At 49.9% G+C, this 142,109-nt stretch overlaps 3 protein-coding genes and 1 non-coding gene across 8 annotated transcripts in view; 2 read left to right on the forward strand and 2 right to left on the reverse strand.

Annotated features, from left to right (window-relative positions):
• The first annotated feature begins 19,413 nt into the window (after positions 1-19,413).
• TMEM178A (transmembrane protein 178A) lies at positions 19,414-59,528 on the forward strand. The gene is given in 11 exon segments (XM_049784706.1): positions 19,414-19,813; positions 53,392-53,426; positions 53,429-53,507; positions 54,673-54,686; positions 54,688-54,811; positions 55,188-55,249; positions 55,251-55,707; positions 57,156-57,279; positions 58,443-58,507; positions 59,102-59,188; positions 59,392-59,528. Coding segments are annotated over 11 exon segments (1,584 nt in total).
• Positions 59,529-59,994: 466 nt separating this feature from the next.
• Positions 59,995-74,280, reverse strand: THUMPD2 (THUMP domain containing 2). The gene is made up of 10 exons (XM_049784707.1): positions 74,159-74,280; positions 72,693-72,819; positions 71,058-71,407; positions 70,160-70,237; positions 68,065-68,117; positions 65,256-65,343; positions 64,482-64,553; positions 63,717-63,831; positions 61,738-61,846; positions 59,995-60,681 (listed from the first exon to the last, which is right to left on the reverse strand). The coding sequence occupies exons 1-10, from the start codon at positions 74,276-74,278 to the stop codon at positions 60,231-60,233; spliced, it is 1,563 nt and encodes a 520-aa protein (XP_049640664.1). The 5' UTR covers positions 74,279-74,280; the 3' UTR covers positions 59,995-60,230.
• On the forward strand, positions 72,230-72,291 carry LOC126025350 (U7 small nuclear RNA). Its single transcript, XR_007501361.1, has one exon. It is a non-coding gene; the product is annotated as a U7 small nuclear RNA (small nuclear RNA).
• Positions 74,281-131,975: 57,695 nt separating the features above from the next.
• SLC8A1 (solute carrier family 8 member A1) overlaps positions 131,976-142,109 on the reverse strand; it is a 150,399-nt gene continuing 140,265 nt past the window's right edge. For all 5 annotated transcript variants that reach the window (XM_049784250.1, XM_049784249.1, XM_049784248.1 and 2 more), the window contains 2 exons: positions 136,455-136,730; positions 131,976-135,012 (listed from right to left, as the gene is read on the reverse strand). In XM_049784250.1, the coding sequence (XP_049640207.1) occupies positions 134,636-135,012; positions 136,455-136,730 (653 nt within the window). In that variant the 3' untranslated portion in view covers positions 131,976-134,635. The remainder of the gene's footprint in view (positions 135,013-136,454; positions 136,731-142,109) is intronic.

The raw sequence follows: 142,109 nt of genomic DNA on the forward strand, positions 1-142,109 counted from the left end.
CCAAACCCAGTGGTTAGGTGAGAGGAGCGAGCTGGTCCCCAAGGACATCTGGGAATGTGCCTCTGTCACCTGGTTGGTTGCAGGTCCAAGCACCAAGGCCATGAACATCTGTCTGTCTGTAGACCCTGTGGATGGAGGGAGAACTTTCCAGAAACATCTGGCCGGAGGGAGCCGACAGTGACAGTTAAATAGACCCAAGAAAATAGTGTTGAGAAATCTCAAAGGTAGTAACAGCCCCACCCACAGAGCTGTTTGGCCCAGCAAGGGATTTTGCTTTTTTGATTTTGGGGCCACTCCCAGCGGTGCTTAGGGGTTACTCCTGGCTCTGCTCTCAGAAATCGCTCCTGGCAGGCTCAGGGGACCCTAGGAGATGCTGGAAATCGAACCCAGGTTTGTCCCGGGTCGGCCACATGCAAGGCTAATAATGCCCTACAACTGTACTATCCCTTCAGCCCTCAGCAAGAGATTTTTGAGGGTGAGCAGAGCTGCAGGGAGCAAGGGATGGGGTCCGAGATGGTCTGCGTGGGCCTGTGTGAGTGTGTGCTGTTCTGAGCAGACGTGAGCTCACTGTGCTCCAGGCCAGCCCAGATCAGGGCCTTGTTCCTGGTCTTTGAATTTGAGCCCAGGAGACCTTCCGGGTCTCAAGCCTATGGGAGCACTGAGGTGGAAGTGCCAGGCCCTTCTCAGCATTCTTGGATTCTCATTTTTGGCAATTCAATCAGGAGCTCCCTAGCCACAGGGAACAACAGTCTCCAAAACTACAGTTTCTGTTATTCTCTTTTTTTAAAGGTTTTTGGGCCACAACCAGGTGACACTCAGGGGTTACTCCTGGCTCTGCACTCAGAAGTTGCTCCTGGCAGGCTCTTGGGGACTATATGGGATGCCGGAGATGGAACCTGGGTTTGTCCCAGTTCAGCTTCATGTAAGGCAAATATTGCTCCGGCCCCACACAACTACCGTTTCTGTGGCTCCACTGACCCGGAGAGCAGCAGTCCTATTGGAAATGAGAAGACTCGTGCATGGGTAAGGCCCCAAATCCTTTCTGAGGCTCACCACATAAGCTTGTGGCTTTGCCTCCCCCCGCCCCCCAAACTCCATCTACTGAAAGTGTCTGTTCTAACTGGTGTGTGACCAACCTTGAAGCAGCTTTGCAAGGACACAGCTAACTGTGGCAGCTTCCAGATCCCCGAAAGGAGAGGTCAGTCACTAACCCTGCCCGAGAAACCCCAAAGTGTGTGGCACAGAGGAGTTATTACCCCAGAAATTCTCTTGGATGAAGCAACTCACAGGTGAATTTCTTGCATAACTTTGTCCCTGCAGAACCATGAAATCATTCTTGAGGCCTGCAGGAAGAAAAGGGCTAGCTGGGGACTTCTTACAGCAGAGACACTGTGATAGAAAGAGAAATACAATGCCTGTCTCAAAGACAGGTAGGGGTGGGGGAAGAGAGAAATAGGGGATATTGATGGCGAGAAAGGGTGTGTGTGAGCATTTTATGGCTGAAACCCAATTATGAACATATTTGTAACCATGGTGCTTAACTAAAAAATGATTAATAATTATAAAAAATAGCAGAGACTAGAGTACTTAACGTGAGCCCCAGAGAACATTCCTCCCAAGGTTGTTATTTTGGAAAATTTTTTTAAAACCTTCGAGTTGATGGATATTTTGGCCGCTCACAGCCACCAAAGTCAGCAAGATTGGGCATGCTCAGGGCCTGCCGGCGAGAGAAGAAACAGGGGGTCAGCCGCCAGATCGTACATTATGGTATTGGCAGACGGAGGAGAGTGTGTCAGAGATATTAAGGAGCCATTTGGGGTGAGAAGGACACGCTTCAGCTGTGCAGATGAAAAAACAACGGCTGGTTCCTGGCTGTATTTTCTGGCTGCCATGGAACAGGGTATCTCAGGGGTGGCCAATGGGAGCTCAGGTTTTGAGATGCTGGCAGGAGGCGAAAGGTCCTGAACTGGAGTCAGCGATAGCACAGCAGGGATGGCATTTGCCTTGCATGCAACTGACCTGGGTTCGATTCCCTGCATCCCATAAGGTCCCTTGAGCCTGCCAAGAGTGATTTCTGAGCGCAGATCCAGGAGTAACCCCTGAGCACCACTAGGTGAGGCACAAAAACAACAATAAAACAAAATATTAAGGTTAAATATTAAAAGGTTAACTAATTTATTTGGTCTTTGTGTTTCAATGAGAAAACTGAGATAAGATTTTACTTTAATAAGGAAGCCCAGGGCCAGAGAGATGGCACAGCATCAGGGCATTTGCCTTGTATGCATCTGACCCAGGAGGGACCTGGGTTGATTCCTGGCATCTCATATGGTTCCCTGAGCCTGCCAAGAGCCATTTCTGAGTGCAGAGCCAGGAGTAACACCCAAGTCTGCTGGGTGCGGCCCAGAAACAAGAACAAGAACAAGAACAACAACAACAACAACAAATCCAGGGTAGGAGTGATAGTAGAGTGAAGAGGGCATTTGCCTTGCATTCAGCTGACCTGGGTTTGATACCAGGCATCCCATAGGGTCCCTCAAGCCTACCAAGAGTAATTCCCGAGTGCAGCTAGGAGGGGACACCAACACAACAAAGTAAACAAAAAAATCAAAACACACGCATAGCCACACACATCCATGCACATCCACACATATGACATATGTGTACACACATACATATTTGCACATGTATACACATAAGCAACACCCCCTTTTGCTGATGCAATGACCGGGGCTTATACTTCCTGTTTGTGTTTCTTGCACTTTTGCCCATGTTGCACTTACACGTCGGCATTCACTTGGTGCTCACACCCTGCAGTGTGCCCAGGGTCTCAGAGCTTCCGATCTCCATTTGGCATGTGCTGGTGTCACCAGGGATCAAACTTGCAGCCTCACAGTTGCCAGGCCGACGCCTTTAGTCATGGAACCACCCTGAGCTTGTCCTCGGGTGCCCCCGTGTTGGACTTTGTTACCTCCAAGCAAATGGTGTGAAATGTGAGTTAAATAATGACTTTTGGGGGCAGAGGCCCAAGTGTGTTAGACCCATCTCTGCTCCCTGGGGAGCTGTGATCCCGCTGCTCTGGCCTCAGGGTTCAGCGCACCCCAGATCAGAGAGGCCAAGAGCAGGTGCTGTCGGTGTGGATGGGAGAGGCGGCACCATGGAGCAGGTCTTGCTCTGGTGTCCTGACTGCTGACTGCTGAGGGGAGCAAGCCGGGACCCTCACCCCAGAGGGTTCTCCATTGGTCCCCTGAATCTCTGGCACAGGTAGGAGGGCTCAGGGTGATACACTGGCCTCAATCAGGCCCAACATGCTGACATTGATCAGGGTCTATATACTAGCATCGATCAGGGCCCGTGTGTGGACATTAATCAGGGCCCATAGACTGAAATTGATCAGGGCCCATTGGCTGACACTGATCAGCATCTGTGTGCTTGCATTGATCAGGGTTTATAGACTAGCCCTGATCAAAATCTGTGCACTGTCATTGATCAGGGCCCAATGCTGACATTGATCAGGGCCCATAGGCTGACACGAATCAGGATCAGTATGCTCACATTGATCAGGGTTCATAGACTAGGATCAGGATCCATGCGTTGTCATTGATCAGAGCCCCCTCTGGCATTGGTCTGGAACTGAAGAGGAGTTTTGTCTTCAGCAGCCCTGAATCTTGCAGACAATAAGTGACAGCAGAAAGACCCCACTGTAGAATGTAGCATGAACACTCATTTGCCCCACCAGAAGGATGCTGCCCGTGAAGACCGATGCTAGCCCTGGGACTTATCTCATGGTGCATCTTGTTGGATGACGAAAGACTTGATCACAGTCTTGAACCATGAGTAGAGCATTTCTGGAAGGAAATTCTTCTCAGATGTTACCTGAGGGTCCCCACCCATGGTCTGCCTGCCCACCTTCTTCACAAGAAGCAGCAGAGCCCCGAAGAAGGTGGCTGAGATGCCTGGTGGAAGAGAGCCTGGGTGCTGCCTCTGACAGTCCAGGGCCCATGGCGTAGCCCATGCGTAAAGCCTTTCTTTCTTTCTTTTTTTTTTTTGGTCACACCTGGCAGTGCTCAGGGGTTTCAGGGGCTACTCCTGGCTCTATGCTCAGAAATCACCTCTGGCAGGCACAGGGGACCATATGGGATGCTGGGATTTGAACCACCATCCTTCTGCATGCAAGGCAAATGTCTTACCTCCATACTATCTCTCCAGCCCCAGTAAAGCCTTTCTTTACCAGAAAAAGACACTATATCCTTGTCTCTTTCCCCTGAGAGAGGGCTGGTTAGTGTGTGGGTTGGAAGCTTGGTGTTGGTAGAGGACCTTGGATTGGTCTTCATATTGCCTTCTAATTAGATGTCTTCAATTGGTTTCTTTGGTTTTCTTGTTAAAAAGATGTTTCCCCATTGCCTCCTCATCTGGCTTTTTCCCCTCCCTTGCGGGGTGGCTTTGTTTATCCCAATAAAGGATACTCAGGTGTTGTGTATGTAAATATTTTGGGGGATTACTATGTTGCTCACCCTAATCTGTGCCCTACCCTAGGGTGTGACCTGGCATTATGCCCCCACCCTAGGGTAGGACCTGATTCTGCTTCCACCATTGGTTGGTATCTGATCCCACCATTGGGTGGGACCTGACTCTGGAGGATAAGAGCAAGGGTCTGTGGAAGGCGAGGAGCTTTTTGCTGGCTGGAACTGAATCTGAGTCTTTGGACTTCAGTTTTGTCCATCCGAATAAAGCAAATATTTCCACGAGCCTGATTGTCTGCGAGCTGTTTACCCGCCGTTTCACCTCAGAACCATGGGCTAGACAGGGTGGCAGACGCGTGCTCCGAGCTGGAAGAAAAGGGCCTCATTCTCCATCCCTCCATCAGTCAACCTCTTCAGGGGCTGACCTGCTACACTCAGGAGGCCTGGAAGGGTGGTTGCCACCTTGGCTCATGGTTCCACTGGTAGCAACTGGCTTGTGGATTGTGAACAGCTTTCGGTGTTAGTTTCTGGCTTGCTATTCCTTCCAAGCTGTGTGTGGATTATTTCCTGCGTTGGAATTGCTGCCGGACCTGCCTCTCTTGTCCTACTCTAATTGGGGGTATGGGCATCTCTCTCTCTCTCTCTTGGGACTGTGGAATGCACAGCCCACCATTCACACTTGGGGATGCTGGAATTCTGGGCATCGCAGCTGCTCCTTGATGAGTCTCAAGACCTGAAAGACTTGCTGAAATTTTATAGTCTGTGTTTTCACCATCTGTAAAAAAAAAAAAAAGAGCAAGATACGAAGTCGAGCCTCAGGCCAGCACCCCTGAGACGGTAAACCTGGAGTTATTGCTGCTGGGTGCCCTTGGCCTTTCTTCTTTCTTCCCAAACAACCAGAGGCCAGGCAGAAAAGCAGGAAAATGAAGCAAAATCTTTCCCAGGGAGCATTATCAGATAGCAGAGAGTGAGGCCTTATCAGCTCATGGCACGTCTGGGAATTTTTTTCTGGTTTTATTCAGCAGCTGACCAGCTTTTCTGATTTTACTCAGCGGCTGACCAGTGTGCTTGGAAGCCTTCCAGACTCCCTCGTTGCATCTCTACGCGAGGCGCTGGGCTTCTTTTTTCTCTAGCCTGACTCATTTTCCTTGTTCTTTGTGGTGATTCTTTCAAATTCAGACTCGGGCTCTGGGGAGGGTTTGGGGCTTCTGCCACACCCAGTGCTGCTCAGGAGCTATGAGGCTCCACTGTTTGGGGGCCCCTTGGCAGTGTTTGGGGGGCTCTATGCATGGCTGGGTGTTGAACCAGGGTCTGGGTCTGCAAAGCGGGGTGCAAGGCCCGCAATGTCTCACCTGCGCTGTCTGTGGTGGCTGCTGGGGTGTGATGTTTATAGCGAATCTTGCCTCAGATCTCTCTGTGACCCTCATTGGGCTACTGTACCTACCTCTGCCCTCAGTCCACATGCCAGCCTGCCCAGGCTGAGGTCTAAAATTCGGGGCCAGAAACGTCTGAGAGTCTCTGTGGAGTGTCTGATGGGAAACAGCAATGTAGACTCAGAGAAGGAGGTTGTAGAGTTATTGACACAGAGTCACAGACTGGTCCTGTTTCACAAATGAGTCAGTCCCCTTTCAGTAATGGGATTCAAGCCACAGAATCTAAGAGGACAGAGAGATAGAGACAGAGAGACAGAAAGAGACAGACAGAAAGAGACAGAGAGACAGAGACAGGGGGACAAAGAGAGACAGAGAGAGACAGAGTGGCAGATAGACAGGTGTTACAAGTCAGCCCCTGAAAAGGTTGACAGATGGAGGGATGGAGGATGAGGTCTTTCCCCTCCAGCTTGGAGCACGCATCTGCCACCCTGTCTAGCCGATGGTTCTGAGGTGAAGCGGCGGGTAAACAGCTCGCAGACAGTCAGGCTTGTGGAAATATTAGCTTTATTCGGTGGACAAGACTGAAGTCCAAAGCCTCAGCATCAGTTCCAGCCAAAAGCCCCTCGCCTTCCACAGACCCTTGTTTTTATCCCCCAGAATCAGGTACCACCCCAATGGTGGGATCAGATACCACCCAATGGTGGATGCAGAATCAGGTACCACCCTAGGGTGGGGGCAGAATGCCAGGTCACACCCTAGGGTAGGGCACAGTCACCGGATCAGGGTAGGGTCAGTAACATAATAATCCCCAAAATATTTACATATGCAACAGACAAGCAAAGATAGAGACAGAAGAAGACACAAGGAGATAGAGACAGGGACACAGAGAGACACAGACAGACAGAGAGACAGAAAGACACAGAGACAGAGCAAGAGAGGAAGAGAGAGAGAGAGAGAGAGACAGACAGACAGACAGACAGAGAAAAGAAAATGTCTGCCATTGAGGCAGGCAGTGGGGAAGGCAGGAGGGAAACTGGGAACACTGGTGGTAGAAAATGTGCCCTGATGAAGGTGTTGGCCATTGTATGACTGAAACTGAATCACAAACCACTTTGTAATTGTGAATCTCATGGTGATTCAATTAAAAATGTATTTATTAAAAACAACAACAAACATAAATGAGTCAATGCAATGCAGGAGAGAAAAGACAAGGAAGGCATTTGCCTTGCATGCAGAAGATGCAGGTTTGATTCCAGGGACCACATTTGATTCCCTGAGCTCAGAACCAGTGAGCCCTGAGCACAGAGCCTGGCTTCCAGGCCCCTCCATGGACTCCTGCTTCATGGCAGAGGCTTGGCGGGCAGCTGGGTCCTGGCCCCAATCTAGCCCCTTCCTGGAGCGGAGAGACCGACCACCCTATGTCCACCAGGCCCTGCAGCTGGGACAAGTCACAGAGGCCCCCCAAGAATCACTTGTGACAGGTTCCCTCGATTTCCGGTCACTCAGTCCTGCAAACAGGTCCATGGCACTTAGGTTAGAGCCACCAGGACTTGAACAGTGTGAAAGCAGCATGGAGCCGAGCCAACTTTCCTTTGCACTTCCTTAAAAGGACCCTCACCCCAACCCCCCAGAACCCCACTTGATGAGTCCTGGTTGGTGGGAGGAAGGTCAAGCTCAAGCAGGTACCCCCTCCGACCACACCCACTTTGTTTGGACCTGGGGCGGCATCAAACATCTCTGGAATTGACTCTCAGGGTGAGGGACTGTTGGTCCCTGGGTCCCTGTGTCTCGCATCCTTCCGTGGAATCCACTAATCTCCCCCCAGAACCTTTCTGGTAGGGGAAAGACACACATTTATGTATTTTCAAAAACCTTCTTAATTTCTGCTCTGTAGGAATAAACTGCGCCCGGGGGATCGCAGCGCCAGACTTGGGGAAGGGAACCTGGGAGCGTGCCACTTTCTGTTAATTACAGATAAGCACTGCAGAGTTTTTATAGGAAACCAATTTCGCTGGGGGCCTCGGGAGAGCTGTGTGCACACAGAAACATTTCAATTTAGGGGAACCATCATGCCAAACCCCAAGTCTAATCCTAAGAGGTGAATCGCAGAGGGCCGAGAAAGTTGGGCACCTGAACATAAACAGTGAATATAGCTGGATAGCCGGAAGCACCTTCAAGGGAAGAAGTCATGGACAGCTCCTAGGGCTACAGGGGGTTGTGGCATTTCTCAGGAATTGGGGTTCAGATGTGTGGCTGGGATTATGGGACTCAAGAAAAACTGTGGTTGTGAGGTTCTCCCAGACAGAGCTAGGCAGTGGGAGCACGTGGCCCCCAGCTACTGAGGGACGGGTGCTCCCCAACTCCATCTGTGGACCCCACTGGTTTCAGTGTTGAGCAGGGAAGTGGCCTTTTTACTGATTCCTGAGGCTCATTCGTGGGATGGTCCTGGGATCGTTCCAGCCACCTGGGCTGGTGTCTGCAGAGCTGCTGAGGTGTATGCCAGACAGCTGGCAGGAGAGGGCACGGGGACACAGAAGCACACACAAAAATGCAGGTGGGGTTGCCAACCCACTCCGGCATCCCCTGGTTTTATCTTCCAGTTCTGGCTTGGACGAACCTTTGCAAAAACTGTAAGGGAGCCGGAGCAATAGCACAAAGGGGAAGGCATTTGCATGGCACATTGAAAACCCAGGTTTGATCCCCGGAATCCAATATGCTCCCTTGACCTTCACCAGGAGTGATTCCTGAGTGCAGAGGCAGGAGTAAGCCCTGAGTATCCCCTGGTGTGGCCTCAACCACTCCCCTCAAGAACAGGAACAAAAAGAAACGGAGTCAACCCATCACTGGTTGCTATGTGGCTGCCATTGAGGAGATAGACAAAGCATGTCCACCTTGGGCTGTGATCCTCACAGTGCCCAGCCCCATTGATGCTGGCAGCATGACCATAGGACCATGTAAAGCCTAGAGCAGAAGGGACTCCATCTTGTCGACCCAATGTTAAGTTTCCATTTAAGGGCCAAGTTTCTATCCCAGCAATAATGACAGACCCCAATGCCCTATAAACCATAACATACCACCCTGGACATCTAGCCATAAAAGGGCATGATGAGGAGCTCAAGCCAGGAGCAATTTCTGAGCTCATAGCCACTGGGTGTGGCCCAAAAACCTGAAAAGAAAACAAAGAGAACATAATGAAACACCCAAGATAACAGTCAATCAACTTCAAGGTAAAGACTTCCTGCTTTTAGCCCTATATAACCTGGCTTTCGGTCCCCTGGGGAGAGAGGGTAGTCTCCTGCGAAGGTGGCCCTGTCCAGTCAGTTTATAGCTTGTTGGTTGACGGAATAAAGCTTTGCTTTGCTTTATTTCAATTGAGTGGTCTCATCCTTCAATTCCAGACCCTAACAATCCTTGCAGTGCCTGTCCCATGGTTGCTGACAGTATGACTGCAGGACCATGTCCTATGTGCAGCTAGATGGCTGACCTGACCTCCGGCCACTGAGCCCCAGAAAGAACTTTGCCAGCAAACTCCTACAGGGTAGGAGCATCCCCAGGGACCTGGCTGGCCCAATTTTCTATGCCCAGGGGCAGGACCTTGTCAGAGGAAATTTATGGGCTGCTTGGGGGAAGGAGGAAGAGCACCAAGAGCTGAGCAGGAGTGGGCAGGTGCTTCGGTGCGCAGGCACGAGCCCATCTGCCTCATCCATCAGTCGGCTGCCATCTGGCGCCATCAGGAGCACAGCGGGATGGCCTGGCATGGCTTGACAGTGTTTTCCAGCCAAGTCACCACATGCCCTCGAGCTCCTTTCCCCCCACTGTACCCCAGAGCCAGAACCCCGCAGAGAGGGCCAGGATCCTCCAAATTCTGGAGCTGGAAGAAAGAAATACCTCCGAGAGGCTTGTTTGGGGAGGTATTTATTTTTTTTTAGTTTAATCTTTGTTTTTTGGTTTGGTTTCTGGGCCTCACCTAGAACTGCTCAGCAGTTACTCCTGGCTCTGCACTCAGGAATTACTCCTGGCAGGCTCTGGGGATCCTATGGGATGCCAGAGATCAGACCCAGGGCAGCCACCTACAAGACAAATGTCCTTCCCACTGTGCTGTCAGTCCGGCCCCTAGAGATGGTCTTTAACCTCCCACTTCTGATACAAACACCTGCTTCTCTCGCCCGATTTCTGTGTGCCCTTGTCTGTCCTAAGGCCTCACCTTTCCGGGGCTCATTCAGAACTTCTGTTTCCACCTCACTGGCCAAGTCTCTGGGTCCTCAGATCCAAAAAGCCCAGAGCTGCAGGGACTCTGCCAGCTGTGCTCCCACTGGCAAAGCCGGGGACTCAGGAGGCCATCCCAGGGGAGGGTGTGATCAGGGCTCAGGCGTTTGGGTTCCTGGGAAAGGGAGAAACACATGGAGAGCAAAGGAAGAGGCCACCACAAGCCGCAGCCGCTGGAGCAGAAAGCCCGGCTGGCCAGGGCCACTCTCTCTGGCATCCTGGGCACTCAGTGTCCAGAATTACTTGCCAACCCAGCAGCAACACAGGGCCACATGGTGGGGAACCAGGGTATCCGGCCAGTTCTGAGGGGCACAGCACTAATGATTTGCTCCAGAGCAGGGCTGGTCCACTCTCAGTTCCACCCACGATCACTTCCAAGGTCCAAGTCACAGCCAAGGTGAAGTCTGCTCATGGGGCTGGTTTGCGTCCCAGAGTGGCACTCTCAGCATGCGTGGCACCATTTTCAGCACAGTGTGTGATTTTCTCATTAAAATTTTGTTTGTTTTTTGGGCCACACCTGGCAGTGCTCAGGGGTTCTTCTGGCTCTGTGTTCAGGGGACCATATGGGATGCTAGGGATTGAACCCAGGTCAAATGCATCCAAGGCAAATGTCCTTCCTGCTGTGCTATAGCTCCAAAGTGAAGTCATTTAATTATTAAATAGTGATTACAAGGTTGTTTATAATAGGTTTTTTTTTTTTTTTGGGAGGCCACACCCAACAGCACTTGGGTGTTTCTCCTGGCTCTGAGCTCAGAAATCACTCCTCGCTTGGGGACCATATGGGACACCGGGAATCAAACCTGGGTCTATACTGGGTCGATGGCGTGCAAAACAAATGCCTCACCGCTGTGCTATCTCTCTGGTCCCTCACTTATTTTTCTGATAGTTTTTTCCACCCTCCTCTTTGCCCTTTCCCCTGCTTGCCTCTGGGACATTTTTCTTCTTCTTCTTCTTCTTCTTCTTCTTCTTCTTCTTCTTCTTCTTCTTCTTCTTCTTCTTCTTCTTCTTCTTCTTCTTCTTCTTCTTCTTCTTCTCTCTTTCTCTCTCTCTCTCATTCTCTCTCTTTCCCTTTTTTTTTTCCTTTTAGACACTGTGATTTGCACTATTGTTCCTGAAAGGGTATCATGCATAGCACCCTCCTCTCAGCACTCAGATATTTTTAGAGTGGTCATTTCCAACTCATTATCATAAGGTCTCTTCTCTGCCATTACTACACTCACTGCTCTTTGTGACAGGCTTTCTACCATAGACTGGTCCTCCTGGCCTCATCCCTATTGTCTCTGGATATTGTTATCATACGATCTGTTTTTATATCCCACAAATGAGTATGATTATTTTATGTCTGTCTCTCTCCCTCTGACTCCTTTCATTCAGCATAATACTCTCCATATCCATCCATGGGTAAGCTAATTTTGTGGCTTCATTTTTTTTTTTTTTTTTGGTCTTTGGTTTTTAGTTTTGGGTCACACCCGGCAGTGCTCAGGGGCTCCTCCTGGCTCTATGCTCAGAAATTGCTCCCAGCAGACTCAGGGGGACCATATGGGATGCCGGGATTCGAACCACCATCCTTCTGCATGCAAGGCAAATGTCCTACCTCCATTCTGTCTGTCTGGCCTGTGACTTCATTTTTCTTCCTAACAGTTGTGTAGTATTTCACTGTGTAAATGTACCACAGTTTCTTTATCCACTCATCTGTTTTCGGGCTCTTGGCTAGTTTCTGGCTACATGAATAGCTTTTCTGCATTGTTGTTTTTGCTTTCCTATGATTTATCAACATTTTATGAAGACAGGTGGTAGCGATGTGGCCCTTGTGCTGGGCAAATAAAGGAGCAGAAAGCTTGAGGGGGGCCCTCAAGAGAGCATGGGAGGGCCTGGAGAGATAGCACAGCGGCATTTGCCTTGCAAGCAGCCGATCCAGGACCTAAGGTGGTTGGTTCGAATCCCGGTGTCCCATATGGTCCCCTGTGCCTGCCAGGAGCTATTTCTGAGCAGACAGCCACGAGTAACCCCTGAGCACCGCTGGGTGTGGCCCAAAAACCAAAAAAAAAAAAAAAAAAAAAAAAGAGAGCATGGGAGTTTCCTTATGAGACTGGACATGCTTCATGGGGAGTGAGTGTGCACAGGAAAGAGGAAAACTTAAGACTGAGGGCTGACCTTGTGCTCTTGGGGTAGGTCCTGGAGATGAGCAGGAACCAGGGGAGGCTGGGAAGTGGGGTTCGAGGCTGAGTGGTGGGGCTCACTTCCCTGATTGCTCAGCCTTAGTAGAAGACTAGTGCTGTGGTTAGGGAGGGGAGGTGGCGGGACCCTGAGAGAATTTTTTTGAGGGATGTCAGGGGTATTGTTTGACTGGAAGGGGGGCCAGAGAGAGCAGGAGAGGAAAGTAGGAACTGTGGGTTTAATCACCTTCCAGCCTTGCCATAAGAGGCAGGGGAAAAGATGGCTGGGGTGGAAATGGCACGGGGCAGGGTGGATTGAAGATATGAGGATGAGGATGAAGATGAGGATGAAGAAGAGGAAGGAGGATTGCTTGAGGGGACTTGCAGGAGGGGTGGGAAAATTGACCAGAAGGGCTGGAGGTGAGGCAGGTCTGCAGACCCCCGGGGTGGCCTCTCCACCAGTGTGACAGAACTGGGGACCGGGGAAATAACAGCAGCAAATTCACCACTGGCCTCTCCCCTGCTCTGTGGAGCTGATGCGCTCAGAGCAGGGAGAGCTGGAGATGGAGACAGCCAGAGGCCAGCGCAGGGCTGGGCCTGACTTGATGTGACAGGCACGGGAGGTGGCCGAGCCCTGGGGACAGAGGAGACAGCGGGGATAACGTGACAGCGTGTCTGCAGAGCAGAGAGCCCTGAGCCAGGCCACCAACAGCTGGGCCCCCACCCCGGCCACATCAGTGTGGGAGGACCTCAGACTCACCGGCTCCCCAGCACTTCCACCCACGGACCAGGCCTGCGCCTCTATCAGAGTGGGGATCCCAGTTAGCGATGAGGCATGAGTCGTTCCTCAGGAGGGCAGGTGGGAAGTGGGGGTGTTGTGAGGGCAGCTGTGGCCCAGACTGTGTTGCCTTGGAGTTTCTGTCTCCGTGCGGAAGGTTGGGGCGAGGAAACACTGGAAACTCACAGGGGCCACGTCCTGAGCTGCTGTGAACCAGATTGGACACCTTTGCACCCCCAATTCTTCTCCCTAGCCCACATGGTCCATTCCCTCTCTCCGGTGAAGTAACTGGTGAGCCCCCTGTTACCAGCCTTCCCCCAGGAGAGTGGGGCTGAGGGGTGCAGGTTGCTGGAAGTGGGCTTCTTCTCCTCCTTTTTTACCATATGAGTTTCCAACGCGCCCAAAAGGAAACAGCTGAATCCAGGAATGTGCAAAAGAGGGTTGACACCCAGCACTGCCTAACGCGAATCCTAGCAGCACCGTCTATTTCGGGGTGGTGCGGTGCTTGTCGGTTCCAGACATCCCGTTTCTGACAATGCTACCCACCTGCCATGCATGTGGGCGAGGCCCGAGGCAGGGCTGACGCTCAGGATTGCTGTGAGCTATGCCCTGGTAGAGCCGGGACTCAGCTGGGAACGACCCTCTCATGCCCACCCCATCACACACACACACACACACACACACACACACACACACACACACACACACACACACACACACACACACACACACACACACACACACACACAGTCTCTGGTCTTTCCTTCCTCCTGCCTCAGAGCCCCTGGGAACCTGTGAGGCCTGTTTGTTTGTTTATGGTTTTGGGTCCATACCCAGCTGCGCTCAGGGATTACTCCTGGTTTTTTATTCAGAAATTGCTCCTGGCAGGCTCTGGGGACCATATGAGATGCTGGGGATCAAGCCCGGGTCCGTCCTGGGCCAGCCACGTGCAAGGCAAACGCCCTACCACTGTGCTATCACTCTATTATTTATTTTTGTATATTTTTCTCCCTCTCAGCCAGCAGCATCTGACACACTCACGACCATGGGGTGCTCAAGAGATGCCGAGAAATTACAGGGAAATTGCGCCCAAAGAACAATTTGGAGTTAACATCAGCTGCCTCAGTCTCTTATTGAACGCGACACTTGGAGCTTAGCTGTTTGCAGAAGCGACGTGCCTGAGGTCGACAACATGAGCAGACTGTCGCCTCCCCTCAGTGTCGGGAACAGGCTCTGAGCAGGCCCCTGAACGCCCCTCAATAGCCGCCAGGGCTTCATTGGGTTGAATCAACTGCATCCTCCACATTGGATGGGGCCCCAGTGTTTGAAATGAAGAGAGATTGCGTTTAGTCCTCAGCAGTGAGGTGTGTGTGTTGGGTGGGGGGAGCATTTTACCGTCTTCCTGGTTAGCTCAGCGGAGCTATGTCATACATCACTGCCAAGGCCCGCCATAAATGGAGATTGCTGTGTGCGCACCTTGGCATAAGGAAATATTCTCTACAGAACCTCCTGACCATATAGAAATTTGTGAGGAAGGCCAGAAAGCAGCAAGATATTAGGATAAGTGTGTGGAAGTTTTTGGCATCCTAAATATTTCAGCATGGCCGGTCCATTGGCTGAAAATGTGTCAGTGCTATGGGAGCTGTGAATAGCCAAGAGCTCCTGAGTGGGTAATGGTGTGGCTAAAGCCAACCTGGTTGCAGAATGGTAAAGGCAAAACCTTGAGGCTGACCCAGGCCTGGGCCCCCAGGGGTAGGCTGCCGGGAGTCAGTGATCTCCAGGGATGCTTTGCCCTTGGCCAGAAGGATGGTCTTAGGAAGATGGAGGTGGCGGTCAGTGTGGTTCTTGGCTGTGTCTGTCTAGATCCCAGATTTGGAAGCTTCCACCTTCAGTGCCGCTACAAGAGAAGAAATTTCTGTCTGCGTTGTCACAGAGCTGACATGTTTTCATGATGGGGACACGTGACACAGGAGGGTGACAGGTCACACGTGTTTGAGGTCGATGCCTTTGGTGCCAGTATCTGGGATAACTCTGTGTATGTGTGTGTATGTCTGTGTGTGTATGTCTGTCTCTGTGTGTGTGTGTGTGTGTGTGTGGCATCAGGATGCAAAGGAGGAAACAGCAGTAGCATTGCAGCTGTGAGAGAGAAAGAGAGACAAGTGAGAGAGAAGCAGACGAAGGATAAGAGACATTTCTAGAGACACTCCTGCCACTTTGAGACTGTGAAAAATGTCCTAAAATTCAGGGTCAGACTTGGACAACTTGTCAGCATTCCAGGGGAGGAAGATGTAGGGAGGCTGCTGGACCCTGGTTCTTGGCATCTTGGATGCACTGATGCCAGAACATGGTCTCTAGTTCTGTCCTGTAAGCAGTGGTTCTTGTTTTCTGAACTCTGGCAAGGGAAGGAGGGTTGGAGATGGCAGCAGGGATGGGAGACTAGAAGGCACCTTAGCCATCACATGACCACCAGGAGACCCTACTGGGCTCCGTGGTTCCAACTGTCCTTCACATCTTCTGACTCCAGCTGGACTCAGGTCTCCATGTCTGCCCAGAATCCTCTCATTTATTTTCGCTTCTGAGGCTCTTCCTCCTCCAAGGGTTGTCTTGCCATCATAAAAGCATGTCAGCTCTGTGACTACACAACACAGACAGAAATTTCTCCTCTTTTTTTTTTTTTTTTTTTTTGGTTTTTGGGCCACACCCGTTTGACGCTCAGGGGTTACTTCTGGCTATGTGCTCAGAAATCGCCCCTGGCTTGGGGGGACCATATGGGACACCGGGGGATCGAACCGCGGTCCTTCCTTGGCTAGCGCTTGCAAGGCAGACACCTTACCTCCAGCGCCACCTACCCGGCCCCGAAATTTCTCCTCTTATGGCGGCATTGAAGGAGGAAGCTTCCAAATCTGGGGGCTGGACAGACACAGTCAAGTACCACGTTGGCCGTCACCTCCAGCTGCCCAAGAGCATCCTTCCGGCCAACGGCAAAGCATCCCTGGAGATCACATGACTCCGGGGCAAGTCTCATGGTTTGCTTTTACCCATGACAACCAGGGGACTGTTCCCCACTCTACCCACACCCCCAGGTTGCCTGCCTATAATTTTTGCCCCCAAAGTGACTCCATTAGCTCTGCCTTCTTCACTCCTCTAGCCAAGGATGGGTGAGATTTCATTGTTGGGAACAATGTTCCTGTTTCAGGAACAGGGACAGAGCAGTGGGCAGCAAAATCAGGGCCCACATCTGTCGTCACCTCCCCGCCGAGGTTCCCCAACACTGGCCGGCAGAGGCGGCGTGCGCATTCCAGGCTGCCAGCCCGAATTTGTAACGTATGACAGCTTTTTATGAAACACTGTCAAGGGTGATCTATCATCCGATAACCTTTGGATCATGTGCAGAGACTGTTCTTAAACGGAGCCATAAATGAACCTCCAGGAAGATGCTGCTTTCCGAGAAAGGGGGTGGATCAAAGGGCTCTGGCCAGGAGAGCCAGGCAGGGCATGAGATGCTTTTAAGTCCGGCACAAGTGCCTGGAAAAGAGGCCGTTTTCTGCTGGTGCAGGGAGAGAGAGAGAGAGAGAGAGAGAGAGAGAGAGAGAGAGAGAGAGAGAGAGAGAGAGAGAGAGAGAGAGAGAGAGAGAGAGAGAGAGAGAGAGAGAGAAAGAGAGAGTGTTGTATGTTTTGTGTGTGTGTGTGTGTGTGTGTGTGTGTGTGTGTGTGTGTGTGTGTGAGAGTAAAGAGACAGAGAGAGACAGAGAGAGAGAGTCACGGACTCTGAAAGGAGCCACAATGGTTATTTCTTCTAGCCTCCCCCATGCTTATCAAAAATTAAAAGAGCTGTTGGTCGTGATGGTTGAGGATACGCCAAGGGTTTAACTGCCCCTGGGATCCTCCATGTTTGTAATGACAGGATCTCAGGAGGCATTCGGTAAAAAGAAAGCACACAGGACCTCACTCGCAGACTCTGTTCTCCGAGAACCCACTGGCACTGGGACTGACACAGATGACGACGACAGAGTATGAATAAAAGAAAGCTAGCTCGTAAGTCTCATCGTTTTGGTCTCAATCCAGATAAGACTCCTTTGATGAGCTTAGCGTTGCGTCTTTAAGGGGAGGCTCGGAGGTGAGTGGAGCTCCGAAATGATCTTTCTTTGTCTTCCTTAATTAGATCGGAGCTTGCCCAGAGATGCCACTGGAGGGAGAACATCCAAAGCACATTCACACCTGTCAGGTCAGCAGGAAGGCCCCCTCCACGCCCCGGGGTCCAAGGAGGCCCAGGGCATAGCCTGGGCGACGTTTCAGTGCAACCTTGACACACTTGGTCCCTCCGGTGACACCAGGGGTGGGGAGAGTAAACGCCAGTCTGGCAGATGCAGGCGTTGACTTGGGGGTGTCAGAGGCACTGATGGGCCCCGTGATGTGGGACCCTAATGAGTCCTGTGACAGGGGCAGCTAGGGACACGAGGGAGCTATGGGTTCTGGGGAAAGACGCAGGATGGGGCTAGAGCTTCCTCTCCCCTCTTTCCCGTGAGGGGTGGTGGTCACCCTCTCTTTGCTCTGCAGAATGCCAGGCTGCCTGGAGTCTCTGCTCAGGCTGAAGACCTTCCTCTGTCCAGCAGGAAACTCGAGGCCCTGGAATCAGCAAAGCCTTTCAGAGGGACCCCTGGGGAGCAGGGACGGGTCCCTGGCTCTGAAGTTCCAGGAGCCCAGACTGCATTCCAGGACGAAGGAGTTGGAGTGGGCAGGACCCGAGAAGGCTGTGAAGGCTTTGACCGAGGATGGGGGTTTTGGGGACTCCAGACCTAGAGGTCGATGACCCTACTGGTCAGCGGGGGAGAAAATTGGCTGGAGTGACTCGGATCCACTGGGCCAAGTGACAGCGTGGGTCAGAGGGGTGTGTGTGTGTGTCTGTGTGTGTGTGTGTGTGTGTCTGTGTGTGTCTGTGTGTGTGTCTGTGTGTCTGTGTGTGGACAGCTTGGAGGTCCGAGCTGGAGCCAGTGGAGAGGAGGGAGGCGCACAGGCAGTTGGGGGGTAAGGGGGTGGAGCCGCCGGGCTGGATATAAAGACCCCGGCTAAGGCTGTGAGAAACAGGGGACGCGGGGGAAGGGAGAGTTGGAGAAAAGTCTGGGCGAGCCTGGTGGGGATGTGGGGGTCTGCGTGAGGTCCGGAGCCTCCCGCGCGCGAGCCGTTTTAGGGTTCAGGGGTCCGTCCGTGGCGCTTCCAGCCGGGCCAGGGTTGGTGGAGGGGTCCCGAGACGCGAGCGAGCGAACCGGGCCAGGTTTAGGGGCTCCAGGGAGGCGTGCCCGAACCTGGACAGTGTCGGGGAGTCTAGGGGCGCGCGCAGGGCCTGGTAGGGATTCGGGGTCCCGTTTGCGCGCGAGCCAGGTGGGGTGCGGGGATCTGAGCGGGGTCTCCAGATTAAAGAGTCTGGGCAGGTTCTTTCCATCCTGGCCAGTGTCCGGGGTTCGGGGGAGAGGTCTCCAGGCCCGCGCAAGCCAAGGGGTTCTGGGGTCCGCGCGGGGTCTCCAGGCGCGCTCCAGCCTAGCCAGTGTCCGGGGATCGGGGGTCTCCAGGAGCGCGCGCAGGGCCGGGCCAGGATTAAGGGGTCCGGGAAGGCTCTCCCCATCCTGTCCGGTGTGCGAGGCTTGGGGGATCTCCAGACACGCACGAGCCGGAGGGGTGAGGGGGTCCTCAGGCGCGCTGCAGCCTAGCCAGTGTCGGGGAATCGGGGGTCTCCAGGAGCGTGCGTAGGGTCGGGCCAAGATTAAGGGGGCCCGGGGGTGGCGAGCCCCATCCTGTCCAGTGTCCGAGGCTTGGGTGGGTGGGTGGGGGGTCTCCAGGCGCACGCGTGCTAGAGGGTCCGGGGATCCGACCCTGAGGGGTCTCCAGGCACGGGGGCAGGGCCGGGCCAGGATTAAGGGGGTCTGGGCGGCTCTTCCCAGCTGGCCAGTCAGTGCCCGGGGACTGGGGGGATCTCCAGGAGCGCGCGTAGGGCCGGACCAAGATTAGGGGGTCCGGGGAGGCGCGCCCCAGCTGGTCAGTGCCCGGGACTGGGGGGGGGGCTGAGAGGGTCCGGCCGTGAGTGGTCCCCAGGCTCTCCAAGGGCCGGACCAGGATTAAGGGGGTCTGGGAGGCGCGCCCCAGCTGGCCAGTGCCCTGGGACCGGGGGGTCTCCAGGCGCGCGCGAGCCTTTGGGCGCGGGGTCCGGAGGCGCACAGCGACCCGATCCCGTCCGATCGCGCCGGCGCCGGGGTGCGGGGTGCGGGGTGCGGGCGGCGGCCTTGCGCCTCGGGCGGGTGCGGGGCCCCGCGTGGAGCGGAGGCGGGGCGCGGGGCGCGGGGCGCGGGGCTGGAGACGCGCATTGTGTCTGGCGGCGCGGGGCGCGGATGGCGCGGCGGGCTCCGGTGTCGGGGCTGAGCCTGGGCCTGGGCCTGGGCGCGCTGGCGCTGCTGCTCGCGGCCATCGGCACCGACCACTGGTACGAGACCGACCCCCGGCGCCACAAGCAGCGCTGCGAGCGCCCCCGGGCCGGCCGCGACCCCCCGGACCAGCGCAGCCGCCTGATGCCGCTGTCGCACCTGCCGCTGCGGGACGCGCCCGCGCCCCCGGCCCGGGCCCGAGGCCCCCAACCCCTGCCCGGGGACCCCGAGGCGTGGCGCGCGCGCCTGGGGCTCGGCGGGCTGGACGCGGGGTGCGGGCGGCCCCTCTTCGCCACCTACGCGGGCCTCTGGAGGAAGTGCTACTTCTTGGGCATCGACCGGGACCTGGACGCCCTGGTCCTCCAAGGTGAGCGCAGGGCACCCCTGGGCCGGCCCGCCCCTCTCCATGCGCTCCCCTTGCTCTCGAGGCTCCATCTCCTCCCCCCAGTCTCCCAGGGCCTCCTGTCCTCTCTGCCCCCCACTTGCAGGCTTGCCTGTGTGTGTCTCTCCTCGTCCCCTGGCCAGCACCCCGCTGGTCCCACCTGCTCTTCATTTCCAGAAATGCCCCCACAGAAAAGTGGCAAGCTCTGGGGGTAACAGGGGACTGAGGTTGGAAGCCCAGCTGCCTGGGCTCAGGGGACGCGCTTAGGAGAGCTGAGGACCCATGTCCAGAAATGCCCCCCCCCCCCAAAAAAAAAGTGGCAAGCCCCCGGGGATAACAGGGGACTGAGGTTGGAAGCCCAGCTGCCTGGGCTCAGGGGACGCGCTTAGGAAAGCTGAGCACCCATGTCCAGAAATGCCCCCCAAAAGTGGCAAGCTCCAGGGATAACAGGGGACTGAGGTTGGGATCCGAGCTGAGGTTGGAAGCCCAGCTGTCTGGGCTCAGGGGGCGCTTCGGAAAACTGAGGATTCCCCCACCCCACCCTCAAGGGCATGTTGGTTTTGCTTCAGACATCAGATGAAGGCCACTGCTAGGTTGGATGGAGGAGTCTTAGCATCCTCAGGGAGGAAGGACCCCAGTTCAAGGCATCCCAGGAGTGTCCTGATTTGCCCCGAGTTCTGCATGCTCTTCCCCCCCCGCCGAGTGTGTGTGTGTGTGTGTGTGTGTGTGTGTGTGTGTGTGTGATTCTGGCTGAGTTCTGGGGTCCCCGCGTGCTGCGGCCAATGCTTGGGTACCCCGATACCTCAACACAGACCCGGGTGTTCTTCTGTTTATGGGAAAACATCCGCTGTGACATTCCTATTGGCGAAGCTTCTTGGCAACTTTCAGAACTGTGTGCTCAGAAACAAAACAAAACACAACAAAATGCTCCATTCCTTTGGAGTCATTATTGAGCGAGACAGAGAGAGAGAGAGAGAGAGAGAGAGAGAGAGAGAGAGAGAGAGAGAGAGAGAGAGAAATAGAGAGAGGTCTTACATATTCATCTTTTTGGAAAGGGAAGGAGCGGGTGCCGGGCAGTGTGGGCAGGAAGGGGTTAAGAAGGTCTGGGCCTGCCACTTGGCATGCTTCCTTTCTCCAACATGTCAACTTTCTCCTTTCTGGGCACACTCAGCTGGGCACTGCTCTCTGGATCTGTGTGGAGGGTCTCCAGGCTTGGGGTGCTGGAGGCTCAGATCCACCTGCCTCTTTCTCTTTCTTCCCTGAGACCTCGCTTCCCACCCCGGTTCCCCTTCAGGGAGATGCTGCATAATTCATCACTGTAGTAGCTGCGTGTAGGAATGCCTGCCCAGGCTGCACCGGTCGTCATTGGTCAGACACGGCAGTTTTGAAAGCTAAGCAGTGTGGTCTGTCTGCATTCCCTGCACTTTCTCGGTCACCACTAGCTGCCGGCCTGCAAGTTGCTGTTAGAATAAATGCCCGAATTTGCAGGGCAGGGGTCAAACCAAAGTGGAAGATGCCCACAACAGCCTATGCCTGGAAATGCCCTGACCAGCTGAGTGGACGGACGTCCAGCTTGGGGCAACTCCAGACTCAGCAGAACTAGTCCGGGGGCTGAAACCCAGCTCTGTTCCGTGTTCTGGAAGAAGGTTGACAGCCAGGGGTTCTGTTAAGACAGAATTTGCAAACTAGTTAGAAGGATGGCATTGTGTGTGTTTTCCGTGCAAAGCGTCTCAGATTTGACGGTGTTTTTTCTTCTCATCCCTTGTGCGAAATGTGAGGAAGTTCTGGGTGTAACCAGAGGACCCAGCCCTGCTATGTCCTGAATGAACCCTGCCCCCTGGGTTGTCACGGGTGGTCTCTGGCTTGGAGCTACAGGAAGGCTGGCTGCCTCTGTGAACATTCGGGCTTCAGCACTGGACAGTGTGCGTTTAGTTTCCTGGGGAGGTAATGAGTTGACAGGAATATACAAGGCTTTGGAAGAAACGACAGATACTAGAACATTGTGAGCCAATAATTTGTTGTCCAGGAGACTACCCCAGGTTCCTTCTCCGGGATGGTGCTTGGGCCAGTGGCATCAATTTTCCTTCCTTCCCCTCCCTGTGAATGAGTCCAGTGAATGGACCCAAGGAATAGCTTGAAGGTGCTCAGGAACCTGCGAATCGTTTGAGCAGATTCTGGCATTCTATGGGGAAACTATAATGGCTTTTTTTTTTTTGTTTGCTTCTGACATCAGTGACGATGGGTATCAACTTCAGAAGTGACTCATCTACAACAAGGAATCAATGTCATCTCTTATTAAAAAGCGTGAAAAGGAACTCTTTATTATTATTTTTCTATTTTCTCTGAAATGTTTTGTTTACAAACCCTGGAGCTTTGAATTTGTTATTTTGAGATGAAGACGAGTCAGCTCCAATGAGGAGGAACAGACGGGGGATTAGAACTATCTGACAGCTTTAGGGGAGTTTTCAGAAGAAAAGGGGTCAGCCGGGCATCTGTGAATTTGTGGGGTGGCAAGCAGGGGCTGGCTGGGCCTTCTAGAGAGGAGGCTGGTCATTGGGGAGGAAGGAAGATGTTCTCTCCCTGGAATCCTGTTTTCTCTTACTGGACACCAGGCCGGTGTTGGTGAGAGACGTGGGGGCGCTCAGAACCTTGGCGCAGCCAATGAGCGGCGTGTTCAGAAACACAATGTGTGAGTCTGTTTAAGCGGAACTGCACGAGCTGGAAAAGCACCACTTTCTGTGAAATGAGAACGTGAGAAAGGAGACGGTTGCTTCTCACCCTGATTGGGCGCATCTTGCCCTGGAGGCCCCTGAAAGACTGGGCCAGATCTGAAGGGAGGATGTTGAACACAGTAGGAGGCACGGGCTTTTTGTTTTGTTTTGGAGCAGCTCTGCACTTAGAAATTGCTCCTGGCAGGCTCAGGGGACCATATGGGATGAGGGGAATCAAACGCTGGTCCTCCCAGGTCTGCGTGTGCAAGGCAAACACCCTGCCACTGTGCAATCGCTCTTAATAAGCGTTAGAAACCGAGACCAGAACCCTTCCCCAGCTCAGTACCAATGCCACTGTCTTCCCTGCAGATCGACCCAAGACTTGTGCCTTACGGACCCAGCCCCATTCCATTCTTGGGGTGATATAGGTGGTCACAATGCTTTAGGGGAAACAGGTATTTCTGTGTTTTTTTTTTGGTTTTTGGGCCACACCCGTTTGACGCTCAGGGGTTACTCCTGGCTATGCGCTCAGAAATCGCCCCTGGCTTGGGGGGGACCATATGGGACACCGGGGGATCGAACCGAGGTCCATCCTACGCTAGCGCTCGTAAGGCAGACACCTTACCTCTAGCGCCACCTTCCCGGCCCCTATTTCTGTGGTTTCCTATTCAGGGAGGGGAGGCCTCTTGGCATCCACACATCCAAGGCTTCGGAGGACGATTTCGGCTGTAGGTAGGACTTCTTCGTTTGAGGCCTGGGATGTATATCTTCCTGGATGGGCTTCTTGTAACCAACTGCTGGTGTGGTGGTATTGCTACTGGTTAGAGCAAGGGTGACCTCCATTTGGATCCTGAAGTCACCCCGCGTCTAGAAGCAGGAAGAACTGAAGATTGAGGGGGCAGGGTGAAAAGTGTGTGCGAGATGGGGTGGTATCTCAGTGTAAAATCACTCCATGCGCCATATCTGCACCCCCAGGTGAACGAGTCAGAATCAGGGCCTCGCGTGAACTAATCCAAACCAGGTTGAGGGTGAAACACATGTAATCTGGCAGTCTTCTTCCACGTATGGAGCTTGCTGCCTGCTAGAACTACTGTTTTTTATTGAATACAGAGACCACCCCAAGGTGGGACAGCTATCCTGAGCCTGTCTGGCCCAGGTTTACATGGAAAACAGTCTTTGTTTTGGGTGAAACCGAGTTGTAAACAGATACAAAGAAACCAGGGATGATCTTGGTTTTGGGAAAAATAAGGTGTAACCCAACACCTCAGCACCCCAGAGATGGGCATAGGGTAGAGTGTGGTATTAACACATGATGATGACACAGAAGCAGTGAGGCTGTAGGTGGATTCAAGGTGATGATGTTGGATGAGCCCAGGAAATGAGAGGGGATTCATTCATTCATTCATTCACTCACTCACTATTATTCATTCATTCATGTGCCTCGGCCAGTGGACAGAACCATCAGCAATGATGGGCTTGAGGAAGGAGAGAGTTGGGTGTTGAGCTGTCATTGGCAATGAAGAGACCATGTTCCCTAGATCCCAGGAGAGCCATGGCCAACCTGCTGGCTCTGGGCGGGTGCGGAGGGTCAGAGAGCCATGCAGGGATGGTGGGTCAATGTTCTCTGAGGAGCCTCATGTTCCAAGCACTCCAGAAAGGCCTGCTGGGAAGAGCCATTATATAATGCTCCTCGCACTGGCTGGAAACACCAACTTCAGTAAATAAACAAGAAGACTTACGAATCCACTCTGCAGAACTTGGGAGAAATTAATTTTAGAGAGGATGACTCATTGAGATTTTACCAGTAGTTGCAACTGCTCCAAACCCTAAAGTGCAGCCTCAAGTTGTTGCACCATGATCACGAAGAGCAGTGACCCTATGTTCTCAACGCCATCGACCTGATTTCCAGACCCAATATTCTGAGCTCTCTCCCCCGTCGCCTACCAAAGGAGAGTTAATGCTGGTCTTCTTCAGTTTCTTTACAATTAGTTTCAGAGGAATGGGAAGAGTACAATCCCGCGTGTACAATCCCGCATGCGCTGGATGCACTGGTGGGATTCACCTGGGATTTGCATGCTTGAAAGTTGAAATGAAACCTGTCCTTGGAGTTTCAGAAGCATTTGCCTCGAGTGAAAGAAATCGCAGAATCAAAGACAGAAAGATGTTGTCTTTTTTTTGCTCTGCAGCAAAGACTCCAGAAGTGGCAGGAATTCATGGGGCTTCTCTGCTCTCAGTTGATGATTTATGTTTTCCCTGTTGCTTATTTTCCATGAAATTAATAGTCTGGACAGGACCCACCAAGTCCTACCTGACACAGAAATAGATTGATGGTTTTGCTCAGCTCATTTGGAGACCAGAGTATCGTTTGTGTTAGAATAATGATCTCCCTGGAGCTGAGGGGCCGGCTCCACCCTTGACACCCTCCTCAGACTGGTTCTTGCACCAAAGCAGCTGCTTGCTGGGGTGGGAGAGCTGGTACAGCAGATGAGGTGTTTGCCTTGCATGTATCCAAGCAGGGTTCAAATCCCAGCATCCCATGTGATCCCTGAGTCCTGCCAGGAATGATCTCTGAGCACAGAACCAGGAATAAGCCCTGAGCATAGCTGGGTATAGCTCCCCCCAAAATGATGCCACTCGCCAGTTTGATTTTGGGGTTTTGAGGGTATGGATTATCTTTGAATTCCTCTTCCTTCCTTTACTTCCTTTTTTTTTTTTTTTTTTTTTTTTTTTTGGTTTTTGGGCCACACCCATTTGACGCTCAGGGGTTACTCCTGGCTATGTGCTCAGAAATCGCTCCTGGCTTGGGAAGACCATATGGGACGCTGGGGGATCGAACCTCAGTTCATCCTACGCTAGCGCTTGCAAGGCAGACACCTTACCTCTAGCGCCACCTCTCTGGCCCCTTTACTTTCTTTTTTTAATATAGTTTTTATTGGGGCCAATGTGAATTATAACTTTTACAGTTAAGTTTAAGATACATAGTGCCAGTGAATTGGGGCAATTCCCAGCACCAGTGTCGACCTTCTTTCACCACTCTTCCCAGCATGCATCCTGTACCTCCACTCTTCGCCCCCTGGACTGCTGGTGTAAGAGGTCCTTTTTGTGTATAGTTGGTTGTGGTTTGGGTCTCTTGATTCCATTGTTGTTGACTTTGGGTTGGGTATTTAGGTCTGATCTTTTTTTTGTGTGTGTGTTTTTTGGGTCACACCCAGCAGCACACAGGGGCTACTCCTGGCTCTGTGCTCAGACATCACTCCTGGCAGGCATGGGGAACCATATGGGATGCCGGGATTTGAACCACTGTTGGTCCTGGGTTGGCCGCTTGCAAGGCAAATGCCCCACTACTGTGCTAGTGAGACTGCTTGTCTCTGGTACCATCCTATTTTATTCTTCTTTTACTTCTCGAGGCCACTGGTCTGGAGCAGATTTTGAGTATGGCTCTGGTAACTCCCCTCTATTTATTCCTACCTGCCTGGCCCTGCCCACATGGCATCCTAAACTCAGTGCAAATGAAGGAGACATGGTGACGGATAGAAGCAGGGGTGCTAGTCATTTCACCTATGTTCTAAAGCTTTGCTGGGCACCCCAGATGGCACCTTCATTCTCCATGGCAGTCCAGGCTCTCTTATTGAGTCCGGGCAGAAGACAGAGCCATTTCTCCCGTCACAGTGGACATTTCTGGGGTATCTCCCAGGGCTCTGTTGGAGCCCATGCTTTCTTCATGCTCAGAGGGAGAGGAAGAGCCATTTCCTTCTGGTATCACTGACCTGGGACACTGCACACGTGGACCTTCTCCACGAACCCACCACTAGCTTCGGAAACCCGATTTTCCCCACCAGAGGTGTTGTGGTTACATGTTACATGTGACATGTTGTGTGGAGGCCGCATAGACCCCAATGCTATTCTGCGGTTTCCAGTATGTTCTCTCACCCGTGACAGTGATCCTGAACAGAAATGAAATTCTTGCCACAATCAGAAATAAAGAGCCTTTTCTAGCCTTTTCTTCCACGGCCACAACGCACACAAGGACTGTCTTCGCAAAGGAATGTATCAACATGCAAGCAGAGGACACTGTAAGCGGTCTGGACGCACAGTGATCAGAATCAGTGACATTTGTCTCTGCCAGGTTGGAATAAAAGCCCAGATTTTGCTTTGCCATCTGAGGTTCAGTGCCGATTATACCCTCGCTGTTGTGATTTCTTCCTTAGCTGCTGATTTTTCTTCATCAAGACTCAGTCAGAGCCTCCCCCACATCCCCACAGCAGTCTGTTCCGGAATGCAAGTGTTCCTGATTGCCCTGGGACTTTCTGGGGACTCAGGGGGTCTTCGCGAAGTGGGAGGCTCTGAAGAGTGGGAATGTGTTAGGCGGACATGGGAGGCATTGAGTTGGGCCACGGGGGCTCCCCAGAGGGACCAAGAGCAAGGCTCCCTTCATCCTTCCCACATTTGCAGTGCCCCCCCCTCAGGTCTGATGTGTGGCTTAACTCCCAGCACCCCCTTTCTTGTGCCCACTTTTGCCTTTCAGGCAGTCACTCCTCTCTGCTGCTTGATTGTGTGACAACATGGGTCCCGTTTTCATGTATGCTTTGCTGGTGGATAGAATAAAAATATTCCATTCCCCCAGTTCCTGCCAGCCCCATTCCTGTCCATTTGCAGGAGCCAGTCATAGCCACGGAAAGAACAGAGAAGAACAGAGGCTTGGCGAGTCGGCCACATAGCAGATGGGCCTTCTCTGGAGTCGGACCAAGCCCAGTACTGGGCAGAGCAGCTTGGGCCATTTGTAGATGTGCCTGGGTTAAAACTGTGTTGGTTCTTAAAAACATAAAATAAAATAAACTGAGGCTGGAGCAGTAGCCTAGCAGATAAGGCGTTTGTCTTGCACACGGCCTACTGGGGTTCAATTCTTGACATCCCATGTCTGCTGAGCATCATCAAGAATGATTCCTGGGGCTTGAGAGATAGTATGAAGGTAGGGCATTTACTTTGTATGCAGAAGGACGGTGGTTCAAATCCCAGCATCCCATATGGTCCCCCGAGCCTGCTAGGAGCGATTTCTGAGTGTAGAACCAGGAGTAACCCGAGTGTTGCCGGATAAGACCCAAAAACAGAAGCAAAAACAAAAACAAAAACAAAAAGAATGATTCCTGAGCACAGTGTCAGGAGTAACCTCTGAATGCTGATCTCAGAGTGTAGCCCCCAAACCAAAAGAATAAATAAATATACTAGTATTTTATAAATTAAAAAATGCTAATAGGGCATTGGACTTGCAAGTGGCCAACTAGGGTTTGATCCCCGGAACCCCATCTGGTCCCCTGTGTTCCACTAGAAGTAATTCCTGAGTGCAGAGACAAGAGTAAGTTCTGAGCAGCACCCCTCCCCTCCAAAAATACTCCCCCAACCTGAGTTGGTTCTTCTGTTGTGTAGACGCACACATAATATTGATGACGTCTAAGGTCTTGCACAACTCGTTGCAAAGGTTTCTTATCAACAAAAGGCACTCACAGAAAGTAGACGGATTTAGCTTCCCAAGCTGGTCATAGTAATGACTATTTGTTTTAGGTTTTGCTCTCTTAATCCATCACTCTATGGTGACAGGTGGCAGTGGGAGGGCTGTTAGAAGATGAGCTTTAACTCCCAGTATGTAAGTGAAGGTCTTGGAGCTGAGAGGGTGCCCACCTTTGCTGGCTGTGCAGAGCAATGGTAAGCTCTGGACTGCTTGTTCTGTCTTCCTGGTGACAGGGCAGAGGAGCTGCCAGTCAACATTGTGGGATGCCCATGGTGGGATCTCAGTGAGGGCAAATGGGGAACACATGGATTATGCCTTAGTCTCCATCATCTGGAGTTGCTGAGGACACAGGGAACTAGACCTGTGATGTCCTGACTGTCCTGCAACGCTCCAAGTCTTTAATATGTTGGTCACAGGCAAAAAAATCAATCCACTCGTCTCTCTTCTGAGGACCTGAAGGCATCAAATGTCCCCTCTCTGTAGTTCTGAGTTAGGTCACGTTAGACAGAACAGACCTGAAATGAAAGTGGGGATTTCTGCATGTCTAGATCATTCTAGAAGGCTTGGTTGTCCTGTCACAATAGGTCACTCACTTGTCAAGGAATCAGGCAGAGAGTGGGGGAGGGCGGGGGCTGGGTTGGACTTGACTCTTCTCTGTCCACACATGAAGAAATTTCCCTCTTTCCTCCCTGCCCTCTGTGGCTGTTACACTTGACCACTTTTCATGTCTTTGGGGGCCCTGGGCCTTGTCCCGGGCATAAATTCATTCTCAGATATTACTGAGAGTTGGGGAGAAGATGCCATTGAAAACAAAAGGTGGAGCCAAGGCGGGGTGCTGTGTCCCAGCTCTGTGCAGACAAGAGGTGATGGTCCTTCAGCCCACCTGTGTTTGGGTTCAGGTTGGGGGCCATGCCCAGGGTGCTTACAGGTCTTCCCTTGTTTGTTGTTCACTGGTCACTCTTGGGGCTGCTGGGGATCAAACTGGGCCTTCTGCCCATGCTCAGTGTCATTTCTCGGCTCCTGACTGCTGTGGCTTAAGGCCCACAGTTCTGGGACCCTTGCCCGAGTGTAATCCTAGGAGCTTTATGGTCATTATGGGATTTGAGGCACACTAGTTCTCACTGCTCAGGGACATTATCATCTTGAAAAACACACACAACACAACACAATACAATGCAATGAACTGGCCCCTTGACTGGTCACTGAAGTCATAGAAGACTGTCACAAGACTTCATAGAAGAAAGAATTTGGATGGGGCCCTGGAATGATCATAGAGTCCGGCCAGGGTGGGATGGGGGGATTGGTGTCTGTCTGAGAGGTAGCGATCACATCCCTGTTTCCACATGATGCCTTTATGTCCCAGCCGTGCCCTGGCCCCCTTTCTTCTCGAAAAGAGCCCCCCTTGTGCTCACAAGCATTGGGCAGACTTGGGGTGTTCCTGGCATGTATGTATATGGGCTGTGGAGCTGGTGATGGTACTTGCATGAGCACTGGCGAGTAGCACCCCACTTTTGTCCTGACCCCTGAAGATTTGCTCTTCTCCTCTGTCTGCAGACTGGGAGTGGGGTGCTATAATAGCGTTGCTCCCTGGCAGTGTGGACTTGGAAGGAAGATGCTGCCGCTTGAATGGGAAGCCCTGAATCCTGTAGGGAACAGTGGGGTGGGCAGACTGTCCAGATGGACAAGGGAAGTTAGCGGGGCTGGTGGATGGATAGTGTGAATCTGGGCGCTCCATTGCCTTCCAAAGTCACCCCCGGTTCAAGTTAGACAACTTAGTATGCCTGGAGCCTGGAGTTGGTCTTATGCCAGAATACTTCATGGGTAAGGTCTCCCTGTTTTTAGGCCAAAGGTTTTTCCTTTCTGTTTTCTCCTTATGTAGCTGTTCCTATGCAAACAGCAACAATAACAACAACTGCCACACACTTAAACACACACATACACACACACACCTTTTTATTGTATTTTTGATTTCATTAAAAAAAAGAGAGCTTACTATGCCTTCTGTTTTTGTATTAATGACTTTATTGAAGATACAATAATTTTCACAAATATACTTGCTACTGAACTTTTTCTTCTTTCTTTTTTCTACTTTTCTGTTTTATTTATTTTTAATAGTTCTTTTTGTTTGTTTGTTTTTGGGTCACACCTGGCAGTGCTCAGGGATACTTCTGGCTCTATGCTCAGAAATCGCCCCCCGGCAGGCTTGGCGGACCCTTCAGGATGCTGGGATTTGAACCACCGACCTTGCATGAAAGGCAAACGCCTTACCTCTATGCTATCTCTCCAGCCCCTATTTTTTAAATAGTTTTAAAAAATATTTTAAACTATTGATTGATTGATTTCTGGGCCACACCCAACAGAGTTCAAGGGTCACTCCTGGCTCTGCACTGAGAAATCACTTCTGGCAAGCTGGGGGAACCATATGGGATGCCAGTAATCGAGCCAGGTCCCTGCTGGGTCGGCTGCATGCAAGGTAAATGTCCTACCATCCTACCTCTATGCTATTTCTCCAGCCCCTTTTGTTCTATTTTTTAGTTTATCTTTCTAGTTTTTCAATAACTTTGCTTTCCCTTATTTTGAAACAAATGTGCTATGATTGTTTATGTCAACTACGTGATGCATTTTCTTTAAATTAACAAAAAAGTTAAAGAACAAAAGCCGGGCCAGGCGATGGCGCTAGAGGTAAGGTGCCTGCCTTGCCTGTGCTAGCCTTGGATGGACCGCGGTTCGATCCCCCGGTGTCCCATATGGTCCCCCAAGCCAGGAGCAACTTCTGAGCGCATAGCCAGGAGTAACCCCTGAGCGTTACGGGGTGTGGCCCAAAAACAAAAAAAGAACAAAAGCACCAGAGGGTAGAGAGTTAGCTTGGAGATAGGGCGTTTGCCTTGCATGCAGAAGGATGGTGGTTCGAATCCTGGCATCCTATATGGTCCCCTGAGCCTGCCAGGAGGGATTCCTGAGTGTAGAGCCAGGAGGAACCCCTGAGTGCTGCTAGGTATGACCCCAAAACGAAACAAAACAAAAAACCCCACCAAAGTTACTTACGGCCCTCTGAAGGGTGGAGAAATTATACAGTATCCACACAGCTCATGACCTGGCTGTGGGCTCAACCACACTCAACAGCACACAAGGCTGCAGACAGGTAAGTGCCAGGACGGCACCATGGCCAGGTGGGCTCGGTGGGTACATGGAGTGATCCGAGTAGGTGGGTCTGAGAGCCCAGGGATGCTCAAATCCAAAACCAGCCGCTCCCTGGTAGCAAGCAGCTCACACATTTGCTGAGCAGTAACGGGTGACACTGAGCCAGGAAATGAGCCTCCCTGACTAACGGGCCCCCAGATTTTCGCTCTGGCCATGTGCAGCCTGGGTGTCCTCACAGTGTGCTTTCTTCTCTGAACCATCCCGCAGTTCTTGTCTTCAGGCTGGCCCTGTGCTATTTTTAGGTTAAAAACCCAGAAAACTCTTTTTTTTTTTTTTTTTTTTTCCATTTTGAATCAGGCCAGGTCTTCTCGCATCTTGGCAGCCTTGGAGGGATGTCTGGGGACCCTCAGATTTCATCCCACTTGTGTCTCAATGAGCTTTTGGGCAGTTTTCACAGATGCGATGAGAAGTGCTTGATCCACAGGGACCCACAGAAGCAGGTGGTCTGAAGTGACACCCCACAAGGAAATGATGGAGGGAGCCTCTTGGTGAAAGATTCGGGGCTGCTGGCTGAATTCCTTGGGTGGGGGAGCGCATTCTGCTCTTGCATAAGGCCTTTGGGGACTTTTCTGTAGAAAACGCGATATTTTCATTTTCTTTTCTTTTGCTTGTTTGTTGGTTTTTTTTTTTTTTTTTTTTTTTTAGTATGTGTTGGGGGTGTTGAGCCACCCAGCACCCAGAGGTTACTCTGCACTCAAAAATTACTCCCCCCATGCTTGGGGGACCCAAAGGGATGCCGGGGATAGAATCTGGGTCAGCTGCATGCAAGACAAGAGCCCTCCATTCTGTTCTATCTCCTGGTCCTATGATTCCTGCTTGAATCTTCCTGATGACTCCCTTTGGGTCCTATTGGGCAGATTAGGTCACATGACTCCTGTTTCCAGCAATCCCTGGCAGGTAGATGGGGAAACCTGTGGTTTCCTTGGATCAGTCCATGCTTCCTCATGGCAGCTCCTGGGCTCAGTGTTCCTAGGATGCTCAGGCCACCTGGCCACATCTGGCATGTGTCTGTGTGTGAAATAACCCCAGGTGGATGGGTCTGAAGCAAGGTAGCCACAAAGACTGAGTAAACCAAGCCAGTTAGAAGAGAATCATGGAGTCCAGTTGGCTTCTTGCCTCGTGGTCTCTCTGGGCCTGCCAAACTGACCTTTCTTTATTCTACAAGTCCAATGAGATTCAGGTGGACTTTTACATATCAAAGGGATAGATGAAAAGGAAAGAGGAAGTTGTGGGGAACATCTTTGTTTTGGGTAAAAGCAGAGTGTCAATTACATGTTTCTGTTGTGGACATTGGGGAGGCCTACGCCCAACCAATCCTGAGGCCTTTGGATTGGTCCTTATGTTTATTGCCTTCTAATTACATTGGTCTCTCGATTGGTTCCTATGGTTTACATGTTAAAAAGATATTTTCCCATTGCTTTTCAGGGTTTCTTAGAATTTATTTCATTTTGTGCTATTACCTTTTCTCCCATTTTATTTAAAAATGTCTCAATTTAATTCTTTGGTTTACATGTTAAAAAGATGTTTCCATTGCTTCCTCATCTGGCTTTTCTGGCTCCCCATGGGGATGGGATTTATCTCTCTCAATAAAGGCTGCTTTGGAGGCCTGGAAGGGAAGCTGCCATCTTGGCTCTTGGTTCTACATGGTGGTGCGACTGGCTTGTGGGTGAACAGCTTGTGGTGTTAGTTTCTGGCCTGCTCTTCTTTCTCAACTGTGTATGGGATTATTTCCTGTCTCAAAATTGCTGCTGAACCTTCATCTCTTGTCCTACTTGGATTGGGGGCTGGAGATCCCTCTTTCTCTCTGGGGGTTGGGGAATGAACAACCCACCATTTCACACCTGACCACCCGAATCCTCCCTTCCATCTGAGGTGGGCCCACAAGAAGAGGAAGGAATCAGGTATTTCTGCTGAAAATACAGGTTTTTGGTATTTCCCATGTTCTTTCTCCGCACCCTGCTTTAATGCACTGGGGGAGGAGAACCAGCCTTTCCCCGAGCCCCATGGACTCTCCAAACTTCTCCAGAGAGATCCTTTAGGTTCTACAGATCAAGGAGAAGAGGAGCAAGAGATGCCTATTAAACTGACACGGCTGGCCATGTTGCATCTGAACAAAAGAACATGCATTGCCAGAGAGGCAACAAGAGGGAGTCAAGGTCTTGGAGTTTGCAGGGCTGCAAGTTGCCAAGTCAGCACCTGGGAGGCATGGTGGGAGAAATGGCGTCAGGTCAGTAGATCTTGCAGGCCAGTCACTCATGTCCCTTCCTGGGGCTGCTGGGAATCCAGAGCAGCTGCCGTGAGTCCCACCTGCCACCTGCCTTCTGCTCCTGGACGGGTGTGTAAAGTCTCTGGAACAGGAAGAGGGCAGAGAGCTTTGGTTCTAGATGCAGCATCTGTCAACCGGAGCTCCCAGCGCATGGGAAGGTGACACAGCTTGTGACGGGCCTTGGCACTGCTCTCTGGCTTCGGGAGAGAGACTTTGTGACTTTTTGGTCAAGTACCCAAGAACTTTTTAGGGAGTTTGTTTGCAAGTGAAACTGGAGGTGTTCACAGGCAGGCATTCAGGGGCTATTGCCATATTTCCTGCTTCTTACAGGGCAATCTTGGTCCTTCACACCCAATGAGAAAGTTCAGGGCCCATGAAGAGAATATTTTGGCAATCTCTGCTCTGAGTGAAGACTGCTGTTGATTAGAACCCACACACCCACCATCTCACCTGCTTTCATTTCTTGGGTGAGAACAGTGACACCAGTCCCTGGTTCACTGCTGCCCCCTCTCCCTAATCCTAGGACCTAGGTACCTGCCACCACTACCTCCCCAAGACACTGAAAAAGGCCCTGAGCCCATACCAGATCACTGGGCACACTCTTTTTTTTTTTCTTTGTTTTTGAAGGTACCACATCTGGTGGTGCTCAAGGGTTACTCCTGGCTCTGCTCTCAGAAATCACTCCTGGCTCTGGGGACCATATGGGATGCCGGGGATGGAACCCATGTCTTTCCTGGGTTGGCTGCATGCAAGGCAAACGCCCTACTGCTGTGCTACCACTCCCAGAGGGGTACATTCTTATTAGAGAAATTGGGCCAGTTCTTGCCCCCCCCCCCAGGAAGCCTTCACCTGCCTGTTTTCTGGACTTGAGTAAGCCCTGAGGTTTCTGTTCTGCCATTGGAGTCCGGAGGGGACCCCCCAGAGACCAGCACACAATTGTGTTTCTGCACAGCTTGCCCCTATGTCTTTGGGCCCGGGACTCCTGGCATCTGGAGAGGCGGCCGACAGGTCGGACCATCCACGCACCCCAATTCTCCTCACACTGCTCTAGCCCCCTTGGGTCTTGCTTGGAGCCCAAAGGCTTGTTTCCTGGAGCCGAACCTTCCTGTGGAGCAGGAATCAGCCCGCGAGGGAGCACCAGACTGGCTGGCAGAAGGATGGCTTCGAGGATGGCGCTGAGCTGCAGGCTGTGTGGGTGGACATATATTTGGGCCACCAGATTGCAAGCCAGTGTGGAGGTGCAGTAAGAGGAAAAAAGGGAGAAGGAGGTAGGGAAGCGAGGCTCAGAAAGAGGAGGCAAGTGGGCTCCTCACGGGGGACCCCGAGGGACTGTTTTTGTGAGGTCTTGGTTCTGAAAATAGGGATCAGGGATGTGGATGTGTCTCCTTTGAGTACAAATCTGCCAGGAGTGGTGGTGGTACCGCTGCAGAGATAGGATAGCGGAAAGGGCACTGAGAACACAGAGCCAGGAGTAAGCCCTGGTGTCACTGGAGGTGGCCCCCAAACAAAGAAACAATAAAATTAAACCCCCAGATTGCCTCAAGCCATGAGACATAGGATTACTCAGCTGTTGCCAGTTGCCACCTGGGAATACAGCCAGAAACAGGGAAAGTGGGGCCCAGACAGAGCCTTTTGGCACTGCGCCCAGCTCTTCCATGAACAAGATGGCAGGGAGAGGATGGGGGTGGCCTGGCTGTGTCCACACACAGACAGGAGAGCTGCTGGCCACGAGGAATCCCAAAACATGGCGCCTAGTGAAAGGACTCAACCTGAAAGGCGGAGTTACGTGTGTCCATGGGAGATTCCAGCCAGCCCAGGACACTCAAGCGTGAGCAGGACTTGGAGTGTGACGCCACACGGTCCCAGCTGCCCTAGAAATGAGGTAAAAGTGGGGTCGGAGTGATAGCACAGTGGGGGGGGGGATGTTTGGCTTGCATATGGCCTTCCAGGGTTCAATTCCCAGCATTCCATATGGTCCCCCGAGCCTGCCAGGAGCAATTTCTGAGCACAGAGCCAAGAGTAACCCTGAGTGCCGCTGGGTGTAGCTCCCACAAAAACAAACAAAAAATAAATGGGAAATGAAACTAAAGTATAAATAGCAGTTGAAAGCATTTACTTTTCAATAGGTATTGTTGCTTGCCTTTCGCTACTTCAAGTTAGTTTTCGTAAAGATTTTAGAAAAGTGACTTTTAATCAACATCTTGTAGTAAACATTTAACTATTTTTATGCTTAATAATAAGTCTCTTTTTTTTCTTTTTCTTTTTAGTTTTTGGGCCACACTCGGTGGCACTCAGGGGTTACTCCTGGCTCTGCACTCAGAAATCGCTCCTGGCAGGCTGGGGGACCTTTCCTGGGGGGGACTTAGGTCACACCCGGCAGCGCTCAGGGGTTCCTCCTGGCTCTATGCTCAGAAATCACTCCTGGCAGGCACAGGTGACCATATGGGATGCCGGGATTCAAACCACCGATCTTCTGCATGAAAGGCAAACGTCTTACCTCCGTGCTATCTCTCCGGCCCCAATTTTTGACATTTAAGCTATACATTTGTATGATGTGAGATAGCTTTTTTATGTTAAAAAAAAAAAAAGTCCTTCGAGGGCTGGAGCCGTGGCGCAAGTGGTAGGGCATCTGCCTTGCACACGCTAGCCTAGGACGAACCACTGTTTGATCCCCCAGCATCCCATATGGTCTCCCAAGGCAGGAGCGATTTCTGCGCGCATAGCCAGGAGTAACCCCTGAGCGTCACGGGGTGTGTCCCCCCAAAAAGTCCTTTGCATCCCCAAATTAAATATTTAACTCACTTGTTAAAAAAAAGAGGGTGAAGGCTTCCAGTATGGAACTGAAACAGATCCTACCCCTGAAATGGTTCACTCTCTCTAGATCAACCGTCTCTCGGCTTTTTCTTATAGGTAATGGGGAATGACTCCAAGAGCCTGATGGCTCCTCCTTTCTGCTCATCCCCTCAACCCCCTCCTGGGAAACAGGGTTCCTTTTCATTTTCTCTCTACGTTTCCACTCCAGTCCCTGCTTCCCTCCATCATGAATGCCGTGTGAAGTTGGCCAAGGGGCCTTATCCAGTCAACTCTCTGGCACTTTCTACAGTGTGGTGTGACGTAGGGCTGCACAGTGACAGCTTCCTGGGGCCCCGCATATGGAAACATCCTGCGGTTCATTCACATGGCACCCGATCTGCCCCATCTCCTCACACACTTGGGTGGTGGATTTGATTCCTGGAGGTGTGACAACTGTCCTGTATTTTCAAAGGCCAGGAGATGGGGAACAAGTTCAGAGGAAGAAAAGAAGACACAATGAGAGGAAAGCAGCCACTTGCAGCCAGTAGGGAAGAAAGGGTCTAGACATGGTCTAGAAATCCGGGGAACAGTGACAGTGCTGCTTCTGGGGGCCTTTCCTGGTGATGTCATCTTACTCCCTCACAGAAGCTTGGGCTGTGGTAAAGGCCCTGGGGTTCCGATTCTCCCCCCATGAAGTTCCCCTACATTCCTGGAACTGTGCCTCCGTGTGCAGATCGAAAGGTTTTTCTTCAAGTTACAGGAATACATTCACATGTTTGCATACTTGTGCATACACGCACAAATGCACACTATACACATATGTCTCTCAACATGCATATAGACTTTGCAAGCAGAGTTGGGGAGAGTTTGGGCTTTGCACACTTGAATCCCCTGTGAGACTCTGTGGGCAGGAAGTTACGTTGTGCAAAGAAGGAGTGTAGTCAGGAGTTGCCAGGACTCTTGAGCATCTTTTACCTGTGGCTCTTGTTTTTTATTTTGGGGGTGGGGGTGGCTCTCAGGGGGTGCCATACCTGCAGTGCTCAGGGGGTGGCCCCTGGCAGTGCTTGGTGGTCTGTGTGATGCTGTGGCTGGAATGCTTGACTGGACACAGCTTTTGCATGTCTCCTCCGCCCACCCATCCCCACAGATGCTTCTTTGATGGGAAGGGGAGTGCCTGGCCCTCCCCTGAGGAAGGTCCTTCCAGGAATGTGGCAGGACCCTGCAGGCAGGACCCAGCAGTCAGTCTTTTCTTTCTTCCTGTTGGTAGAGGCCTTTGGATCAGTACTCACATTGCCTTCGATTTAGATATGTCTTCATTGATTCCTTTGGTTTCCCGTTAAAAAGATGTTTCCTCATTGCATCCTCGTTGGCTCTCTCTCCTCCCTTGGAGATGGGTTTTGTTTATCCCAATAAAGGCTACTCAGGAGGCCTGGAGGGGTGGCTGCCATCTTGGCTCGTGGTTCCACGTGGTGGAGTGACTGGCCTCTGGGTGACCAGCTTGCAGCGTGAGTTCCTGGCCTGCTATTCCTTCCCAAGCATATGTGGATTATTTTCTGCGCTGGAATTGCTGCTGGACCTGCGTCTCTTGTCCTACCTGGATTGGGAGTATGGGATCCTTCTCCCTCTCTGGGGATTGCGGAATGAACAGCCCACCATTTCACACTTCTGAAGTTTTGGGCAGTCAGAGATTTTGCGCTTCTGCTATCCAGCTCTTACCTTGGGCAAGTCCTGTACTCACAGTAAATCTTTCTATTCTCCCCTGCTGGTTGGCAAGAGCCAACAGGGATATTTCTGGAGCACTCGGGGTCCCCACTGTGATTGAGGGGTGCTCGAGATCTTGGCCGGATGGAACAGAAGCAGGAAGCACCCAGCGGTGAAGCTTTTCCTCCTTTACCAACTGTCTTTGCCTCCTCTCCACTCCCTGGACCGTGACCTGCTGGTTTCTTGCTCGCTTTATTCTTCGTTTCCTGTGGGGACCAAAGCCAAAGCAGGAGTTGCCATCTTGTCCCAACTCTCCTCTGGGGGAGCAGCGCCTGCCAGGTGGCTGGAAGGACTCAGGCAGATTCAATTTTTAAAGGATTTCAGAGGGAATTGGGAATCCGAAGGCAGACCTGCTCTAGGAAAGTATGATAGAGAAAAGTGAAGCCCCCACTCCGAAAATCACAATTGAAATCTTACCTCACCTGCTCCCTTTAAATTGCTTTGAGGAACTTACGGCTCGGTTTTGATGCACTAACAATGTCACACGTTTCTCCGCTGCGAAAAGTCAACCGTCTTGGTCTCTTCCTTCTTTGCTCCATGAGAATATCAATCCACATCCTTGAGAAGTCAGTTGTGTTCCTCACCAACCACACAATGTCAGACACTCTCCCTGTCACCCCCCCCACGTGAGGCCAGAGAATGCTCATTATCATCACGCATGCAAGCTCAGAGCGACGACGACTTGTCCCACACCTGAAACCAGAGTATTAATTACGCATGCGCCTGTTGAGATGGGAATTATTACTCTTCATGCTCCTGAGAGGGGAGAGTACTTGCTACTCATCAATTGCTCCAAGTCAGAGAAGATTTAGTCCTTGTCACACCCCCGAGGTCAAGGAAAACTTATTCCGTGTCCCATGCTGGGAGACCAGAGTGGCCACTACTCATTGCGCATCGGAAATTAGAGACTATTTGTTGGGTCACTACCAGGTTTTCACCCTAAACAAGCCTGTTTCTAGTCCTCCCCTTTCTTTACATTTTCCAGACCAACTTAAGTGGGACAAGTTCCAGGTAGGCTCTTTGACTTTGCTCCCCATCTCCGTCCAAGGGGGTGCGGTTTTGGGAGCCCCTCTCGTACCCACATGTCATGAGGTGGAAGACTCATACTGGTGGTGCATCTTAATGCCCATTATGATGTCACACCATGGATTTTGATGTTCTAGTGCCCGCATCATAATGTCCATGTGGTGTCACAAGGGTGAATACGACCTCATTCATAGCCATGGATCATCATAATGGATTCTGTGACTTCACAATCATCAATTATGAAGTCACCAGTTGTGATCTCCTAGTGGTGGTGCCTCATAATGCCCATCTGATGTCACAACCATGAATTATGACCTCATAGTAGTGGTACATCTAATGTCCACTGGGACCTCCTCAGTTTGGTTTGGACTATTTCCTGCAGTGTCCCCTGCTCCAGACCCACTTACCCCGGGTGGGGTTATGGTGTGTGGAGTCTTACAAGTACTTACTACTCTGCTTGTGCCTGAGATTGGAGAGTATTGTTCATCATGCACCTGAGACCAAGAGGATTGCTCTGCATGGACTCGAGTCAGAGTCTTAGTAACTCATCCTGTATTAGGTTACACCTTATTTTACCCAAAACAAAGGTCATTCCTAGTTCCTTTGTACATTTGTTTACAACTTAGTTTAGGCCAAAACAGAGATTGTCTTACTTGTAAACCTGGATGGGACTGACTCAGGATGGCCTGAGCTATCTGTCCTTACTCTGTCTTTACTCTGACCACCCAAGGGTGGTCTCTGGTCTCAATGCAATTGGCAGCTCTGGCAGGCAGCTGGGGAGAGACACGAGGTAGATGACAGCCAGACTAGATGTGTTTCATCCTCAGCCTGGTTTGGATTATTTTATGCCCGACCCTGATTCAGACTTGTTCACCTGGGGTTGGATGGCACGTGGGGGGATTTTACAATTATGTACGAGAAGTCACATGCACCAGAGGTCTGAGGGGATTCTTATAGCTTCCAGGGTCTGAGAGTAGCCCATCCATGGGTGCTGTGTTTCCTGAGTTTATCTGGTGTCCAGATACATGTCTGGGTTGAGTCTCCACAAGGCACATGCCTGGAGCCCTGAGTATGCTCATTCCTGTTAGAAATCTTTTTCATTTTGTTTTGTATTGGGGCCATACTTGGTGGCCCTCAGGGGTTATTCTTGGCTCTGGGCACAGAAATTGCTCGTGACAGGCTCGGGGGACCATATGGGGTGCCAGAACACAGGTCTGCCACAGGCAAGGCAAACATCTTACCACTGTGCTATGGCTTTGGTCCCTCCTGTTTGGAATCTGGCTGACTTCTTTCGGTTCCCTCTTTTCCTCTAGAATGATACTGAAGGTATAAGAGATGTGACGAGTTTTGCAGGATATCCAATCAGAGAAGTGGGGTGGCATGGTGGCATGGGCCCTTCCTTCCTTCCTTCCTTCCTTCCTTCCTTCCTTCCTTCCTTCCTTCCTTCCTTCCTTCCTTCCTTCCTTCCTTCCTTCCTTCCTTCCTTCTTTCCTTCCTTCCTTCCTTCCTTCCTTCCTTCCTTCCTTCCTTCCTTCCTTCCTTCCTTCCTTCCTTCCTTCCTTCCTTCCTTCCTTCCTCCCTCCCTCCCTCCTCCCTCCCTCCCTTCCTTTCTTCCTTCCTTCCTTCCTTCCTCCTTCTTCCTTCCTTCCTTCCTTCCTTCCTTCCTTCCTTCCTTCCTTCCTTCCTTCCTTCCTTCCTTCCTTCCTTCCTCCCTTCCTTCCTCTCTTCCTCTCTCCCTTCCTTCCTTCCTTCCTCTCTCCCTTCTCTCCCTTCCTTCTCTCCCTTCCTTCCTTCCTTCCTTCCTTCCTTCCTTCCTTCCTCCCTTCCTTCCTCACTTCCTCTCTCCCTTCCTTCCTTCCTTCCTCTCCTCCCTTCCTCCCTCCCCTCCCTCCCTCCCTCCCTCCCTCCCTCCTCCCTCCCTCCCTCCCTCCCTCTCCTCCTTCCTTCCTTCCTTCCTTCCTTCCTTCCTTCCTTCCTTCCTTCCTTCCTTCCTTCCTTCCTTCCTTCCATCCAGAAAGGACACAGGCAACCCTCTGCCACCACTGTGGCCCTTGGCTGGCTGGAGTCAGGGCTGTGCTTAGGTTCTTCCACACCAAGTGGTCCTGAGCTCATGAATCGGCCATAGTGCTCACAAGTCAGCTTCTTCCTGGGAGCGGGCCCAGAGCTGTGGCCTCGTTAAGGTACTGCAAGCCCTTGCAGCCACCTCCACAGCCCTGTGCCCTACGAGAGAAGCATAAGGAGGTGACATGAGGGAGGTAACATAAGGAAGAAGCATATTGTGATTTTGGGGGGAGCACGGAGATCAGGTCTCCTGGGTGCTACTATTGTCCAGGCCTGGACTGGACTCTGTTGCCTGAAAGTCCTTTCCACCTCTGGGCTGTTTCTCTGTTTCTTGCTTGCCCCAGGCCCTTCCTGCCATGTCCCTTGACGAGCTGGGCCTTCCCTTCTCTTCCCGTCTTGGGTGTGAGTCTGGCTTTTTGATTTCAGGCATTTCCGAGGTCTCAGCGAGGCCTGAATCTTCCTCCTCCTTTGCATGTGGATGGAATCTTTGTGCCCTGGACTGGAAAGTCGCTTATTTGGAGACACCCCCCTCTGCCCCCCTTGCGGTGTTCGAAACAAGACTTATGCTTCAGCTCCCAGGGTTAAGCACACCAGTCAGTGTGCAGGGGTGAGGCACCTCAGAACCAGGTGCAGTCCCTCCTCCACTGTTACTATTTTTAATGGTGCGGAAAGGCAAAAAAGCATGTTTGTTGAGTTCTGCAGTGGGGTTCAGTCCAAGGGACCCCAATTTTGTGGGTATTATTTATAGCTCCAAGCCTGGAACCCCATATACAGATGCCTTCATCTCCCCATCACATCTGTGCCTGCTGCACTCCCCCTTTGTCTGGTTTTCCTGTCGCTATAGCAGATGGCTTCCACGTGAGGAATTTTTTTATTTTTGTGAGGGGAGGGTCACACTTGATGGTGCTCAGGGATTACTCCTGGGTCTGTGCTCAGAAATCACCCTGGCAGGCTCAGGGGACCTTATGGGATGCTGGGAATCGAACCCAGGTCCGTCCTGTGTTGGCTGTTCAAGGTGCCCTGCTGCTGTGCTATCGCTCTGGCCCCTGAAGCGTGGAATTCTGTGTGCACAGCCTCCAGGGGGTGTTGTGTAGGCTTCTGAAACTTATTATCACCAACAAGGTTTTTGGGGTTACAATAGCTCTGATCCATGGAGAACCTCCTGTTTGTGGGGTGATGCAGGCCGTCCACAATTCTCGGAGGGGGAATGAATGGCCAGGAGAGTGGATGAGAACAACAGCAGCCAGGTTAGAGGCTCAGATGTGGGGGACCCCAGGCCAATGGGCAGCATCTGTGGGGCCAGGTCTGAAGGGCCAGGTCTCCCTGGTAAGGCCCCACACAAAGAATGGCCTGGTCTTGGCCTTCTCCGCCTCTCACCCTTCAGAGAGCAGATGAGAATGCAGGACTCAGCCCAAGTCTCATCTCAGGGCTGTGAGCTTCTAGTAACTCGCTCTTCTGCTTCTCAGACCCACTCACAGAGGCGAAGAAATGAAAATTGGGGGCCTGGGGTAAGAGCACAGTGGGGAGGGGCTTGACCTTATACTTAGCCAATCCAGGTTTGATCACCGGCTTTCCATAGGATTCCCCGAGCCTGCTAGGAGTGATTTTTAGGAGCACGGAGCCAGAAGTAACCCCTGAGCACTGCTGGGTGTGGCCCCAAAGCCTAAATAAATAAATTAATAAATATAGAAAATGGTTTGTTTGTGTTTTGGGTGTTTACATGGCAACGTGGCCTCAGAGGCTGCCAGAAGGTAGTGGTGAAAGTCTGTTTACAGGCTCATCTGCACTTACATCGTCTGTGAGCTGTGGGTGTCTGGCGACAGTTTCAGAGCTGGGGGAGGCCTCCCCCCTTCCATTTCTCCCTCAGGACATCGGAAATGTTACCCGGTGGAGTCGGGAGCAAACCTAGCTCAGGGCTTCTGGGCTTTCCTGATGTTTAAAAATAAACGAATCCAGCTGGTGGGAGCCGAGAAGTGTCCTCTGGGGTCACTGTGGGCAGAAGCTCAGACTGGCTGGCTCCTGGGTCTCTGCTCCTTGTCCAGGACAGAATGTGGGGACACCCGACCCCAGCCCCCCTGTTTACTGCAGAGAAGGGGACGGGACGGTCAGCAGTGAGTGGAGGACACCCAGGGCTCCTGTCTGGCCTCGCTCTCAGCTCTTTGTCTCTCTCCACACTCTGCGGGCAAGAGGCTTCCTTGTCTTTCCTCGGGCTGCTGCTGCCTCATTCTAGAAAAATCTGTCAGCTCTCCACTTCAGATCCCAGGCAATCAATCCCTGCAGCCACATGTCTGCTGCTTTCCACTCGACACCGGGCCCACGGTCCTGCTCTGTGTGTGTGTCCCTTTGTGACCTTTTAGACTATTTTTGTGTTTTTTTGGGGGGGGGCCACACCTGATGGTGCTCGGGGGTTACTCCTGGCTCTGCATTCAGAAATCATTCCTGGCAGGCTCGTGGGATTATATTGGATTCTGGGATTCGAACCACTGTCCTACTGCATGCAAGGCAAGTGCCCTATCTCCATGTTATCTCTCCAGTCCTTCCTTTTTTTTTTTTTAAACTTTATTGATTGATTGGTTTTTGGGCCACACCCAGCAATGCTCAGGGATTACTCCTGGCTCTGTGCTCAGAAATTGCTCCTGGAAGGCTGGGGGCCCATTTGGGATACCAGGAATTGAACTGGGTCCCTCCCAGGTCAGTCACATGCAAGGCAAACACCCCACTGCTGTGCTATCTCTCTGGCCTCCATTTAGACTTTCTTTTTTTTTTTTTTTTTTTTTGGTTTTTGGGCCACACCCAGTACGCTCAGGGGTTACTCCTGGCTATGCGCTCAGAAGTCACTCCTGGCTTGGGGGACCATATGGGACACCGGGGATCGAACCGCGGTCCATCCAAGGCTAGTGCAGGCAAGGCAGGCACCTTACCTCTAGCGCCACCGCCCGGCCCCATTTAGACTTTCTTAATGGCTGGTGATGCAGCTTCTGCTCTGTTCAGAGAATTCTTCGAGGGAAGAAGGCTACACTGGTCCGGCCCCCTCCCAGCACCCCTGGCTTCTGTGTCAGCTGGACTGAATCCTGTAGCCTTCCTGCTCATGAGAAAAATCATTTCTGCTGCTCGTGATTGAGGGGCGGCTAAGACGAGGCCCGGCTGCTGGCCTTGGGCAGGAGGCCAAGCTGGCACCAGGGAACCCGGACTGTGGTTTTCTCCCCGGTGACGCGATGGAGCCTTTGTTCTTCAGGGACAATGCAGAGCCCGTGGAGTGTCCAGCTCAGGCCCTCCCACCCCCCTGGATCTGTGCCCCGATGGAGTGATTTGCGGACAAAATGATCAGGGAGAGTACGGCCTCCTGATTGCTGTAACTGTGCCTGGGTTTCCTTGCAGGGTTGGTATTGCTTTCTGGCTGGCAAATTTTCCTCACGCCCAGACTTTCTGCTGTGCGTGTCCCTGGTAATGTGGGGGTCTCATCCTTGTTCCTCCGAGCCCTCTTGCCCCTGCCTGGTCCTTCCCCAATCATCCAGACCTTTGGCCTGGCACCCCACTGGTTTTTGGCCTCAGTCCACATTATCACCCTTTCATGGCACCTGCTAGTGGCTAGCTCCCCTGCATCACTCCTGGGACCTCTCTAAGGCCATCCCACAGCGGCTTTAGGGCCTGGGCAGGCCGCTCAGCACTTTGCCTGTGTGTCTCCTTCCTTGCCTTACCCCTGTGGCATCTCCACACAGGGAACCACTCCCAGGGCCCTGTTATTCGCCACAAAGTCATGGCCATCCTGAGGTGGAGTCCGGATCCCCGCAGTCTCTACTCTTTACAGTGCTCCTTCTCTGAGTCCGGGGGCCTTGCTGGAGCTGCGCCCTAGAATTTTGTCACTCTGGCACCATGTTACGACAGAGGAATCCAGAAACCCTCCCTGACCCCCACCGCAACTCTGCGGCCTTCTGGGGACCGCGTCCCTTCTCCCACCTATGGTCAGCTCCATGGTTAAAGCGGCCCCGGGGCCCTTTAAGGAGCTGTGCTGCCCTAAATAATAGACCAGAAGTTGTTCCTGGCAGAGCCCCGAGCTTCTGCCCCCTCCATGCTCAGCCATCTGCTGTGAGCTCTCGCTGCTCCTGTTCCTTCTGGGGACCTGCTCTGAGCTCTCCACACCCCGGACTGTGGCCTCGAATGCCCGCTCAGCTAAAGCACTGCCAGAGAGCACTGTTGGAGCACTGACAGAACACTGCCGCCAACGCCTCCTTGCGGGCACATCAGGGGTCTCTCAGTCTCTCCTGCCTGTGTCTTTATTTTATTATAATGTTTTTAGATCTTGGGTCCACACCCAGAAGTACTCAGGGCTCAAGGGACCACTCTGGGGGAACTTGGGATCGAACCAGAGTCGGCCCTACCCACTGCACTATCTCCCTGGCCCTCCCAGAGTATCTTGGCCTAATATCAAGAAGGGCAGAGTTGGGTCTGGAACAACAGCACAGTGGAGAGGGCTCTTACTTTGCAAGCATCGACCTAGGTTCAATACCCCGCATCCCATAGGGTCCCCTGAGCCCCCCAGGAGTGATTCCTGAGCGCAGAGCCAGGAGTAGTTCCTGAGCACCGCTGAGTGTGGGCCCCTTCCAAAAAAGGGCAAGCCTTTCGCCTGTACAATCTCTCCTTCCTTTGGGGGCCCATTTCAGTGACTGCAGCAGGAGCCAGAGGTGGTTCTGTTTGTCCCTCGCAATGACCCGAGGAGCATGTGGCTCATCTCCACCAACCCAGCCGGAGGACTCTAGCTTGGTCTGTGGGCCCTTTAATGCTGTGCTTACTGTCTGGGCACACCCGCCGCTCCCCCTGCATCTCTTTAGCCTCCTCTCTTTGGCAGTTTAAGTGGGCGAGGGCAGCTGCCTCAGGTGATATGGGTCCCCCTCATCTCCCCCAGCATGCACCTTCCTCCCAGAGAAGTGACAGTTCCCCGTGTAACGTGTTCCAGCTGCTGGCGGCCCCCAGGTCCTTCTCTGAAAGACTAAAGACAACTGTCTGGAGATCAGGGTCCACAGACCCATGTTTAGTCCTTGGCCTGGTCCCCCAGGATCCACAGGGGGATCTTTCCAGCACTGTGTCCTGGGGTTCTTGCATTGAGCTCCATTGGCACAGAGACCATGGCTCCTGGGACCCCCTGAGAACTATTAGGAGCCCAAAGATGTACAAAGTTGGGGTTGTAGCTCTCCGAGCTCCAGATGTTCCCATCTCCCCAGTGCCGCTGAGCACCCCACTGCTGAGCCTCCATGTAGATCATCCATCGACCTGTTCTATGTCTCTGAGACGATCACTTGGTTCTGGCTTTTCTGTTAATATGTTTCTTGTACCCGAGCCCCCTCTTTGCTGAACCCGTCAGATATCCCCTGGCTCTTGGTCCATCTCCCGAGAGCCTTGTCCTTTTATACAGTGCCCAACTTCCATTTCTTTTTTTTTTTTTTTGGTTTTTGGGCCACACCCAGCATTGCTCAGGATCATTCCTGGCTGTCTGCTCAGAAATAGCTCCTGGCAGGCACGGAGGACCATATGGGACACCGGGATTCGAACCAACCACCTTAGGTTCTGGATAAGGCTGCTTGCAAGGCAAACACCGCTGTGCTATCTCTCCGGGCCCCAACTTCCATTTCTTAATGCTCCGGTGAAGAGTCTCCATACACTTTGAGCAGGATCATTTCGTGATGTTCTTTTCTTGTGATGCTTTTGTACCCGCGTACTACAGGTCTCCTGTAATGATCTGGGAATTGTGCCTGGCCTTTTATTTAAAAAAAAAAAAAAGTCACGAAAGATGGTTAATTCGACTTTTGACATTGGTGAAATTCTCCAGTGAACTCATTTGGGCCTGAACTTTTCTCTGTGCAAAGTGTTTGAATTAATTTACATGCTCAGTCGCTCTCTTTGTTCTGATTCTTTCACATTTATGTATTTTTTTCCTGATTAATTCTTGGTAGTTTGTGCCTTCCTAGAAATTTACTAATTTTTGCTTTATAAAGAATCTGTTGTCATATAATTTTTCACAATATTCTCCTATATTAGTTTTTTTTTAATAAGATCAAACAATGGTCTCTGTTCATTCCTGATTTTCAAGCCTGAGTCTTTTCTCTTTCATCTCATAAAGTGCAGCTAAAGATTTGCTCATTCCATTAAGCTTTTCAAAGGACCAGCTTTAGGTTTTTTTTTTTTTTTTTTTTAATTTTTTTATTTTAATTATGACAACAAAGATGCAAAGAGGACAGGGGTAAAGTTACAGTGGAAGCCCAATCACCCATAAACAGGATTCTCAGTAGTCCCATCGATGATATCCCAGCCTTATACTTTCAGCCAAAGAACATTTAAGAAAAACAAAACTGAACCCATGTACCATACATTACTTTGTCCCTCAAATCCCCCGTTATAGTACATATTATTTTCTTAGCAGCACACCATATAATCTAAAGATATTAGACTTATGTAACTCTTTAAACATTGAGGGCAAAGTACATTTATCTAGATTCGATGCACATGCTTACTAGTTTAAATTAACCTCAAAAGTTTTAGTGGGTTGTTTTTCTTAAGGATTGGAGTCAAGGGACCATAGTAAAAAACGATATTAAAGTGGCATTTGTTTGCATAGGCCCACCAAAACATAAGGGACATGGAAAGACAAATTATGGTCTAAATAGATGGAGACCCTACCCCTGAAGTTTCCTGGCACAGGACTGACTCTAGGCTCCAGGCAAAACTTAGTTTGTCCAATTCAAGTCATCGTCTGTAGTGGCAATACACCTCCATTCCTCACATAGTCTCTGTTGTTGGTATCATGCTTCTGTATTAAAGATCCTGGAGTCTACATGTCTCATATAGCAGTCAGGATGGTGCAGAGCATTCTCTCGTTTCATCTCACACTTAAGGGGCAATAGAGAGAACCATGTCCTGTAGAGCAGGTCATTGTTGTTGTCACGTCTTATCGCAGGTCATTGTTGTTGTCACGTCTTCTCAGTGTAAAACGGAGGTGTCTTTTTAGAGGTCGATGTCAGACCCTTGGTAGTGTCTTTCCTGGTAGAGGACTGCTTCCAACTGTTGCTATAAAAGACCTTGGATGTTTCGTAGATAGCGTGCCTGGTTCCAGTGTGAATGGAGAATGCCCATCATCTGAGGCCTGTGCCAGGTCATTATATCAATGTTCAGGGTGTAAGGTACATTGTAATGAGATTTATTAGATAATAACTAATCTGTATGTATGTGTTTTCCCATTTTAATGTGTCTATGCAAACAGGGATCAATGCCATGAAGCGTTATTGGTGCATTTGGAGGCAATAGGGACAAGACCAGCAATTTCCATGACATAGTTCAATCATAGGCATCAAACTGAGGACAGTTCCACCAACAATCCTTACTATACAGCTTACAAAGAAAAGACAAGATGAAAAGTGGATAGAAAAATGATGGTAGAAGAATATATAGAGAGTTACAGTAGTTAAAGAAAATAATCATAAAATATTCAAAATATATATGTGTTCAATATGTGGTCGATTTATGTCCTTCTAAAATAGTTCTGAGATTTGTAAGATCTACTGTATGTCTTTGGACAGAGATTAAAACTGTTACTGAAGGTAAGAAGGGTAAATCAGGGGTACTGGTGGTTGGGAGGAGCATAGCGCCCCCCGCGCGGTTTCAAAATGTAGACTGGTATGAAATTGCCAGTGACAGCCTGAGTATAGCTGAGCAGTTATCTGCCACCACCCCAGATCAAACGCCACCCCCTAAGCCCAACCTGGAGCAGTCTGGAGTGGGGGAAAAACCCAGGGGTGCCCCATCAGCTCCTCCCAGAAACCCACCTGGAGATCCGGAGGAAGGGGGAGAGGGGGGCCGGGTGACCCAGTTTCCGGGCCCCCCCCTACCCTAGGCCAGGCCCAAAAGGCCGCTGGCACATGCGGAGGGTCTGCCAGCTGCCCCGCCCGTGCTGCTAAAAATCCTGCTCCAGGAAGGGAGAGAGAGACCCTCCCAAGACCTCAAGGACAGGGATTTAAGCCCAACCTAGGCCGGTCCCCAGACCCGGCCTGGAGTGGGGGAAAAACCCAGGGTGCCCCATCAGCTCCTCCCAGAAACCCACCTGGAGATCCCAGCCTTTAGGTTTTTAATTATTTTTTCTGTTCCATCTTTCCTTTATTTCCACTTCAGTTTTGGAGCTGCATTTCTTTCTGCTTGGGTTAGGTTTGTTCTTTTTCTATTCACTTTATTTAAAACACCACTGTTGACAAAGTTGTTCCCAATACAGTTAATTATGGTATTCAATATTCTTACACCAATCCAATACTAGGGTAACATTCCCTTCACCATTGTCCCCGGTTTGTCATACACTCCCCCAGCTTGCCAGCTCTGCCCCCATTGGTAGGCACAAAATAATTTATTTTATATTGCTTGTTATAAATAAATAGCTAATGGCAAATTATTAAAAATATTTCAATAAAAGAAAATTCATAGAAATCCTGGCTCAGAACAGAATAGAAATATGTGCTCCTGGATTGGGGGACCATATGGGACACCGAGGGATCAAACTGTGTCCGTCCTAGGCTAGCACCAGCAAGGCCAGATGTCTTCACTCCATGCCACTGTTCCGGCCCTAGCTCCCAGCTGTTTTCCTTTTGAATAATCTCTTTCTCCCTTTATTTCGCTTCTGTCTGTTTTTGCTTCATGCATTTTGGGAGTTCTATTGATACTTACATATTTGTCATATGTTTATAATGGTTATATCTGAATGGTTTGCCCTTTTATCATTAAAAATTATCTTTGTTTCTTGTAACAATGTCTTTCTCAAGTTTGCCAGTATATTCTCTCTCTCTCTCTCTCTCTCTCTCTCTCTCTCTCTCTCTGACTTTGTTGGTCTCTCCTATTCCTTCCAACCTGGTGTATCCTGAACATAGTGGCTCTCTTGAACATCTTTTAGTTGGATCACGGTGTTTTCTGTCTGAAATGTGACCCTCTGTCATTAGATCTGAGCACCTGCCCTGTTTACATGTAATGCAGTTCCTCAGAATATAGTACTGAGACCTTGTCATCTAGTTATGTATTTTCTATGAGCCATCCTGTCTTTATTCCTTCTTTTACTGCCTTCCTTGGTATTAAATTATATTTTTTAGGGCCAGAGCAATAGCAGATGGGAGGGCATTTGCCTTGCATGTGGCCAAACATGGGCTTTATCCCTGGTATGCCATAGGGTCGCCCCGAGCCTGCCAGGAGTGATTTCTGAGCACAGAGGTAACCTGACTACCACCGCTGGGTGTGACTCAAAAACCAACCAATCAACCAACCAAAATTGTTTTATACTGTCTTTTAAATTCCAATTTCTGCTCCATTTACCATATGTATATGTATAGATAGATAGGCATAGATAGATATAATTTCCTTAATGGTCATTTTTATGAAGTTAATACAAATTTTGTTCCTATATAACTCCATTTTCTTTCCTTTGTCTTTTATTAGCCTAATAAGACACAACATGTGGTCATACATCTCTAAAACCCTTTGCTTTATGCTTTGTCCCAAATATATCAGGTAGGAGGAAAATGTCACAACACAAATACGTTGATACCCCTTTATGTTTCCTTGTGCGTCTTCTTTACCACGTGCTTTGTTTCCTCATGCAAATTCTGTTTCTGTACTTGTATTTCCACCTGAGTTCATCTTCTTCATGGGCATCAGATGGCTCAGATGTGCACCTGTGACTTTTCATCAAACCTGGATGCTGATGACAATTGTTTCTTCACATGTGCCCTTTGCCCTCCCACCCCCCCATCCTCTCTGGGGCCCCCTCTACTTTGGGGGCAAGTGCTGTGGTGACTCCCAGGTTCCCAAAGCTCTGCTCATCACCTCTCTCCCAATTCCCTCTTCTCTCCTGCTCTACATTTAAGTCCCCAATTATTTCTTCTGCCCGCTGACAATCCTTTTGAGTCGTTCTCCTGGATTTCTCATTCCCCTGATTATACTTTTCAGCTCCCTAATTTCTATTTGATTTCCCTGCTCTTTTTTTCCAGGCTTCCTCTGGCTGTCCTGCCCCTGCTGAGACACCATTCTGCCAATCTCACTGATGGCTCCTCAGACATAGTTTCTTTTCTTTTGTAGGTTTTTGGGCCACACTCGGCAGTGCTCAGGGGTAAACTCCTGGCTCTGCATTCCAGGAATCACTCCTGCTCGGGGAATCCTATGGGATGCGAGGATTGAATCTGGGTTGGCTGCATGCAAGGCAAGATGCCCTCCCTGCTGTGCTATTGCTCTGGCCCTAATTTTCTTTAGTTCTTTGAAACATCTGTAAATAGAGCTTAATATCTATAAAATTGCTTCCTTCGAGGACAGTTTGTTTTTGATTGGCCACCTCTAGTCCACCGTCTCCTCTCTGTTCTTGTTTGGGGTTAAATTTGTACTTTTTTCTTTTTCTTTCCCTTTTTGTTTTTTTTTTTTTATGGATTGGAAAACTGGACAACTTAAAATAACTTTTTTTTTTTTTTTGGGATTTGAGCCACACCCGCAAGCACTCAGGGGTTACTCCTGGCTATTCTGCTACAGAAATAGCTCCTGGCTCCTGGCAGGCAAGGGGGACCATATGGGATGCGGGGATTCGAACCAACCACCTTAGGTCTTGGATTGGACTGCTTGCAAGGCAAACGCCACTGTGCTATCTCTCCAGTTCCATTACATTTTCTTCTTTCTTCTTTCTTTCTTTCTTTCTTTCCTTTCTTTCTTTCTTTCTTTCTTTCTTTCTTTCTTCTCCTTCTTCTTTCTTTCTTTCTTTTCTTTCTTTCTTCTCTTTCTTTCTTCTTTCTTTCTTTCTTACTTTCTTTCTTTCTTTCTTCTTTCTTTCTTTCTTTCTTTCTTTCTTTCTGTTTTTTGGGCCACTCCCGGCAGCACTCAGGGGTTATTCCTGGTTCTGTGCTCAGAAATGGCTCCTGGTAGGCACGGGGATCATATGGGATGCTAAGGGATTGAACCCAGGTCTGTCCCAGGTCAGCTGCATGCAAAGCAAACACCCTACTGCTGTGCTATCTCTCTGGCCCAGAGAATCTATTTAAACACATGACTTTAAGCATCTGGCCAAAATGGTCTACAAAGAAGAAAGCTCCATTCTGGTCTTAGAAGGGGCCGGAGAGATAACATGGAGATAGGGTGTTTTCCTTGTAAGCAGAAGGACAGTCGTTCGAATCTCGGCATCCCATATGGTCCCCCCCCCCCCCCGAGCCTGCCAGGAGCGATTTCTGAGCGTAGAGCAAGGAGGAACCCCTGAGTGCCACCAGGTGTGACCCCAAACAACAACAACAACAACAACAACATTGTCTTAGATGGGATAGATTGAAATGAAAAGGGTTTTGTGTTGGGCCCGGAGAGATAGCAACAGCGGTGTTTGCCTTGCAAGCAGCCGATGGTCCCCCGTGCCTGCCAGGAGCTATTTCTGAGCAGACAGCCAGGAGTAACCCCTGAGCACTGCCGGGTGTGGCCCCAAAACAAAACAAAACAAAAAAAAAACCAACAACAGCAAAAAAAAGGGTTTGTGTTGGATTCATTGAGTTTGGGTGGGGGAAGAGGCTGTTCCTAGCAGCAGGGAAAAAGACAATGGCTCTTGAATAAAACGAGGGAACATTTATCTACTGTGACCCCAGCATAGTGCACGAAACAGAGGCAGCTTTTTTGTTTGGTTTGGTTTTGGGGCCACACCCAGCAGTGCTTCAGGGTTACTTCTGGCTCTGTGCTCAGAAGTCGCTACTGGCAGGCACGGGGGGACCATATGGGATTCGAACTGGAGTCCATCCTTTGCTGGCCACAAGCAAGGCAAACACCTTTACTGATGTGCTATCGCTCTGGCCCTAAGGGCAGCTGTGTGTGTGTGTGTGTGTGGTGTGTGTGTGTTTATTTTTTGGTTTGGGGGCCACATCTCCCAGGTGTTCAGGACTTTACTCTTGGCATTGCTCAGGGATGCCCCAGGATTGAATCCAGGTGATTCAGATGCAAGGCAAGAACCCCCTGCAGAGGAGTAAGCCCTGAGCTTTGACCTCCCCACACTATAATGGAGGGGGCACAATAATGGGTTTGAGGCATTTGCCTTGCAGGAGGACATAGAGAGCAAAGTCCGTTGTGCATGTGCCTATCCTCCTTCCTGCTCTGGACTTGCTTCCATTCACGCGTGCACTGGAGACCCTGGTTCCCACTGTGTTCCTGCCTCTCCCCACAGTGCCTCCCCGCTCCTGTCCCCACACGTCTCCTCTCCCCACAGGCATCGCCCAGAGGTGCACGGCCATCAAGTATCACCTCTCTCCCAGCCCGTCGCCCTGCGCAACATCCCCTTCAATCTGACCAAGACCATCCAGCAGGATGAGTGGCATTTGCTCCGTGAGTGCTTTGGGGGTCGGGACCGGAAATGGAGGAGACATTTCTGAACCCCAAGTCCCCCAACAGTTGGTGAGGTCATGTTTGAGTCGAGCTGGGCACACAACGGAAGGAGGACAGAAGGAAGGAAAAAGGAAGGAAGGAAGGAAAGGGGTAGAAGGAAGGAAAAAGAAGGAAGGAAAAAAGAAGGAAGAAAAGGATGAAGGAAGGAAAGAAGGAAGAAAGGATGATGGATGAAAGGAGGGAAGAAAGGAAGAAAAGAAAGGAGAGTAGAAGGAAGGAAGGAGAGAAAATAAGGAAGGGAGGGAAGAAGGAATGGAGGGAAGGAAAGAAGGATGATGGAAGAAGAGAAAATAAGGGAGAGGAGGAATGTAGGGAAGGAAGTTAGGAAGAAGAAAAAGAAAGGAGAGTGGAAGGAAGGAGAGAAAATATGGAAGCGAGGGAAGGAGAAGTGGAGGGAAGGAAGGAAGGAACACATAGGAGTGAGAGCAGGTTGGGAAGATGGCGGGAGAGGACAGCCCATGTGCCCTCCATCACTGCAATAACCCAGGCACTACCTTGGGTGGCCCCAAACCAAGGAAAAATGGAGTCCCGTGAGAAAGGAAGGAAGACATGAAAACCATGCTATCACGGTAGCAAGCTGAGTGCTTCCTGGAGCAGTGTCCAGAGCAGTGCCTGGTGCAGGGTGCCCTCTGGGCCACATGTGGGATCGGCCCAGCCATTCCCCCTGCTTGTCCTGCGGTGGGCCCTGAGCCAACCGGGTGGAGCGAATGAGGTGGGGCAGGGAGCCCAGAGGGACCCTCACTTCTGGGATCGGGGTGCTGCCCAGCTTCGAGGGCTGAGGCAGAGCCCTCATGTGGGCTGTCCCACCACCCAGCCCCCCGTCTCCCTTCCCTGCTGGTGTGTGCTGGAGAAAGCCCCAACCTGCAGGGCTCAGGGGACCCAGTCAGCCTCCACAGAAAGGCACCTGGGCCCCAGGGTCCCCTCACTTTGTTGGGTGACACTTACCGGGCCCTAGCTTGTCTCTGCCTGTGGCTCCCCCTGGACCTCCGGCTGCCCCCTGGGGTTGTGGGAGGCAACCACAGCTGCCCTGTATCCCTCACCCCCCCTGGGCCGGGCCCCTGCCGCATGCCCCTACTCCTCCAGTCATGCACCCCGCTCTCCCCAGACCTGCGTCGGATCAACCGCCGGCTTCCTGGGCATGGCCGTGGCTGTGCTGCTCTGCGGCTGCATCGTGACCGCCGTCAGCTTCTTCTGGGAGGAGAGTCTCACGCAGCATGTGGGGGGGCTGCTCTTCCTCATGACAGGTATGTGGTGCCACACACACACACACCACACAACACACACACACACACATACACACACACACACGCAGGCATACACAGACACTCGGTATCAGCATGCACAGCACACACAGGTGCCACGTAGACACATGGAGCTACGTGTGATGTACAGGCACATCACGCAATGTGGGCATGTACACGCATAAGCACGCAGGCAAGTACACAAAGACACATATATATGAATGTCCACAACCTATGCACTTGTAGGTAAGCAAGACACACAGAATCACATATGCTGACACGTGAGGGGTAGTGCCATCAGCCGGCCCTGGTGATGCTCTTCTGGGGCTGGCTGGGGGTCCCTTCTGCCCACCCCAACGCCCACATCCCACCCCTCCAGGGATCTTCTGCACCATCTCCCTCTGCACCTACGCGCCAGCGTCCTCCTACGACCTGCAGCGACCCGCCTCGGCGCCTACACGGCCTCCCGCCCGACGTGGAGCACGGCTACGGCTGGTCCATCGCCTGCGCCTGGTGCAGCCTGGCCCTCGTGGTGGCGGCCGGCGGGCTCTGTGTCGCCTTCCCCTGCTTCAGCCGGACCAAGCTCGCCACCTCAAGGTGGGCCGGGGAGCTCCTCGGTCTGAGCGCGTGGCACGGCCGGTCCTGCGAGGGAGCACCCCCTCCTCAAGCACAAGGGATGACAGAGAGCCACTGTGGGTTCAAGTGCTTTAAAAGACGGACGTGTTGGCCGGGACCCGTGGGGGTGGCCGCGGCTGTCTGTGCGGGCAGCTCTGTGAAAACCCACTTCCCAGCCTGGCCACCCACCCGGTGGGTCTCCAGCCTGCTGCTTGGGCCGCGCTGGGAGTCCCAGGCCGTGGGTCTTGTCCTGCAGGTGTCTGTCCTGTCGTCTGCTGTGCCAGGTATAGGGAGACTCTTCTTCTTCTGTGGCCTCCTTTTTTTTCTTTAAGAGGTTTCCTCACCGTGTCATGGGTGTGGAGATGCCGAGAACTGCAGGGTGGGGTGGGAGCACCCCTTGCCCTCTCTGTGTCTCTGCATTAAAATGATTGTCCCTTGGGAGACTATCTGGCTGCCTTTCTGCCTTTTGATGGGCACAGCGCCCCTTACTTTTCCTCCCTGGGGGGGGGCAGCAGCAACCCACAGCGAGACCCATGTAACGCCCATCAATCCGGGCGTCTCTAGAACCTTCCAGAGTCGTGAACCATTTCCGTCTCTCTGCTCCAGCCTCACACCCCTTGCTGCCTTTTATGACTTGCGTCCTAAGCCAGCACTGAGTCCTCCGTCTCAGACCTTGTCCAGGTCCTGAGAATGAGATGCCAAACCCCTTGTGGGATGTGGGGTGCAGGGCCCGGAACTGTCACAGCTAAGCCTCCATGAACCTCATTCGCAAAGGGATTCTGGAGAATGAGATGGGGTCCCTGGGCTGGGACAGGTGGTGCCTGGGGTTTGCTTGGCACCTACTGTTGGCCCCACCCATGGTCCTGTCCCTCACCTCCCCTTTTCGTGGATAAGAAAGTGGAAAGGTGAAGTCCTGACCCCTTCTCTCTGTGGTGCAGGGGTTTTTGGGGGTGTGTGTGTTGTAGGGGACAGCTGTTACTATTAGAGGGGGTCTCATCCCTGAGCTGTTCCAGCCCATGAAATCCACCCAGTCTCCACCTCTCTTCTCCGCTGTCCTGTCCTGAGTCGCACCTACCATCCCACAGGCTAACTACCAAAGACTGGGCCTCGATTTCTCTTCCTTTGGGGAAACCCTTGTCCCTTTCCAGTTCCTTGTACCAGATGTGAGGGATCATTCTGTGTAGGATCCCTAACCTCACTCAGTGCCAGTCTCCAGTTCCACCCAAATGGCTGTGAATCTCCTGGTCTTATTTTTCCCCCTCCAGAGTTCTCTGTGTGAGTGGACCCTGGTTTCTTCTATGTTTTAATTTTGTTTTGGGGCCACACCTGGCTATGCTCAAGGGTTTCTCCTGGCTCTGTGCTCAGAAATCACTCCTGGCAGTCTCAGGGGCGCATATGGGATGCTGGGGATCGAACTTGGGTCAGCTGCGTGCAAGGCAAATGTCCTCCCCACTGTACTATGGCTCTAGCCCCAAGGTCCTAGTTTCTTTATTCTGTTAACTCAGTTCAGAAAAACTCCTAAACCAGCCCTACCTTATGAGGTCCCTGTCACCTTCTGTCCCCCCCCCCCCAGCTCACACCAGTGACCTAGGACGGAGACCGTGTTCTCAAGGAAGAGGACAACCCTTGTTGGTTCTCTCTCCAGTTAAGGCACTTTTTATTTTCTTCTGCCGTAAAGACGGGGCTGGGCTCCAAGGGAAATAGGAATCTCCCCCAACCCCCCACTCCCCAGCCCAGGCCACCTGCAGCATGAGAGCGCATGCCAAGGTGCCCATGGAGAGGCACCCCATGCACGCTGCCTGGTGGGCACCCTCAGGCTCAGCCAGAGATGGCACTTCCAAAAGGGTCTCGGAGTGGTGAGGTGAGGTGCCTGCCTCTGCCAAGGACCAGGACGGGTAGGGGCTGCCCTGGCTTCCACGCTCACTTCTGGCCTCCCTGCAAGGGGTTGGGGGTGTCTCAGCTGCATGAAGAATGGAGGGTCTCATGGTATTGGGGTCCCCGACTCGTGAGATGGCCAGTATACCTCATGTGCTTTCAGGCTGCCTGTGACTGTGCTGGGAGCTGTGGGGCAGATTGGACGGACTGACACAAATGGATGGACAGACAGATGGGAGGGTGGACGGACACACATGGATGAATAGACAGACAGATGGATAGCTGGGCAGTTGGAGGAATGCACAGATGAACGAAAGAATGCACAAATGGACAGAAAGACGGACAGAATGAGCTCAGAGCTCCATGAGCCGAGGTGGCACGAAAGAGTGAGGCCCAAGTGTCCCAGGACACCCCAGGGTCCAGACACAAAGACCCCCCACCCCCCGGCTCATGGCCCCTAAACACGGCTGCACCTTAGAGAATGAGTTAGAGTCTGGTAGGTGGGAATTTCTGCAGGGAACCATCATCCCACCTTCCCATGAAGGCTCTGGGGGCAACGCATGTTTCCAGGCTATTCCAGGCCGGTCTAGAGTTTTCATGACAGAGGCAAGAGCCAGGAAACCGTTGCAAGGACAGTCCTGGAGACAGGGCATTGTTGCTATGACCGCCGGAGCCCCTTCGAGCTGGGCCTGGAGTTGGGAGGGGGCGCAGTGCCCTCTAGGGGTGCCGGCAGGTAGCGTGTGCAGAAGTGATGGTACAGAAGGCTGGGTTCCCAGAGCATCCTCGGTTCCAGGGAGCCCCCAGGCTCCCTTGGAATCTCTGAGGGCACCAGGCTCAGGGGATGACAGGGACCGGGCACCTCCCGCCATCCAAGCTGCAGTGGTCAGGTCATACATCCCACAGTGGGATGGGGGGACCCCAGCTCTGCTCGTTGGGGGGGTCCTTTCTTCCCCTGTGCCTGTTCTTGGTCTGATAAGGCAGAAATGGCCAGGCAGGTGCCCAGGAACCCTGGCAAGGGGCCAAGCATGGTTGTGTGTGGCAAGGCTCGGTACATCTGACAGGCCAGAGTGAGCTTAGAGGGGGCTGAGAGCTGGTCGCAGGGCATGGCTCTGGCCATGGGCTCTTGTGCCCAGCACCCTCGCAGCACCCTGAGATGCAGGCAGAGCTGTGGGGACCCCGGGGAAGGCAACCCCTCCTCGACCCCCAAGAGTGAGGTGGTCTCCGGGGTCCCCCCTTCAGCTGTGCTCACCTCTAGGACACTCACAGTTGTGTCCACTCCCTTCTCCCCACTGGTCTGGCCACGCTGGCAGAAAGGGAGGTCTGAGGGGCACGTGATCATGACACCCCAATCACAGACACCAGACATAGGATACCAGAAAGTCAGTTCTGCCACAAAGCACAGCAGTGTAGTCTACACTCGCCCAGAGCAGGTGAGACCCTTCCTTGCACATTAGAATTTTGTTGTCACTCAGACGACAGGAATGTCTGGGAGCAAGTCCCTCCCTCCCTTCCTTCCTGGGCAGAACTGCCCCAGGTCCCCCAGTACAGGCCCATATGGACTGAACCGGTGGGCAGAGTAGACAGATGGCTGCACCCTGTTTGCAGAGAAGCTCCAAGATGATCTCCCCAGATACAGGGACTATTCTCATGCCTTGAGGGAAAGCGTCGCCTTCCCCCCAAAGGGCAGAGTTCCAGAGTGCAGTGGACAGGCAAGGCTGGGGCCTTTCCCCTGCCACCCCCACTGTCCCCTCCCAGCTTCCTAGTCCTACTGGCTATACCCATCTCCTGCCCCCTCTGCTCCAGCCACTATGGCCTATGAGAATCCTCAGGCTGCCCAGCACCTCTCAGGCCTGTTTCTTATTCCTGAGATGCTTGTCCAAGTCCCTAACGGTGAGTTCTGGGAATGGGGGGGAGAAGGTGTAGCAGGAAGGTACTTCCTCGAATTGCGGCCGGCCCTGGTTTGGTTCCTGGCATCCCATATAGTCCCCAGGTTCTGCCAGAGCTAAGAGTCAGCTCTGAGCATCACCGCTTGTGGCCCCCAAGCCCCAACAAGGTGAGCTTTGTCCCACATTTCACCTGTGAGCTGCTGACAGGCGGGAGACCCTGCACCCCCTTTTCATCGTGTGACCCCACTGGCCAGGTCCACTGTTACCTGAGATTCCTGGGGCCTCGACTGAGTGTTCTTACTGTCGTCTCCTCTCCTTGGTGTCCAGACCTTGAGTTTGAGTGACAGAAGCTCATCGACAGAGCCTGCCCTGGTTTTAGGGTCCAGCTGCCTGCCTCTCTCCACAGTGGACATTTTACGTAAGGCGGATGGTGTTAAACAAGATCATGAATAAAAGCTGTTTCCATTCCAACAGAGAAGAAAACTGCAGGTTCCAAACACTAAGTTTACTACCAGTGCAGGGAACACAGAACAACATCCCTGAGTGATTCTTGCTACGAAGGGAGCAGCCGCTGACTGGCTTTCTCCAAGCTCCCGGAAGCTGCTGAAAGCCTCAGGCAGGTGGAAACAAGTGGGAGCTGCCTATGGAAGCCCCAGGCTGGAACTGAGGCACCATGTGGCCCCCTGAGCACCACCAGGTGTGTCCCAAAATCCAAACCAAAAAGAAGAGGCCAGAGTGATAGCACAGCAGTAAGGCATTTGCCTTGCATGCAGACGATCCGGGTTAGATCCCCAGTATTCCGTATGTCCCCTGAGCCTGCCAGGAGAGGCTTCTGAGCGCAAAGCCAGGAATAACCTGAGGACCTCCTGGTGTGGCCAAAAAACCAACCAAACGTAAAGCAGCCAGGATAGCTGGCCTGTGCCCACCGGAGCTTGGGGGTCCAGCCACCATCAGTCTGTGCACACACCTCCTCATGCCCCTGGGTGGCGGCAGGAGGCTCTTGGGGGCACAAAGCTGGAACTCCTCCCCTCCCTCTGCAGCAGCCCTCAGGTCTGTACGGGTGCTTGTGGACCTGGGTCCTGGAGGCTGTCTGGGTCCTTTTCCACCACCAGGCCAGAGGTTGACGGCTTTTCAGGGGGCGTCCCCGGGGTGATGGTGCCCTTTTTGTACTTGCACAGGAAGGCCTCGGTCTTGCCCAGGCTCACACAATATTGGCCCACTGGGACCAAGGAGCCCAGCAGGGGCTGGGCCATGGTGATGCCCTCCCTGCAGGCCATGCCCTCTGCACAGACCATGCCCCCAGGAGGAGACTCTGTCCCGGTCACGCCCTCCCCACAGGACGTGCCCACCCCTGTCCCCCTCTCTGGCACTGGCCCTCTGCGTGTAGGCAGTCCGTGCTCATTCAAGGGGCCATCCTCGGGAAACAGCGGGGTGCTGAAGAGTCTGTGGGGGTCTTCGTTGAGCAGAAGTACGAGGGTGCCACCAACTCGAAGGACCCTGCAAGGACAGAGCTGTCTGAGTCTCCCACCCTCCTGACAGCAGAGCCCCATGGTGCGGAGATCTGGGATGTAGTTGTCCCAGGTGTCCTGACGTCTGTCTGCATAGGGACTTGGGGCCCAGCTGGGTCCCCACCACCTGTCTCTTTCCTGTGCCCTGGCTCACCCTGGCCAGCTCCTCACCCCTAAAATCAAACCTGCCAAGTACAGGATCCTGCCAACAAGGGGTCTGGGAAGACCCCAAGACTGTGCCTGGGGTCCGGGGAGGAGGGAGATGCAGCAGGAGACCTGTGAGGCCTGAGCCAGGGCTGCTGTTCTGTGAAGGGAAATGCAGGGACAGAACATGGGAGTGGGTGAGCAGGGCTGGGGTGGGGTGTGTGTGTGTGTGTGATACCCACTGGGAACCCAACGCTGGTACGTGGGCACCTGGCTCTGGGCAGCACAGCACTAAGGGTGGCTGGTCATGCTCCAGGGAAGGACATGCGCCTATGTCACAAGGAAGTGCAGAATCGCAGCCACAGCCTGGCAGCTCTCAGCACCTACAGGCACCCATGGGATTCGGTCAGAGCCAGAACCCAGAAATGGCCAAAAAGGATCCTGCTGCCAGGGCCTCCAGGTAGGAAAACAGATACACCAGCAGCACGGTGGGAAGGAAAGCTGCGGGGCAGATGTGCGTGAGGGACAGACGGACATTGCTCCTTGCAGAAGAAAACACAGCCTGCCCACCAGGACACAGAGTGACTTGTGACCGGAGGAACATTATGGGCCCTTCTGGAAGCAGTAGCCTTTTATCAGCCTCTGTGTGTCCCCCACTGTCACACAGATGTGAAAAGCCACTGTGAGGTGCCTGGTGCCTCAGGCCTCCTCCTCCTGCATCTCTCACTGTACACCCGATATGGGTTGTGCACTCCGAGGATGACCTTTGGTCTGTGCCAGGGTCTACACAATCGGAGGATGGCTGCAGGACTCCGGGCAAGGGCGACAGAGACCAAACACGCAGAGGTCGAGGCCAGAGTGAGGGCAGGTCTGGGTGCAGAGCCGGTGCGCCCCCACTGACCTCTCCATTTCCCTCAGGGCGCTGCCTGCGTCCTGCTTCAGCCTGAACTTCTTCCCGAAGGGCATGTCAGACACCACGGCGTCTACACTTGCAGACGGCCATGGCAGCTCTGGAAGGGAGAACAGAGATTAGGGTGCTGATGGTTGGGCCAGGACTGCTCCCTGGATCTGCTGAGGGCTGGGAATGCCGACCCCAAGATGTTTAGGGTCACCCTCATTGCATCCTGTCCACAGGAAAGCGGGGTTCCGGGTCAAGTATGCTGTGAAGTGACCAAGATATTCCCCAAGAGTATGATAGGAAGGAGTGTCGCCAGATCCCAGGAGGGACATGGAGTGGGCCCAGATATGCACCCCAGAACCCAGTTGCGGTCCTTCCACTTCCCCCATGATGCTCCGACACACGGGGCAGGACAGGGACCACAGGGGCCATTGCTGTTTCACCGGAGGGGCATGAAAAAGCCAATATAGGCCATACACCGGTGACCCATGAAAAGGCTGCAGGGGCCACTAGGGCAGGAGCTGGTTGGCTCTGCTCCCTGAGGCCCTATCACAACACGGCTAGGTGGTGTTATGAGCTTGGTCCCCTTGTGTGGAAAAGACAGGCCCAATTGTGGCCCCCTTCAGGACTCCAGACAGCAAAATGGTGGTAGCTAGACAGACATCGACTGACCCAGTGTCTCGGGAACTGGGCAAATTGGTCTGACAGGGCCCAGCCCTTCTCCAGCCTCTCCCGACCCTATCTGGACAGGAGATGAGGGGCAGGGAACCAGGTAACAGGTGGCTGCTTTTGTGTGCTTGTGCCTGGGCTTTTGGGCCACACCTGGCAGTGTCCGGGGCTCACTCCTGGTTCTGTGCTTAGGGGTTGCTCCTGGCTCTGCTCGGGACTCACTCCTGACTCTGTGCTCAGGGCTCACTTCTGATTGCGTCTGCTTGAGACTCACTTCTGGCTCTGTGCTCAGTCAAGACTCGCTCCTGGCATTGCTCAGGGGACCCTACGTGGTTCTGGGATTGAAACTTGGATTGGTCAAGTGCAGGCAAGCATCCTACCCACTGTCCTACCTCTCTGGCCCCCGAAGCAGCTTTAAAACCAGCTGGAACCATCTGCTTCGCTGCCTTCTGGTGCTGACTCCGGGCTCTGGTTTTGGGGTACGGAACTAGAGCACGCCATTTGGACACTGTTTCTGTCTTCCCTTCATGGCTGCTGTGTGCAAAATCACCCAGATACGATTCTGGGGCTACTCCCTGCGGAACTGAGGGGCAGACCCGGAGCCCCCAGGTAAAGCTCATGCCCCGCCCTGTGCCGCCTTCCCAGCAGGAGGATCCACATACCAACACTGGCTGTGCGGACTCTCTACAACCAACCACTCGGGGGTCTATTTTTCCACCCTGAATTCCCTGGGGCACCCCACTCTGAGGCATCAGGTTTCAAGCAGAACAGCCCAGGTGGGGAGGGTCTGAGTGGCCACCCCAGCTGGAGGAGCTGCTACAGGCCCAGGTGATATGTGGGCCCAGCCCAGAGCCGAGGGCAGCAGTGGCCTGAAGCTCCAGGTGGACGTCTCTGGGTCTGAGCCAGACATGGAGAGTGTCGGGTGCTCCCCAGAACAAGGGCACCTCAGATCCATTCACAAGCCCTGGCGTGGATTGCAGACTGGGATTCCCGACCTTGATATAGAAACTAAGAGGAGAAAGCTCTTGATAGGAGGGACTGGAGCGAGAGCACAGTGGGGCCACACTGTTTGCCTTGCATGCGACCAATCCAGGTTCAATCTCCCGCATTCCATAGGACCCCCCAAGGCTGCCAGGAGTGATTCCTGAGTGCAGAGCCAGGGGTAAGCCCTGAGCACCACTGGGTGGCCCAAAAACAAAAACAAAGAACCTCAAAATGGGACATGGGATCCTCAATATGGAACAAAGACCTTTGGCAGGCACTGCCTGTTCAGTCCGACCCCAGCTCTACCCACTGCTCCACCCCACCCTCACCTGTGACAGACGCTCTGAACAGCTCAATCTTGTCCCGCAGTCCTGCGGCGCTCAGGTTGTCCCCAGCACCAAGCAGCTGCTTGTGGCTGACATCGGCGCCTACGTAATACACGTCCTGTGTGGAAGGAAGAGGAGCCGAGTCTGGGCGGGAACCAGTGAGGTGACAGGGATGGAATGATTTTGTTTGTTTTTGGGTCATACCAGGAGAAAGGTCTGACACCTCGGGGTGTGACTCCTCCCTACACCAAGAAAAGTTTTAACAGAAGCAAAACTTCCAACTCATAGCACTTTTCAGAAATGATATCCAACAAAAGAATGAAAAGCTTCTATAAACAAATGTAAATCTTAATATTTTGCAATTGCCCAAGAATTGAGGGATTAGCTCATGCTGTTTAAGTTGGACTATTATGAAGATCCTTCATGTTTTTCCAAGTTTATCATTGTATTTTATTATTATTATTATTATTTGGTTTTGGGCCACACTCGGCAGTGTTCAGATATTACTCCTGGCTCTGCACTCAGGAATCATTCTTGGCAGCTCAAGGGACCATATGGGATGCCGGAGATTGCACATGGATCAGCCTTGTGCAAGGCAAACGTCCTCTCCATCCTCCCCACTGTGCTATAGCTCTGAACCCTACCATTTCTCAGCTTCCTTCCCAAGACAGTGAACAGCACCAAATGGTTCTGAACAAGATCTGGGAGAAGTCAGATCAGCCCAGACAGAAGCATCAGCCTGTGGGACCGTCACACCGGACAACTTACCGGCCATTCCTGGGCAGCTTCCAGAAGGATCGTCCCGAGGCCACACATGGGGTCCAGGACGAAGGCCCCAGCCTGCAAGCAGAGAGACACTGGTTTAGTAGCTGGGGCCGATCAAGGCAGAAACCAGGACTGTGAACTAAGGGCCCAACGGACTCTCAGTGCTTCAGGAGGTAGAGGGGCCACTGCTGGCCAGCAATGGGGAAGGATGCGCCAGGCAGCGCCAGAGAAGTGTCTGTCCATGGTGGCCACAGCTCAACAGGGAGCAGTGAGGAGCCGCAGTGCATGAGGGTCTGGGCAGCTCTGGAGGCTGACCGTACTGGACATGTTCCTGTGGGAGTCTCAGAAGCCCTTTAGGGTTAAATAAATTAAGCAGAACTTTGAGGTGATCATGTTAAATAAACAAAGGGGAGGGAACATTGATTGCTGAAGCTAGAGAAATCGTCTTTTTGGTTTGTCTTGGAGTCACACACCCTGCGGTGCTCAGGGATTACTCCTGACTACTCCTGGAAGACTTGGGGGACCATATAGGAATGTCGAGGATTGAACCTGGGTCAGTTGCGTGCAAGGCGAGAGCTCTCCCCACTGTGCTATCGCTCTGGCCCTAGAAACGGTCATTTTTGCAATTACGATGTTTTCTGAAGAATGCCAGAAACTAGCTCACTCACTGTTCCTGGAGGAACAATGTTGGGGGGTGCATTACTATTTTATCTGTACACAAGACACTGTGAGGGGCTGTGCACACCACATCAGGTGGGGGTGGGGGGAAGTCCTTGCCTGAATGTCAGCCAGCGAGGCGAGTGCCCAGGCCACGGTGGAACGCAGTCCGGCCGTCTGGATGTAGTTCCTGCTGGCCAGCGGGACCCTGCAGAGGGAGAGGGTAAATGTCCGGGGGCGGGTGGTTGTGGGCCTGCCCCCAGAACCTACTACTGTCCCCCGCCCCTGTGTCAATGCAGGGGAATGTGGTGACCAGCCCCAGGAGTGGTGACCCCAACACCACTTATCTATTGGGCCTGCAGTTTGTGAGGTCATGGCTGGGCCGCCCAACTGCCTGTTACAGGTAACCCACATGTGTCTCGCATCCTGCTGGTTCCTGGCTTCAAGGAAAGCAGGGCTCTGTGGTGGGCAAGGTCCTCGGGCACTTGGAAGACGCAGTATCATCACAAGCCTCTCAGGCCACTGAGGGCTGGGCCTGCCCCCCATCCCCCCACCTCCGCTCTCCTGATACAGGCCACCGGCTCCATCATCCCCAACTCTCCTGGACTCAGGCCCACCGGCTCCGTCATCCTGTCTCTTGGAGTCAGGCTCATGATCTCCATCATCCACACTTCTTAGGCTCAGACCCACAGGCTCCCCCATCTGCAGGTTCTTGCCACTGCGGATGGCGCCCAATCTCCCTCTGCCCTCCCTCTCATACCCAGCACTGACCCTTTAAGCCAGTGCCATATGCTCAGACCCCATCCCTTCCTGGAGCCCACTGGGCCCTGAGCCACAGAGGAGCTTGAACCATCAATGCTCAGCCTCACTCACCTCTTACAGGTGACTCTCAGGGATTGCTACCAGGCGAGATGCAATGGCAACAACACCAGTGAGTACTGCTACCATGAGCGAGGCTGGCTAACATTTCAGGAATTCTTTTCTTTCTTTCTTTCCCTCTTTCTCTCCCTTCCCATCCACCTACCCATGAGGTGCGCCCAGCAATGCCCAGGGCTTATTTCTACCTCTGTGCTCAGGAGTCATTCCTATACAGTACTAGGGATCGCATCAGGGCCAGCCACTGGCAAGACAAGTGCTTTAATCCATGAATGATTTTTACAGACCCTCTAATAATTTTAAGCAAAAATGTGACGCTTTGAAAACAAAAAGAGCTCTGGGGATGGAGCGGTGGCGCAAGCGGTAAGACGTTTGCCTTGTGCACGCCAGTCTATGACGAACTTTAGTTTTATCCCCTGGCGTCCTGTATGGTCCCCTAAGCCAGGAGCGATTTCTGAGTGCATAGCCAGGAGTAGACCCTGATCGTCACAGAGTGTAGCCCAAAACACAAAACAAACAAACAACCCTCCCAAGCCAAAAAACCAACAACCAAAACCCCCCCCAAAAGTCCTATAGTGCATCTGGTAAGTGATTAGTACAGCACCCTGACATTGAACACAGGAGAAAACTAAAAACTTGTTCCCTTCTTCGGGGCTTAAAACACTTAAGTTTGTGCCTCACCCTCAGCATGGCTGAGGATGACATGTTCTAGAATGTTCGAGGGAAGACCCCCTGTAAGGCCAAATGGTCACCAGCATGAGCTTGATAGCTGCTTCTAATAGGCATTTCTCACTTTCCTGCTGTGGTCACAGTTCCTGCCCCACCTAGGCTGGTGTTGGGTGGTTAGACAGATGGCAGTGGTCAGCTCCCTTCTAAACAGGAGTCACATTTCTGTCCATCTGTGTTGTGGACACTACTGCAGGGTGAAGCCTGGACCAGGAGGCTGGCACCACACGGGTGTCCAGAGGGTGCGAAGGCACCCCATGGGCTCTAGGACCAACCCCATTTCTAACTGCAGCACCATAAGCCCCAGGCTGCCCTCTTTTTTCCACACCCCTGCACTGTGCTAACTTCTGGCATTGGATGAGAATGGTCCATGGGGTGTTCTCTCCGAGACCCAGATGGGCAATGCTCAGGGAAAACGTGGGTGAGCATCCCGCAAAGCCCACTGTTCCCCAAACCCAACTTCACATCTAGAATCGTCTTGAATAAGGTACTCTCTCTTCCCCTGATCTGCTTGGTCAGACAGTGAAGTGCTCTGAAGAAGCAGATGAAAGCCACGTGCTCTGGAGACGGGGAATCGGCGTTTGTCTCTAGCCATCTGACCCTCTGGCCCATCCAGAACCATCCACACCAGCTGCACTGTCAGGTTCAACCAACCTCTGAGTGAGAAAAGAATCAGGTATTTTTCTCACAGCAATACGCCCTGTAACTTGGCAAATATCTAAAGATTAAAAAATAATAAAAAACCACACCAAAAAACAGACACTTGGGACCAGAGAGACAGTTTTGGGAGCAAGTTACTTGCTTCACATGTGGCCAACCTAGTTCTTTTCCTAGCATCCATAAGACATAATGGAGCACTGCCAGGAGTGATCCCTGAGCACAGCCAAGTGTGGTCACCCAAACTAAAAAATTAACAATAATTAAAAGAAGAACAACAATATTTTTTTCACATTCAAAGAATAAGGGCACGAAAGCTTGGGGAATAATCAAAACGAAATTTTTAGGAACTGAGCAGTTATTTCCTATTTTAATTAAAACGTTACATTCCCACAAATTAAAAAGATCTCTAGCTTCAATTTGGACCTGTAGAAAAATCAATGGACATTCAAGTCATTGAATCCACTTTTCGCTATGAGCCCAGTGATCAGGCGTGAGTGGAGTGGACTAATCCACAGGCTAGGCACGGACTCCAATGCTTGGGTGGCCTTTATTACCTTCTGCCCTCTCACTTTTCTCGTATCACGAGCGTTATGTTCATCATTTCACAAAGTCTCGAGATGTCCAACCCCTCCCTCAGCTCCCCTCCCCGTGGTAATCATTCACTGACCTGAATATAGGAATTCCCACCACGGAGTAAACATCATTCAGATGGACGAAGATCTGAAAGGAAAGACAGAAGTTAGTAGCGGGCCAGGAAATACACCATCAGTACAACAGTGCAATGGTACAAACATCCTGAACCTTGTCAGGAAAGGCAAAAGCTTTGCTTGAAAGCTTCAACAGAAAAAAAGTGACGGAATCACTTTTCCAGCTGCATAAGTACTCTACTCAGCCTGGCAGTGTGATGCCCAGGAGGGCCCGGAGTATGGGGGGCTACCAGAGTCACATCTGGCAGCAGTGCAGGCATCCAACTCAGGGATTAGCACATGCTCATTGCGTTCCATTCCTCTGAGACGGCTCCCAACCCTGCCTGAATATTTCTCCTGAGCAGATCAAGTGTTGGGTACTTTATTATTATTATTATTATTATTATTATTATTATTATTATTGTTGTTATTTTGGTTTTTAGGCCACACCTGGCAGTGCTCAGGGATTATTCCTGGCTCTGTGCTCAGAATTTACTCCTGGGATGGGGCCAGAGCGACAGCATAGCGGTAGGGTATTAGCCTTGCATGCAGCCGACAGGGGAGGGACCCTATGATCCCATGTGATCTCCCAGCAATTTCTGAGTGCAGAGCCAGGAGTGGCTCCTGAGTGCCGCTGGGTGTGTCCCAGAAATCAATCAATCAATCAATAAACAAATAAAGTTTAAAAAAATTTATTCCTGACAAGTTCAGGAGACCCTATGGGATGCCGGGATCAAACCCTGCACTCAAGGCAGTGCTATTGCTCTGGCCCCATTTCATAGTAAACTCCAAGATCAATGTGGTCTCCCAGACTCCTGAGCTGTCAGGATGGAATGGGGCTCTTTCTGCAGGATGGTATGGGATGGAGCCCACTGGACCACATGCCCCTTTGGTGGACAGACACTGTTTGTTTGTCTTCCCTATACAAAGGCCAAAAGGAAGATCTAAATCCTCTCAAGAAGCAGCGACTCACACGGAGGGACAAGTCCGAATGTTGCTTTAGCCGCCTTGTGAGGCTCTTGGAACTTTGGGGCTCCGGTGTCAGTTTTTTCCAAGGCGACTCTCGAGTAAGCATGTCACTCGGAGCTGGGCCAGGATAGGCGCATTTCCTGAGAGACAGGGATGCAGCTCTGGAAAGTCACCATCAAGGTCACCTTCATCAGAAAAGCCTTCCGCTTCCTCACCCCTATTTTAGTCACACTATTGAGTCTCTCCTAGTTAATATTTGCTTCTCCTGTGATTGTGTGTGTGTGTGTGTGTTCCTATTAATCCCACAGAATAAAATTTGCTGAGATCTGATGATTCTGTAACTCCTGCTACAAATTTGACTGTGATTTCAGCATGGTCAATTTTTTTTGTTACAGATCTATGTCTAACAGTGGGAACTGTCTCTGGTCACAGTAAGTGGTCAGTAAGTTTAGTTTTGGGCTAAACTCCAAGAAACTGGCTTGAGGGTCTAAGACAGGAATGGAAGCTGGTTGGGGGGTGGTGGTTGGGAAGCAAGCAGAGGAGGAAACCAGGTGAGGGGAGAAGAGAGTGAGGTAGTGAGAAGGGGGGGGTGAGAGTGAGAGAAAGTGAGGGTAAGAGTGAGAAAGAGAGAGGGTGAGAGTGAAAGAGAAAATGAAAGTGAGAGGGTGAGACAGAGTGAAAGAGAGTGAGAGAGTGTGAGATGTGGACAGCAGGAAATGGAAGCAGGATCCCAGGATAAAACCATCCTAGAGCCCCAAAGATCTTCATTCACCAGCAACAGCTATTATTGCCGTTTGGAGCAGAAACCCTCTCTGAGGGTCAAATAAAAATTAAATAAATAATAATAAAAACATAACATGTGTTGCTGTCAGCAACAGCTCTGTCGGATCCAAACAACAAGAACTTACTTACAATGACAAGGAATCATACAAGACATTTTCACAATTTGCAAACCCTCTGCACCGGCCCCTGCTGTGGAGTGGAGAGGTGGCAGGACCCGCAGACCCACTGTTGGGACCCACAGGGAGCACCACCAGGACCACCAGCGGAGCAGCTGCTGCCTGTCGCCTGCCATCACCGTGGTGCAAGCCAAGGACCGGCTCCTACCTCAAACCCCGGGTTCCTCAAGTCCGCCTTCCAGCCAAACTGCTTCTTAAGGGCGATTCCCAACACTCTTCCCGCCTCCTGGAAAAGCAGACGTGAGAGGAGCCAGAACCTCAGGCTCAGGACCAGCCAAGCTGCAAGAGGGTCAAGTCAGTGGACAGAAGGTAAGTCTGTGCCGAGCCCCGCCCACCCACTCATAAACCACGCCCACTCTTCTTGGAGCCCTATCACCCCACACCATGCTCCACCCACCTACACTGAGCCCAACACAAACTCCGCCCACTCAGAGGAGAGCTCCACCCACTCCTCACCAAGCCCCACCTACCCACCCTAATCCCCGCCCACACCACACAGACCCTATCCACTCCACTCCTACGAAGGCCGGCCTGCACTTGACCCTGGTAGTCTGGGTAGTCTGGGGTATTGTATTTCCAGGATATAGAGAGGTCCCTCTCAGATTTGGGCCACAGGCCTTAGGAAGGAGCATCTAGGCTGCTACGGTTTTGGGTTCATGACCCTAGGTGCTCCAGTCCCGGGCTGGGACAGTTTCAGGCTGACCTCACCCTGTAGGACAGATACTGGTGACAATCCCAGTTGTGAAGCTGATCTTTGGAGCTGAACCCAGAGGGGCCAGAGTCCTGGCTTCGAAAGAAGCCTCCCAACAGGGGGCTCTGTGGTGGTGGGGGTGTCAGTAGGGGGCTAGATCCTTGCAGCAGACATGGGGAGGAACCAGCAGGCCTGGACCTTGCTCAGTAATGTCCCCCACTGGCCCTTGGGCACATGCCCGCTGGCCCAGAAAGTACACCCAGAGTTTGGTGTCCTCCTGGCGTTACATGGAAGCGAGGGTCTGCACCCCAGTCTCAGGTGAGGGGATCAGGCAGGCGCCTACCCGGGAACTCACCTGAGCAGTGCACGCCCGGCCCACAGCCCCACTACATCGACAGGAGACACGGAAGGTCAAGTGGCCCCAGGAGGGGATGTTGGAGGGGGCGGTGGCAGGGTCTCCTCCACAGGGCATCTGTCCCCCATCCCAGTCCTCCTCCTCCAGCTCGGGCTGTGTCTCTGCTTTGAGCTTCTTAGCACCCACATCATCGCTGACACCTGCTTTTCTTTTTAGGGGGTTCACATGGCTAAGAGAAAGCTTTTCTTCTTTTGCATCAACTTCGAGGAAATTCTTCCAGATTGAAATGGCCGTCAGCCAACTTTTGGGATCATCGTTTATAAGGCTCTGCAGTTCATGAAATATCTTACCTGAAGAAAGAAAACTAAGTTTATCTGATCTTGAAGCATTAGGGTTTATTATATAATCATCCCCAAAACCCATGTACCTTTATGTTTTCCTTTTATGTCTTACTTAAACTGGCTCTGTGCTCAGAAATTGTCACTAGCATGCTCTGGGGGACCATAAGGGATGCTGGGAATCTAACTACTGTCCAGCCTGGGTTGGGCACGAGCAAGGCAAACGCCCTACTGCTGTGCAATCTCTCCGACCCTATTTAAAATTATTTACTATTTTATTTACAAAATTTAGGAGCTGGAATGATAGCACGACAATAGGGTGTTTGCTTTGCACATGGTCAATCCGGGACAGGCCTGGCTTCTATCCCCGGCATCCCATATGGTTCCCCAAGTCTGCCAGCAGTGATTTCTGGGCACAGGGCTAGGAGTAACCCCTGAATGCCATTGGGTGTGGCCCAAAAACAAAAACTAAAAAAAATATTAATTTAAAGATTTAAAAATTAAAAAAAAAATTTAAATTAATGGCTGGGGGGCCCAGAGAGATAGCACAGAGGTGTTTGCCTTGCAAGCAGCCGATCCAGGACCAAAGGTGGTTGGTTTGAATCCTGGTGTCCCATAGGGTCCCCATGCCTGCCAGGAGCTATTTCTGAGCAGACAGCCAGGAGTAACCCCTGAGCACCGCCGGGTGTGGCCCAAACCCCCCCCCCCAAATTAATGGCTGGGAACTCTATAGGATGCCGGGAATCAAACCAATTCCCTCCTTGGTAGGCCGCATGCAAGACAAATGCCCTACCGCTGTGCTATCGCTCCAGCTCCCCTTAAAAATTTGTTTTAGAGTGTTACAGCTCTTTTAGAATTTGTCCAGCAGGCTTTCTGGTCTCTACTGGAAGACCTTAAAATTTTTTGTTTTAGTTTTTGGGACATACCTGGAAGTGCTCAGGGTTTACTCCTGATTCTGCTCTCAGAACCACTCCTGGTGGGTTCAGGGTGTGCTGGGGATCAAATATGGGTGGGCTACATGCAAGGCTAGTGTCTTACATGTTCTACTCTGGCTCCGAGTTCAAATGTGCACTTGGAAGAACTGTGCTCCAGGCTCTCGAACACTGTTGGCTGGGAGCCTGGCTGAAAGCTTCAGAGGGAAGTGGAGGAAGACATATGGAACCAGCACAAGGCCGATCAGAGGCTGTACTTGGCGTTTGGGAGAAACAGAGTGAAGGGCGCTGGGGTGGGGCTGGATCTTGGAGCATAGTCTGTGGTGAGGAGGGTGGTGGGGCTAAGTTGGGGGCAGACACCATACCTCGATGCACAGCAAGTGGGGGAAGCTTTGTGATGAGTAGAAATAATCTTTCTGCAGATTTTAACTTTTTCAGCATACCCAAGCCACAGCGGGTGGAGAAGAAGACCTTTCCTGAAGTATATTCAACCTGGTGACACACATTAAGGGGACTCATGTCACTCAGCGCCAACAGATGACAGATATTCTTGGGGGCCAAGAAATAAGGTGGAACCCTGGATGCAGGAGGAGGCACAGTGCTCATCAGAAAGCATGCTCTGCCCAAGGAACATGGAAATGTGAGATTTGCATCTCTGGAAGCAACAGCTATAAAACAGAATTTTTTTAAAAACTTGTTTTTATTAAGTCATTTGTGATTAACAAAATTGTTCATAATAGAATTGTTCCAGGCATTCACTACTCTACCATGAGTTCCACCACCAATGTGACCTTCTTTCCACTAATGTCCCAGTTTCCCACCCACCACCAGCCCACCCCCTTGGCAGGTATATAAAAATTCGTCTCAGATTGTTTGCTCCAACAAAACTTAAAGCAAGCGGAATTATAATAAATCAATAAAAGTTAATTTATGATGTCAGTTCTATGACAGTTCTCTACATAAACGAAGAGATTCAAATCTAAATCTCACACTCTATAATGTAATGCCCATTCTCGTTTCCCAAAAACAATTTTTCAACTCTGGCATCTAAAATACATCGCATTAAATTCAATTGAAATAAATTTTAAACTTTGGGGCCACTCCAGGTGACCAGGTGATACTGGGGGGGGGGGGCCGGGGGATGGGGGACGGACCACGCAGTGCCAGTGACAGAACCAGGAACTCCCTCATGCAAAGCATTGCTCAAGCCCTTTGAGACATCACCCCAGCTTTCCGGTGAATTCTGGTATACCTGGTGGGGCTGGGGAGGGGAGGAGGGGGAGAATATAAGAGGATGTTAACACATTTCAGAGCTCATTATCAAGCACTGAACTAGACAGGCGTTCTGTCACACATGCACAACATATAAACACACGTGAGCCCACGCTCATGCATGCACCAGCAAACCTGGATGTCCCTGCAGGATGTCCCTGAATGTGCTCCCTGATGGGGCCTGCAGTATGGGCACACAGACCCCGTGCCCACACAGGCAGGTCACCCACCACTTACTAATCTAGGCTCAGTTTGGATAGAGAGCGCCCTAGAAATACCACCTTTTGGGGGGCTGGGGAGGGGGCAGGCCTAGCCAAGGCCTAGCAGCAGAAAAAAGGCTGGATAAAACTGGGGACCGGGCAGATCTGGGTCAGGCCGTGCAATTCCAGGACAGTCTGCTGATACCCCAAATGCCAAAAAAAAAAGGAGGGGTGTCGGACCCCACCAGTGCGGGGGTGTCCCTGCTAGCCCCAGTGCAGCCCCTCTCCAGGCCCGGCCCAGGGGAGCCGCCCTGCTGCAGGCAAGCTCCCCAACACGACAGGGATCCCGCCCCGCTCACCTGCGTGGCCGCCAGCCGCTCGCGCACCTCCCGCAGCAGGAAGGGCTCGAGGCCGCGGCCCGCGGTGCAGAAGAAGCGCGCGCCCGCCGGGCCCGGGTCCGCCTCCCTGGGCGCCGCCATGTTGGCGCGCCGCCGCCAGAGTCACGTGATCCGGGCGCGCGGCGCCGGTGGGGTCACGTGATCTCGGTGCGCGTGCGCGCGCCGGGCCCAGCGCCTCAGCCTTTCCGGGAGCCGCTATAGAGGCGCGCCGCCGCCCCGGGGTCACGTGGTCCAGGGCGCGTGCCCGCCGAGCCAGGCCTGTACAGTATAGTACTGCATTACATTATAGGTTAGATAATAATTTATACTAGTCTTCTATTGTATTATAATTAAATATAATTGCACAACAATATATATTCTTGATCATATAGTATTGTTTTCTATACACACATGCATCTAGGAGGCGGGACTGAGATCTGGGGGCGTATGCCAGGCGCTGGAAGGGCATAAAAGCAGGATCTGGAGGCCGGGCCTAGGCTCCAGGAGAGGTCAAGGGTCTCCCTGGCTCCATCCAAAGACTTAGAATGCCATCAGTGGGGGGCATCAGGACCCCCTCAAGGGAGGTGGCTCTGCAGGGTTGAAGAGCAGTGCTTGCTCACCTGGAACCATGCAGTGACATTGGCTTTTTTTGCAGGATGCTCTGTGCAGGCTGGGGGTACCTGCTAGCCCCCCTCCTCCACCCTCTGCTGCTGGCTCTGAAGGGTCTTAACTGGAGTGTCCACCCTCCTTCAGGCCACTGACTCGGCTGTGTGCCCCGTTGCACACTCAACTTGCAAAAGAATGGGTCACAGAGGGCAACAGCTTTAGAACTGGCACCGATGACATTTGCTCAGAGACTCGCCCTTCTGGGACGTGACTGGCAGCGCCTTTCGTTCATAAACACACAAATTTAGCTATTCAAAGGCAGATGTCAGGGGCTGAAGAGAGTCCAGTGGGAGGGCGCTTGCCTTGCACAGCAGCTGACCTGGGTTCAATGCCCCAGCAGTCCATATGGTGTCCAGATCTCCATCAGGAGTGATCCCTGAGAACAGGGCTGGAGCAAGCCCTGAGCAGAGCTGGCAAGGCCCCAAAATTACAAAACAAAATAAAAACTGAAACAATGGAAGCAGGCGCCTTCCACTGTGAGCTCACCAGCACCTCCAAAGTGAGCACACAGACTGAATATGGGGCTGAGTCACAGCCGAAGGTTCTGGGATGTAGCTGGGGGACTCTTAGGAGGAATGGCTGTGGCTAAGTGGGGAGTACACAGAGGGCACTGAGGCCCTCAGTGGGTAAAGATCCCCAGAAACAAGCTTCTTTGCCAGTTGGTAGCTACCCCTCCCTCTGTCCCATGCCCACTCACCCCATGGAAGGCTCTTTCTCAGGAACCCTCACATGGCCCGGGGGCCCATGGGGGTTGCCGGGGTTCTAGAGGATAGAGAGGCTTGCCCCCTGGTCTCCACGATGTTGGGGCCCATCATAATTTCTCCCTGCCCCAAACTGATTTTCACTTTTTGCCTCTCCCAGATTCCTGCTCCTTCATCCCTTTGCCTTGCATCCTTCCCTCCCCCTTTCTGTTCTCCCACCACACTTGCCCTTCCCCTGGAACCCCACATGTCTGCTTTTTGGGGGTGCACCAGCTGTGCTTTGGGTTTCCTCTTGGTTCTGTGCTCAGGGGTCAGGCGGACCAAACTCAGGGGACCAAACTGCATACAAGTTTGTGCATACAAGGGACCTCTTGTGCATACAAGGCAGACACTTTAGCCCCAGTACTACGGCTCCAGCCCCAGCATAGTATGATTTCACCCTTATCTCTGATGCATCCATTTATTCATCTATCCATTCATTCATTTCTGGTTTTTGTTGAATGCCAGGCATTACTTTCTTTCTCTGATACTACCAGGGCCTCATTGTCTCCAGTCTTTTTCATTGTATTTCAGAAACAGGAATAGAATCAATTCTGAAAACCAAGGATAAGCCGGTTCTTTGGTGCCAAGTTCCTTGAACAGGGACTGGCTCTCACTCGTGTCGGGGCACAGCAGAGTCTGGATCTGTAGTTCCTGGTGTTCCCTTAGGGTACCTGCTCATCACCAGATGATACTTAAATGATGGGGACTAAGAGAAGCAGCCTAGAGGCCAGGCCTTCGGAAAAGGCTGGGCAGCCCTGAGACCCTAGCCTTAGCTGTGGGTTTTCTGATGACAGAGAGATGAATTTTCTGCTGCTAGGAACCCCCTTCTCCGTCCCCCTGAGCTATGGCGTGGCCTTCTAGTTTCAAGGTTTATGGCACCAAATGAAAACTGTTTTATGTGATCCAGCTCCAGCCAGAGCATCTAATCTTACCTCCTGGACTAAGAGTAGACAGGAGTCTGATAAACGACAACCTGGGACACTTTTCAAGTGACAACCGTCCCCGGCTGTGGCTGCTTTAGGTTTCTCCTGTGATTTCTGGTTGATCACGTCAACTCGGGCATGATATTTTGTGATGGGTTTTTTTTCTTTTTGGAACATATTTCAGTCAGTTAACAGCAAGAGAAGATTTGTATCAAACCCCAGGTTGCTTAATGTTGCTTCTGTGAGTTTGACAATCAATACAGCTCTAGATTTTGCACTAGCTACTGTTTTTTTCTCCTTTGTCAGCAATAATCTTTATTGAAATCTGAAAATTTTGAAAGTAGTTTTTAAAAACTGAATTACCATAAAATGAACAGCTACAAAATTGTTGATGATTGAATTTCAGTCATAGAGTGTCCCAACATCCCTTCATCAGTGCACAGTTCTGCCACCAATGTCCTGAGTTTCTCTCTTGCCCCAGCCAGCCTTTATGGAAGACATTTTTCTTTTCTCTCTCTCTCTCTCTCTCTCTCTCTCTCTCTCTCTCTCTCTCTCTCTCTCTCTCTCTCTCTCTCTCTCTCCTCTCCCTCCCTCCCTTTTTGATACTGTGATTTTCGGTATTGTTACTGAAGAGGTATTCTGCCTATCACTTTCCCTCCTTTCAGCATCCAGTTCTTGTCCCAAGTGACCATTTCCAACTTTCATTTTCATGGTGGTCCCTTCTCTGCCCTAACAGCATTCCCAGCTCTCTGTAACAAGCTTCCTACCTTGGACCAGTTCTTCTGGTCCTTGACTTATTGCCTTAAATATTATTACTGTGATATGTTATTTTTATATCTCACAAATGAGTGCGATCATTTTATGTCTATCCCTCTCCCTCTGACTCATTTCACTCAACCAACATAATACTCTCCAAATCCATCCATTCAGGTATAAGAAAATTTCATGACTCCTTCCCTAACAGCTGCACAGTATTTCATTGTGTAGATGTACCACATCTTTATTCACCCTTCTGTTTTTTGGGCACTTGGGTTGTTTCCTAATTCTGACTGCTGTGAACAGTTAGTCGCACAAACTTCTCAACCTCTCAGTGCCCCAGTGATCCCTCTGTGATCTTATCGCAGCCTCTCCTTCCACCTTCTTAGAGCAAAGGCCACAGCGCATGGTCCCACTGTGATCTGGATGCCACTTTTCTTTGCCTGAGCTCTTTCTCTCTGACTAAATGAACTTTCCAGACTGCCCGGTGCCCACTAACTTCTGCCTGGCCTGATGCTTTCACTCCTGTTCCAACACTTTCCTGTGAACAGTTCTCAGTTCTGAGAACCGTCCCCTGTTGGCTCTTGTTCTCTCTTTCCTTCAGCAACTTGACATCGTGCAGGGACAGTTGCTACCTTTGCTTCAATTGAGCACCCTGAGGGAAGATCTGAATGCTTGTAAGGATTCAAGTCGGAGCTGAGAATCAAAGATGCAAAAGGGAGTTAGTTCGGCTAGCCGAGGTCTGAGTCTCATCCTCAACTAGGGAGTCTTGACAAGGACTTGGAGTCAAATCTTCAAGCAGTTTATCTAGGGCTTTACAAAGACTTCAATAACTCAAGCATTTCCTTGGTTAAAACAAGCAGTTCATCCTTCACCACTTACATGATTGGCCCATTTTCATTTGCGCATCATGTCTTAGGATTGATGTCCCAGCTCATTGCTGACTCAACTATGTGTCAAGGGGTCCTTATCTGGTGTAACATTTGGACCCACCTAGTTTCTCTATTTCATTAGAACATGGTGGGGGTCTTTCCCTTTAGAGGGGTCATTTTGTGGTTTTATCTTTGGGCTAACACCCTTTGTTTATAGGCAAGTTGTAGACTGGAAAAGTATTTTATAGTGGCTTTACTGGGGGCTTGGGACTACCTTGGTTCTAGGCCAGGTGGGCTTTGGTTCTCACAAGCTCCGGTGCTGTGAGGCACCTGCCTTGAGTTTTGCTTCTCCCCAATTTCAGGTCCCCGGGGTTCTGTCTAGGTGTGAGTGCGTGCGTGGTGTGTGTGTGTGTGTGTGTGTGTGTGTGTGTGTGTGTGTGTGTGTGTGTGTGTGTGTGTAAGCATACCTGACTCCCTTGTGGCCGTTTCTGGTTGTGTTTTAGCTTCTGTGGGGCAGGACTCTGAAGATGGGGTCCTTCAGTCTGAGCTAGGGGTGATCACTGTGTGGTTCTGTCATGCTTAAGCAGAGCCACTGTGACTGAGGGACCCAGTGTCTGCAGGGCTCCCCCAAACTCCAGCAGTCACTGTCTCTGCATCCGTAGCACCATGCAGGGGACTCAGCCAGCTCCCCAGCTTTATGGACTGTGAGGCCCATGAGGGGCCTAATGGGGACAGACCCACCTCTTAGGATGTCATTATAGTCCTGGAATGATGATCCTTCCTTTCTCCCACAAGTAATCCTCAGTTGATTTACAGCCATGACAAAGTCACCCCTTCCGATTTATGTGACATTCGTCAGAAGTTTAAATTGAATTTTGCTCTCATCGATTTTCGCAAAGGCAAGCAATCCACTTCATCGCGATAAATCCTGCCCCAGAGCAGCTCTTGGGCCAGGGGGCAGCGAAGGGCTTTCTCGACTTTTCTCCACTTAATCTGCTCTCCTTGTTCCTTCATGCCAATCGTCTTGAAGCTGCTTCCTCAGAGAATCTGCTGCTGGCCCATGGAGTGTCTGCTCTATTTCTCATCCAAGAAGACACAAGACTTTTGTTTGGTTGTTGGTTTGCTTTTGAGCCACCCCCAGTTGGCAGCAGTCAGGGTTTACTTACTCCTGGCTCTGCACTCAAGAATCATTCCTGGGGGTGCTCAAGGGACCATATGGGATGCTGGGGATGGAGCCAGGACCAGCTGCGGGCAAGGCTGGCACCCTACTGTTCGATCCCACTGGCCCAAGGACAAAATGGCTTAGGCAGAGGACACATTCATTTAGCTCAAATTTTCTAAAAGGAAATTCTGTCCGAGTTCTGAATGCTCGTTAGTTCTGTTGAGAAAAGAGTTTCTGTGATGGACTGAACTGGGATCCAGACACGACACGTAAACTCGTCCTCTGGAGGCCTTAGACAGGCTCTATTTTTATCCTTCTGAGGTGGTTTGCTCGCTTAGGAGGATTTTCAAAGATGAAAGAATGCGGGCTGTCGCTTTTCCCACAGTAGCGAAGCCATTTGCTTGAAATTGCTCTCCTGAGGCTGGAGCGATAGTACATCTGCCTTGCATGTGGCCGGTCCCACAGGCCCCGCTGGAGTGGTTCCTGAGGACTATAGCAGTGATCCTTGAGTAAGTCTGAGCACCACCGAGTGTGGCCCAAAAACCAAACTCACAACGAAAGGAAAGAAATAGCTCTTTAATTTTAGTTAATAAAATGTACCCCTTGAAGAAGCATTTTTGTGCCACTGATTTTTGTAGGGGGAAGTACCTGGAGACAGATTGGCTACCTGTGGGAAAGAGCTTCCATCTTTGATTCTGGCAGGTCCTCCCTCCACCCCTGTGGAAGATATCCATTCCCCCAATGCCTTTACCTAAGCTTCCTTTTGAGATGTTAATCCCACCTGAATGATGAGACCCGCCCACAACTGGGATGGCTGTGCTCTTTGAATAAAAGTAAAAGGTGCTGGCTGGGGGAAGGTGAGAGGTGGCAGCAAGGGAGCAGCAAGAGCAGAGAGCGAGAGGGAGCAGAAAGCTTAGCAAAAAGCCATGTGAGGAAAAGCATATGGCAGAAGGGCCTTGGAGTAAAATGGAGCTGACTCAGATGAAACTTTGACTGTGAATTATTTCTCCACCATTATCCTGCATCTTCATCAACCCACTGGGCCAAGGCTAGAGACACAGTGCCAAGGATGCCTCACCCAAAGCGTGGACTTTCTACTTATATTGTATAATTAAATCAACACCCCATCCCTCCTTATCCTTCTCAGGGTGCACCTACGCCAGATGCTGAAACCCACCTGCAAATGTGGGGTCCCTACGGCCCCACTCTGGTGGATCTGTCTGAAATCTTCCTCTCTCCTCCCCATATCCTTCACACTGAGTCTCCCCTGGCCCCGAGCACTGCATGGAGAGTCTTAAGAGACAGCCTGAAGTTTTGCCTTCTGTATGATTTCTTGTTATTTGTTTGTGCCACAGTGGACAGTGCTCAGGGCTTTCTCCTCACTCAGTCCTGGTGGTGTTCAGGAGAGCACTTGTGATGCCGGAGATGGAGCCTGGATAATAGCAAAGCTTCTGCATGTGAGGTGAGAGTCCTTCCCAGTCCATCTCTATATGGCCCTACAGATGTGGCTGAGGGCTCACGCCATCCTGCCTGGTGCCACTTCAGCCTCACAGGGATGGGCCTCCCAGTTCTCAGCTCCTGCTGTCCTGCCCAGCCTCTGCCTCTAACCTCTCTCCTCATTTGAGCCCTTGATTCAGATGGCTCATTCTGGTCTGTCTGTCCCTTTGCTGTATTCCTCGGGACCTAGTTGTGACCCTCATCTTCCAAAACTAATATTTGGGACCAAGAGATGATATCCCAAAAGTTTGGTACACTTGCCTTGCAGGAAGGAGGCTCAAGGTCCAGCCCTAGCACTGTGTGACACTTTGAGCATTGCCAAGTAAGACCCCAAGCACTGTGCAGGAGTACTCCCTGAGCATCACCAAGTATGACTCCAACACAAATAAGAAGGACCAAAGAGAAACCAATTTTTTTGGTTTTTGTTTTTAGGCCACACCTGGTGACGCTCAAGGGTTACTCCTGACTCTGCACACAGAATCGTTCCTGGTGGGCTGGGCGCAGTGCCTGCCTTGCCAGCGCTAACCTAGGACAGAGGGCAGTTCGATCCCCCAGTGTCCCATATGGTCCCCCAAGCCAGGAGCGACTTCTGAGCGCATAGCCAGAAGTAACCCCTGAGTTTCACCTGGTTTGGCCCAAAAACCAAAAAAAAAAATTGGTCCTGGCAGTCTTTTTCTTTCTTTCTTTCTTTCTTTCTTTCTTTTATCTTTCTTTCTTTCTTATCTTTCTTTCTTTTCTTTCTTTCTTTCTTTCTTTCTTTCTTTCTTTCTTTCTTTCTTTCTCTTCTTTCTTTCTTTCTTTCTTTCTTTTCTTTCTCTTTCTTTCTTTCTTTCTTTCTTTCTTTCTTTCTTCTTTTCTTTCATTCTTTCTTTCTTTCTTTCCCTTCTTTCTTCTTTCTTTCTTTCTTTTTCTTTCTTTCGTTCTTTCTTTCTTTCTTTCTTTCTCTTTCTTTCTTCTTTTTCTTTCTTCTTTCTCTCTTTCTCTTTCTCTTCTTTCTTTCTTTCTTTCTTTCTCTTTCTTTTCTTTCTTTCTTTCTTTCTTTCTTTCTTTTCTTTCTTCTTTCTTTCTTTCTTCTTTCTTTCTTCTTTCTTTCTTTCTTTCTTTCTTTCTTTCTTTCTTCTCTTTCTTTCTTTCTTTCTTTCTTTCTTCTATTCTTCTTCTTTCTTCTTTCTTTCTTTTCTTTTTTCTTTCTTTCTTTCTTTCTTTCTTTCTTTTCTTCTTTCTTTCTTTTCTTTCTTTCTTTTCTTTCTTTCTTTTTCTTTCTCTTTCTCTTTCTTCTCTCTTTCTTTCTCTCTCTTTCTTCCTTCCTCCTTCCTCCTCCTCCCTTCTTCCTTCCTTTCTCCCTCCCTTCCCTTCTTTCCTCCCTCCCCTCCTTCCTTTCTTCCTCCCTTCCCTTCCTTTTCTTTCTTCCTTCCTTTATTCCTACCTCCCTTCCTTCCTACCTTCCTTCCTTCCTCCTCCCTCCCTCCCTCCCTCCCTCCCTCCCTCCCTCCCTCCCTCCCTCCCTCCCTCCCTCCCTCCCTCCCTTCCTTCCTTCCTTCCTTCCTTCCTTCCTTCCTTCCTTCCTTTTTTCCTTTTGTCTGGGTTTTTTCAGTTGCCTCAGTGAAAGGGTTAATGCAATTTCTAGTCTGCTAGTCTGCAGCTCCCTCATCCTGATAAATGGTTTGAAAACAAAAATACTGGGACCGGAGTGATAGTGCAGCAGGGAGGGCACTTTGCCTTGCAAGTGCCAAGATTCCGTGCACTGATCCCCAGCATTCCATAAAATGGATTCAAATGAAAAGTGAAAAGCTGATAATTTTAATGACTATGAACATATTCCTAGATATCATCCCCGAATCTTGCACAGAAACACACGACATTCTGCATCTGTACACACTTTTATTTTAATTTATTATTTTTTTTTAGTTTTGGGGCCATACCTGGTGATGCTCAGGGGTTACTCCTGGTTCTGCACTCAGGAATTGCTCCTCCTAGTGGTGCTCAGGGGGACTCTAGGGGATGCCCAGGACGAATGCTGGACCTGCAAGTCCTTCCCTGCTGTGCTCTCTCTGGCCTCATACACCTATTTTTTTTTTTAAAGAAAAACCTTCTCAGGCTTTGTGATTAATAGCATATGTTCAGGTGCCAGATTCCTGCAGTTAGATTCTTATTTCCTTAGCTTTGTGCCCTTGGCAACACCCTCCACCCCCCTTGCCTTGTGCCTTTCCTTTGCCAGATCATCTGTGTACGGGCCTGGCACACCATAAGTGATCCATAAACCCAGCAGTGGTGGTGCTGGGCACATGCGTAGGGAAGGCCTTCCTTGCAGGAGAAAGTTGCAGGATTCAGAAAGCAGATGAAGGAGAAGGAGGAGGAGGAGAAGGTGGGGGAGGAAAAGGTGGAGGAGGAGGAGGAGGAGGTTAAACACAGGAGGAGCAGGAGAGGAGGAGGAACACAGGAAAGAGGAGGAACAGAAGGAGGAACAGGAGAAGAGGCAGTAGGAGGAGAGGAAGAGGAGAAAGAGGAGGAGGAGGAAGAGGGTAAAGTAAACCTAGGTAAAAGACTAACAAAGGCCCTATTTCCTAATGTCCAGTTTCCCTAATCTCTTTCTTTGATATGTAAAACCACCTAAATTACAGGGCCTTCCCCCACCCTGGCGGGTGGGGTTCTGGATTTTAAAGAAAAAGTTTTGGAAGAGCTTGGCAGGAAAAGCCCATGGCTTAGACACAGAGGCTGAAAGAGCTCGGCAAATAAAGACATGACATGGCAGAGAAACTCACGACAGAGAAAAGCCGTGAGGAGTAAAGCAAGGTGACTCTACTCTGAATATCTTTCTGACTGCTGTGTATTATTTCTTCACCACCACTATCTTGCTTCATCAGACCCGTCTGCCTGAGGAGTTAGAAACACGGTGCCTAGGGCGGCCTCACCCAACTCCTGGCCTTTATTTTTATTCTACAGAGGAGGAGGAAGAAGGGCAGATCCAAGGCAGCTGGCCCTGCTGGAGACTTGCAAGTCTCCAGCCTCCTGTCCCATCTCTTTCATGCTGTCCTTCACCTTGGCCCCCTCACAGCTTGAGCCCCCTCTCTCAGAATTTTGAAGTTGAAATCTTCCACAATGAAGAGTCACCCAGTAGGTTGGCACAAGCACTTCTTACAAGCAGGCTCAGAGGACTAACTTTGCGCAGACCCTGCAAGCAGGCCATTGGCAAAGGCTCTTAGAGCCAGTGAGGAGGGAAATGGAAATAAGGTGGCAGGAGTGGGAATGACATGGCTCTGGGAGTCTTTGTCAGTGACTCCCTCAGAGAGGCCTCTCAGTGTCAGCAGGGGACTGGGATAGCAATGGAGAGCTGGGCCTGCAGGACTTGAAGGGCCAGGAGTTAGCTGCCTAGGAGAGAAACTCTAGGACAGTGGGGTGAGCAGCAGGCTTTAGGGTGTCCTGAGGCCTCTAACTAACCTGTGAGCCATTAGACCTGTGCATGAGCTAAGCCCAAAGGTAACAACGGGTGTCTCCCTCTCTCTCCTTTTTAGGGGTCAGCTGTATTCAGGAATTATTCCTGGAGGAGTTCAGGACAGTGCAGGGAACAAACACCCGAACACCTGTGGTGCTGGGAATCAAACCTGGCTTGACCACATGCAAGGAGAAAGTTCTAGCTGTGTTCTCTCTCCTGCCCCAGCAGCTAGCTTTTCTTAAAAAGCAAGTGTTGATGGGGGTTGATTCTTCTTCACTTTTTTTTTTTTTTTTGGTTTTTGGGTCACACCCGGCAGCGCTCAGGGGTTACTCCTGGCCCTATGCTCAGAAATCGCTCGTGGCAGGCTTGGGGGACTATATGGGATGCTGGGATTTGAATCACTGTCCTTCTGCGTCTAAGACAAATGCCTTACCGCTGTGCTATCTCTCCGGTCCCTCTTCTTCACTATTTTCTTGGATTCTGTCTGCTTTGCAGGTAATTGATGTTGCCTGCCAGAAGTTATTGTTATTAATTTTTACCTTCCATGATGAACGCTTGTGCAAATGCATGGTCGTTTTCTCTACAGCTCAGTAAACTGAGATGAAATCTTGTCTTTGTTCCTTGAATGCCTCCCCCATGTCAGCCATGGTTCGTGACACGAAAACGAATCACTCACTTCTGCAAAGTGGGAGCTTTGAGATTCTGCAGCTGCTTGGAGAAGCATCTGGAAAGCTGTGAGTCTCTCTTAGAGGGGTGGAAGGTGGAGGGGGCCAGACGGCAGCTCTCTCTGGAATCGCCGGATGAGTTCTTGAACTTTCCTTATAGCAACACTTGCGATCTTCTCCCTGATGCTGTTTGTTTTTCTTTTTTTTTTTTTTTTGTTTGTTTTGGGCCATACTGGCAGTGATGGGGGTTACTCTTAGATCTGTGTTCAGGAATAATTCCTGGCAGGCTCGGAGGACCCTATAGGATGTTGGAGATTGAATCTGAGTTGGCCATATGCAAGGCAACACCCTCCCTGCTGTGCTATCACTGTGGCTGCTCTCTTAACAACTTTCAAATATGCAGTGAATAAAAGTGAGTAACTATTATCACCACACAGTGTAGGACATTTCCCTGTTTTATGTCATATTAAAAAAAAAAATCCCCAATGCATTTTGAAGTCAGTTACTAAAATCTTTCAAAAATGCATTGCTCTGGGGTCAGAGAAATAGTGCAAATGTTAAGCTTTCCATCCAGCTGATTAAAGTTTAATCCCTGGTACATGGTCCTCTGACCCCAGTTAAGGGGTCACCCTTGAGTACTGAGCCAGAGTAATTCCTGAGCACTGTTAGGTGTGGCCTCTCCCTACACCCCATGTGTTGCTGTAACTGGTGAGTTAGCATGAAACCCAGCAATGCTGCTGCCAGCACAAGCCAAGGACGTATTTTAGGTTCGGGTCATCACACGTCCATTATTATTTCCAGCTGGCTCCTCGGTGTCCAGTTGCCCTCCTCCCAATCTCAGACTGTGCCGTCCCCAATCTTCTCTTTCCTCCATTTGGGAGCATGCATCACCTTCCCGCAAAAATCCAGCGTCCACCAGCAGCAAAACCTCACACAAGCCTCAGGGCTGCCAGAGCGCTGGCACTCTCCTGTCCGGAAGTCAGTCCCAAGACCTCAGAGGCGCTGCCCCATGCTGTGTTCGGCAGGTAGGGGGTGCTGTCATGGAGGGGAACAGGTACCCTCTTTGGCCTCCGGTCTCCCACAGCTAAGCTGGGCTGGCCTGAGAGCACCCACCCAACTTAGCTCTGGGTGGAATCCTTTTTTTTTTTTTTTTTTTTTGTGGGTCACACTTGGCAGTGCTCAGGGGTTTTTCCTGGCTCCAGGCTCAGAAATTGCTCCTGGCAGGCACGAGGGACCATATGGGGCGCCGGGATTCGAACCGATGACCTTCTGCATGAAAGGTAAATGCCTTACCTCCATGCTATCTCTCCGGCCCCTGGGTGGAATCCTTAACGCCTCTGGACATCTTTTCTCTCACTTACACTTTATTTTACTCTTGTTGATTATCTATTTTTCTCGCTAGATTTTGAACCCATCTGGAATTTGTGCTGTGTGTGTGTGTGTGATTTAAGTTTAATTTCCTTCAAGACATCCAATTCTCCAACACTCACGCAGTGACCTATCAGTCCCTTCTTTACAAACATGAAATATTACCTGTTTCAAATGCTAGACTGAGGAAAGAGGCACATTGATTTCAGACAGGATTTGAGGCTGCAAATCTTAGGTCAGAGCGACTGTGCGAACAGCCACGCTGCTGACAGAAGAGATTGAACTGCACCGGGCTCGCATCCAGAAACACCCCAGAAACACCCCACAGAATAGTTAAGGGGGAGATGAAAAATTGGAGACACTTTTCTATTTATATGCTAAAGGATTGATTTTCTCCATTCATGCAAAGATGTCTCTGACTGATATGAAAGAGATGAAGAATTGGGTAGAAAGGCAAAGCGTCTGAGGTAGTTTCAGTGAAAATGAGCCTGTAGAGACGTAGTTTGTCCTTGAGAACGAATTTGCCTTTTTTGGCTAGAGCCGCTGGTACTCCCTAGCAGGAGGGGCAAGTTTCCAAAGTGCTTTGACTCCAAGTGCTGCTAACGATGCTGTGAACTTGGGGCTGAAGCGGTGGGGCAGCGGTAGGGCGTTTGCCTTGCATGCGGCTGACCCAGGACAGACCACGGTTTGATTCCCTCAGTCCCATATGGTCCTCCCAAACCAGGAGCAATTTCTGAGCTCAGAGCCAGGAGTAATCCCTGAGCGCCATTGGGTGTGGCCCCAAAACCAACCAACCAACCAACCCATCAAACAAACAAACAAACAAAAAACCAACAAAAAAAACAAAACAATGCTGCGAACTAGTACAGTCTGTGAGACAGAACCCATCTACCCATATGTTCTGGAGCCTTGAAATTCTTATGCAACCCAGAGATTTGGCTCCAGGGAAATTTTCCCCAAGAAAAGAATAAGGAATGTACAAAGTGCTAAAACAAACAAACAAACAAAAAAATAACCCTCAATATTTGGGTAGATGAGGCCAGAGCAATACACAGTGGGGTTGCATTTACCTTGCATGCAGCAGACCTGTGTTCAATTCCTAGCATCCCATAGGGTCCCCCAGCATTGCCAGAAGTAGTTCCTGACTGCAGAGCCAGGAGTCATCCCTGAGCACTGCTGAGTGTGGCCCCCAAACAAAGATTTAGGGAGTGTTAAAAGGAGAATCACTGGGGCCGGAGAGATAGCATGGAGGTAAGGCGTTTGCTTTTCATGCAGAAGGACAGTGGTTCGAATCCTGGCATCCCATATGGTCCCCTGTGCCTGCCAGGAATAATTTCTGAGCATAGAGCCAGAAGTAACCCCTGAGCACTGCCGGGTATGACTCAAAAGACAAAAAAAAAAAAAAAAAAAAAGAGAATCACTGAAAATCACTGAAGTGTTTAATAGTTGGGGATTTAAAGCCCACACTGCATGGAGAACACCATTGGCCTCATCTTTTAGGGCCTGGATCCTCCGGCCACACACAGGTGTCATGGTCGATTCATGCTGTCGTTTTCTAAGTTCTGAATTAGAGAAGCTTCTAGACAACTGTTGATGAGAATATCAATACTCATTGCTGATATTACTGAGTTTCACAAATATCAGCTGTAGAAATATTAATTGTGGGCTTAATTGGGATTGTGGGATTGATCTGATCCAACCCCACTCCATCTATGCCTCATTACTCATTGCTTGGAAATGTCTTTGAATTAGCACTTTGGGTTGGTGTTGAGGCCACCTGGCCCCACCTCCAGGTGTGGTCTCTTCCTTCAGAATAAATACCGGATTTTGAGGCAGTCTCTCTCTTGTGTTTCTGGACCTCCACAGAGCTGGCTGCTTCTTAGGAGCAAAGGGCAAATGTGTAGGAACTCCTGAAAATTCCTTTCTCTCTTCATGTGTATGCGTGTGGATTATTTCCCAGACTGAGATTTGCTTTTAGACTCACGTCTCCACATCTCTCCTGTGTTTTGGTTTTAGAACCTGAGGAATTTAATTTTTACACAGTTTAGAAAATAGGGGAAAATTACCCTTATTTTTTAAATTGTATCTTTTATATTCCCCTCTGTTTATCTCTGCTTCCACTTGTGTAGCATGAAATAATTAACGATGGGGCTGGATGGCGATGGATGGAGGCCTTTGTGCTTAGGCCCCAGCCACGTGGCTTCATCCCCATCCAGCTGGCGAATTCCAGGCCCAGGTAATCGGCGTAATTAAGACTCACTCACAGGCAGGCTTCAGGAAGAATCATCTTTATTCAGGCCCTATTCACCACATGTGTGTGGCCTATCTCATAACCTTTTAAGCACTAGTTATTCTTGGCCCTGCATCTAAACTCCTTTCAGCCATCTTCCCTTTGGGCTTCATGCTGGTCAAAGACCAGAACACAGAAACCCAAAAGCCAGAGCGCCCAGCAGCGCAAAACGGGCAAAGAGCCAAAAGGGCCGAATTTCCTTGGTCCATGCCTTATCTACCTTTTCCCAGACCCCTCCCAGGAATGGGAGGGGCTCGCAGGTAAAGTTACACCTACTATCTGGTTTCCAAGACCCCTCCCCGAAATGGGTGGGTCTAGGGTCTTAAATAGGTACACCCACACACTTGTTTGGAGAGTGCTGTTTCCTCCTTGAAGATGCCTTTAGACTCAATGTCTTGGAGTGTTTTACCGACGTGTTGTTCTATATACCTTATGGTTTCGGGTCTGATATTAAGGTCTTCAGTCCATTTGCATTTGATCTTTGTGCATGGTGTTAGATGGAGACCTGAGTTTGGCAAGTGGCTGACCAGTTGTCACAACACCGCTTGTTGAATTGTAAAAGAAAATCAAGAGTTGTCTATTTTATCTAACTAATTGAAATTTATTAAAGTATCAAGACATTAGAAAAACTCATCCTTGAGTTATAATTAATGTACTTTGAAATTTGTAATATGACAAATACAATATTGAGTAAATGTTTGAAACAAATTATAGAGTAAAATATTTTGTGAATTTAACTAAATTTATTTCTGTTTTATTATTTTAGACCATGCATAATTAGAAATTTTTCCATTTAGTTTTCTGGAGATAGAGTAAAAGTCTCTATCATAAAAAAATAAATAAAAACAGAACCTGAGGATTTAATTCAATATAATTAATGAACAAATAGAGGACTGCTAATCTCACTGACTTATCTCGGTCTCCAACAATGAATCAGTGGGTGCTGTTGAGCTGCCCAGGGAGAGAGCACCCCTGTCTCCCCCAGGCCCGGAATCCCCGGAAGGGTACCCAGGAGCCGGGTACAGGAGCCCGAGAATGAGGTCCTGAGCTTCCAGAAGACATCCCTGCTGTGCAGTTGGAGAGCACTCATTCCATGGAGCACGTCTACCCAGAAAGAGGCCGGGGGCTGTGAGCCTGGGGAAGGCTGTGAGCTGCTCTGGGGAGACCCCAGTGCTCCCTGAAGGAGGGACATGGTCCAGCTGGCAGCAGCAGGCTTGTGGGAAGGGCCCAGGTGCAGAGCCTGACCGCGTGAAAGTTTCTGCAGAATCTGCAGACACTTGTGTTACTGGCAGTCCCACAGAGCTGGGCCGCAGCAGGGCCCTGAGAAGAGATGCCACTGGCAGGAGACGCTGCTGCCGCTGTCAGTCAGAGCTGGACCCTGAAAATTCTGTCCTGCACCCGGGCAGACCTGGAAAGACTCTGAAGAGCCGCTTAATCAAACAGCGAGTGGTAGGAGACTGGGGGGGAGTGTTGACTCGGCTCCAATGCTCACGGTCGCCTCTCTGCTCTTCTGTTGGGGTCCTTCCTTCTTTCTGTGTCCCACAGGCTGTGAGGAGAGCAGCCCTCACCCCCACAGCGCAGCCCCCTCTTGCCAGCACTTTTGGGGCTAACTGCCTGCTCGCTCGCAGCTCAAGTGTTTCAGAGCTGATTTAGATGACCATATGTATTTCTTATTCATTCACTCATTTATTTATTTATTCATTTATTTGTTTTGGCCACATCCGACAGTGTGCTCAGGTTTACTCTTGGCTCTGTGCTCAGAAATAGCTGTGGCAGTCTTGGGGGACCATATGGGATGCTGGGAATTGAACTTGGGTCTGTCCCGAGTTGGCTGATTGCAAAGCGAACGTCCTACCACTGTGATATCACTCCAGTCCCAATTTCTTATTCTTTTAATACCATCAGCTTAGAATATTTTATTTGTTTTTTTTTTTGGGGGGGGGCCACACCCGGCAGCGCTCAGGGTTTACTCCTGGCTCTATGCTCAGAAATCGTTCCTGGCAGTCTCAGGGGACCATATGGGATGCCGGGATTCGAACCAATGACCTTTTGCATGAAAGGCAAACACCTTACCTCCATGCTATCTCTCCGGTCCCAACCATCAGCTTAGAATATTTTAGATGCAATTTACATACCCCCAAGTGTTTCCATGTCTCCTGCAGGCCCCCTCCCAACACTAACTAATCACTGGAAATTAGAAGTTTCCAGATAAAAGTGTCCCCTAAGAATGCTGGACAGGTCTCTGTCTCTGTCTCTGTCTCTGTCTCTGTCTCTGTCTCTCTCTCTCTCTCTCTCTCTGTCTCTCTCTCTCTCTCTCTCTCTCTCTCTCTCTCTCTCTCTCTCCCCGTCTCTTCTCTCTCCTCTATCCTTTCTATCCTCTCTCGACCTTCCCCTCCCCTGTGTCTGTCTTACCAGTGCACCCTCTTTTAATAAACTGTTTTGTTTTGTTTTTGGGTCACACCCGGCGGTGCTCAGGGGTTACTCCTGGCTGTCTGCTCAGAAATAGCTCCTGGCAGGCACGGGGGACCCTATGGGACACCGGGATTCAAACCAACCACCTTTGGTCCTGGATCGGCTGCTTTCAAGGCAAACACCGTTGTGCTATCTCTCCGGGCCCTCTTTTTAATAAACTGACTTGGTTCTGCTTAGTTGCTTTGGTACATTCTTTTGCCACCTTCCAGTTTGGAACTACTAGGTTCTGAGTTTGAACACCTTCTCCAGACCCTTCAGATGCCAAGCGAACAAATCCAGACAAAGTTGTCTGGTCACTCTCTCTGCTTTGATTGGCCACGTACAGGGAGGTGCTGGACTCTCTTCTGAGGATGTCCTCCTGGATCTTTTACAAGTCACCATGTATTCACACAGGCATCTGATGGCTTTAGAACTGAAGGTGGGATATCTAGGAAAAGTCACTGACATGGACCGTTTGAGGGTGCTGGCATGCTTGTCAAGGAGAAGAGAAATGGGAGGAGGGTATTTGCCTTGCACGCAGCCCACCTGGCATCCCAAAGTGTTCCCTGAGCCTGCCAGGAGTGCTTGAGCACAGAGCCAGGTGTAACCCCTGAGCACCATCGGTGTGGCCTCAAAACAAAAACAATTTGACGCAAAACTCGACCCCCAGCAGGCTGTGTGCAAGGCAAGTGCCTCTCCCTGTACCATCACTTGAGTCTGAGAGGAGCATTCTGGAACGGGAAGAGGCCCCAGAACTGACACACCCCTTCCACTATGGAGCTTCCACAACGAACCTTGCACATGGCGAGCCCTGAGCCTTGAGGTCTCTTCTGGCCTCTCTGGGATGAGAGTTACGGCTGCGTTCAGTGGCAGATGACTTGTTGACAAAAAATAGCCTCACTTTCCCTGCTGTGCTTACCAAGAAGACTTTCCCCATGCCCAGACCATGACTTGTGTTTTGTGCTCCTGTGATCTCTGGAGGGTGCCCATGGACCCCTGAAAAAGCCCAGAGAGGGGGGTTCCCACCGGTGGTCTTCATCAGAGAAGGTCATTTCCCAACTCTCACAGGTAGTCCAGTCCTCTGCTTGGAAGAGGCCTCCATTCTCTCTCTGTTTCCTTTTTTTTTTTAAGCTTTATTGATTGGTTTATTTATTTAATTTTTATTTTGACCAAAGTGATTACAAGTCTTTCACAGTAGTATTTTAGGTATATAGTGACATTGAATCAGGGGCATTCTCACCACCAATGTTGTCCTCTCTCCACCCCTGTTCCCAGCATGCATCCCACATCCCCCTCCTTTACCCCCCTGGGCTGCTAGTATAAGTGGTCCCCTTTGTGTCTAACTTGTAGATTGGGTATTGATTTTATTGTTGTTGGCTTTGGATTTGGTGTTTAAGTCTGATAAATTTTTATTACTACTTAATGATCATACAACTGTTTGGTCTTGGTACCCTCCATTATTTCCCCCTCAATTTGTGCGGCGGAATAAGATGGTTCAAATTATGTGGTTCTGTTAGAAGGAAAGAAAAAAAATAAAATGAGCAAAAATCAAACAAGCAAAAAAAAATGGGCAAAGTCCTTCTAGAGGCTATAAATATCAATTTGAGAGAAGAAAGGGAAAAGGAAGAGAAACATAACAACAATACAAAAAGAAAAATCAAACAAACAATTCAAAAACCACCAATAAAACAGCAATAAAGACAACCACCACACAATAACCACGGTCCTGAAATAAAAACAAAACAAAGCACAAAGAAATGGAAAAACAAACAAACAAACCAAAAAAATAATTATTTTGTGATGCTTCTTTTTTTTTTTTTTCCTGCATAGGCACAGTAAATAAGATTAGAAAGGGAATTTCCTTGGCCTAAGAGATACAGGGTTTCTCCACCCTTGAAGTATACTGTCATGGGATAACTACACACTCCATACTTGTTCATTTACTCTCCCCTAGGTCCTTTTGTGGTGTATGGAAACCTTCTGCTCCATCATTGTCCGTTTCCTTTTTTTTTTATTATAATAATAATTTTTATTTTGACCAAAGTGGATTACATATATTTCCAGTAATATTTTAGGTACATATTAGCATTGAATCAGGAAAATTCCCATCATCAAAGTTGTCCTCCCTCTACCCCCATTCCCAGCTTGCATCCCATAATCCCATATCCCCCTCCCTTACCTCCTGGGCTGCTAGTATAAGTCCCCTCTGTGTCAAGCTTGTTGTAGATTGGGTATTGATTCCTTTGTCATTGGCTTTGGATTTGGTGCTGTTTCCTTTTTTTTTTTTTTTCCTGGGAATCTAACTGAATCCTTCCAGGGTCAGCCACATGCAAGACAAATGCCTTACCACTGTGCTATCTCTTCAGCCCCTCTCCGATTCCCTCTCGTTAATCTTTTAGGGCCTGATCACAGCAAAGGTGAGTCACTTCAACTGCCACTGGCCATGAGGTCTCTTGTACCTTGCAAGCTCTGATTGTCTCATCATTCTACGTGACAAATGTCCTGATTCCTGTTTGGGAAGCAAGAGAGCCTGTGAGTGTTGAGAGAAGGTCCCCACAGGGCACGGGAGGACATGGCAGCTGAGTGCCAAAAGCCACGCGCCTGTCTGAGCCTCAGTTTCTCCAGTGGAAGGCTCCAGAGAGTCCCCATCATTGGGTCCAGGAGGCTTTATTAAGAAATCTTCAGGGTGTCTGGAATAACATGACACTCCCATCCACAAAGAGCTTTTCCAAAAGGATTTTTTTTTCAGTTCAGAAGTAGAACCTTTTCCTGGAACGAGAAGCCCTGGGGTGAGTCTCCAGCACCAAACACAAACATACTTTCCCATTTTATTGATATCATTTCATTCAAATGAGTGTTTAGCTGTTTTGTCTTGGTACCAGGTGAGGAAAAACATAGAACATTGTAATTCTAGGGATGAGGGCTTTGGGCCACACCTGATGGTGTTCACGGGACCACATGTAATGCCAGGGATTAAAACTGGACTCCGCTGCACACCTGGTGAGTGCCTTAACCCCTGAACTATTTCTCTAGCCCATCCACATGTGAGGTGTTCCCACAGAGTCCCAAGATCACAGGAGCACTGAACATGAGTCATGGTTTGGGCACTGGGAAAAGCTTCGGCATGGCAGGGAAGGCCAGGCTACTTTTGGTCACCAAGTCATCTTGCCACTGACTTGGCAAGTCTTTAAGATGGGAGTGAGAGCCATGGAGGATGTGGGTTCTCGAGGCAGAGAGGTGTCTCATGATGGTGGTGGATGAAAACTCAGGGTTGGAGCTTCCTTTTGAGGTGATGAAGATGGTTTGGAATTAATCCCAAGCCAAGATGTTCATGCCACGTTCGAAAGTTCCAGATGCCAGTCACGGAATCCACACTTGTCAGTGGCTGGTTAGAATACTTCGCTGGAGTGGTAACACCTCGGGAAGGTGTTTGATTTGCACACATTTGACCAGAGTTCAATCCCCAACATCCCTTTTGATTCCCTGAGCCTGCCAGGAGTAATCCTGAATGCAGATCTAGGGAGGAATCCCTGAGCATTGCTAAGCTTTTTGTTGTTGTTGTCTTAGTGACCTGAAATCCGAAGATGCTTGTCGTGAGTCGCGAGGTATCTATTTCTTCCCAACTTCCTTAAGTGTAAGGACACAGAACTAGAAGCAGCAGGTGAGTGACAAGGTGTGTCTGTTCAGCTTCCTTCCTGCATGTCCGGCTGTGTGTCAGACCTAGGGTCTGGCCTAGGACCCCCTCCAGGTAGTGGAGTCCTAGTTGTCCCTAACTTTTAACAGCCCCCTCCCCCCTTAAGCCTCGATATCTGGGGTGAGTTGCAGCCTATGGATCTCCTTATAGGTTCCTTTTGCACAGAGGAGTCTGTCTGTCTGGTGAAGGTTTTGTCCTGGTAATTTAGGGGGCCCAAGACAGCCAACTCCCCTCCTTGGAGCCAGATGACCTGTCTCTACTTTGTTCTGAAGCAGCCACGGGTGACCAGGAGGCCACGAGAGGGCGGTGTTGGCGCTGGAATGAGCAGAGCAGGGAGGACAGTGAGCGGAGAAGGGTGCGGCCAGTGGTCCACCCTGGGCAGACGCTGTGACTGGGACACCCCGCATCTCACCGGGCTCTGGGGGGCACTGGCTGTCGGCAGCGATGCTCTGCTCCAAGTGCTCTTGGCTTCTGTGGCCTCCAGCTGTCCCCCAGGTGGCTGCTCAAGGCCGGCAGTGACAGCTTCTCCCTCCAGTGCTCTCTGTCTCTCTGGCCTTTCCCCTCCCGGCCTTTCTGTTTGATCTTTCCCGACTCTGCTCTCCTTTCAATGTGTCCTCCGTGTCGCCCTATTGCTCATTTGTTCAGGTCTGTCCAAGCTCTTCAGTGCAGCCTCTGTCCTTTCCATCTGAGACTGCTGGTGAGTCTTCACTTCTCCTCACCCACGCACTGCCCCTTTCAAACAGAATGTTCCACTCTCTTATGAAGATTTTGACTTTATGTTATTTTCTCCTGATGTAGATTGTAGATGAGGTCCTTTGGAATTTTACTGCCTGTTCTTTGTTTTTGTTTTGCTCAGGGCTGTCTCCTGGCTCTGTGCTCAGGGCTGACTCCTGGTAGTGCTTGTGTGTTTTTATCTGGGGATCAAACTAGTGTTGGCTGAGTGCAGGGCAAGTGCTTTAATCCCAATGGAGCTGCAAAGAGGAAGCAAAGAATAGAATCAGGGGGATAGGAAAGTGGAAAGGGCTGGGCAAGGGGGCTCTTTGGCTTCCCTGAAGCTCTGCTTTGAGTACTGAAGTGATTCCCCCCTTCTTTACTGAGGTGTTTTGTTCTCTAGCACACTAAATGTTCAGGTATGAAATGAGTAATCAGAGATGCAGTCAACTGGGGGATGCTGGACCAAGTCTCATTTGGGAGCTCCCAGATTTGGGGAAGAACAGATGATGGAGCTCCCAGGTTCTGGGAAAACCAGATAACGAAGTCCCCAAGTTTGGGGAAAGACTAGATGATGAAGCTCACAAGTTTGTGGAAAAAACAGATGATAGAGCTCCCAGGTTTGGAGAAAGACCAGATGATGGAGCCCCCAGGTTTAGGGGAGCCAGATAATGAAACTCCCTTGTTCGGAGAAAGGCCAGATGATGGAGCTACCAGGTTTGGGGAAGACCAGGTAATAGAGCTCCCAGGTTTGGGGGAAGCCAGATGACAGAGCCCCGGGTTTGGGACAGACCAGATGATGGAGCTCCCAGATGATGGAGCTCTCTTGGGGAAGACTGGATCAAAGCCTTAGGAAAGAGGTTTCTTCTCCAGCATGTACTATGCTTTGGTTGGCCATAACCACAACACTTTCAAATGGTTTATGTTTCACTCAATGTGAAAGAGACACACCCCCAGATTCAAGGCCTTTTCCAAGAGAGGTGGGCGGAAAGGAGAGACCGCACTGGGGTCAGACCATTAATTCCATTTTTTACAAGAAGCCAATAGCAACAACAGAGTTTGAGGAGTATGTTTATGGGGCAAATAAATGGAGAATGTGTTTATCTTTAGATCAACTGTATTCCTTGGAGAAGATTCACTTCATCCCACTCTAAGGCAAGCAGGAACTTTTCAAAAATTCTTTTTCTTTCAAAATTATGCTAAAAATCTTGGAAAATTTTTTGTATAGAAATGTAAATACAAGGCCCTGATTTTATATCTGGCATCATGTATGGTTCTCTGGGCACTGATAACTCTCAGCCCAGAGAAGGTGAGGAGAGCTCAGGAGACAGTGCTCAGGCAGAAATCCTGCTGACCCTGCAGGACAAGCTTCTCACGAGCTCAGGCCAGCGATAAGGCTAGCACAGTTTAGTGATAAGTCACTTCATACAGATGCAGGAAATCATTTGTGGGATGATAAATGATAAGTGATACTGGGTAATAATTCCCAAAGACAATAGAGATGAGGGCTAGGAGGACCAGTCCTTGGTAGGAAGCTTGTCACGGAGAGCAGGAAGTACAATGAGAGCAGAGAAGGGACAACTGTGACTGTGAGAGTTGGGAATGGCCACTCTGGACAGGTAGTGGGTGCTGGAAGGAGGGAAAGAGATAGCCAAGATACCCCTTCAAGAACAATAGTGCAAACCACTGGGTCTAAAAAGGGGGTAGAGAGAAAGAGACAAAGAGAGACAGAGAGACAGACAGAGACACAGAGAAAAATATGTCTGCCATAGAGGCTGGTAGAAGAGAGGGCCGAGGGGAGAGTGGGAGAGAAACTGGGACATTGGTGGCAGGAAATATGCCCTGGTGAAGGGTGTTGGGTATTGTATGACTGAAACTCAAATCGTGAACAACATTGGAACTGTATATCTCAGGTGATTCAATTAATAAATTAATTCTGTTTAAAAATATTAGTGTGTGGGCCAGAGCAATAGCACAGTGGAAAAAGCATTTGCCTTGCATTCAGCCAACCCTGCTTCAATCACCAGCATCCCATAGTGTCCCTGAGCACAGAAGTAGGAGTAACTCCTGAACACTTCAGGGTATGGCTCAAAAACAAAAACAAAATAAGGAAAAAAAATAAGGGTGTGTAGAGCCTGTGTCCAGCATGCCTTTGAGGAAGGCTCTTACAGTGGCCCTTTCTTGCCAGGTCACTTTGGCTAAACCAAGACCGGGGACCCCAAGACCAGCCCATCCTGGTCAGCAGTAACTAACAGCTGCTTCATAAAGTAGAAATGCTCCCAGCAACACTCTTGAACCCCAGAGTAATAAAACCATAACTTACCACCAAAACCAAAAGTCCCTTCCCACTTAAAATAACAAGAAAAAAATCTTTGATTGGATCACTCTAGAGAGTTCAAGGGACAATGGAAAAGGAAATGTAGGAACAGAAAATTCCACCGATGAGAGAGCTGGAATCTGAGGATCCTGCCCAGGCGCTGTCGAAGACTTCACAGCACACAGCAAACATGGTACCTGGGTAGAGAAAATCTTCATCTCACCCCATCCACCAAAAACGAGGCAAAATAAGAAACAACGAAGAAAATGATGAAGACACAAGCAGACATCAAGGAGGTTGGTAGCAGAAAAATGTCTCCTGTCTAAAATAGATCTGAAATCCTGTTTACAAAAACAATCCAAGCCAGTGGCTTGATTTAAGAACAGAGGGAGAAGGAGGGGGCGGAGGGGACCGAGTTAGGGCCACGGAACCAGAAGATTCCACACTTACATTAGGCTGCAGGAGATGAGACTCTGGGACCGAGGACAGTGACAAATCAAGCCCATTGCCCCAAAGAAGCCGGTCCTCTGGCCTCTGCTGAGAAATCCCAACTGGAACTCCATAGCATGGTGGCTATTGCAGGGGCCAGACCATGGGATGGGGGGAGATTGTTACATTCTGGGGTGTCGAACTCTGGGACTTTGGGGGTGATTGTTGGAATTATAAATTTATTATAAATTTCTACCATAATGTGGATGAGTGGAAATGGATAGAAGTATAAGGTATACTTGTAAGTATAAGTATATACTTGTAAGTAAGCATAAGCCCTGACAAATTATAAAATGAGCCAATGAAATATTATTGCTGGTTCTCTCTTGCCAAATTATCCGCCGGCTTGGAATTGTCAGCCCTTTCGCTGATATGCAGAAAACACCCCATTTTCTGTCTTCACGTCCTACCCCTCAGGGTTTCTGATCAGGAAATGAGGAATTTTGATGGCAAATCCATTAGTCTGTGGCTATGACACTGAGTCTGAGCCCAGGATCTCTGGGCATGGGTGAAGTGCTGGGTTTGTCACCCTGACCCTTCTAGGTTCTCCCAGGCTCCAGAGTTCTCAGCTCCCGGGAAAAGGTCTTTGCCCCCCAGAGAGGGGTTTCCACAAAAGCAGAAGGTACTGCGTGTTTATATTTTCTGTCTCTCCAGGCCCATGTCCTGATTTACACCAGGCCTGGAAGAGTGGATGGAGAGGCCAAATTCTGCAGCGAGGCTTTGTACATGAGAGAACTCAGCTGCCTCAGGAAAGGGAACAGCTGGGTCTGAGCAAAGCCCTGGGGCCAAACGGACCTGTCTTTCCTTACTCAGCCATCAGGAGACCTTCACACACTTTGGGACAAAAAACAGAAAAGTGGTTTATATAGTTTATTATTATTTATATTATTATTACTTTTTGGGTGCCCAGCAGTGCTCAGAGCTTTCTCTCAGCTCTGCTTTCAGGAGTCACTTCTAGTGAGGCTTAAAGGACCAGATAGGGCCCAGGGGATGGAATGCAGGCTGGTCACGTGCAAAGCAAGCTCTCTCTACCCACTCTGCTATCTCTTTGGCTCTTGACTTAGATTTTGATTCCTGTGTTTTATTAGCATTTTTTAAATGCAGTTTTAAACTTTAGTTGGCTTCCATAGAACAAAACTGGCACTTGAGAGGAGACCAAGAGAAGGAAGAAGGATGACAGAAACTGAACACTCCTTATGTGGTGATGGGGATTCAGGTCGGGCACCTGAGTGGCCCAATAGCATTCTACCTGCACTTCCTGTCTGGGGGGACACTGCAACGATGACCTAGGTACTGAGTGTCCCCTACCACCATCTCCACCTTTTGGGGATCACTCTGAAGAGGGGGTTGTGGACCAGTAACCCTCTCTCTCACCCTCCCCTTGGATCCCAACTCGCAAGCCCCCAGATGTTTCTTTGCTTTTCTAACTCCTGGACTCACTCATTCACGTTCAACCACTGTAGTCATTCTGGCTTTAATTCACTCACCCAGGGGCTGAAGAGATAGCATAGCAGTAAGGCATTTGCCTTGCATGTGGCTGACCTGGGAGGGACCCGGTTTGATTCCTGGCATCCCGTGTGGTCAACCAGCATGCCAACAGCAACTTCTGAGTGCAGACCCAAGAATAACCCTTGAGCATTGCTAGGTGTGACCCAACAGTCAATCAGTAAATAAATAAATAAAGTATAAAAATAATTCACTCAATTGGAGAAAAAATTGCTACCTCTCTCCTAACACTAGAAAATTGGCTGCTTCTTCTTCTTCTTCTTCTTCTTCTTCTTCTTCTTCTTCTTCTTCTTCTTCTTCTTCTTCTTCTTTCTTCTTCTTCTTCTTTCTTCTTCTTCTCTTCTTCTTCTTCTTCTTCTTCTTCTTCTTCTTCTTCTTCTTTCTTCTTCTTCTTCTTCTTCTTTCTTCTTCTTCTTCTTCTTCTTCTCTCTTCTTCTTCTTCTTCTTTCTTCTTCTTCTTCTTGGTTTTTGGGCCACACCAGTGACATTCAAGGGTTACTCCTGGCTATGTGCTCAGAAATCACTCCTGGCTTGGGGGACCATATAGGATACCAGGGGATCAAACCGTGGTTTGTCCTAGGCTAGCTCAAGCAAGGCAGACACCTTACCGCTTGCGCCACTGCTTCTGCCCCTCCCTCTTGGCTTCTTATATGCCCTGCAGAGAGAAGCATTTCCAGGGGAGCATGGGGCACCCAAGGAGGGATGTGGTCCCAAGGATGTCTCAGGGACTCCTGCTGTTTCATGTCCCAGCAGCTCCTGCTGCTCCTAAGCTCTGCCTGGGGTGCTCCTTGGAGGAGCCCAGATTCTGAGTCTTTTGTGTGTTTCTCCTTCACAGCCACACGGTGATTCTCCATGGACTCGAGGTATTGGTTCCAAGGGGCTCAACCACTGCCATCAATCTGGGGAGACTTTTCTCCACCAGGTTCCTCTTGAGTCTCAAGTGCGGGGTTATCAGGTATGTTTGTGTGTTTTCAGGCCTTTCAGGGGCACGTTTCCAGGTCAGAAAATATGAGTTGTTTTGACTTTTTTAAATATAATTTGAATAATCTTTTTCCTAGTGTTTGTCTCATTAAGTGATGGAGTCAGGCACTTAACGTGACTCAGTAGACTAACTTGTCATGACAGTTGGGGGGGGGAAGAGAGAAAGAGAGAGGGAGGGAGGATGCGTTTTTTGGACACTGCCACAGTGACAACTGAACAGGCCTGCTGGCTCTTCCCCTGTGACCTTGACCCTGTTCCTTTCCTACTGAAGCCTCAGTTTCCCCATTAACAGCTACTGGACATTGATTCTGTGCAGAGGAGTTGGGAGATGACAGAGCATCTCCAAGTGTCCATAGGACCAAAACAGAACAGCACTGGCACCGAGCTAGGTCTTATTTAAGGTCTATGAGGACTTCCAATCCATTTTCTCAGCAACTGCCTCGATGGTTGCATCCCAGCTGAATATGTGTCTCTTCCTTACTGACCCACAAGGAGCTGTGTGGTCCCATGTGGACAGGCTCATTCAGAGACATGGTTCAAACACAGAACCACGGAATGATAAGTCCGAGGAGGGGTCCTGGGTCCGAGGAGGGGCAGGGCAGCGGCCAGAGCTGTTAGACTTGACAGCAATCTGAAGAAGGAAATAGGGGGGTAATTTTCTAAAGTAAAGATGAGACTTCCCGGCCACAGAGCAGTTTCACTCCTGCTAACCGGGTTTGCCACATGCTGGAAACAGCAGCGGCGGAGAAGGGGCCTCTCCTGTGGGTGCGAGAAGGAGGCATTATCTAACCCACAGAGCGTGAAGTGCACTTATCAAGTCTTCATGATGAAAATGACTCCTTGTTGTCGCAACAGCTGCCGTCAGCTCTGCTGTTCCCGGGAACGAAACATCCTCAGGGGGAGAAGCATTTCCGTGATCACGGGACCTCCCAGCCCTGCTCTCTCTCTCTCTCTCTCTCTCTCTCTCTCTCTCTCTCTCTCTCTCTCTCTCTCTCTCTCACACACACACACACACACACACAGGGAATGTGGCTTTGGCAAGCAGAACATTCTGTCTTCGCTGTTTCCAACACAGAAGGTGTCGTGGCTGGAATTCGGTAAGGGCTCAGTGAAGATCTCTTTGGGTCCTCCCTGAGATGAGACATCACCAGCCAAGAGAAAGACAACAGGTTTGTGATTATGTCTTTCCTGTCTGCCCATGGCTCTTTCATATACCAGCTCAAGCCTGCAAGAGGCAAGAGTGTGCTGATCTGGTTGGCCGGCAAGGGTCAACTTCCATCACCCCCAAGTGCTCAGGATTGAGGATGTTCCCCCATTTGATGACTGGGAAAGAATGGGTTCCAGGCTGATGACGGGGGACACTTTATTATATTTTAACACTTAATTATATTTAACAAGGGCAAGAGAACTGGGTTACTGGGGCCGGAGAGATAGCATAGAGGTAAGGTGTTTGTCTTGCATGCTGAAGGATGGTGGTTCGAATCCCAGCATCCCATATGGTCCCCGAGCCTGCCATGAGCAATTTCTGAACATAGAGCCAGGAGTATCCCCTGAGTGCTGCCAGGTGTGACCCAAAATAACCAAAAAAAAAAAAAAGAGAGAGAGAGAGAGAGAGAGAGAGAGAGAGAGAGAGAACTGGGTTATGATGTGCAGGGTGGCCAGACATAGCAGAAGCATAGCGTGGGGCTAGTGAGGCACCAGGGAGAAGATAAACATGAACATTGAGGCTGAGGAATGTCTTGGGAGCAACACAGTGTTGATAGGTGTTATCTCTTCTTTAACCTGAGCTCTCTTTGAGGGAGGAAGGATAGCCTAGAGTCAATCATGGGGAGATGGCACCCCTCTTTTTGCTGTCTTTCCCCATCTCTGGACAAAGCTTTCCTCTCAAGGAGAATCCCTGGAACAGATGCTCTACGTCTACGGGGTCCCCAGTTCTATTTGCCAGTGTCACAGAAGGGAATCCAACAGGTCCAGTTCCATAGCTGTGGGACTGGGGAATCTAGCTGGCCCAGACTTAGCCCCTCTCATAGCTGCTCACCACCTCCAGTAACTCTTTCAGCTACTGTCTGCCCCCCCCCCCACATCTGGAGAGGCTTCCTGTCCTCCCAGTAAGTGACAGGGACAGAAGCTGAAGGTGCCTTTGTCCTTCTGTCAGTACTGTGACACCAAGCAGTGGATAAGCTCGTCTAAAAATCCTTTATTTGGTTTTTAGCCCAGACCTGCTGCTATTGGAAAATAATCAGGAAAAAATGTCACAAGAGAGTTATCTCATTGGAGTCTACAGTCCCATGTGCACTTGTGAGTGTCTGTCTTTTTGTTGAAGTCAGGCCAGGCATGGACATACAGGGCTTCAGATGGGGCATGTGTCTGAGACTGGAGCTGCCATCTTGTTCTCGTTCTGGAGATGAGATGCTTTGAATTCCAGCTCTGTCATTGGCTCCCACTGACCCAGGCGGACTGTGAGCCCATGCAAAGAGCCTCCAGTATTTTCTAGAATCTTCTAAGTGCAAACTGTAAAATCAACCCTCATGTTGTGAAATTATCCCACATGCCATACTAACACTTCCAGGTAAATAGGTCTGAAGAAGCAGAATAGCCATGAAGAATTAATAAATCAAGCCAGTCAGGAAAGAATCATGGAGTCTGTTTGCTTCTCTTCATGGTCTGCTTGCCAAGCCAAACTGACCTTTCTTTTTTAAACCAATCCTAATTGGCCAGGCAGGGGAAGGTAGAGTAAGATTCAGGTGGGCTTTTGTTTTGTTTTGTTTTTTTTTTTTCGGGCCATACCCATTTGATGCTCAGGGGTTATTCCTGGCTACGTGCTCAGAAATTGCCCCTGGCTTGGGGGAACCATATGGGACGCCGGGGGATCGAACTGTGGTCCTTTCCTTGGCTATCGGTGGCACCAGCCCCTCCAGGTGGGCTTTTACACATCAAAGGGATAAGTTTAAAGGAAAGAGGAAGATGGGGGAATGCCTTTGTTTTGGGTTAATAGCTGAGTATCATCTTACAGCAGACTGACCTGGTCAGTCTGGCATGGTCAGCAGCACACCACTCTGGTCTTTCAATACACTGCTTGAGGGATGGAGGCCAAGTTATATCTGTTTTTAGGACCAAGAGATAAGTCAAAGGGCAAGTGAGGGTGTGATGGCTACAAAGGGCAGCAAGTGGCACAGTGGAAGGCCCCCACCCCAGAACACTGAGCTCCAGGACAGGGAAACAAGGGGTTAGAGGGATAGTGCCTAGGGCAGGGCACCATCTATGGTTCCCTTAAATACTATTAGGAATCATCCCTGAGCCCAGAGCCAGGAGTAAGCCCAGAGGACTGAGAGGTGTACAAAACCAGGAAACCAAACCACTTCCTCTCGGACCTCACATGTCTGCAGAGAGGGGAGTGCACTCAGGGAACCTTCTGGAAAGGCGTCCAGTCTTGCATGGAGGGATGCCTAATTGGCATCTCACAGGCTGGTCGGGATAGTTCTGTAACACTAGTTCTGGAGCGTCTGGGTTTCTGTATGTCTTGTCTGGCTTCTATCTTCCTCCCAGAAGACAAGAGTCCTGAGGGGACTTTGCACCTCAGGGGTGATGGGGTGGGGTGATTCATAGTGGACAGAAGCATGACTTTCTCCTCTCTTCCCCTGAGATCCAGAGACCCAGATGTTTGAGATGGAGAACAGGTGGAACCTACCTCTCTGTCATCAACCCCTAAAATCAAGCTGTGATGTTTTTTATTTCTCCAGTTTCATCTCCTTTTTCATGATCATATTCACCAAAAAAAGTCCTGGTGGATTTGCTTGATGCAAAGTGGGTGTAGGACATGGAGCCCAGGGGATAGGCACATGAAGACACCATGGGACACTTCTTTCTTTCTTTCTTTTTCTTTCTTCTTTCTTTCTTTCTTTCTTTCTCTTTCTTTCTTTCTTTCTTTCTTTCTTTCTTTCTTTCTTCTTTCTTTCTTTCTTTCTTTCTTTCTTTCTTTCTTTCTTTCTTTCTTTCTTCTTTCTTTCTTTCATTTTCTTCTTTCTTTCTTCTTTCTCTTTCTTTCTTTCTCTTTCTTCTTTCTTTCTTTCTTTCTTTCTTTCTTTCTCTTTCTTTCTTCTTTCTTTCTTTCTTTTTTATTCATTTCTTCTTTCTTTATTTCATTTTCTTTCTCTCTTTCTTTCTTTCTTTTATTTTTTCTTTTCTTTCTTTCTTTCTCTTTTCTTTCTTTCTTTTTCTTTCTTTTATTTTTTTCTTTTCTTTCTTTCTTTTCTTTCTTTCTTGCTTTCTTTCGTATTTTGGGTCACACCCAGCAGCGCTCAGGGTTACTCCTGGCTCTACACTCAGAAATCACTCCTGGCAGGCTAGAGGGACCCTATGGGATGCCAAGATTCGAACCACCATCCTTCTGTATGCAAGGCAAATGCCCTACCTCCATGCTATCTCTCCGATTCTGGGACTTGCTCTTTTTTTTTTTTTGGGCCACACCCATTTGACGCTCAGGGGTTACTCCTGGCTATGTGCTCAGAAATCGCTCCTGGCTTGGGGGGACCATATGGGACACCGGGGGATCGAACCGTGGTCCGTTCCTTGGCTAGCGCTTGTAAGGCAGACACCTTACCTCTAGCGCCACCTTCCCGGCCCCTGGACTTGCTCTTTTAATGACTGTTTCCTATCTGAGCTGGGATCGGGTGCAGAGGCCTGGGTTACCCCTTTCTGGCTGATCCAGGGGCGGGGTTGGAGGGGGAAAGTGATGAAGACATGAGACTGTCCAGGAGTTAAGATGAGGGGAGCAAAGGGAGGCAACTGGCTGCCTCTTTGGGCCGTTAGAAGAACATGGAGGCTTCGGGCAGACTGGAGGCATGTCTGTGACACCTCAGGGTCTCAATGCAATTGTGACTTGTCACCCCTCATCTGCCTGACAGTTCTCAAGTTCTGAGTCAAAACAAGAGAAAAATGCTTGTCACAGTATCACTCAAATGTTTTCCATATCTGCTTGTGACTGTGTAAGTTGGAAATATGGGTGATGCAACCACTTACTGTCACTTCAGAAGGCCTCACCCTGCCTTGGAAATCAGTGGTGGTCCCTGAGCAGATGCAGATCCTGCATCTCACTGGATCTCACTCAGTGATTCAGTTTCCTTCTACAGTCAGAAACTTTCTGACCCAGGGAGCCAGGTTCTGGACTTTGGCACTATCCTCATCTCGCCCACAAGAGGCTCCCAGGTCTAGCCTCTAGTCTCAGCTCAGCCACCGGAAATGTGGGGTGACCTCCGCTGGTCACTCCTGATATGCTCACTCCACTCCACTCCCCTCCGACGTAAATGAGCATAATTGAAAACAGGGAGCACATTCTTGCAGCTTCTGAGTTAGTCCATATTTAGAAATTGACTTCCCCAAAGAACTGGTTTCCTAACCTTTTGACCCATGCGTTCCTTCCTGAGCAATTTATTCTGAGGCAATACTTGGGTATGCAAAGATTTCCATGATAATTATGCTCATTTGTTGGTGTTTGTAATGTTGATAATTGGACTCAATCCAATGCCCATCGCAAAGTAGCTGGGCAAAGACAGCGTGGTGCGTTCTTGCAATGTAAGCCCACAGAGACACCATCAAGAATGGGCAGAGAAGGATGCTCACGCAGTATGAAAAGAAGCACATTTATACACACAAAAAGTGCTAATTACCAGACAGGCACAAAATATTGATAAATAGGAAATGGAAAAGAAAAACAGTGTATATTCCAATCCTATTTAACAGCATTATTTATCTACACAAATGAATGAACAGAAAACATGGTGAAACTTACATAGTTTATCACTAGTATTTGAGATATACTTGTGTGTCTGTGTGTGTGTGTGTGTGTGTGTGTGTGTGTGTGTGTGTGTGATCTAGCAGTGCTCAGGGCTTCCCTGATTTTGCACCCAGGGATCAATGCTGGAAGAGGCTGAGGGGACCATATGAGGTGCTGGAGATCAAACCTGGGTTGGTCATATGCAAGGCAAGCAACTTACCCATTATACTCTCTTGGATGTATAAAAAAATCATTCTTCAATTTTATTTTATTTTATTTTTAGGTACAGTGGTTAATACCCCTGGTTGGGTTCTTGCATGAAGTGTTCTGTAGAATTAAAGAAATTGATAAGAGTCCTGTATGGTAGTGGATGAGGATGAGGCCTTTCTTGGCCTGGCCATGGGCCTGCACCCCCTTCCAGCAGGTCTGCGGGTTCAGGGTAGCAGCGAGGAAATGATTCACAGGCAACCAGATTCAGGAGACAACAGTTTTATTCAAGGCCCTGGCCATCAAGTGTGGTTTCTAAGCTAAACCTTTTAAGCAGGCTCCAAAGCAGCCCTGCACTTAAACCTGTTTCTTATCCCTCCATGCTGCCAGCTCCTCCTGCGGCTTCTTGCTGACTCTTCTGCTGGGTCTTTCACTGAATCCCTCTCACCCTCACAGGCAACCCCTTTGTTACTTTCCATAGACCCCTCCCAGATGTGGGAGGGTCTGACCATCAGGTAATATTAGCCGAAGGGGGGGTGATATCTCCCCTTTTCTTGAATAATAAATGAGGAAGGTAAGCTTTTGTCCACAACCTCCACCAGAACGTCTGTTTCCTTGGGTCCCTCCCAGGTCCTCCCTTTCCCCTTCCTTCTTTCCTCCTTCTCCCTAAGTTTCCCATTGAGACCAGTTTCTAGTTGTCTTTGAGCACTGGGTATTCTTCCACAGTGTTTCGTTTTATCCTATATATGAGAGACTTGATTTCCATCTCTCTCTCTCTCTCTCTCTCTCTCTCTCTTTCTCTCTCTCTCTCTCATCACTCAGACGAACCTCTTCTGATCCTTCCTGTAGGACATATTGCAGGACTTCATCTTCCCTTAGATGCGTGTGTGTGTGTGTGTGTGTGTGTGTGTGTGTGTGTGATATACTCATCTACTCTGAGACACTTGGGTTCTTTTCAGATTTTAGGGCTGCAGTGAACACAGGGGTGTGCAGAAGTCTTTTCAGAACAGTTTTTGGGTCCTGGAGGGAAGATGTCAAGAAGTGCAATTGCTGGGTTCTCTGGAATCTCAGTTTCTCATTTACCGAGACATCTTGACTGTTGATATTCACCAGCAATGCCCGAAAGTCCCCTTTGTCCCCATATCCTTATCTGTGCTGATTGCTGTCCTTCTATGTGATGTGTAGGGTTATGCTGCCTGCCTGGAGAGAACCCCTCTTCATTGGAGGGGGGTATCATGGATCTGGATGAGTTGTAGCTGGTCTTTGAGATGGATTCTGGTTCAGCAGTGGTTCCTGGAGTGTCACAGCAATGCTTCCTTCTTGTCATCATTGCTCCTGCATCACTACTGGGTGACACCCTCATCCCAGGGAAGGCTGCCCGCTCCCCCAGCAGGAGCTGTCTGCGTGCTTGGAAGGCCGGGGGATGAAGTGGGGTGTGAGGACCTTGGTGTGAGTAGGACCCCCGAACACCACATAAACTGCGTTCAGCCCTTCTTAGTTTTGGTCTAGTGATGTTCTGCAGTGACATTAAATTTGTGGGGCCTTCTTTCCACTGGCATCATCAGTCCTGGAGTCAAGACCATCTGCCAACAGAGCCAGTTGAATGCATCCACATTGGCCACAGTCGAGGAGATTCAGCATCTTTGAGCAATCTTCTCTTGAAAAAGCCTAGAGGTCGAGTATCTGTTGGGAGGAGCCTGAGGACACTGAACTCACTTCATCCGCACCACTAAACCCTCTTGTATTTTTAACACACTAATGTCCCCCCTTCAGAGTCTAAAAGGCAAATTATTTTTAGTAACTTAAATAAGCCCTCAACTCCTGCCTCCACTTTATATGCCAGTTTTAGGTTGGGATCTTAGAATCTCAGCCTCAGGATTTCTCTGACAAGGGGACTAATTTGAACTTCCAATGTTGCCTGAGACCGTTTTCTATTTAACCTCATGGATCAATATTTGGGCAAAGACCATTCATATAGAAGTTGGATGGAAAAAGGCAAAGTGTAGAGACTTGTATTATTATTATTATTATTATTATTTTTAATATGAGATTCAATGAAAAGAAAATTAGTCTTGACATATAAGGAGATGACACTGGTTGACTGTGTGGAACCCAGTACAATTCCTGTCCTTGTCTCCATGGGGAATGCTATTTTGTGAAAACGCATGCCTGTGGCTCTTGTCCTCCATATGTTAAAACATTGGGCCACACCAAGAGTTGCTCAGGGTTGACTTCTGGCTTTGCACTTAGGGAATACTTCTGGCAGGGCTTGGGGGACCATTTATGGTACCAAGGAATGAACCCAGGTTAGCTACGTATGAGACAATCTCCCTCCCTGCTATAATATTGCTCTGGCCCACTTTTCTGAAACCAACTTGAGAGAAGGGATGGGCCAGATTTTGCTGGGCTATAGATATGGGCCCCTGGACTGGCTGAGCATGTGGGCTCTTAGGAAAATACCTAAGGGGTATTTTCTGAGGGGCCTGCTCCTTTTGTTGTTGTTGGGTTTTTTTTGTTTGTTTGTTTCGTTTTTGGGTCACACCCATGGGCACTCACCTGGCCCTGCCCTCAGAAATCACTCCTGGCAGGCTCCAGGGACTATATGGGATGCCGGGATTCGAACCACCATCTGTCCTGGGTTGGCTGCATGCAAGGCAAATGCTCTACCACTGGGCTATCTCTTTGGCTCCAGGGGCCTGCTCCTTGATGCATTGATAAAAGAGAAAGCTTCCATTTCCCAGTTCCAGTGGCTGCAAGTAACTCCATTTTTACCTGTCTTCATCCCACATTTTGAATATTCCTGCAAATTCCCAGGCTCTGAGGAGAATGGGAAAGTTTCCATGCAAACCAGACCATGAATTCTGCCTCAGACCTTGCACTCACAGGAGACTTAGTGATACGAAAGACATCCATGGTATCTGGTGAATTGTAGAAATTTAACAGGTCTTAAATAAACACACAGGCTCCACGGGTCTGTGGAGAGAGAGAAGTCTGGGGGGAGACTTTAATTTTATCTCAGAAACAACAATGGGCCCAAACTTAAGAAGATGTCTCTGGGATAAGAATGGACATCCTTGGAGATGTTGTAACACAAAGACCCTTCTCTGTGGTGGGGTCACCCATGGCCTCTGCTCAGGAAATGGGCAACATCACAAAGTTGAACTTTCTAGCTTGCTTCTGCTGGATTTCTTTGCCCTGGTCTCCTTGGCATCTGGCCCAAGGCTCACATGTTGTCTGCAATGCAGAAACATAGACATTCAGTACTCATCTGCAAAATCACTTCCTTCCTGCTGGACTCTGAGCTCAAGGATTAGGGGCCCCGTGGTCCCCGCACCTCCTTTCACTCTGGCTACAGCCTGGACATGTATGGGATGCTCGCTCCTCTGATTTGGTTTCTCTGGTTTGCTGTTAACCGTCCTTGTCCTCCCTAATCCTTCTGAGAAGCAGCCCAGTGAAGTAAAATAAAAGCAGCTAAAGGAACCAACTCCACTGTTCATTTACATAATTTTTTATGGGAGGAAATTTTTTGCTACATTTAACAAATCAACATTTTACTGAAGTGCAGTTCCAAAGATACCTATGCAGCATCTTCAACTAGAACAATCTCTTGAATGTTACAGAAAAGGTTCTTAGACTCTTTTTAAAAACAAGGAGAGAGCATGGGAGTGAGAATAGAAAGAGACAAAAAGGAGAGACAGAGACAGACAGAAAGAAAAGAGAGGGAAAAAGAAAGAGAATATGTGTAGCGAGAGGAAAGACTGTGGGAAAAAGATTATTTTTGTTTCTGCTTTTATCTTTCAGAATATCATGTAAGTTTACCAGAAATAAATTTCCAGGGAAATAAAAAAGGGGCTGAAGTGAGGAGGGACTGATAAATCTTTCTTGAGGTGCCAAGCAAGACACAGATATATTTTCTGGACTCTGGTGGAGGGTTGGGACCCAATTAAAGGGCTTGTTTTCAGGGGAAAGTCTCAGAGCAGATTTCCCCAAATTAGCTTTATTCTGATCGACCACAGCCCTGACTTATTTATTCCTCTAGAACCACAGTCGAGCATACTGAGTTTTCCTGGAAAATGCGTTTAATCCCCTATGAGCTCCCAGATACACTTTTACCCCAATTATTTAAAGAATGATCCCAAAGGGCAAGAAGTCTCCGGGAGGGACATTCCTTCTGTTGAGAGCCTGAGAATCTCTCTTCTTTGGGGACCAGCCAGTGAAGGTCACCTGTGTCAGGAATTCCTTACCAGAAGGAGACAGCCAATCAGACTGTCAGGAGAGCAATGTGGGCGGGTTTAGAACTTGCACAAGGCCACTTTCTCCCGCCCTCTAGTTCCTCACCTGCACTGGGAGAACACTATGGTGCTGCCTCAGTGCTGTCCTGAGCGAGCATCATTGCATGACCTGTGCCTGTCCCAAGACAGGAGGCCTGTGTTCTTTCTCTCTTAGCTTGAAGTTAAGACTTTCTAGCCTCTGACTTGGCCTTCTAACAGACAGGCCAGGGAGAGGATGATGCTGAGAATTGGGGTGAAGGGACAGGTGCAGCCCATGGGCAAGCCAGGACCCTGGGCTCAGATAGGAAGGAGCGCGGCAGCCATGCTTGCTGGTGGTGCAAACATGACAGCCATGTTTGCCGGTGCCTCATTGTGAGGTGTGAGGCCTAAGCAGCGGGTCACGATTCTATACCAGGGATACTGCTGTTTGTATTTGTGTTGGACACTGCTGTTTCCGTGCTGCTGCTTGAGAAGAGAAAAATGGGACCACTTATTGTCTGATTTTAGACATGACACTTTTGGATCATTCCGGTCAGCCGTGAGCTCAGACTGAGTGTAGAAGGGAACAACCCCATATAGAAATCACACAGAGAATAATTCCTTGTCCCCCAAGTAATCACAAGGTGTGCTTGATACTTCCCTGTTTCCTCCGACAGGATCCTGCGTTCCCTTAGTTTCCAGACAAAGCTTTGCCGACAGGGTCTGTGTCTAACTGGGGGATCCCACCCTTGGGTGGTATAGGGAACCAACCATCTTCAAGCGCCACAACTGGCCAAGGTGGATTGCGTTGCTTTCCAGTGCATTCCGGGCTTGGTGGTCTTTGTTTGAGTAGTTTTTTTTTTGGGGGGGTGGGGTCTCTTCACATCAGCACCTGTGGTCAAAGCAGGCTGGACTCCCTTTTCTGCCAGTCCTCTGTGGTGCCCACTCAGTGGCACACCTGCCTAGCTCTGCTCTGTTCGGCCTCGGCTAGTGCCACTTACCATGTTGGAAAGCAAGTGGCCATTCATTTCAGACACATACAAGACAATTTCAGAGATGGCTCAGTGGGGTTGAAGACAAGGCCCCCCCAAAGAACAGAGCAATATAGCAGACTTCAGAGTAGCCTGTTCATGTTTACAGATGCATCTAATTGATATCAGGAACTGGGTCCTACTTTGTTGGAGACAGTATCCTGTCAGAGATAAATTTTTCTGTCTTCTGTCTTTTATGCAGCCTTTTACCTAAGGCTGCCTACCTGCAGACTTTGCTGTAAGCTTTTGAGCTAACAGGAAAGGTATTTCACAGCTGAAGGAGATTTTTCTTTGAAGCCAAAGAGAAAAGTAAACACCCCAATGCTAATTCCAGATCTAGACCACTCCCTTTAGCTTCTTTCCGGAGTTAATAGCTACCTTCAAAAACCTGCCCCTTCACAGACTGATGTTAGCTCCAGATAAGCGGGCTGCAGATCCCACTTTGGAGACATAAGGTCTCCCTCCCCTCTGAATATTTTACTGCCTTTGTTCTATAACCTTCGCGCCAAAAAGTATGATTGACATGTCCTTTTTACCTGCCCATTTCTCCTCCTCTATATAAGAGATGCTGGACCAATAAATTTTGCCTCTGATCGGATATTTCGCCTGAGGTCTTCATTACTAACCTCTCTCAGATTTTTTACAGGTGTGGTTGTTCTTTTAACCCAGCCAAATAAAGGTGCGGACGTCCAAGAGCCAGCCCAGCCTTCCCCGCTGGCCGGGCCCTTCCGGGGGGCTTTAGGACCCCGCACTACTTATTGAACATGTGGGTGCAATTTTCTGGGCATTTAAATAACCTAAGGCTCTGGAGAGGCTGAGAGCAACCCCCTATAGGCCCATCCTTTCCTCCCCACCCTGTCCATGAGCTCTTGGGAGTGATGTCACAGTTCTGTCTAAGCATGGTGTGAAACAGCTCACAGGGCATTTCTGAGAGATACAGATGGGGGTTGCTTTGGGGAGCTCTTCCCATGAAGAAAACACTATTACTAGAGGCATACATTTTCCCTTTAGCTCTTCTGGGTAGCTTCATGGTGCAAGGCAGCTTTGGTGTGAAATGGTGTCTCAGAGACCACAAGGAGAAAAGATAAGAAAATTTTATTTGCTCATGAAGCATGTCCATAGACATGATTTTGTGGGATCATACCAAGCTGTGAAGTGGGTAGCCCTGGTTCTAGTTTCTAGTTCCATAATTCCAGTGGGCAGCCCTGATTCTAGTTCCTAGTTCCATTATTCTAATAAGCAACCATGGTTCTAGTACCTAGTTCCATGATATTAGTGAACAGCAATGGTTCTAGTTTCTAGGTCCATGACTCTAATGGGCAGCCATGGTTCTGGTTCCTAGTTCCATAATTCCAGTGGGCAGCTATTGCTCTAGTTCCTAGTTCCACAATTCCAGTGGGCAGCCATGGTTTTGATTTCTATTTCTAACGTTCTAATGGGCAGCCATGATTCTGGTTCCTAGTTTCATGACTCTATTGGGCAGCCATGGTTCTGGTTCCTAATTCCATGATTCTAGTGGGCAGCCATGGTTCTTATCCCTAGTTCTATGATTCAATGAGCAGCCATGGTTCTGGTTCCTATTTTTATTATTCTAATGGGCAGCCTTGGTTCTCGTTCCTAATTAATTGACTCTATTGAGCAGCCATGTTCCTAGTTCTATGATTCCAGTGGGCAGCCATAGTTCTAGTCCTTAGTTTACAGCAGAAAATACAACAGAGCTGTGGAGTGGATTGTGACTGGATCCTCCATCAAGGATAGTCCAGTGACATCAAGGAATCTCTGAGTGAGGTTCCCTTTTACTCTAGGACTCTGGTAATTTTGCAAAGCCTGGCCCCAACCCAAAGCAACAATAGCTGGTCCTTCTTTTGAACTTAACAAAATTCAGGCTCTGGCCGCTTACAGTTCAAGATTCCTGCTTTTCATAGGCAAGAGGCTCTGCCTCAGGTTTCCTTTGTTAGTAAGGCAAGAAAGTGGCATGTCCCAGAGAGCACAGCAGTTTCCAGAGAAAGTCTGTTTCTGTCTCTGTGCTGTGATCAACCTTCACTTATTCATTGCAGTCCCATAAGCAATTCTCTCACCGCTCTCTTGGGGAAAGTTCCAGAGAAATTCTCCAGAAAAATCTCACCATGGCTTATCCCTTCTGCCAATGAGTTTATATATATATATATATATATATATATATATATATATATATATATATATATAAATGGGTAGCATATTGAATTCTTCTACTATTAGTATATCCTTATAAGGGTAGAAAATTCAGTTTTGTTTTTGGTTCATCTAGCTACTCTGAGCCTTTTGATGGGAAAATTTGACTGATAGTCAGTATACTTGCTGTTTTCTTAAGAGCCATGTATGTTCTTTATCTTTCTTTCTTTCTTTTTTTTGGGAGGGGGGTCCACACCTGAGGTTACTCCTGGCTCTGTGATCAGAAATTACTCCTGGTCAGTTCTGGGGACCATAGGAATTCTGGGGATCGAAACCAGATCAGCCACATGCAAGGCAAATGCCCTCCCTGCTGTGCTGTTTCTCCATGGCTCCCTTCAGAGCCATTTTCATAGGAATGAGGATCTGCCTTTGCTATCCACTGTCTAAATTTCCCACAGCTTAATTTTGATGAGACATGTAGCATAAGTGCTAAGTTATTGCTTAAAGATATTTGATGTTTTCATTCTAGAAAAATTTCTTTAGTCACCATTTAATTTTTGTAGTATTGACATTTTTAAGTCTTTTGAAAATTTTTATTTAAAGTCCTAATACACTGACATATTTTATAAGGAGTGAGAAAAGTTTAGACATTTTGTTGAGTTGAAGTAAAGTAAGTTCTCTTTTTGAAATTCAGTTTCTTTCCTCTGATGAGTTGGAATGCAGGAAACAATTTCCACCTGTGATTTATTAGATTTCTAGACTCAGTCCTATTCCTCTTTTCAACCTTTTAGTATGTTTTTGAAGTCTCAAATTATTTCCATTACTGCAATCTTGTGATATGCCTCGGATATCTATCTATCTATCTATCTATCTATCTATCTATCTATCTATCTATCTATCTATCTATCTATCTATCTATCTATCTATCTATCTCTCTATCTCTCTCTCTCTGTCTGTCTGTCTGTCTATCTATCCGTCAGTCTGATCTTCCTTCCATCCATCCATCCATCCATCCATCCATCCATCCATCCATCCATCCATCCATTTTGGGCCAGGCAGCACTCTGGGGTTATTCCTGGCTTTGCACTCAGAAGTCACTCCTGGGAGGCTCAGAGCACCATATGGGATGCTGGGAATCGAACACAGGTTGGTCTTGGATCTCCATGCACAAAGCAAATGCCCTACCAGCTGTGCTATTTCCCTGGCTCCCTACCTTGAATATCTAGACATTGGTTTGACTTGGCTTTGTATCCTAGCCAGAGCTCTTATACATGCACAGCTACTGCTTGTTCTACCATCGAGCAATATCTCCATCCCAGAAGCTATGTCTTCACTAAATTTTCTTTACAAGAAGAGAGCATTAAAATTGATGCAAATCTCATTCTATTTAAAAAGTCATGAAAATATCCCACATTTAGAGAAAAGTAAAAGGCACCCTCATTTGACCACAAAATGGAGATACCCACATAACCAGACCAATCAACAGAATCTCCCCAGTGTCCCAAAGCATCCATCACAATCTCCCCAGTGGACCATTCTTTATCTTCTTTCCAAAACACTTACATTGGGACTTGTGGGAGGTACATTCTTTTGCTTGCTTCTCCACTTTGTGCAAGTGAGATCATGCAGAATGTATTCCTTTCTGTCTGGCTTCTTCTCTCCAGACTTTTGTTGGTGTGATTCATCATCGAGTGGATGGGAATAACTCTGGTTTGCTCATTTTCCACATCTGCTCTATGAATATTCCAGAATTCATGAGCACCATTCTATTATTGCACGTTAGGATTCTTTCCAGTTGGGTTATTTATATTCAAGCATATCGGATCCATTTCTGATAGGCTCTGAGAAGGGAAATAGCGAAACCAAGGGATATGCATACTTTGAAGTTTAATTACTAGGACATACCTAATGCTTTTCCAAAATGATCAAATAACTCTACCATCCCACCACCAGTGTGTGAGTCCCCAATTTTCAGGTTCTCAGTGGTACTTTGCCACTCTAGGGTGGGGGGAGGCCCACAGTATTATTACAATAGTTTCAATATACATTTTTTTCTGGTTCCTTCTAATGTTTTTTTAATTTAATTTTATTTTTTGCAGTTAACTTGAATAACCTCTGGTGTGAGTGCTTGTTTCAACTCGATCCAATTCCTTTTTGACATTTCTTTTCTCAGAATTATACATAGAACTGCTTGGGACTCTAAATATATTTTATATATTCCTTCTTTAGCTTTTCCTGCCATTTTCACATGGGCCTTTGAAAGCTATTCTACTATTCATTTTTTCTAAAGTTTATTTATTATTATTTTTATGCAGATTGCTTTTGGAGTTTTCAAGGTGACTACAATCTCTTTACTCTTGCTCACTTTTCTTGAGAGCTCTGTTAACAGGAAACCCATTTTCATTTCTCCTGCTTCAGCTGGTTGAAGGAAGAAGCCATAGTGACAGGGACTGACATTCATCTGGGCCAAGGCTTAACCTCTGTTTTGGTCTCGGAGCTAGATGCTGGCACACAGGCAGAAGCTTTGCCAAGGGCGACTCTCCGGAATAATAAGACTGACTTGTTCATTCATTGATTGTGCTACCAAGGCAAGACTTATCCCTCAACTCCAAGGCATTCCTCTTGGAAATCTGTCACCCAGGAGCTGTGCTAAAATGACTCTCCCCACTCTTGGAAATAAATTCCTTCCTTAGTCCAAAGAAAAACCTCTTTCTCCCTATCCTTTTGTGCTGGAATGAAGGGTGTCTGGGAATTCCTCCTATACCTTCCATCCACTTTCCACCAGAGCCTCTGAGCCATCCACCCTCATGGCTTGCTGAAATGTAAGCAGCTGTTCATACTTATTAAGTACCGGTAGACTCTTTTATTTTATTTATTTTTTTGAATCTGAGCATTTGTTTTCTTGCCACCATCTTCTCAGGAGAGGAAGGTGCCCAAGGCCCTCTGTGGCCTGGCCCTCCTGTGTCTCTACAAATCATCCCTTTGCTGGGGTCGTGTTTTCTTGAAGTCAGTTTCTACTCAGTATCTGAGTGAAATTCAGTGTCTGCTCTGGCTATGAGAACATCAACGAGGACTCCCAGTTATGAAAAACTGATAGACAATCTCTAGTATGAGTATGATCCCTCTGCTATTTGAGACCTACTTAGATCAAAAATTAATTGTTCTTTCTTTTTTTTTTTTTTTTTTGGTTTTTGGGCCACACCCAGCGGTGCTCAGGGGTTACTCCTGGCTGTCTGCTCAGAAATAGCTCCTGGCAGGCACGGGGGACCATATGGGACACCGGGATTCGAACCAACCACCTTTGGTCCTGGATCGGCTGTTTGCAAGGCAAACACCGCTGTGCTATCTCTCCGGGCCCTAATTGTTCTTTCAACCCAAATTTCCTCTGTCTTTATTTGCAGGGCCTATCAGTGGTAATGAGAAAATTGGAAAAAATATACCTAAACTTAAGCCCCACCAACTTCTCTATCTATACTGTATAAAACTTTTTTTTGTTTTTTTGTTTTTGGGCCACACCCAGTGACAACTCAAGGGGTTACTCCTGGCTATTCACTCAGAAATCACTCCTGGCTCTGGGGACCATATGGGACACTAGGGATTGAACCGAAGTTCGTTCTGGGTCAGCCCTGTGCAAGGCAAACACCCTACTGCTTTGCCAGCACACCAGCCCCATACACTGTATGAAACTTTTAACTGACTTGGTATCATGATCTGAGCCCAAGGTGTTATTGGGTGCTGCGGATGGGATGGGATGGGATGGGATAACCCTATCTCAGTCAACCCCATCTAATGTGTAAACCTCAACTACTTGACTCTTCTTATCTTTGAGTTATCAGCTTTATCATCCATTCTTCCACTTTTATGTTCCCTCATTCATTCCTTCAAAAGGCAAGTGCCAACTCTATCTCACCAGAAGGCATTGAAGCTTGGGGTTAATTTCCAGAACGACTTCTCTGTGCATTGCAGTGACTAGTTAGTTAAATTAAGCTCCCCCAAACAATCAGGAAGCTTGGTCTATGTTGGTTTAGGAGGCGAAGGCCAACGCTGTGTTCTATTGTTCCCGTGTAGTTTCCGCTCCATCCCATCATTGACACAAGGACAAGCCTGCTTTCGTGTTTCTAATTACATGTAGATCAAAAGAAAATGGCCCAGTCTGGTTTGCGTGGATTCGTCCCTGCATCCTTACAGGCAGCTTTGACGGAAAGTAATTACCCTTCAAGTACATTGCCAATTAAGCATGCGCGATTTCCAAGAGCTTCTCCCAAGACGATCATTTATCATCTTGCCAGTTGGAGAAAATTACTTGCAACCTTGAACCCTGGCTCGCTTGCTCCTGCCCGCACGGGTGAGTTTGATTGCTGAGCACTGCAGCGCAGCTATTGCATCAATGCTTCAAGTGAAGAGGACTGGGGGTTAGGGGTGGTAAGGAGATGCCATGATCTTTCTCCAGGACTCATCAAAATTCTCATGAAATTCCCCTTAAAACACATGTGGTGGAGTTGATGATAACAATGAACATGACCTTTGACCCCAGACCACTTTATACGAGTGAGGAGCCACGATGCAAGAACGCATGAGAACGTTACTGGTCTGCTCTGCTGTGTCGTGTCAGCGCCACTTTCTGTGACTACAAGTTTTCGCTGGCAGCAGCATTTCTGTGCATCTCAGAAAACGGTCCATTCCACACCTTCAGAGAGTTTGCCTGCCAGCCTTCTGGAATGTGCTAACTCATCTAAATGTTTAGAGAAACTTACTTAACCTCCCGCTTTCTGTATTTTTTTCCCCCATGTTACTTTTGTTTTTGTTTTTGGGCCAATCTTGGCGATGCTCACAGATCACTTCTGGTGGTGTGGGAGGAATCTTACAGGATGACCAGGATTGAATCAAGGTTGTCTGTGTGCAAAGCTACCACTCTGCCCACTGTACTATCTTGTTCCAGCCCGCTGATGGTCTTGCTCCAAGGAAGTGGTTTTCTTGGGTCCTGGGTCCTATCTGTCTAGTCACAGATCTATCAGCTCACAACTTGGGAGGAAAATGTCAAGACAGGCTGTTTTCGGCAGGAAGTGAGACCCACACCAGGGGCCTTGTGATGGTCTGGACTGGCTGAGGATGACATGTGAATAATGGGGTCTTGGTGAGTGTGCCCCACCTTGTTGTGGATTTGGGTGGAGCTGCTCAGCCTTTGTAATTCTGAGCAGAACCACCAGCTCTGCAGGCGTCTAACAGAGGCTCTCACTGGCTTTGTCTTCAGTGCCTTTAACTACTAGCATCTCAATGAGAAGAGAACCGACTTGACTGTGTGACTCTAGGTCTGATTTCTCCACCTGGATGATGACCAGACTGTGGCTCAGAATGGCACATGCACAAGGGCACACCTGGGGCATCTGCTCTCCTGAGGAGGAGAAACCCCCGACTTCCCACCACACAGAACACCCCAGGGCCACAGAGCCTCTCTGAGACCTTCAATCCTATTTCTAGACAGACCCTTGTTTGTTCATGCCTGGATTTTCTTTCCCATTTATGTCCTTTCTGGCCACCGTCCTGGGTGATCATGTAAGCTGCCTCGTGAGAAGATTTTGCACCGAAAGCTGCCAGTGAAATGAGCTTTATTCTTGTTCCCAAATCAGATGTCTACAGAGGCAGCCAAACCCACAAGAAAAACACCTGTTCTTCATGGGGACGGTGCTGGGTGGCTGTTTTCAAGGTGACCTTGAAGGTACACATAACAATTTGGTGCTGCCCTTGCACCTGGTGTTGGCAGCTCCTCTTTACCAATGAGACATCCTTTCTGCTCTCGAATCCAAAACTATAAAGGAAGAGACCCAGTGGTGCCAGGGGCCAACTCCCATTGGAATCACATTCCCAGTGGTGTTGGAGGGATATGGCAGTATTGTGCCAGGGCTCCCAGATGTAAAGCATCTCTCTGGCCCTTCAAACCATCTCCCTGACTTACCCCCCAGCTTGGGCTGTGCATTTGGGGGACAGTGTTTTGCTTCTCTTAGCTTCCTGATCTCAACTGGAAAATCTCATCTGGAAAATCGAAACTGAGGACATAATGCTGTCAGCACACAGCTGATCGTCAGCACTCATCGAAGGCAGGCATCGGGTCCCAGTGAAGGGCCACACAATTGATTTTATTTCTCTATTTATTTTGTTTTTATGGGCCACACCCAACAGTGATCAGGGATTACTCCTGACTCTGTGCTCAAAAGTTACTCTTGGATGGGGCCAGAACAGTGGCACAAGTGGTAGGGCATTTGCTTTTCACACCAGACCTAGGACAGACCGAGTTTCAATCCCCCAGCATCCCATATGATTTCCCAAGCCAGGAGCAATTTCTGAGTGCAGAGTCGGGAGAAACCCCTGAGCATCACAGGGTGTGGCCCAAAAATAAAAACAAAAATTACTCTTGGTTGCCTTGGGGAGCCCTATGGGATGCCAGGGATCAAACCTGGGTCAGTTGCATGCAAGGCAAATGCCCTCCTCGCTGTGCTATTGCTCTGGCCCCAGTAATTTATTTTTCATGTTTAACTATTGTGGGTAATTCAAATGGAATTTGAATAATTCAGTGTCTGTACTAGGCCTTCATTTATCTTTTTATGTCTCCATGTGGAAGATGTTGCTGGTGCTAGGAGAAATGTCCTCAGATACTTGTTTCTGTGCTTTGGAAAGGGAGTTTCCTGCCGTGGGGTTTGACCGAGGGAAGGAGGTTAGCTTCATATCCGATGAGAAGTGGGGGTGTTTAGGAAAAAGCAGAACTGATTTTCATCGGCTGATGGGCTGCGATTCCTGAGACAATAAAGTGTCCAATTATTGTGGGGGAGGGGCCAGAGAGAAAGCACAGTGGCAGGGCTTTTGCCTTGCATGCCTTGCATGCCTTGCATGCACCGACCTGTGACAGACTCGGGTTCAATCCCCGGCATCTCTTATGGTCCCCTGAGCCTGCTAGGAGTGATTTCTGAGCACAGAGCCAGGAGTAACTCCTGAGCACCTTTGGGTGTGCCCCCCTAAAAAAATACCAAAAAAAAAAAACCCCATAAAAAAAAAAACAACTATAACAGGGCAGATGGTTTTCACCGAACCAGCTCAGCAGGACTTTTGCTAAAACTGGTCCAAGTGGGCCACGGACAGAGACCAAGTCTAGGGCCACATTAGGCTCTTGGAATAGTCTGACTCAAGCTGGCTCCAGAGAGATTTTTTTTGTCAGAAGGATACAAGACAGAGAAAAATAACATCAAGTGATATTTATTGAGCATCTTACGAGTACCAGGCCCTATGCCAACCCCTTGGAATGTTCATTGTTCAACTCACAGAATAATTCTAAAGACCACGTGCTTGATCCCCAGTTTACACACAAGGATCCAGATGGGGGGTGGCAAGTTTTTCACAAGTGGAAACTCAGCATGGAACTTTGTGATGCCACAAACCAGCTTCTGTGCTATGACAGAGATAGATTGGACATGGCTCTAGTGCTTAGCAAATGTCTCTGGGATCGAGGGGATGAAGAGCTCCTGCGAGGAAGGCGAGCTCACAGTGAGCCCAGAGTCCACACAGAGACCATGTTGGCTGTTTTGCCCCAAAAGCCTGAGCTCAGGAGCTTCCACAGGTTGTGCTTCTATCAGTTGATTCCGCAGCCCTGAAGCCAGGCTTGCTTCTCTTTGAGCTTCTCGGCACTGGGTGCTCACATGGGTGAAGCCAAGCTGAGGCCACGCTGCAGCCTGGGCTCACTGGGAAGCCAACATGGGCATCACTGGGAAGTGGAGGGAGAAAATTGTGCAGGGAAAGGGAGTTCGAATGCAAGTGTGTAAGTGAGTGAATGTGGATGTATGGGTGTGAGCGTGAGTGTGAATACAAGAGTGAGTGTATGGGTAGTCATGTGAAAGTGAGTCTGAATATAAGTGTGAGTCTGATTGTGAATATGAGTGTGAGAACAAGTGTGAGTGTACGATTATGAATTATGAATTATGTACGATTATGAATTATGAGTGTACGAGTGTGAATATGTGAATGCACTGGTGAATGTGAAAGTGTGAACTGATGATTGTAAATATGAGTCAATGCCGGCATGAATATAAACGTGGGTGCGAGTGTAGGCGCGTAAATATGAATGAATGCAGGGGTGATGTGCAAGTGTGAGTTTACGAATGTGAGTGTGACTATGAGGGTGAATGCAAGTGTGAATAGGAGTCTTAAGGCAAGGGTGAATATAAGTGTGAGTTTTTGTATGCGTGCGGACATACACCATTGAATGCGACAGACAGACATGGCTCATGGGAGGAAGTCAAGCGCTGAGAGAGCTTTCCCTGAGCCTCTCTGTGCTCATCTGAGGCTAAATATTTGTCCACTTCCCCTCCCGCAGAATTTCCTGCCTACCCACTCCCATTAGGGAAGGTGATCAGATGCCCAGTGGGTCCAGCCACAACACAGACGTGATGGTCTAACACAAATGCAGTCGACACAAGAGGTTCCTTGAAATAGTTTTTCCAGTCAGTCCCCAAAATTGGGTGTCACTTGATCTTAACATTGGGCCATACGACACACTTCCATGAGTGGTCGTTGTGTTTTTCGAGGGCCAAATGTACTGGCTCTCATACCGAGGTTCCCCAGGGATCATACCCATTACTATTGCTCTGTCATTACAGCCCCCATCTGGTATAGAACCTAGTCTGGGGTGGATATGAGTCACCCTGGTTGGATGAGGGAAGTTCAGTGGCCCTGACCGGGTCTTGGCCACTCCTTCCTGAGTCCCAGCTCACATGGCCACATGAAAGAAACATACAATCAAGAACGAATGGTTAAGTTACAAACATTTATATTTATGTGTTAGGAAAGAGGGGACAGTTAGGAAAACAGAGGACAAGCCTGATACAGAAGTGATAAGCTCAAGCATGGACACCTCACCATACAGTCCGATGAGAGTGAATGCCACATGAAACACGTGTGTAACAGACAGTGCTTCGGGCTGAACTTGTCACAGATCTGGGATTACACACTTGAGAAATAGTGCCAGTTTTTTTTTTTGGGGGGTGGTATGAGATAGATAATTGTTCTGAGAAGACATTTCAAATCACAACATACATCAGGCAGCATGCAGGAAAAGTCATTTATTGTACATTAGTTAGGACACACCTGGAAACAGCTTCCAGTTTTTTTTTTGGTAGTTTAAACCAAGAATATAGAAACCATTGGAATGAGAGCATGGTTGAAACTCATAGTTGTTTTTACTGACACACAGAGAGAGAGAGAGAGAGAGAAGGAAAAGAAAGAGAGAGGGAGGAGAAAGCCATTTCTGGTAAAAAATAAAACTCTGAATTCATTCATTAGGAAATGCACAGTGATAGAAACTCAATTCTTTAAAAATTGGTTTTCACAATGAATTCTCATTTATTGGAGATACAGCAGCAGCAGGAAGTCTGAATTCGGAGGGTTGGTTGTAAGTGATAGTAGGAGGTTTTCATTGGAGGGGCTCATGTGATTACAACAGAGATCTCACCATTTGGGGGGTCACAGGTTGGAATAACGGCGCTATACAAACATCACAAATATATTTTGGTGTTTTTTGAGTCTTAACAAATATTATGCTGTGGTTATTTCACAAAGAGACTAGATAAACAGGCAGTGTAAATCACATAGATCTTAAGATTTTAAAAATACATTTTTATACAATAGGTTTCTAAGTTCTTCACTAGCATTTAATTTTGGTGGTTTTTTTTTTTTTTCTTTCTCTCCTTCTTAGAGAAATTCTGATGTTCTGGCTGCTGCCCCAGAGACAATTGCATTGAAACGTCCCACAGGAATATGGCTGAGTGTCCCTTGAATCACAGAGTTCCTAAAGCAATGTTGAATTTCTAACCAATTATTTCTTCACATTCAAATCAAAGTGAACCGTTGTTTTAAAAGAGAGCGATTTGAACAAAAGAACAAGAATCAAAAATTTTATTTACAAAACATTTGACTCTCTATTTTTCAAATGGCTAGTTCTTGCTCCCTGCACCCATCGGCTCTCCTCGGTGTCCCGATATCGAATGGTCTGTGAGACACCCCCAAACCTCTGAGATCACTGAGAGGCGATAGCGGGTGGGAAAATTAGAAGGTGATTTCCATCCTCAGAATAGTCGAAGGAAACATGGAAAGGCCTTCCAGACTGGACAAGATCTCTTATCCAATCATGTCAGCGCCTTTCATCAGGATGGACAGGAGTTCCCAAATGCCACTGAGTGCGGTGTAAGGATTAGAGGAAAGTAATACTGAGACCATCGAGCCTCACCGAGCGTCGTGACCTGCAACTTGCTCCTGGGACCTCCCATTGCTAAGGTATCTGTGTAGTATATTGGCTTAAAAAGAGTTTCCTTGGTCCTTAGATGTACAAAATATTGATTTTTAAAAGGGAGATCAAGGGAAGGTGAGCATTTCTGATCAGCAATCTCATTCAAAGATCTTTCAGCATCAATTTTTGGGAGAGGACTCGGTGTGTAATTCCCTCTGTGTTTGCCATCTCATGGGGCCAGTCTGGACTGATCTCAGGTGATGCCTCACTGTCCACCATTGTAGGTTAGTAGGAAAACACCAGGGATCACAGAGAACATCAGGTGACCACACACTTGTTTTTGCAAGTTAAATGTACAGTATATTAACCCATGAATACATAGAGGAGAGAACCACACAGACATTTCTAACGTATGTTTACCCATTGCCCAGAAGCCAAGAAGGGTGAGTGCCCTTTCCTTTAATAGAGTTTTTGATCTGAGACACACTGAAACAGTTCTCTGCACTCTTTCAGGCTTCTGTACCTTGGTTTCTTTCCCACCAAATGGAGAGAGAATGTTGCTGGCCTTAATTTAGAACAAATAGGTGTGTGTCCTCAAACAGCCAAGCCTTTGAAAATACATTCATTGGTGTGAAGAAATTGAAAAAAGAAAAAAAGGCTAATTCAGCTTCAGTACCCAAATGCGTGACTTATGGGCCCCCCTCAGGAATTTCCAAGTGCGGCGAGTTATTTAAAATATTTCTTTGACGTGAAGCTGTCCCGGATCGCCCAGAAGAGCCTGAGCACAGCGACTTCCTGTTCCTGGACCACCTCCATCCCATCAACAGACCCTGTGCCCGTTCTCCCCTCAAACTCTGGGGGATCCTCACCTGTGCACGCAGGATGTCAATATACTTTTCCTTCACAGAGCACTTGGGGTCACTGAGGAGGCCCAGGGACACTGTTGCTTCCCATTCCCTTCATTGAGCTCCCTTGGCTACTACTGGAAGTTTCCAGCAGCTTCTCTGGGAAAACAAATTCCCCCAGCAGCCCTGGATGGCTCTGGAGCTCTCGCCCTGTTTCCTACCTGGACCTCCCCTTCCTGCTTTCCCTTGGAGGATGCCCCCAATGCCTCAGAGCTGTTCTATGGGCACATACGTGGGGGGTGACACACAGGCTCTTCTCAGGGCTGTGGAAGGAGTGACCAGGAGTGGATTCTACCTCCTTTACACGAGGAGAACTGGCTGAGTGCTGGAGAGGCCCCATTGGGTAACAGTTGTGCGGCTGTTGGGAGTATGGCTCATGGGGGAGCATTGAAGAGCACCACAGACCCCAGGGAGTCACCGCCAGTGGCCCTGGGTGGCAGCACTGTCGGGAGATTCACACAAGACTCCATCCAACTGGACATGAGTTTTTTCTCCAGAACCTGGAGGGCTTTAGGCTGTCCCCACGAACCTTCTTAGAGGAAATTTAAAGCCAGTTTGTAACATTATGGAGGGTGTGTGTGTGCGTGCGTGCATATGTAAGCATGTGTGAGAGAATTTATTTGTTCATATGTACGAGAAGGCGTGAGCATGTGTATGAGAATGTGTGTGTATGTGTGTACAAGTGTCGGTGTGTGTGTGTAAGAATGTGTGCATGTGTGAGAGAGGAAATGTGTGAGTGTATGTATATGTGAGTGTGTGTGAGAGAGAGCGAGCAAGAGGGAGCAAGAGAGAGACAGAGAGACCACAGTGAGCTCTGTTGAGATCTCTGAGGAAAAGAATCTGACTAGGGTGGACACAGGGCCTCAGAATTGAAGCTTCCCCAGCACGTCCATCCCACCATCGCCCAAATGCCAACTGGGGCTGTTCTCTGAGGCCACTTGCTGGGAAGCTGAAGGCAAGGACTAAGAGGGCACAGGAGCTATGGAGACAGGAGGAGGCTTGGCCTCAGACATGGGTCTAAGGGTGGGTGCTGGAGAATGAGTGAGTCACACAATGAGTGCCCGACCAGAGCTGGAAAGCCAAGTTAGAGCCCAGTTGAACTGAGTGTTGAGCAGCAAAAGCGAAGCAGGGGTTTTGGGAAGCAGGTAGACCAGTTGCTCCAAGTGTTGAGCAGCAAGAATGAAGCAGGGAAGTAGGTAGACCACGGGGTGATGGCTCGACCATGATCCTGGAGGGGAGCTGTTAGTTAACCCCACACGACTGGTTTTAGATTAGGGAGATGGGAGCAGTTACCCTGTATGTGTGTCATCTTAAAGACTGGCTTTGCAGTCAGAAGGAAGAAGGCTCTTTCCACATTACACTCACAGAAACACACACGCATACACACATATACAACACAAAGTACTCTCTCTCTCTCTCTCTCTCTCTGTCACACACACACACACACACACACACACACACACACACACACACACACACACACACACACTTGATCTTTGTTCAGAGACGTTTCCCAAGCACTGCCACTGGCTCAGAATCCACTCGGAGTCAGAGAGGCCTCAGAAGAGACATGTGGGGACAAAAGGTGATTTTTACATGGTGCATCTCTGGGCAACCACCAGCTGGGTCTTTAAAACTAGGCTCGCTCCACTTCAGGTGCTGCCTTGGAGGTCAGGATTGTAGCAGGGAGGATTCATCTCCTTGAAAGTGTGTTTATAACAGTCACATAATGGCCTGGGTCAATCTGTGACTCTCTCTGGAACTTTCTGGTGGTGCTCATTTCTACCTCCAAGATCCCGTCAGACACACAGGCTTTGTCTCAGCCGTTCCTGCTCTTCCCCTTTCTGCTCCTGCACCCATGTGCAATTTCAGCTCACTGATGGGGTGTTCAGCCAGCTGGGCCACATGGCTGGGATTTTCTATCTTGGGGAAATTCTGAGTGGATAATTTTTTCCCAGCAAGGGAAGAGTTGTCATTAAAAGACAGTGACAATTGCTATTATTTTTGCTTTTCCTCTAGAATATCTCTATCGAGGCAGTCATGGGCCAGTCCTCAGATGCTTGCCCTGTGGTTTGGGGGTGCAGCACTGTTGGGGACCACCAGGGCCACCAAGGTGGTGCTTAGGGGGAACATGTGGAGTTGGGACTGACCTGGAGTCTGGACACACCCAAAGCCACCCCTGAACGCTTAGTCTGTTCCCTGCCCCTAGGTCCCATATCTTATAAGGCAAACACTTCCATACCAGTCATAGCCATCTTCTCCAAGGAACAAGAGACAGAGCTGGGCCAGCCCCAGACCTAAGGCTCATCCATGAGAAGTTGGAGGCTCTAGGTGGTTTTCTCTTGTGGGGGCCAAGACAGCATGTGAAGTTGCTCAAGGGTTACTCTTGGCTCTGCACTTATATTCCCACTCCATAGTGGGCTCATATGGGACCATTTGGGACATTGGGGATCAAACTCAGATTGGCCATATGCAAGGCAAGCACCCTCCCTGCTGTGCTATCACTCCAGCTCATGAAACAAGTGTGTTTTCTAAGACGGACTTAACACTGGCTCCCCACTAAAAGGCTGAAACGGTAACTGGGAAACAAAGAGGAACCCCCAAACTCTCTCTGAAAAGCTGGCGAGAAAACGAGATTTTTTTCTATTCAAAATTGGCTTATGTTGCTAGAGGAATGTTTGAGGAACATTTTTATAAGTAGATATTCACAGACATGAGTTGGTATTGTCTGTTCAAATAGGGGAAAAAAACCCAACAGACCTGCATGTATCCGGTCATTCCTCCCTGGCCCACTTAAGACTCTGTGATGAGCTGCACTGGTCAGTTTCTCAGACACTTCCTATGTCTGGGCACAGGGGGGCCATGGCCTTGGTAGAGATGCCACAGTGGGTGACTAGACTTGACACATGTTTGAGTGTCAGTGATAACCATCAACTTTTCATACTTGGGGCTCACACTGGTGCAGGTGGGCATCGTGATGCCAACATGCCTATGGGCCATGAAGGAAATGCAGAGTGGGTTCAGAATCTTCTAATGATGGGGGAAAGGCAGAAGAGCTAAATTCAAACTTTGGGTAAGACGCCAGCTCAGTTCCCCAAAAGAAGTTTAGGTTATTCTGAATATTACAAAAAAAAACTAATGTGCATAAATTCCATCATCAAAACGAGGGCCAGAAAGACATGCCTAGCAGACCTAGGTTTGACCCCCAGTACCTCATACATTCTCTAAACCAGGAGCCAGGAGCAATCCCTGAGCACAGAGCCAGGAGAAGGCTCTGAATAACCTTCCCCTGCCTCCAAGAAAAACAAACCCAGAACACCAAACCTCTCAATGGAATTAATCTTTCACAAATAGAATTGTCAATAGACTAGAACTTTTTTGATTGTCCACACATTGAGCTGTAAAATTTAAAACCTTCCTGGCTTAATGCAGGATGGGGAGGAATTGCTGAAGGCATTTTAAGGAGAATCTCATGAAGTGACTGCATGCCACAATACACCTTGGTAACAAGGAAGAGTGAGGTCCGTGCTCACTTTTAATTTTCTGGTTGTTGAAGTTGAATCAATGTTTGGCTAGATTTGGTTTTAGGCTAAAACTGAGCCCAAGTTTGAACTTCTCTGTTGTTTCTGGAGACGGGAAGTCTGATATCCTGAAGAACAGTGACCTTCAACTGTCCTAGACAAGGTGATAGACTTGGTTTTCCAAGTTTTCTCTTTGGTCATTTACTCACTTCAAAATATATTCTTGTCAACCATTCAGATTCTCCTCACCCAATCCATTCATTACCTCAGTCCTCTTTCTTGTCAAAAAGAACATTATTAGAACAGAAAAAAAAATCCCTTAATTCCCTTTTATTGGAGCCAATTTCCAGCTTAATGCTAAATGACGAATATAGGAAGGCAGAGTAGGGCGCCCATAGAGAAAAAACCATTTTCTCAAGCTCTGCCATCTGGATCAGATCATTTTTTTAATCACATTTATATGAATTAGCTTATTTTTAGGTTAACTATTTTGAGGAGCGGCTTATATTTGGTAATTTAATAGAATTGTTTCTTCCACTGCAAAGAAAGTGGTCAATCTTTTCCCCATAATGGGGGCATCAGTGCAAACCTAGAATCAGAGTTTCCAGAACTATCTCTTTAGGTAATCCACCAGCTCCCTCGTGGCTTCAAAGGGTTCTACTGAGTTCTGGAAATTAAAAGTGGCTTATTTCTACCTGGGATGGTCCCTAAAATCAATGGCCACCTTTGACCCCACCTTGACCCCTGACCCCACCTTTGACATCTGACCCTCACCCTTGACTCCTGGTTTGAGCCACAGTGATGTTTTTGCAGTCCCTGCACAAGAAACACCAGATGGCACCTCGCAGTGGCAGGGTCAGATTCATCTGACATTCTCCTTTGTAGAATGTTCTGTGGCCAGTGCTTGTTCCTCCTCAGTGCATCCTCATACCGATAAGGAAAAGAGCATCAAAGGAGCACTGAGATCTTGAGCCCGAGACCCGGGGACTAATACCCACATGGTTGGGAAGTGTGTCTGAGGTGGGGTGCAATCTCCCCTGTTCTATCCGGATGTCATCAGACCCCATCCTCCCCATGTCATTGTTCCCTCCTGTCCTGAGTCACCTTTTTGCTGTGGAGGGGGAGACCGAGCATGACCAAAGATCATGAATGAGGCAGAACCAGAGGGCCGGGGTGGGGGACATGAATGGAGGAAGGTGACTCCTGCTGTCAGGAAGGGCCAGACCACCAGGTTCAGAAAGCAAGCTGGCAGGGGGGAACACAGGCTGCCACCATCCCAGAGAACCCGGGGCCAGTGGTTGTGCCAAGTCTTCCTGCCCAAGAATGGGCAGTTATTTTTGTTTTTGTTTTGATTATTTGTTTTATTTTGTTTTGGAGCCACATTTGGTGGAGCCCAGGGGTCACTCCTGGTTCTGTGCTCAGAATCACTACTGGCAGGGTCGGGGGGGGGGGAATCTTATGAAATGCCAGGGATCAAACCTGGGTTTTTCATATGTGTGCTCAGAGGTTACTCCTGTCTGGCTCTGTGCCCAGAAATTACTCCTGGTAGGCTCAGGGGACCCTATGGAATGCCAGGGATTGAACCGGGGTCGTGTTCAATTTGCAAAGCAAACGCCCTCCCCAATGTGCTATCACACTGGCCTAATGGGCAGAGTTTTAACTCCACAGCTGGGCTGCTGTGTTAGGAACTTAAAATTACTTTCCTGTCCACAAATCAATTCGTTCACAATGAGCAAATAATTGATACAAGGTCACCGATTTGAATTCTAGCCCCTCTTCCAATAGGAGACTTAACAGGACGAGTTTAGATGCAGCTGAAGCCTGGGAGAGTCTCTGAGGCCTGTCTGAGCATCTCCAGAGAGAAAGGAAGCCCCCAGCAGCCACATCCTTGCTGTCCTTGGGGTGGAGAACATGGTCCCCCACCTCACAGCGGCAAATTCTGGGCTAGAAAAGTCTCTCTGTGCCATGGGAGAGGATGGGAGAGGTTGATGCACACCCAAGTCAGCCCAGAGAGGACAGCATGTCCCTTTCCCTACCATGATCCTTTCCTGTTCTCTCCAGGTCCCCAACATATGTGGGCAAGTGGCTGGAAGAGGAGCAGAACCAGAAACAAGGCAGAAAAAAGGCAACAGCAAGGGTGAAGGTGGATGTGGGGCAGAGCCAGAGTGGGTGGAACCATAAAATCGACCCAACATAGAGCCTGGCCCCCTGGGCCAGATCCCTGTGGAACATGGCAGAGTGTGGGTGTCGCAAGTGACATGCTCCACGGTAGATGATTGAAAGGTCACCCTGCCCACAGCTGCGGTGTCCAAGCCAAGAGAAGATTGATGGGTGGCCAGGGGCATAGGGGCTGGCCTGTGCCCTCAAAAGTAAGACCCACTGAGCACAGAGGTGACCAGAGGCATCCCAGAAAGAGCGACAGCATATCTGAGCAGGACAGAACCAGCAAACAAGTGAGCGAGTCTGGGGGGTTGATGGGCCTTCTTGCAGGGCTCAGGCAGGGAGGGCACCATTAGCCATCACAGCTGAGGCACTTTTGTTCGAAGTGTTTCTCCCAAGGTTTCAGATGCCAGCACAGATCACCTGCACTCCAGGGTCCTGGGGACCCAAGTTTCAAGGTGGGGGCAGGACAAGGGGCTGTGAGTTTGCACAAATGAGGGAGGGGGGACCCTCCCTGGGGACCCGGGGATCTTTGAGTGGCTTCAAATGGCTTAGCTCGGACTTTTATAGCTGACACAGAGAAGGGCAACCTTGTTGCTCAGGCTGCAGACACGGACATGGGGACAGGATTCTGGAGAGAGCTTGCCCGAGATTCTAGGAGGACCAGAGGGAGCTTAGATGCAGCAGTTGCTGGTTCGTGGACTTCCTCCGGCCACTATGCTCATCCATGACACGTGTTGTCACTGTACTTGTCACTGTGGGATTGGTGGGTATTTGCTACAGGTAAAGCACTGATAGCTAAAAAAGCCAGATGTGTGACTGTGGATGTGGCTAGGGCGCAGAGGACCAAAGGGCAGGTGTGATTCGAAAGGATGAGAAGAGTAACGAGCAGGATGGAGAGAGGTCCGAGTTCCTCTCTGCAGGTTTGAGCACTGGAAGAAGAAAACAAACTGGTCTAGCAATTGTACTTCTCTGAGCTCCTGGAGGAGAGCAACAACACTGGCAAGATCAACCTTTTTGGTCTTTATTTCTTCAACACTCATGAGGAAAAAAATAACCAACGATGCAGATGACAATGAGAAGAGAGAAGACACGCGGCATAGACTCTGCCTCACTGGTGACGGAGTCAGAAATAATTCGAAATTTTATTTGTCTGTGTCAGTGACGTGAACCACTTGGAGAAGCCACAAGTCCTACCCTGTGCACTACCACGCGAAAGACAAGTGTCCCCAAGGAAAATGACTTTATACAATTAACAGGCACCAACCTGCACAACCAGGAGGGATTTTTTTCTCTCTACAATATGAACATCTAAAAAGGCAAACACAGAATCCCCAAAACTCTGAAGTGGACCCATGGCCTGAATTCCTCAAGTCTTTCATGGAAATGCACTCCTAGATTATATTATCCACACCCCGATATGGCTAAAGAATTGTGTGCAAAATTGTCCTCATGTTGCAAGAACTCACACCCCTCAACTGCATCAATGCCAGGGGGCCAAGCTATCTCCCCCTCTAGTGAATCTTCAACGGAAACAATGGAGATGGGATAGAGCGAACCCCCATGCACGTCAGGTCCTGGGGTAGGAGAATCTCCGGGAGTTAAGCCACAGGGAGGAAGCAGAGTAAAGTTCTGATTCCAGCTATGACGAGGGCACTCAGGGGCGCCTTCCCAGGGGTCTCCCTCTCCGATATGACGGTCTTGTTTGAAAAGTGGAGGGGGGTGGGCATTGCTGTTAGCCGACGGGAGTCCATGGGACCAGCAGAAACATTCTCTTGATGGCCCAAATTGTGGATCGAAAAGACAAGGGCTGGTGGCAGGCTCAAGCTTTTCCCTCCTGAGCTAAACGTATTTGCTGTGGCTCTGTTCACGGGGCACCCACAGTGACACTGACACCCACGGGGGGGGGGTGATCAGTTGCTGAGTGTCCAGGAGGGAGCCCAGAGTCAGTCTGACACCCTTAGCCAGTCACAAGAGTTGCAAGTGGCAACTTATTTTGGGGGTAGTGGGAGAACCCCCACCCCTACTATACACACATAACCTTGGACCCAGGATTCTAGAGTTGTGCACAGAGTGACTTGTGGCCTGGGGGTTCCTTAAAGATGGTGCTGTCGCTGGGTGCTGGCCCGGCCTCCCGTTTTCCCTCCCATGCTGCAGAGCCGGGAGACCCTGTGTTTTTGGGGGCTGTGCCACAGAAAGTGGTCGGATACAGCCCTGCCTAGCCTGCTGCTCCCCCATTGCCCACTGACTTCCCCATCCATGGCCTGAGGCTCTCTTCTGCTCAGGAACACAGGCATCAGAGGGTGGGGTGTGTGTGTGTGAGAGAGAGCAGAGAAAGAAATGGGGCTCAAAATAGCTTTTCTATGAAAATCCAAGCAGGGAGGGAAGGGAGAAAGGAAGGAAGGAGTGACCTACCATCTGTACCAGCCAGAGCAGATGTAAAATAAATATGCAGGGGCCGGGTAGGGTGGGGTGGGGTTGGGTGGGGCGGGGCAGAGTGGCAGACTTCTCCCTTCTCTGCAGGGCCCTTTTCACAGCACCCCTCATGCTCTCATGCCCCGAGCCCAAGCCCACAGGTACAGGGCAGAGACCCTGGGCGCAGCCCCACGTGCAGCTCTTCAGGGGATCCAAAACTCTTGGGCTTGGGGCTCTGTTCTCTATTGTTAGGATAGTTGCAGTCCCTGTGGCTGACACGGGTTGAGAACTTGCGTCTCCCTGTGAGAATCATACCCAAACTCGATGTCCAGGCAGTGTCTGGTGCCCAGGGACAGCAGATGACAAGGTGGAGACATTTCTAGACCCGTGTGCGAAAAGGGGCAAAGGTTGGGGTGGGCCCTGCCAGGGCAGGTGGGGGCAGAGCCCGGGTCTCTGCTGATCAGGTGACTGGAGAAGTTCTCTGGGGGGCCGGGAAGCAAGCGTGGGAAGGAGGTGAGGCCGCCTGTCCGCAGGACAGGGTGCCCGGGGAGGCTCGAGCGTGGGTCTGACCTCCCCTCAGTCCAGAGCGACGGGGACCGAAGAGAAGGAGCCGCCCTGTGAGTCTGGGTTCGAGGCACGTGCCGGCTGCAGCTGAATCAGCATCGGGCGCTGCGTGTCTGGGGACCAACAGGGGAGACTAAAACATCGCTCCCAGCTTGGGTGACCCAGTGCAGTGGGGGGGCAACCTGGACACCAGGGCAGAGATGTCACTCATGCCACGCCCCCAGGCTCCCTTCTCCCAGAGTGTGTGAGCAGAACCGAATCAGGTCCATTTCAGCATCACCCCAGCATCTCACGGAACTTGTCACCCCAATCAAACAAAAGCAAATGAAAGCATGACAGAGCCAGCCAGCCACCGCCTCTGGGCCACCCCTCTCCCATGCCCCCCCCACATGCCCCCCAAAATAAATCAAAGCCAGAGAAACAGAGACTTAACGCTTGGTGGTCTGTCTTAGGGCCGGACTTGCTCACGAAGGCAGGACTGCAGGAAGTCCCGCCAGTCCTTGCGTCCCCCTAGGTCCCCGTGTCCCCTGGGGCGGCCCCGATGGTGTGCTGGACCCGATGCTGGCTCCGTGGACAGGGACAGAGGACATGACATCCGTCGGAGTCCTTGTGTTGGCTTCGAGTCCTGTTCAGGGGTGGAGACGTGTGGGGACAGGGAGAGGGAGGGAGGTGTCCTGGAGCCGTGGGTTCCTCAGAAGCCTTTTATGTGGCAGTAAGCCTCCAGGGAGGAGAAGAAGATGTACAAGAGCCAGAGCAGCACGAAGAGGCTGGACGTGAGCAGCTTGGCAGTCCGGGGGCCCCCCAGCTCCCCCCCGATCTCGGGCCTGCGCCTGTACAGCAGCACTCCCACGTTGATGAACGCGAAGATGGTGAAGAGGGTGACCGAGAAGGCCAGCGTGCCGGGGGACACTCGGAACTGTTCCCCGTTGGCCGCGTGGTAAATGGCGGCGATGGACCAGGCCACGCCGATGCCCAGGAACACGTTGACGGCGTTGCTGCCCGTGACATTGCCGATGGAGGCGTCCGCATACTGGTCCTGGGTGGCTGCCACCTTGCTGGCGAATGTATCTGCGAAGGAAGAGGAAGGGAGGTGAGCAGGGGTGCTGACTGGGGAGCGGGGTGAAGGGTGCTGAGGTACCTTGGCCAGCCAGATCCACAGCTGGACACGCCACGAACCCAGGAACCCAGGACTCAGCACTGTGCCGCTGGGCACGAGGGTCCCTTGGGTGGGAAGGAAGCTGAGTGGGTTCATGGATGAGGTAGGGGTGAGGAAGGCAGAGGTGGCCCTGCACGCTTCCACCCTGTTGTTACATGCTCAGGTGAAGCCTGAAAATTAAATGGGAAACACTGATGACGGAGTCAAGGCTGCCCGAAAGGGAAGAAGGGAAGTACAGGGCAGCTGGGGGCTTTGTCAATATGGCTGGTGTTGGGCTCCCCTGGTGTGTGGGTCTATGCCTGGCAGTGCTTGAGAGGACACAGGGTGCTGGGATTCAGCCGAGGCAAAACAGCAGGCTTGCACTCAGCCCTCTGAAAGTTGTTTGTTTTGCTGCCTCCCCCCCTTTTTAAATCATTTTTATTTGTTTTGGGCTGCTCCAGGTGGTCAAAGCTCAGGGCTTACAATCAGCAGTTAGTGTCTAGGGCTTATACCCTATGGTCGGTGATCAGGGCAGGCCTACTCCTGGCTCTGTGCTCAGGGATCACTCCTGGCCGGTGCTCAGAGGACCATATGGGGAACCAGGGTAGGAACTCAGCTTTGCCCTATGCAAGGCTAGTGCTGTGACCTTTCCCCAGGCGGTCACTGTGCTGTCTTTCTGGAGCCTCTGGGATGGGTGTGGGTAGGGTACGTCTAGTCCAAGCATCCAGCCCCCATGACTAGGCAGTTTTGGGGAGTCCCAGCCAGGGTGGCAGAAAGCAAAGGGACCTTCCTTGCAGTGCTACCAGGTTCTGGCTTTCATTGCCTAGTTCTGCCTGCACAGTGTGGGGTGCTCTGGCAAGGGAGGCAGGCCAGGTCACCCGTCTCCCCTACCCCCTGGTCACCCCATCTTCACTCTCCAGGTCAGCCTGTTCTCACTCTCCCTGGTCACCCATCTTTACTTCCCCTAGTGACCTTGTCTTCACTACCCTTGGTGACCCCATCTCCAATCTTCAGTCACCCTGTCTTCACTCCCCTGGTCACCTCCTCTTCACTCCTCCTGGTTACCCCATCTTCATTCTCCTGGTCACCCTGTTTTTATTCTCGTTGGTGACTTCATCTTCACTCCCCCAGTTACCTCATTTCACTCCCCCCTGCTCTCTCCATCCTGGGTCACCCCCATCTGTGCTCCCCAGCTCGGCCACTGTGCCCTGGGAATGCTGTGTTCACCCCATCCCTCAGATGGAGCATTATTTCCCCGTCCAATTTCCCTCATGATCCCATCTGGACACTGCAGGCTGGGGCAGGCCAAGAAGCCAACCCATGGACCCGCCCACCACCACTTGGTGCTCTTGGGGTGGAGGATTGTGGGGCCCACCTGGCACCGAGGTCCCCAGCGCCACGAACACCACAGCCGTGACGGAGTCCTTGAGGCCGATGGTGCAGCCGAAGTGGGAAGCCAGGTCCCCGATGAAGGCCGTGAGGAGCCCGATCATGAGGATGGAGACGATGAAGCAGGCCCAGCCGTTCCAGTACTCTGTAGGCGGCACGAAGGCAAAGAGAACTTTCCAGAACACGGTCAGGAAGTGCATCACGTAATCAAAGCAGGAGGGCAGCTTCTCCTCCCCACACTCGTCCTCATCGTCATCCTCCCCTGTGGAGAAAGGCAGGAGCACATGGAGCAACGGTTATCCCCAGAGCACATACAGTATCCCGCCTTGGTGGCTCCCAGCCAGGCGTCTGGCCACCTCTGTCCCCCACTTCACACTGGATCCCAGCTACGCCGGGCCATTGGGCTCTGTGGAGAGGCATTCTAACAGGTCCTAGTGTTTATTTACTTATTTTTGACCACAACAGACACTGATTTCTAAAGGTAGGGAATAGATGTAAACAAATCTTTTTTATAAAATCAGAATGTTTAACACGAATTTCATTCCTTAAGGTCTTGACAACAGAAGAATTAAGCAATACTCACTAGTCATGTGTGTGCCCTTTATTACAGAAGAAATAGAGCATTTATACAGAGAACATAGAACATATGACCTTAATCTTGCAATCCTAGAACAGACATGCAGCCTGCAAAGGATTCTAAGACTTGGAAAACATGAGGGGGGAGAGCAGGAAAGAGAGAAAAAACAAGGAGGTCAGTTGTTTCCTCTGATTTGACTTTTCTTAGGTATTTTGGTGAAATGGGGCTGTTTGTTTTTGGCCACAGTGGTGGTGCTCAGGGGTTACTCCTGGCTCTGTACTTAGACTCACTCTGGCAGGCTTATGGGACCATATAGGATGCCGGAGATTGAACCTGGATTGGTCACATACAAGACAACGCCCTCCTCGCTGTGCTATCACCCCGCACTGTAACATTTTTTTTTTTTTTTTTGGTTTTTTGGGCCACACCCAGCGATGCTCAGGGGTTTCCTCCTGGCTGTCTGCTCAGAAATAGCTCCTGGCAGGCACGGGGGACCATATGGGACACCGGGATTCGAACCAACCACCTTTGTTCCTGGATCGGCTGCTTGCAAGGCAAACACCGCTGTGCTATCTCTCCGGGCCTGGTAAATTATTTTTAATGTTTAACTTTTGTGAAAAATTCAAACGGATTTTGAATAATGCATTTTTTTGTACTCGGTCCTCTGAACTCACTCAACTACAGCTGTGAGGGGGTTAAACCTCCATATGTGAAGATGACTCATGTCTAACCATACATATGGTGTCTTGGACCATGTCCTTAGAGTCATCCCAGAGTCCTATAAGCCCTTTCCTTTAGTTGGGTTCTTCCAGGAAGCCTTCCTCTTCCCTATCCTCAACTTGATGCCCCAGGTAAGCCCTTGCCCCTGGAGCAAGAACAGATCAACAGGTACTTGTGAAAACAGCAAATGTGTGTGTGTGTGTGTGTGTGTGTGTGTTGTGTGTGGTGTGTGGTGTACCAGCTGGAGGACCCAGCTGATGCTGCTTCACTGAGACCTACCACAGGGTCTACATACATGCTTCGCTCTAGGGAGTGACTGGGCTAAGGGAGTAATCTCCGTCCCTGTCTCTGGTGCTGGCACACCTCCAGCATGAGGGGAAAGCTGGTTCAGTTCTGATCCAATAAAGGAGGAGGTTGTGCATGTCCCCTGGCACTCTGAGTGTCTCGAAGGCCACAGCTGCCGGCGTCTCTTTAGACCCTGCCCTGACACTGCCCATCCAGGCAATGGAATGAGTGTCGCTGCCCTGACAGGATCTGGCCATCAGCAGCAGTGCTCAAGGCACATCCCATGGGTAGCATGACAACAACCACACCCAGACAGCAGTGCATATCCAGTGCATTGCTCTGGGGACGCTCTCCCAGCCTAGGGAAAGACAGTCATGTATTTTAAGCTCCTCTGGGGACAACGTATGACCCCCCACCAATGCCCAGCCACCCCCCACCCACCTTGCACTTAGGAAATGGCCCTGAGCCCATAGCACAGCTGTGGAATGGTTGGGGAGAGTTGCCCTTCTTCTAGGACCCCAAGGAACCACTGGAGGTGACAGACACCTAAGCCACAGCCATATCCGTGTCTCCAAATATGAAACAGAGGGAAACAACAGCTGATCCACACCTGTGTGGAATGCTAGCAGCTGAACATACAAACATGCAAAAGCACAGCTGGACCTGGTGAGAGGTGGTGGTGGCTGGAGGGATGGGGAGAGGGGCCTTTGGTGGGGTGGCCTGCTCCGGAAGCTTTTGGATGGACACCTAGAAAAACAGAGGTGTGAGCTTCACCCCTGAAACACCCCAATACTGTTAGCCAAGGAGAAATTAATACTAAAAGGAGCACATGCCAATCACACACCATCACAGCAGCTCCAAACCAAGAGTGGCTTCAGCTCCAGCTAATCAAAAAGTGTCTTTCACTAGCATCCTGGAGTGCTTGCAGCTCCAGCCAATCAAACAGCTTCCTGTGTTTTCACAGCTCCAACCAATCAAATAGCTTCCTTCCCTAACTTCCTGCAGTGCCAGCCAATCAAATAGCTGCCTAGCTTCAGCTCCACCCAATCAAAAGCCTTCCTAGTGTCCAGGGCAGGGCTTTAGACATTTTCGGATTTTGTGCATGATTCCAATCCATGTCTGCTCACATGAGCTCTTGCAGACTTTCTTTACATTCCATAGGCCTCTGTTTGTCTCTGCTTGTCAGTTCCTGGAGGGCTTGTGTGAGATTACCTGGTCTCATTCATTCCTCCAAACAGTGCTCACACCTTGGGCCAATTTTTGTTTTTGGTCACACCAGGCAATGTTCAAGAGTTACTCTTGGCTCCGTGCTCAGAAATCACGCCTGTGAGGCTTCAGGGACCACATGGATGCTGGGGATAGAACTTAGGTTGGCCACCTGCCACTGGGCCAATTTGTGTCCCCTCCAAACTCAGGAATGAGTCTGTAGTCCCAGCACCTCAGGGCAGGCCTAGGATGGGTAACACCAGCTCCCATTACTTTCAACAGAACTAATAATGTTCAAATAAAGTCTGGGGTGGCCGGAATCCAGCTTGCTTGCATCCTTGCAAGAGAAAGTCTGGGTACCCTCTCCCAACAAACTGGTTCACCTCCCAAGAGGAAACCTCTCTTCCATCACTCCCTGGTCCCCCCCAGTCTGAGAGATGTATGCAGCAAAGCTCTCAAAAGCACCAGGCTTTTTACTTATATTTAATTTGCACTTGATCCTCTGCTCTCTGCTTGTGGGCCTTTTATGATTTCACATGGTATATAATTAAGCCAGCCAGGAAAAACAGTGCATTTTAATTGATCATACAAAGAAACTCAAATTATCCTGCCTCTCACGCTGTAAAAGCGTTACGTTTGGGGGTGGCCACCTCTCAGATGGTGAAGACAAACAAGAAAACAAGTAATGAAGTACTTCAGAAGCAAGAACACTCAGACGGAGGAGATGGTAGACGCGTCTTCAAGGTGGCGGTAACAGCACCTTTCCCTCACGGGAGGTGCAGGGAGTCAGTAGAACGTCCCGCACAGCGTTAAGATAATGATAGCGTGGTGGCAGCCAGAATTACTCTCCACCACTTAGAATTGTCATGGTGCCTTCCCTTCCTTCTCTAATTGCTTCAGCGGCGTGCTGGGTTCTAAGGTCACATTCTAGGCTTTCAAAAGCAAAGTTGAATCTTGCCCTCTGAAAGGAACTTGAGGATCTGCGAGTGTGTGTGTGTGTGTGTGTGTGTGTGTGTGTGTGTGTGTGTGTGTGTGTGTGTGTCTGAGAGGGCAGGCTGAGAACAGTGAGAGATTTCTGCGTTCCAAGGAATCTTAAATATTTTAGTGCCCAAGTCGAGGTGGGGCCCATCTGTTTTGTCGAATTTGAGAATAGATGTGGCTTCTAATGCTGTTCCCTCTCAGTGCTCTCTCTGATCTTTATAAATTTTAATCTCTAACTCGGTTGTCATTTAAATATTAAAAATGACCCAGCCAACAATGGCATGGTGCACAATTACCAGCTTGGGGAAGGACATGGAAATATTAGCACCATCCATCTCCGGGGGATGAACTGAACAGAGTAAGTGCCCCATACACACACTCGGGCTGCCTGCCCTGGGTCCCAGAAAAGACAGTTTTCTTCCCAGCTCTGCTACAGAATCCACCAGGGAGACAACTCAGAGGCCAGAGTTCATACTTGTCCTGTGAGCACCTTGGCTTTGAGGCCCAGAACAGCTGGAGGTTCTGAGTACCACGCATGAGGCGTGAGCTGATCACCCAGGCTGGTGGAGGGCAAGTCCCAAGTACCATGGGTGTGGGGAACCCTTGGTTCTAGGGGCCCTACTCATGGGGAAATTACCACATGTCGAGTGGGCTGGGCTTTAGCCCCTTCATGGACTCCTGGGTCCAACCAGGTGCGAAGCCAGACTTCTACTGTGTAGATGGTCTTTGCTTAGGTATGCATGGGGACCTGGGTCCTGCTGGGCATCAGAGGGCCTGAGGGGCGACTGTTAGGAAGGTTCTGATGATCACCAAGTGTATTTTAGATCAAGGATTCTCAAACTTTTTCTTTTTTTCTTTTCTTTTCTTTTTTTGGGCCACATCTGGTGACGCTCAGGGGTTACTCCTGGCTATGCATTCAGAAATCACCCCTGACAGGCTGGGGGACCATATGGGATGCAAGGAATTAAAATGGGTCAGCAGCATGCAAGGCAAATGCTCTATCGCTGTGCTATCTCTTTGCCCCCCATAGCTGGGAGATTTTGTTGTCTTTCTCCCGCCACCCTTCTCTTTCACCTGACCCTCGAGGGTTAAACCCAGCTAAACCCAGTCGCTTTCAGGGCTTCATCACTCAGTGATCACGGAACTTAACTTGCTCTCTCTTTGTCCTCTCTACATTTGTCTCTATTTCTAGAGGAACATACCTCTCTGTTTCCTCCCTTCTACGGCATGGAATTCGGCAACACAAACAACTCACTTTTGACACGTTTTTACTCGTCCTGGACTTGGGGGGACTCTCTCAGGACTTTGGCCTGGATCTGAGTCCCAGAGATGGACAGCCTTAGCTTGTTTTTGGACACAAAGTGCAAGAGGACAGCAATTCTCTCACAAGAGCAAGAGGAGAGAGCCTCAAACTTAAAGGAACCAGCACGAAGAGGGCCATGGCTGGACCCACTCTCACCCCCTCTCTGCAGATGTGCAGCCCAGCCCTGTAGTGGGGCAGGCTGCATAGATGAGTGACACAGGCTGCGTGGACAACACCCACTCACTAACATATCTACAACTCAGGGGTGCAGCTCAGAGCAGCCAGCCCCTCGACCCCTTTCCCAACCTCAACCAGAGACACTCAATGTCTTTCTTAGGAGTCTGGGGTGGGGGGCAGCATGACTTTCAGCTTCTGGTGCCCAGGGTGGGTGTCTAGGAGGGGCACGAGACCTCAGCCCTTTACCCCCACAACCTGGGATTGCTTTCTGCAGAGAGCTGCTGAGCACTGCAGGCTGAGTCCACCTTCCAGGACAGCAACTGTTCTCCAGAACACTAAGGAGGCAGGAATATTCCCCAAGCACCGGGGCTGGCCAGCCTTGCTCCGAAACA

The sequence above is a fragment of the Suncus etruscus genome, chromosome 12 (genome assembly GCF_024139225.1).
Source record: "Suncus etruscus isolate mSunEtr1 chromosome 12, mSunEtr1.pri.cur, whole genome shotgun sequence".
Lineage (NCBI taxonomy): Eukaryota > Metazoa > Chordata > Mammalia > Eulipotyphla > Soricidae > Suncus > Suncus etruscus.

Excerpts from the sequence above, each read along its gene's own strand:
- THUMPD2 (XM_049784707.1), bottom strand. The coding sequence starts at position 74,278 with ATGGCGGCGCCCAGGGAGGCGGACCCGGGCCCGGCGGGCGCGCGCTTC. Across the intron at positions 72,820-74,158 it reads AGCGGCTGGCGGCCACGCAG|GTTGAATATACTTCAGGAAA; the intron begins GTGAGCGGGGCG and ends GTGTGTCACCAG. Across the intron at positions 61,847-63,716 it reads GTTCAGAGCGTCTGTCACAG|AGCTGCCATGGCCGTCTGCA; the intron begins GTGAGGGTGGGG and ends TCTCCCTTCCAG.